Source organism: Ovis canadensis, chromosome 13 (assembly GCF_042477335.2).
Source record: "Ovis canadensis isolate MfBH-ARS-UI-01 breed Bighorn chromosome 13, ARS-UI_OviCan_v2, whole genome shotgun sequence".
In the NCBI taxonomy this organism is placed as follows: Eukaryota; Metazoa; Chordata; class Mammalia; order Artiodactyla; family Bovidae; genus Ovis; species Ovis canadensis.
Window position 1 is genome coordinate 94,238,022 of NC_091257.1, and position 142,380 is coordinate 94,380,401.

Below are 142,380 nucleotides of genomic sequence, written 5' to 3' on the forward strand. Positions count from 1 at the left end.
ATGATCTTCTCCCAGACCCACCCTTCCCACAGCAGAGTCCCCATCTCTGAAAGTGACACCGGCTTCCAGGTGCTGAGGCGATGGGCTTTGTAAACATGCTTGCCTTTTCTCTTCATCGCACCTACCCTCAACCCTTTTGGCTCTGCCTGCAAAATACGCCCAGAATCTGCCCGTTTCTCACCACCTCCGCTGGGCCAAGCACCATCACATCTTCTTCCTTCTGAAATACTTATTTGTTTGGCTGATGTGGGTCTTCATTGCGGCACTTGAGAACTTTGATGTGTCCTGTGGGCTCAGTAATTCTCTCAGATTCTTTGTATCTCTTTCTTAATTTCCTTTTCATTTAATTTTTCAATATTCTAGTTACTCTAAGTAGCTATTTGCTATGTTCATTCTTTGTTTTATGTTCATTCTGTTGCTCTGAGGCATGTGGGATGTTAGTTCTGTGACCAGGGATTGAACCCATGTCCCCTGCATTGGAAGGCATATTCTTTTTTTTTTTTTTTTTAACTTTTATTTCCCACATTTACTCAGGCATGGCTCAAAGTTTGTTTTTTTTTTTTCCTTCACTATTTCTTTCTTTTTTTTTTTTTTTTAAAATAACCACTTTATTTTGTTTTGGGGTTTAGTCGATTAACAATTTCAGGTGCACAGTGAAGGGACTCAGCCATACGTATGCATGTATCCAATCTCTCGAAAGCTCCCTTCCCACCCAGGCTGCCACATAACATTGGGCAGAGTTCCCTGAGCTCTACAGTAGGTCCTTGCTGGTAATCCGTTTTAAATATGGCAGTGTGGACATATCCATTGCAAACTTCCTAACTATCTGAAGGCGGATAGTTTTTTTAATTAAAATGTTTATTTATTCATTTATTTTTGGTCCCACTGGGTCTTGGTTGCTGCACGCAGGCTTCCTCTATTATGGAGAGCGGGGCTCCTCTCTCCTTGTGGTAGGAGGGCTTCTCATTGCGGTGGCTCCTCTTGGGGAGCACGGGCTCTAGGGCGTGGGAACCTCAGCAGCTGTGGTAGGAGGGCTTCTCACTGCGGTGGCTCCGCTTGGGGAGCACGGCTCTAGGGCGTGGGAACCTCAGCAGCTGTGGTAGGAGGGCTTCTCACTGCGGTGGCTCCTCTTGGGGAGCACGGGCTCTAGGGCGTGGGAACCTCAGCAGCTGCGGCTCTCAGGCTCCAGAGCACGGGCTCCGTTGCCCTGCATCATGTGGGATCGTCCTGGACCAGGGATCGAACCCATGTCCCCTGCATTGCAAGGCAGATTCTTAACCACTGGACCACCAGGGAAATCCTCAGGCACTGTCACTTCGAGCCTGAACAAGCCCACCCTTGGTCTCTGCTCCCACCTTGCCCGTCTCAATCTGATCTCCCAAAGCAAACAAAGGGAGTCTAACCTAGTTGGTGTCCTGCCGCGCCTGTGCCCAAGCCCCTCCCCAGGCTCCCATCTCACTCAGAGTGAAAGCCAAGTTGTCCAGAGGACTGCCAGCTGCCCTCTCAGTCCCACAGCCTCCTGGTTTCTCTCCTGCTCACCATGCTTCAGCCACAAGGCCTCACGGCTGCGCTGCCAGCACACCAGGCGTGTGCCTCAGGGCCTTTGTGTAGGCTATGCCTTTTGCTCTGCCCATATGTCACTTTCTCAGGGAGCCTTCATTCACTGAATTAAATTTAAAAATTTACATGTAGCTTTAGGGAATTCCCTGGCTGTCCAGGGGTTAGGACGCCAAGCGTTTGCTACCCAGGGCCTGGGTTTGATCGCTGGGTCAGGGAACTAAGATCCCATAAGCCGGGCTATCAAGTGCCTCCCTTCCCCTTCCCCCTACCCCAGCCAAAAGAAATGTTAAATTGTATCTCCTCTTGGGGTTCCATGCTTTGATTTTCTCCATGGCATGTCACACATCACCCTCTGACATCTTACATATTTTTCCTTGTTCATTTGTTGACATCTGTCTCCGTCACCGGAACGTCAGCTCTGTAAGGTGGGGGCTTGGGTCTGTTTTGTTCCCTGCTGTATCCCGGTGCCGAGAACACAGTAGGTGCTCAATAAGGATTTGTCAAATGATTGATTGACTCACTCTGACTCATCGTATGGTCTGAATAAGGCTTTGGGATTGCTGATGACTCTTAAAGAAAGAATCTGCGTGATGTGCCTGTCTTGGGGAATGCATGAGGGTTCTGTTTTGTCCACAGCATCTCACTTGCCAATTTGGTGGCTGGGCGACGGAGGCAACCAATTACCCTTCCTCATGAGTGAAAAGTTCCATTGATACTGTGTCTACACAAGCTTTGAAAATGTCAGTGGGGGTGAGTCACGGGCCAGGAGACTGCTCGATGACTAAATCTCCCCCACGTGATGTTGCCAGAGTCGGAATGAGCCCCCAGACTTCGCCAAAGAGGAAAAGCATTTTCACTGGGGGGGCCTGACCCGACCTGGGCAGCGTGGCGGCCGTCAAAGGTGTGACCTTCAGGAACGCTGCTGTCTGGCAAGTCACCCGTCTTCTCGAGGTCTCCTTGTGTGTGAAGTGAAGATAATACTCATTCTTTGAAGCAGTCTTCAGTCCACACTGAGTAGGGGCTGCAGATGCTGAGGGAGTGAGCCAGACCTGTTTCCTAGGAGCTCACAGCTGGTGAGAGATGTAGATGACAAACAGAAAAGGAAAGGACAGCACCTGCTCTGTTGAGAAGGTCATGAGGGAAATTAAACAGGATAGTGGCAATGAGAGTCGGGGGGTCAGCTGGGTTGGGAGCCAGTGTCCGCAGGCCATTCAGGAGGAGATGGCAGGAGGCAGAGACCTGCAGGTGGGGAGCGAGCCACGTGGAAATCTGGGTGGAGACACCACAGAGGCAAAGGATCTAAGGCGGGGAAATGTCTGAGCACTGAGAACAGAGGCTGGTGTGACTAGAGGTGGGAGGGGGAAACCGAGGCTTCCCGGGACTTCTCAACGTCCTCGCTTTAGTTCCTTTCTGAAGTACCTAGAGAATAGTATTTGATGCAAATTTCTTGAGCTGTTTTGCACCAATGAAGTACCCCTCCACCCCTCAATGGAAGATGTTAACTACTTGAGGACCAAGAGGATGTAGCCCCTGGCCTCCTGGAGCCTAAGGACTGTTAAAGTTAACCCTGTGTCTTTCAGCATCAGCCTGTCAGAGACCTGTGCACGAGCAGGTCTGGTGCCCAGCGACCCCCTCCTCCCTTACCTGGCCTTTAAAAATGCTTTGCGGAAACCCTTGGGGAGCTGGAGGCTTTTTAGGGCATGAAAGTGAAAGTATTAATCACTCAGTCATGCCTGGACTCTTTGAGATCCCATGGACTGCAGCCCACCAGGCTCCTCTTTCCATGGGATTTTCCAGGCAAGGTACTGGGGTGGCTTGCCATTTCCTTCTCCACAGGATCTTCCCGACCCAGGGATCGAGCCTGGGTCTCCTGCATTGCAGGCAGATTCTTTACTGTCTGAGCTACCAGGGAAGCCATTTTTAGGGCATAAGCCTCCACGTCTTGTATGGCCGGCAATAAACCTTTCTCTGCTCCAAACTCTGACGTATCAGTCTGGCGTCACTGTGGTCAGACACGGGAACGTGTGTTAACAAGGGGCTGAGGAGAGTGCACACGGCCGCTTCAGTCGTGTCTGACTCTTTTCGGCCCCATGGACTGTGGCCCGCCAGGCTCTTCTGTCCGTGGGACTCCCAGGTAAGAATACTGGAGTGGAATTCCTTGCACTCCTCTGGCAGGGGAGAGGATAAGTTCAGGCTCAGAGGACGTAGGCACTGGGAAAAATCGGGGCGTGTCCTATGGACCTACCAACTGCTACCTGCCACGATGTGCAAAGAGCAGGAGGGCAGGGAAGACGAGTCCTTCTTCTGATGTGTCTTGGCTGGCAGGGCCCAGACCCATGCTAGAGCGGAAAGACCTTCTGGACCTTCCCTGGGCTTCCTCACACCTGTAGACCTTCCCCAGAGAAAACCAGGCCGGCCAGGACCGTGCCACACTGGGTAACCAGAGGTAGGTCCTGGAGTGGGTGCGGGTGGCTGGCTGAGCCTGGTCACCTTCACCTCGGGCCACATGGAGCCCTTGATGATGGGTGAACAGCAGTGTCTAAGTAAAGAGAGCCACGGAACTGACGCCCACTGTTCTCATTTTGGGCTTCCTAAGTAGGAGACCAGCACGACGCTGCTTCCCCAGTACCAGGAGGGGGCGCCAGATCGCCTTGGAAAAATTTGTCGTTTTGTATGCTTGAACTTTGGAAAAAATGGAACTTTCTTTAAATCAACTTTTAAAAATTAAAAGCATACTTTAGTCTCATTTTAAGCAGTACCATTCATGAAGCCACAGGTTTGCTGTTTTGGTTTAATCTTTTCCCTAACAGACATGAAAATACATCCCAACCATCCCAGCTATAGCAGACTTCATACAGCCCTTCCTGTGAGCCAGGTATTGTTTAAACAGCTTTAAAAACAGGGCTTCATTGAATTCACACAGCCTTGTGAAGTGAGTCCTGCTTTCATCCCTGCTTTGAGGATGAAGAACCGGAGACAAGTTTACCTGACTTGCTCTGGGTCCCACCCAAGGCTTATAAGAGGTGCTTCTTCCCAGGTGGCGCTAGCGGTAAAGAACCAACGCAGGAAACCTGAGTCGTGGGTTCAGTCCCTGGGTCAGGAAGATCCCCTGGAGGAGGGCATGGCAACCCACTCCAGTATTCTTGCCTGGAGAATCCCATGGACAGAGGAGCCTGGCGGGCTACAGTCCTTGGGGTCACAAAGAATCAGACAGGACTGAAGTGACTTAGCGCAGCACAGGGTAGATAAAATCATAGAAACGAATGCTGGTTTCCAGGCGCTGGGGCGGTGGGCGGGGCAAATGGGGAGTCGTTCAGTGGGTATAGAGTTGCAGTTTTGCAAGTTCTGAAGGTCCGTTGCCTAACGTGAATGTACTTAGTACTAACGAACTGTGCGTATAAAAACAGTTCAGGTGGCACATTTTATGGTATGTGGCTTTTTATTAAACCAAATTAAAATATATATATATTTTAAAGTAGACAGGATAAATATTTTTTCTTCTTCAAGGTCGTGTCACTTAGATATTCTCCACCACATAATAAAGGTTCAAGGACAATAGGAAGAAAGGTGTGTGTGGGAGGCCCCACAGCAGGGGTCCCTGGAAAAGCACAGAGACTGGGGAACCCCCCCCATCCACCATGTGACCCCCGGCTCCCCTGGGGTCACCCCAAGGGCCCTTTCCTGGGAGAGGACCCTGAGCATCGTGGACCATGCACTTGACCTAGTGAGGCTTTTTTTTTTTTTTTTAAATTAAGTTTGTAGTCATTTTATCACGTATTTACCTTTTTCCAACAAATGTCATGAGACTACTAAACGTTGTGGTTTCAAGGATTAAGCCTCAGATTTAGTTAAACCCTGCATTTTGAACTTTTAAAAAAGCTGTTTGTAATGTTTGACAAAATCCAAACAATACAAAAAGATGAAGAGTAAAAAGGAACTCTCATTCAGCCCAACTCTCAGACCCCCAGTTCCCTGGCTCAGAGCAGCCACGGCTATCAGTGTCCTGCGTCTCCTTCCCGAGACGTCAAGTGTGTGCACAAGTGTAGATGTAAAAACGTCCCTCTCTGAAATGTAAATATGACCGTAATACATACCATTCTACACCTTTAACAATGTCCTTTTGGGATTGTTCTAGATCAGCACACATAGATAGCCTATTTCTCTTAAACAGCTCGGTGACTATCCCATCATATGCTCGTTCAGTTCAGTCGCTCAGTCCTGTCCAACTCTTTTCCCCATGGATTGCAGCACACCAGGCCTCCCTGTCCATCACCAACTTCCGGAGTTCACTCAAACTCGTGTCCATCAAGTCGGTGATGCCATTCAGCAATCTCATCCTCTGTCGTCCCCTTCTCCTCCTGCCCCCAATCCCTCCCAGCATCAGAGTCTTTTCCAATGAGTCAGCTCTTCGCATGAGGTGGCCAAAGTACTGAAGTTTCAGCTTTAGCATCAGTCCTTCCAATGAACACCCAGGACTGATCTCCTTTAGAATGGACTGGTTGGATCTCCTTGCAGTCCAAGGGACTCTCAAGAGTCTTTTCCAACACCACAGTTCAAAAGCATCAATTCTTCAGCACTCAGCTTTCTTCACAGTCCAACTCTCACATCCACACAAGACCACTGGGAAAACCATAGCCTTGACTAGATGGACCTTTGTTGGCAAAGTAATGTCTCTGCTTTTCAATATGCTATCTAGGTTGTTCATAACTTTCCTTCCAAGGAGTAAGCATCTTTTCATTTCATGGCTGCAATCACCATCTGCAGTGATTTTGGAGCCCCCCAAAAATAAAGTCTGCCACTGTTTCCACTGTTTCCCCATCTATTTCCCATGAAGTGATGGGACCAGATGCCATGATCTTTGTTTTCTGAATGTTGAGCTTTAAGCCAACTTTTTCACTCTCCTCTTTCACTTTCATCAAGAGGCTTTTTAGCTCCTCTTCACTTTTTGCCGTAAGGGTGGTGTCATCTGCATATCTGAGGTTATTGATATTTCTCCCAGCAATCTTGATTCCAGCTTGTGCTTCTTCCAGCCCAGCGTTTCTCATGATATTCTCTGCATAGAAGTTAAATAAGCTATACTCTACCACAGCCAAATCAGCCCGTCTCTTGGGTGCAGGGGCTCTGCGTCTGTTTTTGTGTCCTTGTCACTGAACACAGCCTCATGTGCCTGATGCACAGGGAGGTCAGATGAATCGAAACGTCAGGGTTTGGAGCAGAGGGTGGTTTATGGCAGAGCCATGCAAGGAGACAGAGTGGTCAGGCCCTAAAGAGCCTCAGGCTCCCTGAAAGATTTCGGCAAAGCATTTTTAAAGGCCAGGTGTATGTTTAGGGGGTGGCAGGGTACGTGATCAGATCGAGCACAGTTCTGATTGGCTGATGATGAGGGCACAGGGTGGTGTCACCAAGGTTAACTTAATCAGTTCTTAGGGCTTGCTCCTTGGAAGGAAAGCTGTGACAAACCTAGACAGCATATGAAAAAGCAGAGACATCACTTTTCCGACAAAGGTCCGTACAGTCAAAGCTATGGTTTTTCCAGTGGTCATGTATAGATGTGAGAGTTGGACCATAAAGAAAGCAGAGTGCTGAAAAATAAACGCTTTTGAAGTGTGGTGCTGGGAGGACCCTTGAAAGTTCCTTGGACTGTAAGGAGCTCACACCAGTCAATTCTAAAGGAAATAAACTCTGAATACTCACTGGAAGGACTGATGCTGAAGCTGGAGCTCCAATATTTTGGCCACCTGATGTGAAGAGCCAACTCACTGGAAAAGACTCTGATGCTGGGAAAAGATTGAGGGCAGGAGGAGAAGGGGGCAACAGAGGATGAGGTGGCTGGAAGTCATCAGTGACTCAATGGACTTCAGTTTGAGCAAACTCTGGGCGATAGTGAAGGACGGGGAAGCCTGGCGTGCTGCAGTCCCTGGGGTCACAAAGAGTTGGATAGGAACCAACTAAGCTACTGAACAGCAACAGGAGGCCTGGGGCTACATGCTCATGGTCATCAAGGACCATCAAGGACTCGGAGGGTCCTGCTCAGTTACAAAACTCGTGGCTGGTGCTCAAAGACCCTGAACTCCCAGAGGTTTGTGGGGAGACATTTTTATAGGTGAAATCTGGGATGAAGGTGGTAACTTTCTTCTGATTTGTTGGTGGTGAGGTAACAGGGTGGTGCTCCAGGAAACTTGTGTTCAGCCTGAAGTTACTGTCCTCCACCCAGGTGGGGGCCGTGGTTCCTGAAGAACTCAAAGATACTGTTCTGTGCGCCCCTTGTGGAGGCACCAGGATCCCCCTTTAGCTGCTCCACCATCATTTCTTGGTTGCTCTGTTTCTGCATTCTCTCTGTTGTCGCTCACTCAGCTGAGTGTCTTTGCGACCCCTCGGACTGCAGCATGCCAGGCTGCCCGGTCCATCACCAACTCCCAGAGCTTACTCAGACTCAGGTCCATCGAGTCGGTGATGCCATCCAACCATCTCGTCTTCTGTGATCCCTTCTCCTGCCTTCAGTCTTTCCCAGCATTCCCTTACGTCCCCGATTAGTAACTGATTGAATCTGCGCTTTGATACTTGGCAGGGCGGGGGTGGGGTCTAGGAGGCTGAAACCTTTATCCTGCGTTTAAGACAGAAAGGAACCCAGAAAGAAATGTGCCCAGGAGGGCCCCACAAGACCCTGCTCCGTTCCACCATTGCTTCCTTTGGCAGCCGGTGAAACTAACGGACATCTCAGAAGGAAATGTTTTTAAGAGCATAAAGTAAAATCCACAGGAACAGAAGGGAAACCAATAGTGAAGGACAAGAAAGCCTGGCGTGCCGCAGTCATGGGGTCACAGAGTCGGACACGACTGAGGGACTGAACAACGACAACGCACGGGGAACCGACTGCACGGAAACACAGATCCGCCTCAGGCTGTGGATCCTGCAGTGAGGACCCCCTACCAGATTACCAGTCTTTTTCCTCCTAAAAACTGCCTCAGTGAACTTCTCGCACTTATACCTACTTACTGCTGTGAAATAACTTTCCAGAAGTGGAATTGCTGGGGCTGTTGCCAAAATCTTGACTCTGCGCCCCAATGTTAAACAGCAATATGGAGACAAGTTACGGAGAAAAGAGTGGCTTTATTACTTTGCTGGGCAAAGAGGAACACTCGGCTAGCGCCTCAGGACAGCTGCCTCCTTCCACCCTTCCCCCTGGTAGTTAGAGAGAGGTTACACAGCCAGGCCGGGGTATGTGGTCAGGACAGGGGCAGCCACGGTTGTCAGTCCTTCTTCTGCAGAGTTTCCACTGTTTCCCCATCTATTTGCCGTGAAGCAATGGGACCAGATGCCGTGATCTTAGTTTTCTGAATATTGAGTTTTTGGCCAGCTTTTTTACTCTCCTCTTTCACTTTCATCAAGAGGCTCTTTAGTTCCTCCTTGCTTTCTGCCATAAGGGTGGTGTCATCTGCAAATCTGAGGTTATTGATATTTCTCCTGGCAATCTTGATTCCAGCTTGTGCTTCATCCAGCCCGGCATTTCTCATGATGTACTCTGCATAGAAATTAAATAAGCAGGGTGACAATATACAGCCTTGATGTACTCCTTTTCCTATTTGGAACCAGTCTGTTGTTCCATGTCCAGTTCTAACTGTTGCTTCTTGACCTGCATCCAGATTTCTTAGGAGGCAGGTCAGGTGGTCTGGTATTCCCATTTCTTTAAAAATCTTCCACAGTTTGCTGTGATCCACACAGTCAAAGGCTTTAGCGTAGTCAGTGAAGCAGTAGATATTTTTAGGAATTCTCTTACGTTTTCTACCATCCAACTAAACAATTGAACGATAACAGTCTCCTAGGCGGTCCTCTCCTAATCTTGAGGAGTCTTTCCGGTCTTTCAATCTTGCCTCAGGTGGTTCCATTGTTGCTTCTCATTTGATTAGCAGCCTTCTGCCCTTTGGAACTCAGAGAGGGTCATGGAGGGCTAAGTATTGCCTACAAGGAATAGGGGACCAAAGGGCCTCCATGCCCAGCCCCACGGGGTCTTGCTTGGCATCAGGGCAAAGCTCTCAACTTTCCATGAAAAACAACCCGTCAAATGCCTGCGTGACATGGAAGAGATGTTGCTGCTCAGTTGTGTCTGATTCTTTGCGACCCCATGGACTGCAGCACGCCAGGCCTCCCTGTCCTGCACCATCTCCCGAGCTTCCTCAGATTCATGTCCATCGAGTCAGTGATGCCATCCAACCACCTTCACCTCCTCTTCACCTCCCACCTTCAGTTCTTCCCAGCATCAGGGTCTTTTCCAATGAGTCAGTTCTTGGCATCAGGGGGCCAAAGTATTGGAGCTTCTGCTTCAACATCAGACCTTCCAAGGAGTGTTCACAATTGATTTCCTGTAGGATTGACTGGTTGGATCTCCTTGCAGCCCAAAGGACTCTCAAAAGTCTTCTCAAACACCAAAGTTCAAAATCATCAATTCTTTGGTGCTCAGCTTTCTTTTTGGTCCAACTCTCACATCCATACATGACGACTGGAAAAACCATAGCTTTGACTATACGGACCTTTGTTGGCAAAGTAACATCTCTGCTTTTTAATCTGCTGTCTAGGTTGGTCATAGCTTTTCTTCCAAGGAGCAAGCATCTTGATTTCATGGCTGCAGTCACCATCTGCAGTGATTCTGGAGCCCAAGGAAATAAAGTCCGTCACTGTTTTCATTGTTTCCCCATCTATTTGCCATGAAATTATGGGACAGGATGTCATGATCTTGGCTTGAATGATTTCCCCGTGCCAATACGAAAGGGTCAAGAAGAACATGGAGAACAAAAGGAAGCCTGGGGGAGAATGTTTCCAGACGCATAGACATTTTAGGGTTTCACCTCTGTTTAGAAGGAGAAAGGGGCCTCAGAGGATAAGGTGGCTGGATAGCATCACTGACTCAATGGATTGAGTTTGAGCAAGCTCCAGGAGTTGGTGAAGGACAGGGAAGCCTGGCGTGCTGCAGTCCATGGGGTCACAAAGAGCTGGACATGACTGAGCGACTGAACACCACCATCCTCTTTTATGGAAATTTACAGACCTGGACCTTTACAAGCAGGGTCATTGGGAAGAGCTGTCTGGACTCCAGGTTGTTGTTCTTAGATGAACCAGTAGGTGGGGGTGAAGGACAAGAAACAGACCAAACTTTGTAGCTTCTAGCTGGTTGCCGTTCAGGTTGAACCAACCAATCTGAGAGCGAAGTTCAGGAATACAGGACCGCCAGCTTCTGGTGCATTAATGTCTGAATACATATGAGCTCCAAAAGAGCAGAGTCAATGAGCATTTGTGTAGCATTTGTTATGGGCCCAGGGCCTCAGGCTTATTTGCTGGTAAATCTTTCCCCCTCTGCTTCTTCCTACTGCTGTGTAAGTCAGGCTCAGTTCTAAGTTATCTCTTTTCATCCTGATTCCACAGCCATGAGGTGTAGACAGTGCGTCTCAAAATTTACCACGCACACCAGTCACCTGGAAAGCTCATTAAAGTGCAGCTTCTGGGGCAGTCGGTCTGGTTGGAGCCCGAGTGTCTGCATTTCTGCAGGCTCTCAGGTAAGGCTGGTGCTATACACAGGTCCTTGGACTTCATTTTGAATCCTGAGTGTTCCCTGTTGTTCTTTAGTTGCTAAGTCATGTCTGACTATTTTGGGACCCCATGGCCTGTAGCCTGCCAGGTTCCTCTGTCCATGGGATTTCCCAGGCAAGAATATTGGAGTGGGTTGCCATTTCCTCCTCCAGGGGATCTTCCTGACCCTGGGATCAAACCTGCATCTTCTGAACTGGCAGGCGGATTCGCTACACTGAGCCACCAGGGAAACCCCCTACTCTTTCTTCAGCCTAGTATATAAGCCCTAAAGCCTCATCATAAGTATCACAGAAAAGTTTTACTAAATCAATTTTTATACTTTTCTTCTGTTTATCTTTTGTAACCAAGCCCAGTTGAGAACCTAGAGGGTAGAAAGAAAAAGCTTTTTATTTCCTCTCCCCTACATCTACCACAAAGAAATTCCCAAATATTTTCATATTCCATTACACTTGCTATAGATATCTTGAAATATTGTTTATGTTTAAAAGCCCCAGGAGATTCTAGTGTGAGCAGGGCTGAGAACCTCTGGATAGCTTAAGAAAGAATCTTAGGTTGGAGCCGATTATACAGAGTGAAGTAAGCCAGAAAGAAAAACAGTATACTAACACATATATATGGAATTTAGAAAGATGGCAATGATGACCCTGTATGCAAGACAGCAAAAAAGACACAGATGTGTATAGCGGACTTTTGGACTTTGAGGGAGAGGGAGAGGGTGGGATGATTTGGGAGAATGGCATTGAAACATGTATACTATCATGTAAGAATCCAATCACCAGTCTATGTCTGATGCAGGATACAGCATGCTTGGGGCTGGTGCACGGGGATGACCCGGAGGGTTGTTGTGGGGAGGGAGGTGGGAGGGGGGTTCATGTTTGGGATCGCATGTACACCCGTGGTGGATTCAAGTCAATGTATGGCAAAACCAATACAGTATTATAAAGTAAAATAAAGTAAAAATAAAAAGTTAAAAAAAAAAGAAAAAAAAGAAAGAATCTTAGGTTGGCTATGTGTGATGAGCTCTGACTCCAGACTGTTCAGGGTCTGGGTTGGCTCTGCCTCTTTGCAAACCTGTATGAAGCTAGGCATCCCCTCAGCTTTGTCTCCACCGGATACTGGTCCCATCTGCGTAGGTTTAGACCAGCGTTTCTCAAACTTCACCGTGTATACAAATCACCTAGATTCTTGTTGAAATGCAGACTCTGATTCTACAAGTCTGGGTTGGGGCCTGACAACCTGCATTTTTTAAGAACCTGCATTTCTTTCTTTTTTTTTAAAAAAAAAAAAAACTCTTTGTATTGGGGTATAGCTGATTAACAAACAATGTTGTGACAGTTGCAGATGAACAGCAAAGAGACTCAGCCATGCATATACATGAAACCATTCTCCCTCAAACCCCCGTCCCCTCCAGGCTGCTATGTAACACTGAGCAGAGTTCCCTGTGCTATTCAGTAGGTCCATAATGGTTAACTATTTAAAAACAGCAGTGTCTACATGTTCACCCCAAGTTCAGTTCAGTCGATCAGTTGTGTCGGGCTCTTTGTAACCCCATGGACTGCAGCACGCCAGGCCTCCCTGTCCATCACCAACTCCCAGAGTTTACTCAAACTTGTGTCCATCGAGTCGGTGCTGCCATCCAGCCACCTCGCCCTCTGTCGTCCATCCCAGACTCCCTAACTGTCCCTGCCCCCAGCCCTTCCTCCCAGCAGCCGAAAGTTCGTAGAAACTGCATTTCCAACAGGTGTCCAGGGGACACAGGTCCATGTTTGGGTGGCAAGGGTTCAAAGCACACTCAGAGTCACTGGAAACAGCCTCTGTGATCACCCCAAATCTATGAACTGAGAGAGGCTATGATGCCCCAAAAAGCACATCTGTATCTGCTGAGGCAAATGCAATCCAGTCCCCTCTCTACCAGGCTGCCCAGGTCCCAGGTCTGCAGGAAAAATTAGCTGCTGACTATATTTTTGCTCAAAAGCCAGCACACACCTCTTGCAGGCCGCACCCATCACAGGCGCTGTCTATCTGGTTAGCTTTCCATTATTGGATCCCTCCTGCTTGGGTGTAGTGGGGCTACATTTCCCATCTTTCTCTTCCCTTCTCTCTCCATTTCCTTTTCACTCCTCGGAAGCCTGGGTCAGTGTGCAAATGAAAGACAGTCCACTGGAAAATGACAGCTCTTGCTGGGCAGCCTTATTGGAAAGAGAGTGAAATAAAAGTTTTTTTCTCTCTCTCCTTCTGCGGCAAGTAGAGACAGATTTGTTGAAATTGCTGGAAGGGATGACACTGAACTTTGAGCTTCTAGGAATGCTTTTCTGGAAGAGTATCTCAAATCTCTGCGATAGCAGCCAATGGCCTCTGTTCCCTCCTACTGCTGCTTACGCAGAATGGCTCCGGGGCTGGGCAGTTCAGCATGGTGGAGCAGGGTGGTATGTGATTTCGGCAAGTTTCTTTTCCTAGCTGTAAAATGGGGGTAGTGACTGCTTGCTGAGCTGGACATATCCTGTCATCCCCCAGACCCATTCTCTGCCCCGAGAGGCTGATCACTAGAGCCTGCACCCTTTGAACGTTCTGTCTTCTGGCTTTGGGTTGGGTTTGCAATGGGAGGTTCCTGCAGAAGACAGGTGCTGTTATTTATTACCTGTCCTGTCCTTACTATAGGCGGCAGCTGTGCATTTCTCTGTGCCCACTGCTCCTGCCAGGCAGATGCTTCTAGAGCTCCAGCCCTGAAATGTTTGCTAATTACTAGTTATTGCTTCTCAGCTCCAGGTTCAACCCTTCAATGCCAGCGCTGCCATGCTGGCCACTTCCTTCTCAGTATCTTTCCTTTGCAGGGAGTGCAAAGGTTTCTCAGTAGAGGGCGCTAGAGGAACACTGCTGGAGGCTTCTGTTTTTAGCCTCCTTCACTTTCTTAACGGAGAAGGCAATGGCACCCCACTCTAGTACTCTTGCCTGGAAAATCCCATGGACGGAGGAGCCTGGTGGGCTGCAGCCCATGGGGTCACTAGCAGTTGGACACAACTGAGCGACTTCATTTTCACTTTTCACTTTCAGGCATTGGAGAAGGAAATGGCAACCCACTCCAGTGTTCTTGCCTGGAGAATCCCAGGGACGGGGGAGCCTGGTGAGCTGCCATCTATGGGGTCGCACAGAGTTAGACACGACTGAAGTGACTTAGCAGCATTTTCTTAAAGAGATGGGGAGTGCCAGACCACCTGACCTGCCTCCTGAGAAACCCGGATGCAGGTCAAGAAGCCACAGTTAGAGCCAGACACTGAAGAACGGACTGGTTCCAAAGTGGGAAAGGAGTACATCAAGGCTGTATGTTGTCACCCTGCTTGTTTAACTTCTATGCAGAGCACATCATGAGAAATGCTGGGCTGGATGAAGCACAAGCTGGAATCAAGATTGCCAGGAGAAATATCAATAACCTCAGATTTGCAGATGACACCACCCTTATGGCAGAAAGCAAGGAGGAACTAAAGAACCTCTTGATGAAAGTGAAAGAGGAGAGTGAAAATTCAACATTCAAAAACTGAAGATCATGGCGTCTGGTCCCATCACTCATGGTAAATAGACGGGGAAACAATGGAAACAGTGATAGACTATTTTTGTGGGCTCCAAAATCACTGCAGATGGTGACTGCAGCCATAAAATTAAAAGACACTTGCTCCTTGGAAGAAAAGTTATGGCCAACCTAGACAGTATATTAAAAAGCAGAGACATTACTTTGCTGACAAAAATCTGTCTAGTCAAAGCTGTGGTTTATCCAGTAGTCATGTATGGATGTGAGAGTTGGACCATAAAGAAAGCTGAGCACCAAATAATTGATGCTTTTGACCTGTGGTGTTGGAGAAGATTCTTGAGAGTACTTTGGGCTGCAAGGAGATCCAACCAGTCCATCCTAAAGGAAATTAGTCCTGAATATTTATTGAAAGGACTGATGTTGAAGCTGAAGCTCCAATACTTTGGCCACCTGATGCGAAGAGCTGATTCATTAGAAAAGACCCTGATGCTGGGAAAGATTGAAGGCAGGGGAAGGGGACGACAGAGGATGAGATGGTTGGATGACATCACTGACTCGATGGACATGAGTCTGAGCAAACTCCGGGAGATGGTGAAGTGCTGCAGTGCATGGGGTCGCAAAGAGTCAGACACGACTGAGCGACTGAACAACGACAACTTGCAGTCCAGGACTTGAAGCATGTTTCCAGGACCCTGCCCATCAGAACACTGCCTCCTCAGGGCCTCGCTGATTGATTGACTCAGAGATGTGCAGGTGGTCTGGGTGCCAATCAGAGTGAATCTCTGGGCTTAAGGCAGGAGGAGCTACCCCAAAGATGGCTGGCTTTTTCCTGTTCGACTTACACTTGAGAAGATGAGGGGCTGGGCTGCTACTATGTTGTCACCAGGAAGGGAGAGTCTTGAGCTGCCTGGTGGAGGAGGAGCGTTCACCATGGGAAGCATGACAGGGTGGGGACCACCAGATGGGAGAAGCATGCCTTGTGACGCTGCGTTGTGTCCTTGGGACTTTTCAGTGATGTGAGGGTATAAGGGTCTTCTCTCCACATTCCTTTCTCCACCACCACATTTCTTCCCACTCAGCCATCACTGCTACTTAAACCAGTTTGAGCTGGATTTTCTGCTATTTAGAAACATAGCAATCCTGCCTGGCAGAATATCCCTTTCTTTCTTTCCTTTTTTTTTTTTTTTTAACAAAATGGCTTTAGGGGAAAAAAATACTATCACTAAGTATCTACTCTTTGCCAAGCACTTCATGCATTATCTCATTTAATCCTCTCCCCGTCCCCTAGCAGCTCTTGCAGGGAGGAAGGAGGTGTTCAGTCATTATCCTCATTTTGCAGTGGAGGGAAACAGCGCTCAGAGAAGACAGGTAAGTAGCTCAAGGCCGCCCGCTGCCCGGCGATGGACGCAGGTGGTGGGCCCAGCAGGGCGGCAGGCAGTAGTCCTTCTTCTCACGTGGCCAGAGCCGTGCGCCACAGCAGAGGGGGTCCACCCCGGCTGTGGAGGAGGGCAGGGCTGAAGTCCAGCTCTCTGAGTAACTGCGGAGGAATGCAGGCCCCCACGTTCACTCTCTGCTAATGAAAAGAGCCCCCAATTGTGGCTCTGCCAAGTCTTTTGGAACGGAGTGCGAGCATGCGTTTGTGATTAGCAGCCACTGTGCAGACAAGTGAGAAATATGCAAAAGTCCCTTGAAATGTTATAAAAAGTCAGGCAAAAGCCTACTTCTGTTACCTTGTGTATGCTATTAATTTATCAGAACCTTTTCATTGTTTCTGGCTGAGTTTGGAGAAAATAGTAAACCGTCATAGCAATAGCTACTATTTGTGAGCACCGGGGTGGGTCAGCTTCTGTTCCTGATGCTTTGTCTTCTTCACTTTATTTAATCCGCATGTCATCCCAGTATGGTGGGGGTTAATCTTCCTTCCTTCTGTTGTTTTTTTAAACAGAGGACAAGCTGCTGCTGCTGCTGCTAAGTCGCTTCAGTCGTGTCCGACTCTGTGCAACCCCATAGATGGCAGCCCACCAGGCTCCCCCGTCCCTGGGATTCTCCAGGCAAGAACACTGGAGTGGGTTGCCATTTCCTTCTCCAATGCATGAAAGTGAAAAGTGAAAGTGAAGTCACTCAGTCATGTCCGACTCCTAGCGACCCCATGGACTGCAGCCCCCCAGGCTCCTCTGTCCATGGGATTTTCCAGGCAAGAAGACTGGAGTGGGGTGCTAGTGCCTTCTCCTAGAGAACAAGCTGGATGAGGACGAGCTAGATGTTTAATAACTTGCCCAGGCACACACAGCAAGGTAGTGACTTATCACGGAGTTGAACTTGGGATTCTCTGGCTTCAGAGCCCAAGTTCCTTCTGTTTGTCCTGGGACTTGCAATCCTTCCTGCTCCTTCAGGGTGTCCCGCTCACATAATTGTGCGTGTCTATTTGGTGTGATTCAAATTAAGAAAGTTATGTGGACTGACTCCTCTGAAGACCAGTGTGCTAACCTCAGCTTGAAGATGCTTTTATTGATAGAGGTGTCTTGAATGGTGCTAAGTGTCACAGGACCGTTCCTGGACTTCTGATTCAATTCCAGTATGTATCAGTCAGTTAAAAATGACAGACACCTAATTTATTGGGTCACATGAGTGGAAGACCCAGGGGAAGGGGTGGCTGCAGGCTCGTCGTGGACGTTAGACCCTAGTCTCCCTCTTTCCAAGTCTTGGTTCTGTTTCTCCTGTATGGGCTCCATTCTTAGGCTCCTGTATGTAAACCATTCAGGTTTGTGTCCAGCAAGGAAGAGAGAGTGTCTTTGACGAGAGGGCTTATGTAAATCCCAACACTGATTTGGAGAATGGAGTCCAGGATGTGGCCCCCAAGGACCCAGGTACCCAAGTCCCTGTTCTGTCATCCTCGGTATGTGGCTTATACCTTTAGAGTCACCTCGCTGTCCACTGGGGCTGCAAGAGATCTAACAATCACATCTGCATTCTAGGAACAGACAGAACAGAAGAAGGATCATTTTCTCCCTCGTTAAGAGCCTTTTCAAAGCCCCTACAAGTCTTTGCTTTTATCTTACTGGCCAGACTGTTTTCATTTGGCCATATCTAGCTGCAAAGGAGGCTGGAAAGTGCAGCGTTTCTCTCGGAGGCAGTGCACTGGGATAGAACTGGGGCTTGTTAGTGAGGAGGAAAGAGGGAATGGGCGGTAGAGGAGCCGCGAGAGTTTCTGTCCCGGTGGCCATTGCCAGAGGCTGGGGGCGGATGCTGGGGAGGCAAACCACAGGGGCCCGGCCAGCTGGGCAGTTAGTGTTGCCCTGGGGTCTAATAACTCCTCCTCAGAAATAGATATTTTTGAAGGAGTTCTGGATTAGAGATCCAAAGTTCTGATCGCTGATTTCAGCTCTGGCACTAACTGGCCATGTGGTTACATACACCTCATCTTGCCTCTTGTATCTTGGTTTCTCCACCTGTAAAATGGGAACAGTAGGCACATCAGCTGGCTATGCCTCTGATTGCAAGCAGAGAATGCCTGACGAGCAGTAAGGTGACCAGCTCATCCTGGTTTTCCTGGGACTTTTCAGAGTTTAGCACTGAGTGTGAGTGTGTGTGAGAGTGTGTGTGTGTGTGTGTGCGCGTGTGCATGTGTGTGTGCGTGTGCGTGTGTGTGTGTGTGTGTGCTCTCAGTCGTGTCCAACCCTTTGTGTCCCCATGGACTGTCAGGCTCCCCTGCCCGGCTCCTCTGTCCTTGGAATTTCCCAGGCAAGAATGCCGGAGTGAGTCGCCATGCCCTCCTCCAGGGGATCTTCCCACCCAGGGACCAAAGCTGCATCTCTTATGTCTCCTGCGTTGGGAAGCAGGTTCTTTACCACTAGCGCCACCTGGGAAGCCTTTAGCGCTGAATGCTAAATGCAGCATCCTGGGAAAGCCTGAGTTCTAAGCAAACTGGGATGGTTGGTTCATCGAAGTAGCAGTAACTTAAATCAGAAGGGCATTTTTGGGACTTCCCTGGCGGGCCAGTGATTAAGACTCCACCCCAAGACTTTGCTAGATACCATAATTCTTGGTGTTTGGGGATGTACTTTCAGCTGGGCCTTCCAGTTTATTCTCCTCTGAAAGCAAAGCCCAGCCCAGCAGCTGTGGATGCATAAGACTGAATAACTGAGGGCAACAGAATAGAGGTATTGCTTCTCTTCTGCCAGGGCCTCTCCTTCCCCCACAACTGTCCCCAGAAACCTTGGTTACCTCTCACTGCTGAGTAAATTTTATACCTATTTCAAAAACCCCTGAGCTTCTAAAATTAGACATTTCCCATTTAATCATCTTTATGGAAAAACAGCTTCTATCTACCTAGCAGTGGTTCTGTTAAATGGGGATCACATACCCACCTCCTTGGGCTTGTCCTTATTAAATAGCTGATTCATTTAGAGAATGATTCTGAGGACTGCTTTTTGGGGTCTCATGTATAGAGAATAATGACTATGGTGGAGTGCCAGCAACCCAATAATTCAGCCCTGGGATGTAATCCTATTAGGCGGTCCCCTGCATTTTTAAAGGCAAGGCTAGTTGGTGGCTTTAAATTTATTCCAACAAATTTATTTATTTGCACATTTACTGGTCATTTGGGTAAGTGGCATGTTCTTTTCAGAAAAGAAAATGAAAGAATATTGTGGGCTCTGTTTTATGTTTTCAGACTAATTCCCACAGTATCTTGTCAGAATGCATGGATGTTGGTGGAGGCCACATTCATGGGTGGAGGTGACTGCCAGGTGGAAATCATCGGGTGGCCTGGGGTAGGGGTGGGTTATTTGCTTAGTCCTGGTGCCGGTAGACAGGAATAGATTATAATGAGACTCATGCCACCGTAGATATGGACAAATACGGTTGATGTGTGTATGTATTTTGTAGGCCTCTGTATACAGTAAGGGATTCACAGATTCGTTTAGTCAGCAGATATTTATTGAGCACCTCCTATGTGCCGGGTGCTATCACAGACTGTTGATACTGCTGAGCAGGTCCTAGCCCTCATGGAGCTGGTCAGCTAGTGGAGAGACAAAACCCAAGAGCAGTAAATATATAAGGTGCTGGATGATAACTAGGCTCCTCGAGGAGGATGAAGCCAGTTAAGAGGCTGGGTGTTTTAAAGTATAGATTTTATTATTATTCAGGTATGGCAAAGCCAACAGGTCAGGAGACAATTGCCACTGAAAAGAGAGTTTATTATACTCATAGTTCTCCAAAGAAGGGTATGTCCCATATTGTGGGGGGCCACGTGGGGAAGAACCAGGTCTGGTCAGAGGCAGAGGGAGGGAAAACTGGGGGCAAGAGCTTTGCTGTGGTTTCGAGAGAAGTAGTGGGCAAGGCAGGGTGAGCAGGCTCAGGAAGGGCCACTGTGAACAGCTGCAGTGAGCTCTGGTCATAGGGCTGCGCGTGGTGGTCTGATCTGGTGCTGGGGTGGTTAGGACAGGTGGAGAGCAGCCTGGTGTGTGAGACCCCGAGAAGGGAGGTGGAAAGAGGTGGTCGAGGGAATGGCATCCAGGTTGGCTGCTTTGTGTTTGAAAAGCACACTTGCGGGTGTGTGGTTCACCATCTCCAGGAACTGGCCATCCGTGGGAGGAGCATCCCTGGGTCTGCCAGGCCCTGGATGTCCAAGCATCAGAATACAGACGAGCCGTGGTCAGTACCTGGGGCATGCTGGCAGCGTGGTCTTTTGTGCAGGCTGCTGGCAGGAGGTCAGATAAGCCCTCTCTGTTTAAGTGACATCTGAGCAGAGACCCTAATGAGGAGAGAGGGGGCACGTGGATGTACCTTAGGGGAGAGCTGTCCAGGCAGAGGAAACAGCGAGTGCAAAGGCCCTGAGGTCGGACCGTGTTTGGCCTGTTCATTGAAGAAAGAGGTGGCTATAAAAGGAGAGATAAGGAGACCAGGAGACCAGGTCAGGGAGATGGGGCTGAGGGAGACTCCGGCTTTGACTGAGTGGGATGGGCCGTCAGCTGGTTGGGGGGACACTCTGAACAGAGGGTGAGTTAGTATGATCTGACTTGCATTCCGACAGGGCCTTTCTGCTGCTGTGCCGAAACCAGTTGGGAGGGGAGGCAGGTGAGTGGAGAAACCAAGGAGGAGGCTCAGGCAGAAGTCCATGTGAGAGGGCCTAGGGGCCGGCCCACTGGAGCAGTTAAGTGGCCGAATTCCCCATACACGTCAACAGGACTGGATGGGAAGACGGGAGAACACTGCCGTTTTTAGGAGGAACACTGTCCTTTTTTTTTTTTTTCTCCTGGAAGAAAATATAAGTAAGGCCATTTTATTACTAGCAAATGCAAATCGGAATGTAAACCATGCTTCCTTTAGTTGATGTCTTTTTTTTTTTTTTGCCACATCAAGCAGCTTACGTGATCTTAGTTCCCCAACTAGAGCTTGATTCTGGGCCCCAGCAGTGAAATCTGAGCCTTAATCACTGGAATGCCAGGGAATTCCCAGCTATCATCTTTCCCCGTGCTTGTGCAGTCCTGGGCGCCTGCACCCGGATCATCCCATGTGTGCAGAGATCATTGTTCGTGTGTCTTTTTCCCCATGGACTTACCAGCCCCTCTGTGGCAGGCGCCGAGGCCAGTTCCGCTGTTTGCTTGCTCGTCTTGTCCCCAGCGGCTCTGAGAGGGCCGAGCTCAGAGTGAGGTCTCTGGAAATGTTTGTTCAGTGTCTGCTGTGCAGACCTGAGTCTCCTCCCTGAGAGGAAGGCTGCTCCTGGGGGGCCGTGTTTCCGGGCCCACAGGCTCCCTCGACAGCTGGTGACATGCCCGGGGCCTCCCACCTCCGGGCTTTGCGCTGACTGTCCTGCCTGCTGGGAAGGCTGCCCCGCCCACTCCTCCAGGTCCTCAGTGCAGATCACCTCCTCTGAGAGTCCCTCCCTGACTGTCTTCGGGGCCCACTCTCCGCCTGTCCTCTGGCCCCAGTCACTGTCTGCCGGGTCGTGCTGTGCTCACCATCAGCAAGTGGTTTTTTTCAGTTCTCATTCACTGTTTCGCTCCCTCTCCCCATCGCTGTGCGGGCCCCATGAGGACAGGGGCCTGGTTCTGGAAGGTTCACTCTGGTAGGGAGAGGGGTCAGGGGCCATTCTGATCCCCTCCAAGGGGAAGGGGCCCGTGCCCAGCAGTGCGGTGCCAGGGGCTATGGGCTTCCACCTGCGCTTCTTGGGAGACGGGCTTGGGTGGCCGGAGCTGTGCTGGACATCCTGGGGATCCAGGCAGGAAGCAAGGCATGTGGGTCTGACTTACACAAGTGCAAAGGCAGATCCTATCTTTGTGAGTTTGTAGAACATTGAATACTTTGGCCACCTGATTCGAAGAGCTGACTCATTTGAAAAGACTCTGATGCTGGGAAAGATTGAGGGCAGGAGGAGAAGGGGATGACAGAGAATGAGATGGTTGGATGGCATCACCAACTCAATGGACATGGGTTTGGGTGGAATCCGGGAGTTGGTGATGGACAGGGAGGGGGTTGCAGAGTCAGACACAACTGAGCGACTGAACTGAACTGAATCTTGATTTAAAAATTACTGCATTAAAATATGATTTATCTTGATGACCAAGTTTTTTTTTCTTTGTTTTGCTCCCCCTGAATTCTGTGCCCAAGGTGAGAGATCCCAGCCCTGCTTACACATGGGCCTGAGAATCTGTGTTGTGAAATCAACCTTCCCCAACTCCCACTGTGAGCCTTAGGGCAGTGCTGGGCTCAGCTGGAGACGGGGGAATGTCCACGAGTCCTAAAAAACTAAGACAAATTGGGGAAAGTTCTGATTTGCCATTTCCCCCAGAGCAGTCTCTACTCACTGCCCCTGGCTGTGTGAAGCTAGTTGCCTGTATGGGGGTCAAAAGGAAGGCCCCATTAGGGCCAGGGGAAGAACTGGGCCTCTACTTCAATCAGAATGGCTTTCATTTAATCTGATTTATAGCTGGGTTTCTGCATCAGATTTCATATTTCTTAAAAAAAAAAAAAGTGGAAAAGCCACGATGGTCAAGTTGATGATGGTCTTAGAAGTGGCTAGTTAGCTGACCTGAGGCCTTGGGATTCTTAATTTGAACCAAGGATCCTTAAGCCCCACTCTGGGCGTGAAGGTCAGTATCTCGAGTATTTGTCCCTCAAGGGAGGCCTTGAGAGGTGCCCATGTTTGGGTCTCCGCCTTGGCCACGGGCACAGACCAGAATCTGGGCAAGAAGATGCCGGAAGCCTGGGCCCTCAGCGACCCCAGCTCCTCTTCTGTCCCTGGTGTGGTGGAGGCACAGCTCTCCCCGCAGTGAGGCCCGTTCAAGGCTCCCCCAAACCCCAGCATTGCCCCTCCCTGGAATCTCTCTTTAAAATTTAAATGCATTTATTTTTAATTGGAGGATAACTGCTTTGTAATATTGTGATGGTTTCTGCCATTTATCAGCCTCTCCCTGGAGTTTGTAAAGGCTCTGTCTTAAATCTCTTCCTGTGTCCCATATCCATCTGTTTAGCATTTTCAGCTGTCTCCCATGCCTCTTAGCCACTTTGGAGTGGGAAGAAAGGTCATTCCATAAATCTAAGGTATTATTACTGTGACGGCAGTGCCCGATCGCTGTGACACCCACCGGGCTGGGGACGGTAGAGCCAATTAGTCGGAAAACTTACTTTTCAGGCGTGAGTCACTGGGAGCAGGTGTCAGGGGAGACTTTAACGAGGCTCTCGTGACTTGTGTGATATTTCCAGCCTGCCTTACAGCCTGCCTACTGTGCAGAGGAAGCCCTCGTCCAACCTCCCCACCGGGGAATGAGACGGAGAGAGGGAGAGACAGACATGGGATGGGGCGCGCGAGAGACGCCAGCGTCAACAGCAAACGCCTTTCTGCTTTCGGGTGGTCTTCCCGTTTCCCCTTCCTCTTTCACTCACTGCACGAGTGTTTGCTGAGTGCTGGCTGCGCTCGGGGCTCCCCGGGCTGAGACAGACCGGAAGGGAGGAGCAGAGAAGTGAAGGAGCCGCTCCAGGGCCCATCAGGGGTGTGAGGATGGATACAGGGGTGAGGGAGGCACGGCCGCTGGGGCGGGCCCTGTGCAGCGAGTGGCAGGCGGCGGTGGGAGGGGCCAGCCGCAGTGCGCTTCAGGGAGGCTGCTGCCCGCAGAGGGGCGCGATGGTGAAGGCCCGCGGTGGGCAGGGGCCGGCTGCTTCTACACCGCAGCGTGGAGGCCGCTGTGACTGAGTGGAGTGAGTGAGAGACGAGGCGGGCCCCGGCAGTGCCAGGCATTTGGGCGTCTTTCTCAGCACGATGGATACACCTCTGTGGGTTTAGGCGGGTTTAGGTGGGACAATGATGGGGCCAGATTTGCTTTGTTTACTTTCTTATCTTTTGGCTGTGTTGTGCGGCACCTGGGATCTTAGTTCCTTGACCAGGGATTGAACATGGTGTCCCTTGCGCTGGAAGCGCAGATTCCTAACCACTGGACTTCCAGGGAAGTCTTGGGTTTATTTTAGAGCCTGCTTTCTGCAGCTGGCCCAGGGGAGGGGGTGAAGAAGACAGCGACATGCCGCAGCATCTGAGGGTGGAGGCTGGCATGTGACCGCCGCCTGGATGGGAAGCCCCTCCCCAGATGGGCACCAGAGGCCTCTGAACCCTGAGAGCGGAACAGACCTGGTGGGCTGGCCTGGGCTCAGGCCCTACCCTGAATCTTCCACACTACATGAGGTCATGAGGTGTTCCGGTCGGGTGGGTGCTCTGCGGGTCTCTGAGGGGCCCAGAGAGACCCTTGGGGGCTTCAGACTGTGCTCTCGGGTGGCCCAGAAAACTGAGGTCCATTCTCCCAAAGCATCAGTCCAGTGCAATCTAGCTTTACATTTAGATTTAGGTATATGGTTTGAAGCATTTCCACCCCCCACCCCCTGAAAATTAAGATAAATGTGGCATAGAATAAAAAACCCACACTAATTTTTAAAGATAAAATGAAATGACTCCACCTTTGTAGTCAGCAGGGCTGACTCGGTGTCCACTTCGCTGTTGGGGGTGCCTTAGGGGGAAAGTTTGAGAAACAGGCCATTAAGGTGCAAAAGAGGAGAAGAGGAGATGGGAGAGAAGGAAAAGATGGGGAGGAAAGCCTAGGAGAGGGGAAGAATCAAAGAGATAGAAGAGCGAGGGGCTGTGGTGTTTACCAGCAATTTCCCAAAGGTGTCTATCCCGTCTCCCCCAACCTCACGGGGCCTCACCGGGGTATGAAGGACCCAAGGAAAAAGGCTAACCCAATACTTCTGGTACCACACTGGCTGGCTTACTGGAAAGTACCGTTTCCTCTCTTAACAGAGCCCCAGGGAAGGCTTTCTTCTCTTTTTCACCGGTTTTCTTTAATTGCACGCGATCCACACTCAAGACAGACTTGTAGCTGCTGTTTGTATTGTTCCCTAGGCAGCCCCACAAAGCGAGTCTTTGCTGGGCATGTTAATTACATGGTGGAAAGAACAAGCCATCTCCTCGCTAGGGAGGGTTGTGGGGTGGGGTGGGGGACTGTCAGGACTGTGTGCTGGGCTTCGCTTCTGGACGTGGGGGACCAGGGACCCCCTGCCGGGGTGGGGCCATCTTCCCTGGGGCGTGGCTCGGTCCATCCCAGGCCAGGGCTGTGCTCAGAAGCAGCACGTGCCTTTGGAGGCTTCTGCAGCGATGGTGGTAGCGTCAAGCCTCAGAGGGCGGGCAGGGTTGGGGGGCGGGGGCGCGTCCTGGCGGTGGCGGTGGTGGGGTGCGTCCTCTGGTCTCAGTTATTGTCTCTGGTGTCCGAGGAGGCACTTCCGAACAAGATGTCACTGTCGTGGGACATGCTGCTCAGCTGCGACTTGGTCTTGATGAGAAACTGGGTCCTGCGGAACATCACCCTCTCCTGCTCCTGCTTGAGCTCCAGGTAGGAGCGGGAGAAGGTGTGGAAGATGGAGGTCACGGGGAAGGCCATGAGGAGGATGCCGCTGAGGATGCTGCTGAGCGCCACCACCTGGCCGGGCGTGCTCCTGGGTACCATGTCGCCATAGCCCACGGTCGTCATGGTGATGACGGCCCACCAGTAGCAGGCAGGGATGCTGGTGAACTCGGGGCTCTCGGCCATCTCGTTCTCGATGACGTAGAGGAGCGGGGCGAAGAGCGCGATGGCCACGCAGAGGAAGAGCAGCAGGAGCCCGAACTCGCGGGTGCAGCGGCGGGCCGTGAGCCCCAGCGTCTGCAGCCCCAGCGAGTGGCGGGCCAGGCGCATGACGTACAGGATGCGCAGCGCCCGCAGGACGCGCAGCACCAGCCCCACCTTGTCCAGGTAGCTGTTGCCTGTGCCGGGCTTGCGGCGGCCCGCGGAGGCGCCATCCACCAGCAGGGTGACGTAGTAGGGCAGGATGGCCACCATGTCGATCAGCGTCAGCGGGCTCCGCAGGAAGGCGAACTTGCTGGGCGCCTGGATGAGCCGCAGGAGGAACTCGAGAGAGAACCAGCCCACGCACACCGACTCCACGATGAAGATGTTGCGGCACATCTGGGAGCACCGGCCCTGGGAGAGAGAGAAGGGCGGGGAGGTCAGCGGCTCCACCGTGAGGAGCGCGGGGCTCCGTCCTGGGCCAGAGGGCGCTACCGGGGCCAAGGTGGGCTGGCCTCGATGCCTGTCCCTGGGTCCCCTCTCTCCGGTTACACCCACTCCCTGGGCAATCCCGTGCAAGCCTGAAGCTTGAAGCATCTTCTCAACACTGACTACCCCTAATCTCTCTGCAGCCCAGACCCCGCCCCTGAACTCCAGACTCCAGAGGAGCTGCCTCCTAAGGGGGTCTGATAGGTGTCTCAAACTCATCACGTCCCCAGACTAGCTCCTGACCTCTTTCTTCTTAAAATTTATTTTTATTGAGATGTAATTGACATATAACAAACACAAGGCACAGGGCAAGCTGACCTGACACATTTACGTATTGCAATACGAATACCACCAAGGGTGCACGCGAGCTCGGTCACTTCAGTCGTGTCCAACTCTTTGTGACCCTAATGACTGTAGCCAGTCAGGCTCCCCTGTCTGTGGGATTCTCCAGGCAAGGATACTGGAGTAAAAAATACCGCCTCCAAAATATGTTTTGTAAGTTACTTATTTACCGTTTTTACTGTCTCAGCCCTGCTCATCTGCCCACCCTGCCCCGGAAGACTGTAGCCCTACAGGGCAGGACGCTTTGTGTATTGCTCACTCTCAGGCCCCAGTGCCTGGAAAGGCCTGGCACATGGCAGGTGATCAGTTACCAGGATGATCTGTTACCAGGATGCATGGCAGAACACTGGCCTGTCTTTAGACAGCGTGCCAAGCGAAGGCCAGGCAGGCAAAGCGAAACCGGGGGAGGTGGCCCAGGTTGGGTGGAGGCCCTGGGGAGCCTGGCCATCCTGCTCGACACCCTCTGAGGGCTGTCCCAGGCGAACTCAGTCTTGAGGGGGCCTCATCCATTTTTTTTAAGAGAAGCTGGAAATTTGGAGTTTTACATGAAATCTCCTGGGTTTTAAATGTTGTGACAATTCGATACAAAGAAAGCACTCCACGTTTCATTCCGACACATCTGTGCCTTCGCCATGCAGGCTCTCCGGTTGCTGCTCTGATCTGCAGTATGGGGGATGGTCCCCAGGTTAGACCTCACCCTCAAAGGGGCTGGCAGAGAGGAAGGCACACATGGTTCTACCTGGGGCATCTTGTCGGTTCTGGGGCACAGCTGGGTTCTGTCAGACTCGCCATACTAGCTGTTTCTCTGGGAATATGTGAGAAGCTGGAGAGATGAACTGATACTTGGTGAGGCTTTGAGGTCTCAGACTTCTGAGACAGGAAGCCCCCTCCTCTGGGAAGCCTTCCTGGAGTGCGTCCCTCCAAGTATCCCCAGCAGAGTTGATGGGCCTCTCATAAGAGCCCTCTTGGCTTGTGCCCCATACTTATGGTTACGGGGCTCTCACCAAGGCTTGACGCACCCTGAAGCTGGAGACTTGCTCTGGTCACCCTGACTGCCCCATGAAGCCTGAATACAGGAAGCGCTTAAACGCCTGCTTGGGTGAGACAGTGAACCCCACTAGTCCCCCAAATGAAAGTGAAGAACAACCTTTTTACTGAGTCATGAAAAAGGCTGGGTATCTTTTTTTTTTTTAAGCAGGTATCAGAAGTTGAATAAAACTGGCTTTATTAGTATTTTCCTGATAAAATCAGTATTGCATGTGTTGGGGCCAAGGGAAAAATCAACACTAAGCACAGGTGCTTCCAGACAGGTCTCCAGTGACAAGCACTTGCTCTTTTTTTCGGAGGGGCGTATAATCCTCACAGTGAGTAATTCCTGAATGTGCAATGCCAGGCGCTGTTCCCATCGCTTCTCATTCACTGAACCACCCCCAGCGCTATGAGGTGGGCCTGTTCACAACCTCTTCGACATGGGAACGGAGGCGCAGAGAGGCTGAGTGACTTGTCTCCAGAAGCACAGCCAGAGTGGACAAGGTGGGATTCAAATTCAGGCCACCCGGCTCTAACCCTGCCTGGCTCATCACTACCCCTCATGCATCTCAAATGTTCACTTTACTGATTGAGTGTTCATTTTACTGATTGAGCCTTTTCTTAACACTGGCTTTTAAAATTCAATGTATTCAAAAAGAAGTGTTAGAAACTCCCTGAGAGCTATAAATGTAACACTATTGCTACTTTCCCCACAATACTTATGTATGGAAAGACCCTCACGTGGTGAGTGGTTTTAACGTTAAATCAGAGGGTTCACGTAAAACCCTTAGCACATGCTTGGTACACAGCCAGTGCTCAATAAATGCTGGCTGGCATGATATTTATGTTTAGTTCATACTGCCATACCTATTTCTCCAGTGCCTACACAATTTGCACCTGTCTGAACTTTTCAGTCTGTCTTGAGCCTTGCATCTGGAACCCCTACGTGTGGGGAAAGGGTCCCAGAGATGGGTCTCTTACAGACAGAGGCTAAGCTGAGGGGCTGCATGAGGTCCCAGGCTGCCATGTGGGACCCATACTTCCATGTTTAAGAACCCAGACTCCAGACTCAGTTAGACCCAGATCTGGGCAAGCTGCTTTTCCTCAGAGTTCTCAGCTGTCAAGTGGTTGTGGGACCACCTCCCATGCCGGGATGCTGGAAGGTTCGCTGGGGAGATAAGATACAGGCAGAGTGGCAGCCCAGCCCCTGGCTCCCATTAACTGCCGGTAAGTAAGTGGTATCCCTGAGAACTGGGCATGCACCCCATCATGCCCTGGAGTAAACACTTATGGAAACTCCCTTCTTTAACAGAAAGCAATATTTAGATGTGCACACACATCTATCAATGAACAGCATATCCAGGACCCCAAAGAGCTTTCTGGGATCTTTTCATGTAAGAAGGGAATTGGGAAGGCTGAGAAAGGGTGCAAGTTGGTGAAGTAAATTTTGGTGGTGCACATCACGTGCTCAGCTCAGGGCCAGGCACATCAAACATTGCGTCATCCATCCATCCATCCATTCAACAGAATGGCTGAGCACCTCTCCCATGCTGGACAGTTTTGCCTTGGGCAGGGGGCACAGCGCAGACCTGAACAGTCTGTGGAGCTCAAGTCTGCATGTGGAGGAGGACGACACATAGGGAGACACGTTTGTAAACGCACGTAAACACAGCGATGGACTGGGATGCTACTGAGCCAGTGCAGTCAGGGAAGGCTTCCTGGAGGAGGCGACAGGGCAGGCAGAGAAGGACGTGCCCTTCCCGGCGGGGAGTGGTTCCTGCAGCAGCAGCCCCGCCCTCCCCCAGGGCAGGGGCGGGGCCCTTACCTGCTCCTCCTCCTCCCTCAGGCTGGGCAGGGTGCTGATGGAGAGGTTGACAGCTGTGACCGTGACAAAGAGCACCGACAGGAAGGCGAACACCTTGCCGGGCAGCCCCGAGTGCGGCCTTTCCACCATGTCGCGCAGCCGCCGCATGCAGCGGCCCAGGCGGCCCTCTTCCTCCGCCGGGCGCTCGCTGTCCAGGTCTTCACTGTCCAGCGCGTCGTCCTCGTCCTCCCGCTCCACCGTCTCGGCGAACTCCTGGATCTTCTGCAGGTAGCGGCGCTTGCAGCAGCCGTCCAGGTGGTCCTCGGCGATGCCCCAGTAGAGCAGCTCCTCCTGGAAGGACAGGGCGCACATCTCCCGCAGCAGCCGCAGCTTGCCCGCCCGCAGGAAGGTCAGGATGGTGCCGAAGGCGCCGGGGTTGCGGTCGAAGAAGAACTCGTTGCAGGTGACGTCATAGTCATCGCACACGTTGAGGATGTCATCGAAGTTGGTGCAGGCCTTGAGCTGGCCCAGCCGCGTCAGGGGGAACTCCTCCAGCGTGGTCCAGGGCAGCGAGTACTTGATGCCGCCCACGTTGATGATGATCTGCCGCCTGCGGTCCTCAGGCTGGCCGCCCTGGCGGGGCTCGTCCTGCGGCCGCAGCCGCTGGGCCCGGCGGTAGAAGACACCCTTGAGTGATTGGCTTTGGGGGAAGAAGGCTGGATGGAAGGAGGCATCCGATGTGCAGCTCAGAGCGCTGTAGTCGTAATCAGAATTGTCTCCCGGTAGGAGGGTCATTTTGAGCTTTCATATCCCTCTCCAGCCTAGGGTGGGGGGGGGGGTGGAGGGGGGGGTGGAGGTGGGGGGAAAGGGAGGAAAGAGCCTCAGTGACTCCCGAGTCTCTGGGGACAATGTGGGTCCTGCAGCTAATTTCTGATATGGACCGCATTGTGTTCCCCCAGATTCATAGGGGAAAGCCCTAACCTCCAAGTGGATGATGTTAAGAGGTGAGGTCTTTGGGAAGTCATCAGGCTTAGATGATGTCAGGAGGGTGGAGCCCCAGGGTGAGATTAGTGCCCTGATAAGGAGAGGAAGAGACAGCAGGGTCTCCTTTCTCTCCACCGAGTGAGGGCCTGGTGAGAAGGCAGCCAACCTGCAAGTTAGGAAGACAGCCCTCCTCAGACCCTGACCTGATCTCAGACTCCCAGCCCCCCAGATGGAGAGCAACCCGTGTCTGTTATTCAAGCCCCCTGGTCTAGACACTCTCTCACAGCAGCTTGAGGGAAGATGCTCAAGAGTCAGAAGAGCCACTCTATTGCTCAGCATCTCCTAAACCTCACCATTCCTCCACACCCGCATCTTTTACACCATAAAAATGCACTGAGTGCTCCTGTAAGCCAGGAGCAGCTTCAAGCACTGGGCGTTTGCAGCCATGCATAAACTCAGATGCGGCCCCCAGCCCCACAGAGCTGACAGCCTACACCGGTACTGTTACTTACTTAACGCTTTCAGTCTGTCCAACTTTGGGGGATATTTATTTAGCTTGGAAAAGTAGTTTAGTGTGGACCAGCAATTCTCAACCAGGCCTGATTTTTGTCACCAGGGAACAGATGGCAATGTCTGGAGGCATTTTTGATTGTCATGACTAGGGGATGCTACTGGCATCGAGCAAGGATGCTGCTAAAAGTCCTATGGTCAGACCCCACAACAGAGAATTATCCTGCCCCCCATGTTCATAGTGCAAGGAGGGGGGGCTCTGCTGTGGTGGTTATGAGCGTAGAGTTTGATGTTGAATGTCCTCATCTGCAAAACGGGTATCACTATACGATCTACCTTATAGGATTACTGAGAAGATTCAGTGAATTATGTACCCAAGAGCACTGAACACAGTATGTGGGACATGGTAGGTCCTCAATACTTCCTGTCTACTAGTTATTTTTTATTATTTTATTATTCTGTTTTATTTTAGTTTTTGGCTGCACCATGTGGCTTGTGGGATCTCAGTTTCCTGACCAGGGATTGAACCCGGGCCACGGCAATGAAAGCGTGGAATCCTAACCACCACGCCATCAGGGAACTCCCACTGTTTACACTATTTCAAGTATTAAAGGGATCGCCTGCATTCGTTCCATGTGTGGAAAACGTATCACTTGCCATAAATCAGAGGCAAAGTCTGAAAAATGCACAATTGTCGCAACAGCGACACGTTTTGCTCATGTGTCAACAAACGTCATCTTGAGGACCCAGGACTGGATTGGACAGGCTTGCTCCCTCCTCCAGGAAGCCCTCCTTGGCTCTTTCAGCTAAATCAAGTGTCATCCCCCCCACCCCCCATTTATCGTCACCACACTTGCCACCCGTTTTAGAATGATCTGTGTGCAAGCCTGGTTCCTTCAGTAGACGCTTGCTCCCTGGGGGAAGAACATGCTCTACTCATTTCCGAACCTCTGTATTCAGCAACATAAATGCTCCAAGAAATGCTCAACAAATAAGTACATTTCCTGTTGGTGAGGCCAACCCGATGAGGGCACTTCCGGGAAACTGAGGTCAAAATCTCAGCTTACACAGACTTCTTCCTTCCCCGTCCTCAAAGCTAAGGGTTTGTGCCATTAGAATCAGATTGCTTATGCAGTCATAGCTCATGGGCTGCATTTGGTTTACAAATATTTTGCCTGGCTTGGAGAAGATTTTGAAAAATGGAGACATTTCATTTAAAAATTCATGGGTTTTTAATTTTTTTGGAAAATCAGATTATCTGGCAACCTTCACTTCAAATTCCAGCTGAGAAATGTCTGCCCCTCTTAAGGCAGGGCAGGCATGCTATGATCCACTGTCATCCCCACCCCTCCCTATTGTCTTCCTGACACCCACTTTACTTCCCTTATGTACGTTTCCTTCCTGGTCACTGTAGGCACTTGAGTTTGGCACCCCTAGATGACAGCAACAGAGCTCTCCAGAATTAAGCTGATCTGGGGAAAAGTAGTGTAGTACGAGTCTATAATACTTGGATGTTATAGTTTTTCTTTTCACTCACACTGCACCAGGCCTTATTTGCGGCATGGGGGGGTCTCGTTCCCAGACCAGGGATGGAACCTGGGCTTCCCGCATTAAGAGTGCAGACTCTTGACCACTGGATCTCCAGGGAAGTTCCAATATGCTTTTAAAATTCACCATCACTCCCCCCGACCCCAGCTCAGTCACCCACGGATGCAAGTGGTACCAGCCAAGTCTATCAATTCCAAATGGAGACCCATTTCTGAGTGTCCATCCGTGCTATGGGCATGTTCAGCGGAAACGCTCGCGGTTGCAGATATACACAGAGCCCCGCGTGGGTGTGAAGCAGTGTTTAACAGGAGCCACGAAGGTTTCCACATCTGAGAGGGGCACCTCCCTAAGAGAAATTCTTTCACAAATGCAGATCATCACTCCACGCATTTATCTCTGGGGCAAACTGTCGTTTCTCAGCTCAAGTTTAAAACCACGGTACACCTGTGTTTGAAAAAACATGATCTGACTTTAAAGCATTAAGAGTGTTTTTAACTTCACCTAAAATTGGAACTCATCTCCTTAGGCAGAGCCTGCCAGAATCCCTTGGAGGAGGAAGATGGCTTTTACTGCCACAGCTTTTCAGCTATGCTGCTTTATCTTTGTCACCAAAGACAAGAGGGAAAATGACATTCCGTTTGGCAAGAATAGTGATGGAGGCATGGGAGCCTTCCTCTCATCCTGCAAACCCTGGAGAGCGCTTGTGAAACCCCACGTCTGTAATCACCTCTTTTCTTGCAGAATTTTTTCTTTCAACCCTCCTCGCTTTCCCTCCAGCTGAAAGCTCCCCCAATTAGCAATTCCTCATTTTTTCTCTCGTGATCTGTATCAGCCGTGAGTCAAAGCCTCAGCCTCCTGCATGGAAAGTTGTTCTGTCTCAGAGACAAGTATGGAGAGGAGAGAAAAAGTTGCTTTGTGCAGGCTGCTTGTACACGGAGGGCCAGAGGACCCTGGGGAGGCTCAGATGCTGAATTTGCTCAACAAGGGAGGGGCACCCTTGCCCTGAGCCTTTGGTCTTAGTGTTGTCCAGCCTGATGGGGGTGTGGGTAACAGTTCTGCCTGCTAGAGTCTCTGGTAAGGTTCATAGATCAATCAGGCTCCAAAGTCCTGCTTCTGGAATATAAAGCTACTTTTCACCCAGTCTGGTATTAACCCTCACGAAAAAGCTGATTTTTTAAAATTTCGGTGTTAGGTCTGTGAGTTCCACAGCATGGTGTGATCTAGTGAGTTTGCCTCTTTAGGGTCTATATGTTTACTTAGGAAGAGGAAGCTGTTTGAGAAAGGGGCTCCAATGGTGGGAATGAGAAGGAGAAGTCCTGAGGGAGCTGTCATCCGTTCATTCATCCAACATTAGCACGTGTGGGACTGTGCCAGGCCTGGGGGCACAGCAGAGGACACGACAGACCCAGTGCTGTCCTTACAGAGGTGATGCTTTAGTGGGGGACACAGTCTCTAAATGAATACACAGATCGTTTCAGGCCGTAATGAGTGTTGTGATGGAAACAGAACTAGGTGACCAACGGGAAGTGACTGGGGTGAGGGGTTAATGCTTGCTGGAGGGACCCAGGAGGGCTTCTCAGGGGAGAGGACCCTGGGGCAGAGCCAGCCCTGGGAGGGCCTGGGGAGCAGTGTCTTGGGTGGAATTAGAAGAGCTTGCTCCTGACCTGGGGATGGGACTGGATGGTCAGACACGGAAGTAAAGGCCAAGTGGCCAGGCAGAGTGAGCGAGGGGAGGTGGGAGAAGACGAGCGTGTGGGGGGTCAGCAGGCGATAGATGCGCTGGGGGTTCGTTCTTCGTGGGTGGGGCATCCTCTGGAGAAGTCCCAGGCTGGGCGGGGGAGACCACCCCTGTCTCTGGAAAGAGACCACCGAGGTTTGGACCGGTGGAGGGGTCTGGAGAATCGGAAGGATCTGGGGTGGGCTTTGGAGAGAGAGGGCTGAGGGGACTCGCTGTGGGACTGGAGTGTGACGAAGGGCAAGGATGTAGGGTGATCCTAGGGGTGCCATTCACCCAGGTGACCGATAGGTGGCGCTAGGAGGCCCAAGTTAGAGGCAGCCTTTCCCGGCTACAGGATGATGGAAGGAGAAATTGTGGGCCAATCAGAGACAGAGAGGTCAGGGATGGGGCCTCCCACATGGGTGATGGGTGGTATCAGAGCACCAAGGCCGACCTGATGATCATTGGGGAGGCAGAGGGGGAGCTCTGACCTGGCTGGGCTGGACGGAATGGGAGGGCCCAGCGAGCAGGGACATAGCAAAGCCCGAGGGAGCTGGTATTCCCTGTGCTCAGCGCCCAGCACCCACCCCCTTGCTGAAGCTGCACACCGCCCCAGCCCTGAGTGTCGGTGCAGGTAGACACTCCCCCATTCCTACCCAGCCTTGGCCAAAAGATGTCTGTATCCTTCTTCTGATTCCTGGAAGCAGTGACTATGCTGGCTTCTCTGGCAAGCAGGAATCAAGGTTACAGATGGAAATGGGGCTGCTAACCAGCTTCCTCTGAGGTGGGAAGATTTTCCTGGACTGTCTGGGGAACCCATGCAACCACCAGAGTCCTTAAAAGATGGATGAGAAAGGCAGGAGGGTGCATCAGAGTGATGAAACGCTGTGAGAAAGACTGGACTGGCCAGTGCTGGCTTTGACAATGGAAGGGGCCACGAGCCAAGGAAAGCGGGCAGCGTCTAGAAGCTGAGACAGACGAAGAACAGACTCTCCTCTGGGCTCTCCAGAAAGGAACGCAGTCTTTCCATGCCTTTATTTTAGCCCTGCAACACCCATTGCAGACCCCTGTTCTCCAGAATGTGAGGCAGTTAAGTCTGTTTTGTTTTAATCCACTCAGCTTGTGGCGATGTGTCACAGCAACAACCGGAAACAAATACAGCGAGTGTTGAGAAAAAGCTGGTTAGACTCCAGCTTGGGGGTGGGGGTAGGGGGGCGATTTGCTGATGACCTCAAGGTGGGGAAGCAGAAGAGCCCGCTAGCTCTGAAGTCAGGAGACCAAGGTCTCCTATGACTTTGAACAAGTCATGTCCTGCCTCTGAGATGCAGTTTCCTTATCTGTAAAATGGGGATATTTGTTGCTCTGACCTCCCGGAGTTATGATCAGGACTAAAGCAGAGGACACAGATAACGTAGGTGCTGGGGCCAACGCCTGACCTGCAGGGGATCCTCAATGGGCCTGCTGTATTATTACTAGCTAGGAGGGGGATCTGTTATTCTCCCCTCTTCCAGGCAAGGGTGACTCCTTTCTTGACCTGATTAGGCAGGACTGGATCCCAGCGTTGTCTGACCCGAGAGCCCATTGCTGGAGGGAATGCACTCATATGGCCTCTGGGAAAGCCTGAGGGGTACCGAGGGGAATGAAGGATGCTGGCGTCTGATGACCCGGGAATCCCATTCCTGGGTATATCCCTCAGACTTGGATCCACAGGGCTTATGACAGACATTGTCTGTAATATATTTGTACTCCAATCCTTGACTCAGGATCCGCTTCTGGGGACTCAGATGCAAGCAAGGAACAAGGCACAAGAAGATATCCCTGGCGCTCGGAGGTCTCCCAGTGTCCCTCCCGGTGGTGGGGGAGATGAGCAAGTGGACCCAGATGGCAAAGCCTGCGGAGTGCCCAGGAACTGGAAGCAATGGACTGGATGCAGGTTTAGCAACACATTTAGATCTTAAAAACATGGTCCCAAGTGGAAAAAAGAAACAACAGAAGTTTATAGCACTTTGCTGTTTATGTAAATGAGCGCACACACAACATTACATATCTTACAGACTCGAGCACATGCAAGGATCTCTGTCAACCACAGGGAGGGTGCCTGGGAGGGCAGGGGGAGGGGATAAGCTTGGGGACTGGAATGAAGGGAACAGTGACTAAGGCAGCCTGGTGATGCAGAGCGATATGAATTAAAGAGTGTGGTTAGCACCGCCCTGGGTTTTAATCCAGGTTAGAGAAAAAGAAGAGCACGAAAACTGTCACGCCACTGGGTTTTGCATCTCTCTGGACTCAGCTGAGATACAGACCCCCAAGTTCCCCCCAAGACCCTGTCATCAGAATCCTTAAGTGGGGGCCGGGAACTGGCATTTCTGAAGGCTCCCTGAGAGCCTGCTGATGTCTGAGAGAGGAAAGGCAGGCGCCAGGAAAGCCGGCAGGCCTTCCAGGTGCTCTGGGCTTCGGCCGGGAGCCCTCTGCCTGACTTCCCAGTCTCCCTGGGGTTCTGGAAGCCTCTGGGGGTCCCGCACGAGAGGAGCCTCACTGGAGAAGTGGAGACCCTCTGGTTCATGAGAAAATCTGTCTCCTCTAGGGCTGCCTTGATTGAACGCCCCTTCGTGAGCCCACGGCTCCGCGGATTCTCCCCAGGCAGCCTCTCTTCCTCCTGGGATAAAGATGATGTTTAGAAGCTATGACAGAGGGCTGAGTGTACATTTCCAAAGAGAGATGATCACTGAAGCCAGAAGGAGTTCTGAAGGGCAGCACCCCCACCTGGAGGCTGCTCTGTGGCCAGCGTATGACTGGGGGTGGGATGCAGGACCCGGGGGTGGGGGTAGGACTCTGGAGCAGGGAGCAGGGTGGGAGGAAGGTCTCTGTCAGGCTTGTCTGGATATTGCTGCTGCTTCTGCTGTTAACCTTTCAGCCTGATTCAGCCATCTGTACCCACCAAGTCACTGGCCCTCTTCCGGGCCTATTTCCCCATACAGCAGGGACAAGCGTGTTGACCTCACCAAGCTGGTGAATGGAGGTTTCACGCCCATTTTACAGATGAGGAAACTGAGGCTTTGAAAGGTGAAAACTCATGACTCTGGTGGCAAGTGATGAAGCCAGGCTCCACTAGGTCTGTGGGACTCTGAGCAAACCTCTTTGACTCTGCATTCTTCTGTTTCCCTGCATCGCTGGTTCCTGGCGGCGGAAGGGTGTCCAGCACCTCGCCTATAATTTCTAGGCACAAGCTTTTGAAAAGTCTTTGGGGATGGGGAGAAGCAGGCAATTGCCCATAGCTGGGGAGACATCCTTGTTCCTTCTGGCTATTTGCACACGAGCAGAGTAAGGAATTAATAAAACTGGTTTCATCGAGTTCTGGGTTGCTATTTCAGTCTCTGGGCAGAAGAACTCTCCTGTGGGGTAGCAGGTACCAAGCAGGGCTGAGGGTGTGGCCTCTGGACCACGATGCCTGGCCCACCGTTCACCAGCTCTGCAGCCTTCTGCAAATACCTTCACCTCTCTGTGCCTGGCTCCTTAGCTGTAAACTGGGGTGTCATCACACTCGCCTGCTAAGTGCTTGGAGCCATGCCTGGTGCATTAGAAGGGCCCCCTGTTTGCTAGAACGGCTTCTGGGCAGCATGCCTGGCACCTCACCTGCCTGCTCCTCCCCCAGCATTTCTTTCCTCAGGGGAGCAGTATGAAGCCAACATCACCTTCCAGAGGGCGGGACCTCAGTGCCAGCTCTCCTCACCTGGCTGAAGTCAAGTGCCTCACCCCGCTGGGCCTCTGCTTCCCTGTCAGTCAACAGAAACTGACGAGGCACAGGCCTGCGGTCAGCAGAAGGGTGGCCTCCCGAAGAGGTCCACATCCCAAGCCCTGGATGGAACCTGGGAGTGTAACCTTACGTGGTGAAAGGGAGGATGTTACTGCGATTAAACTGAGGAGCTGGAGATGGGGAGATGGCCCTGGATCGACTGGTGGGCCCAGTGTCACCACAAGAGTCCTCATCACAGGGAGGCAAGTCCATGGGGTCGCAAAGAGTCAGGTGTGGCTGAGCAGCTGTCACTCAAGGGGATCAGAGTCAGAGATGAAAGAGACACGATGGCAGACGCTGAGGCTGGAATGTCGTAAAGCCAGGAGCCAAGGACGCAGGGAGCCCCCCCCCCCCCACCCCGAAGCTAGGAAAGGCAAAGGAAGGGACTCTGCCTGCAGGAACACGGCCTTGCTGCCTGCTTGGTGTCAGCCCACTGAGGTCCATCTGGACCTTTGATCCCCCCAAAACTGTAAGATAACAAGTTTGTGCTGCTTCAAGCCACTACACTGTTAGTAGCATGTGGCGGGAAGAAACAAACCAAGCACAGTGCAACTTTCTTTAAAAAAACAAAAAAGCGTTTTCCCCCGAGCTCCTCGGGCTTTGGTTTCTTTCTCTCCTCCCCACACTTGCCAACCCGTGTCATCCCTTAACCCCTAGCGGGTTTCGAGGGGACTCCAGCGGCCTCTCCCTGCAGTCCTTCCCCTGCAGGGGGAGTTTCATCCGTCATGGTCAAGGTTCCTGGCTGGGCTGACTCAGAGGCGGATCATGCTGCATTAATCCTCAATTAGACCGTTAATCAAAACGGATCCAGCCGCTAGGCTGGCCCAGCCTCTGGCACACCGGATCCCTGTGAGATGCTGTGCCCGCGTGGGAAATCCATCTCTCCTGTCCACGCTTATTACAGTCCAAGTGGGCTGGCCCCCAGCCCTGCTTCCAGTGAGGGGGGGCCTCAGTCACTGGGGTGGGGGATACTTGCTGGGAGCTGGGCTCTCTCCTCCACCCCACCTGCCCCCTAAGAGGGAACATTCAGAGACCCCCATCCCCCACCCCCAGCCAGAGACAGCCTCTGGAGCCTCCCTACAATGTTCCTCTGGCAAAATAAAAACACATCCACGCTTGCCTTCTACCAGGAGGGGCTTTGGGGCGGGAGCCAGGGGGTCGTTTTCTGTTTGTCCCCTGTGGCTTCTGATTTGGGAGCACAGGGGTAAGTGGAGGCACAGGCTTGGGGAGCAGTTGGGGCCTTGGGGCAGCAGCCGGGGAGGGGGACACCTACTTAAACAATCCTTTGCTTCTTGTTCCTCAGTAAGTGTTGAGGCCACGTGTCTGCGGTCAGCTGCAGTGGGACGGGGCGGGGAAGGAGGGGTGGTGTGCCCTGTGAGGCCGTCGTTCGGCTCCTACCTGGACCGCCGTGACTCCGTGCGTGGACTCTGTCAGTCAGATACTTCTGCTAGGGAACAAAAATGGCCAGGAGGGACTAGTGCTGGCAGCTAGACTTCCCTGCCTCCGCCTTTGTATCAACTCTCTTTTAGAGTGGCTTTTCCAGCCGCTATTTTCCAACCATGGGGCTCCATCTTTGGGTTTAGTGGGCCAACCAAGGGTGGATTTCCAGACCCTCTATCTCTGGCCACCAGAAACGCTGTCTCTGCCTCACATATTCGGAAAGGGGACGTGAAGAAAAGACGGCTGGGTCAAGACGCCTTAGAGGGGCCCCGGGGGTTGACTCCTCAGACCTGGTTGGAGTCTCTCAGGCCTGTGTCCAGGGCCCTTCTAATCCCTGGGGCATCGTCCTCACCTCTGGCCACGGCCCAGCTCTGTGGGGTACAGGGGGTTCAAAGTGGCGGCGGGACGGGAGCCTGACTCCCAGATCTTCCCCAGTCAGACTCCAGGGCTCCCCTCGCCTGGTCCTCAAGGCTTGGGACGGGGATCAAGGTTGTACACTCACGGCCCCTGTGGGTTTGAGTGTGTCCCATGACAGACATCTTTCCACTGGAATGGGCTCTTAGGGAATGACGGATGAAGGCAGTCCCCAGGAGCCTTCACCGCCTGCCTTTCAGATGCGCCTTCCCTCCCTCCCTACTTGGCAGGTGCCTCTGCAGAGCTCCAGGATGGAGGGCACAGGGTCAAGCTTAGGTCTGACAGCTCCTGAGAAGTCCACACAAGAAAGCTGGCGCGCGCCCTGGCTCTGGCCCTGGGGCCGGGTCACCAGCAGTGCCAAACCTGCCTTGGAAACATGAGCGGGTGAGGCTCCCCAGAGCGACTCTGACTGTGCTGTCGTGTGTGGGTATCAAACACACCCTAGTGAATAAACCTCGGCTCAGATTCATGGAGTCAGAAGAAGCCACCCTCCTTAACACACGTGATGAATCAGACTGGTTCCGGCTCCCTTCTCTCACCTCCCCTGCGTTTATCTTGAGGGGTCAGCAAAGGGGGTCTCTGCAACTGCCTCGTTCACCTTGCTGACTCTGACGCCTGGCACCCTGGATGTGCTTATGGACAGCAAGTGCTTCAGGAAACGCCTGCTGAATGGACAGCTTCCGTAGTACACCCCATCGGTGGGAGCCTGCCTTCATCAGTTCGGTGAGATGGGCTTTTCTCAGTCCTCCTCCCCATTAAAACCCTCCCCCTAAGGAGCTTTCTAAACGCCTTTTCTTCTTATCCAACAACCTATTCCAGCCTCCCCCTTCCCCTTGAGAATGAATGCAGTAGATGAACCAAGGAAAGGCCTTTCTGCAACCTGTCCAGGGACCTGCTTGTACACAGGGGGGCGAGGGGTGTTCTCTCCAAGCTGCAAGCCGGCTCCATCCTCTCCCGCCCAGTTCTCTCCCCAGCACAGCGCCTCAATAACTGTTAGTGAAATAATGAACAGCTGAGATTTGGCAAGGTGAGATGCGCATAGTAGGCGCTCAACCCGTCTCCCAGTCAACCGTGAATGAATGAAGGTGCTTCCCTCCTCTCCCTCCTCACCCGAAGATTCCATCCAGGCTGAGCCCCTTCTGGGTAGGGAGCGCCCCCCGAGGGTGAGGAGGCCACCTTCCCCTCCAAGGCAGAGTTGTCTCAAGAGTCCCCAGCGCCTAGCACACAGTGGGCTCTCAATAAAGGCTCGTGGCCCTAATGAACAACTCAATAAAGCCCGCTGACGCGAGGCCCCACTCTGTACCTAAGGATGGAGTGAATGAGCGGGAGACAGACGGACGCACCCCCCCCCTCCGCCCCCCGCCCCATCAACCTCTCCCCAACACCCCCTCCTCCCCGGATCCTCCTGCGAGACGGCGAGAAACCCCGGCCGCTGCTGGGGTGCGGCCCCCGCCCTGTCACTTCGCGCGCCGGGGGACCCCAGGGAAGCGCAGAAGCCGGACCCGCACGGTGACCGCCGCGCGCAGCTGCTCCCGGGTCCCCTGTCGCCCCAGACCGCTCCCCTCGGCGGCTTTCTGGGTCCCCGGAGGGGACACAGCTACGTGCGGCTCCCCCCGCCTGGGCCCGAGTCCGCCCGCCCGGCGGCGCCCGGCGGGGCTGCAGCGCGCCAGGGTCCCACCTCAAGTTCTCGGCAAGGCGTCCCCGCCGCGGAGTTGGCCGGGCTGCGGCTCGCGTCCCCCGGCGGCCGGCGGGTCCCGGCGAGGACGCGACCAGGGGCTGGGAGCCGCCCGCGCCGCCTCCCGGAGCGGCCGGCCAACTTCGGCCCCGGGGCCCCGCTCGGCTCCAGCACCCGGATCGAGGGCCACCCGCCTGTGCCTCCCGGTCCCCGCCGGGCTCCGAGTGCGCCGGGAGCGCCGCGCGGCCGCCGCCGAGGGAGGGAGGGAGCGGGGCGGGAGGCGGGCCGGAGGGAGGGGCGGGGCGCGGGGCGGGGAGCGCGGGCGGCGGCGGGGAGCGCGGGGGGCACGCGGCTCCCGCCTGGAGGGTCCGGGCGGCCCAGCGCCAGGCCTCCGCTCTCGGGTGCACCGCGCGGCGCCGGGCTTCCTCCGAGCCTCCGCCCGGGCCGCCCGCGCCGAGCGCCCGGCCGCCGCCCTCTCCGCCTTCCCCCGCGGCCCCCGCCCGCCCGCCCTCGGGATCCCCGCGCTCCGCTGCCCTCGGGCTGCAAGTGCGCCGCGGCGCGCCGGCCTGCTGGGGTCATGTGCTTCCCCGGCCCCGCGGGTCGCGGACCCCTCGCGCGCTGCCCGGGGCTCCAACGTGCCCCCTGAAGCGACCCCGCTCCGCTGCCCCGGGGCGCGCGCCGCGCGGGGCCGGGTCTTGTGTCTTTCCGGGGAGGTCCCGGTGAGCCGCTGCCCCTGGGCGCCTCGTGCCGCCGCGGGGCAGGGACCGCAGGCGCCGGCGGCGTCAACTTCCTAGGACGGCACGTGCCACGCCAGGTGCCTTTCCCTCCAGGTCCCCGAGTCCGCGAGGCCCAGCTGCCCGCACCCCCGGCCAACGCGGGGCACTCGGACGGGGCCCTGGGGTCCCGAGCCGCCTGAGAGCGACGCCTCGCCTCGGAATGGGTAGGAGTCGCGCTTTTGCCCGGGGGCGGGGGGTGGGTTGGAGGGTTTGCCAGATAGCGGGTGCGCCTCCGCGCAGCCGGCGTTCCCGGGTCGCCGGCCTGGCAAGAGCGCCCCCCTCGCCCCCTTCCTCTTTTCCTTCTAGTCTCTACGCCCTTTTCCACCCTCAGAGAACGAAGCAAGGTCGTGAGAACCTGCGCTGGGCACAGCCTGTGGCCTCCTCCTCCTCAAGGGTGGGGAGCATCCCCTCTTTCTGGGAATAGGGTTTGTTGTTGTTGTTGAGTCGCTCAGTCTGTCTGACTCTTTGCGACCCCATGGACAAGTCTGCCAAGCTCCTCTGTCCATGGGATTCTCCAGGCAAGAGTACTGGAGTGGGTTGCCATTTCCTTCTCCAGGGGATCTTCCCCACCCAGGGATGGAACATGCGTCTCCTGCCTTGGCAGGCGGACTCTACCGCTGAGGTCCAGGGGAGCCTGGGAATAGGGTTAGAGTGTCGCTCATTAGGCAGACGTTTGCTCACTGATGCTGTTGAGGTGCCCAAGACAAGAAATTGCCCCCAAGAAGTCATGTTCTTCTGGGAGAGAGGCAGGACTAGGAAGGCCACAGGGAGGCACAGGATTGGAGGCTCAGAGAAAGGCAGGGAGGAAGCCAGAGCAGGCTGGTGGGGGTACAGAGTAAGGGGAGAGACTGCTTCAGCTCGACCTCAGGGGAGGTGACACGCAAGCCTGGACAAAGAGAAGGAGCCCGTCCTCGGAAGATCTGGTAAGAGGGCTTTCCCCGTAGGTGGAACGGTGAAGGCCTCAGCCCTGAAGTTGGAGTGAGGAGACGTGTTTGAGGAACAGCGGGGACATCAGAGAGGGGGTTGGGGGATGTAGGAAAGGAAATCCACCTGACTTTGGGGGCTCTAGTGCTCCGGTGGTCCCTAGAACGCACTGTGAGAAGCAGCTTTATGTGGTGGGTCACGCCCTGCCTTCCTCTCGCTTCTGAAAATTGGCATTTATATCTTTTTTCCTCGCTCATCATCTGTCTCCATCAAGAGCTAGACCCCACGCTCCATCAGGGTCAGGAATATGTGCTGTCCCCCAGTATCTCCCACACTGTCTGGCACAAACAGACCAGGCTTCTGAAATCGTCGGTGGAAGGATGCAGAAGGACCATCCTATAGGACAGAGTTGATCATCTCAGTGAGGCCCAGGACTTGCTGACGACCACAGGGCAAAGGTGGAGAGCAGGCGTTCTCAAATGTATTGTGCATCCAAATCCGCTTGTTCAAACCCGGATGGTTGAGCCTACCCCCCTGAGTTTCTGTCTCAGTGGGTTTGGGGTGGGGCCCTTCAAACGAGTTCCCTGCTGCTGCTGCCTGATTGGTCTGGGGGAATCACATCAGAGAGCCTCTGATGTTGAAAATTTGAAATGCAGCCCAGCTGAGTCTGACTTTAAGTTCATGTGAGCTACCAGATCCCCTGGGCCTTGCTTCTGATTGGGTAGGATCAGCTGGACCTTAGGAGCATCTCTGTAGAGGGGCTGTGCCTGGGGGCTGGGCCTATCAGGACCCCATGTGCTGAGTCCAGCATGAGGGTGACCTGTGGACAGAGCCCCTGAAATGGTGGTGGAGACCTCAGTAAGGCCAGATCCTCCCTCTCACTCCCCATCCACCCTATAGGCGCAGGCTCGCTCGTGGGGCCCAGGAGCTAAATTACTGCCTGATCTTATCCCTGACTTATGGTAAACTATGCCCAATAAAATTCTTTTAAATCCTTTTAAGGAATTCCCTTGGCGGTTCCCACCTCCCTTTGGAGCCTTCCAGATTTTCAGCTCTTCTTTTCATATTTCCATGTCCCACCCCGAGAAGCATTCCTTCCCAAGCTGTTGTGTGGAAATGGATGTTGATGATGCTTGGAGAGTTTCTGGGAAAGATGGGAACGGTCCGTGTTTGCTGAACACTCGCTAGGTGCCAGGCAGGTTGCCGGGGGCATTTGTGGATGTCAGCGGCACATGGTGGGCCTGGTGGTGGGCTCTGGCTCCCAGACCTGTTTTATTTGACCCTGCTTGGTTAGCATTTTCTTCAATATTAAATTTCTTAAATTTCCAGCTAATTTGAATTAGTTGGCCAACTTTTACAAATCAGAAGATTTCATATTTTTTTATTTTCTTTAGAAACACAGGGAGATCTGGCTGGCAGCCCCTCTTGTGAGTGGTGTGCTGGTTCTGGGTTGTGCCCACCCCTTTGCCTGTGGTTTGCCCCTCAGCCGCAGTCATGTCCTCTAAGTTGGACCCCCCGGCAGCATGAGTTGCTGTGTCTCGTCCTGGTATATCATCTGGGGCCTCACAATAAATGGCAAAGCCAGATCTAAATACAAGCCTGGCTGACCTAAAGGCCCAAGCCTGTCTCTGAAAGACAAGCTGCTCTTAGAACCGGGGGCAGGAGGAAGACGTGTTGTCTCTGGCCCCAAGGAAATACCTTAAAAGGGAGTTACTGCCAGCAGTTTAAGGATATGCTTTCCCTCCCATTCATAACCCGCTGTCAGTAAGTCATAAAGTTCTGGGTTGTTTTTCCATGGCAAAAAGAGTTATCCCGAGCTGGCCAAACTTTTTAATCCATCTTGCCCCTTGAGATGAAGAGGCGAAGATTTGCAGGACAACTGGTTGGAGTTAGGAGGGGGGTGTCAGGGAGGGGGCCGGGGGTGCCATTTGCTCCCTGAGCTCTCCTGGTGCGTCTTGCTGAGTGTCCCTGGGGCACAACTTGTTGCAGGAAAAATGCAGCCCTGTGAGTTGGGGTGGGGATGGGAGTCGGGGTGGCATTCGTCGGCCACCTCTCCTGACACTCCGCTGCTTTCCTGCCCTCTTCCTGGAGTGATCTTCCCGTAGGTTTCCACACAACCATTTTCTCCATGTCTTGGGCAGTTGTCACCTCGGGGCTCCTGTTTGGGCCAGGACCAGCATGGAGGCTTTTGATGCCAAGAACTGACTCATTGGAAAGGACCCCGATGCTGGGAAAGATTGAACGCAAAAGGAGAAGAGAGCGGCAGAGGATGAGATGGTTGGATGGCATCACCGACTCAATGGGCATGAGTTGGAGGAAGCTCCAGGAGATGGTGAAGGACAGGGAGGCCTGGCGTGCTGCAGCCCATGGGGTCGCAGAGAGTCAGACGCGACTGAGCGACTGAACCACAACAGCAAGGTGGACTGGGGGAGGTTGAGGGCTACAAGAACACAACCTTACGTCTTTATAAGTTGCTATCTCTCTTATCTTGGGTTTGTCTTGTACTAATTTTTATTTTTAACAGATATTGCATCAAAATGTTAACTTGATCGTGAAGCTTTGTGGCCCCTCCTTACATTTGGCTCCCCAGGCAAGGGCCTCAGCTGCCTCTCCTAGCCCCAGCTCTGCTCTGAATCTAGAGTGTTCTGGACTGGGAGTCAGGAGAGCTGGGCCCCGGTCCAGCCTGTGCTCCTTGACTCGCTGTGTGATTGGACCAAGGCCCATCCATGCCCTGAGCCTCTCAGCTGCACCACCTACCCCGGAAAGGGCTTAAAATGATATGGTAGTTTTTATAATATATTGATTCTAAAGTGATCCAAGACACCCACTGAGGCCATGCATCATCTCCATTCCCTGGGGCTTTGGGGCGTAGGACGCCTCCCTGACTCTGGTCATTATGGGGTGCCACTGTCATCTTCCTGCCACCCCACTCGAGGTGATTCTCTGGACAAACACCAGGTCTCTGTGGCTGTCGAGTGCAGTGAGCTCTGATGACTTTGTTCATTTTCCCCCAGATGGAGATGCTCAGTTCTGAAAGTGTGGGCATGCGCCCTCTTCTTTGATGTCTTGTTTCCCGTAGACTGTTCTTGGGCTTCTCTTGTAGTTCAGCTGGTAAAGAATCTGCCTGCAACGCAGGAGACCTGGGTTTGATCCCTGGGTTGGGAAGATCCCCTGGAGAAGGGAAAGGCTACCCATTCCAGTATTCGGGCCTGGAGAATTCCATGGACTGTATGGTCTACGGGGTCACCAAGAGTCGGACACGACTGAGGAACTTTCACTTTTCTTGTTCTTTGGTTTCATTCACTGGCTCACACGATACACGTTCATTAAGGATCTTCTACATGCCCAGCGTATAGAAGACATGTTTCTGGCTTTGGAAGAGCTTAGTTCTAGAAAAGGAGGCTGCATGTAGCCGATCCGAGTGTGAGCGGGGTCTGCTCGGGGTAGAGGACTTCCAGTTAATTCCACGTCCGGAGATCTGAGCATTGCCTTTCCTCCTGGGAGGAGCCTGCGTCCTTGGTGCTGTCTCCAAGGGCCCCCAGCCTGGAGCAGCATGCGATCGCCTTCCTAATAGAATCCTCTCAAGAGTGCTGCAGTGTGACATTTTGCAGCCACACTTGAACGGGCGAACCTCTGAGTTACGGTGTTCAGTTCTTCCTAACTCCCCATCTCCACCCCCTCCCCCGTCTCCCCTCCAGGTCCCGTCTCTCCTGTGGATTGTGCTTTGTCTTTTCCTGGTCTGACAGCCCCCAAAGCCCACTTCAAAGCCCACCCCCTTCTTTTAGCTTTCCTCCTCCGCTCCAGCCCTCGGGGGACTCTTGCCCTCACTCTTTCCCAAAGCCTTTATCAGCTAATAGGCACTCCGCCTGGAGCTTAATTAAGATCTGTCTCCAGCCCAGCCAGAATGTTCTGATTTCTTTGCAGGGAGATGGCACTTGCCCAGCAGCCAGTAACAGCTGGGAGGGCTCTGCCCCTCAACTTAACTGGGTGCAAACAGATGAATCTTGCTAGGGCTTCCATGTTTTTAAAAATAAGGAATTAGGTGCCAATATTTAACATCAGGAGATCTCACACAAAAATCTGGATTTCTGGCTTCCCTTGAAAACTAAAAGATATGCCAACCCTGGACCTACATTCCTCCCTGGCAAAAGCTGGCTAGAGACAGTAGCAGCTTTCTCCCTCCGATGAGACGTGGGTTCTCTAGTTTGCCGCAGTCGCTGCTGCTCCTTGATGGCTAACGCTGGACTCCCTTTAGGCATCTGCTTTACCTTCCTGGCCCCTGCAGGCATCTGAGATTTTAACCGTTGCTTTCAATGTTTTCTCTTCTAAGAGGAGAGACAGCTCATCAGAGCGCTGTGTGCTGGCAGAGTCTCAGCAAGGCTCAAAGGGAAGCTGGGTGTCGTGGATCAAGATTGTTGGGTCGGTGGGGGAGGGGAGAGTCAGGCAATTGCCATGAATCCAGGCCGTAGTTTCTTAATATCAGTGAACTTAGATGGCTCTTTGAACTTGGCTGGTACTATGTTGCTTTCCTTGTATGTATAGCAACATACTTAATGCGACTATAAACAGTACAAAAATTAAAATACACTAACTTGTTGTGAAGTCAAGTGGGCCTTAGAAAGCATCACTACGAACAAAGCTAGTGGAGGTGATGGAATTCCAGTTAAGCTGTTTCAAATCCTGAAAGATGATGTTGTGAAAGTGCTGCACTCAATATGCCAGCAAATTTGGAAAACTCAGCAGTGGCCACAGGACTGGAAAAGGTCAGTTTTCATTCCAATCCCAAAGAAAGGCAATGCCAAAGAATGCTCAAACTACTGCACAATTGCACTCATCTCACATGCTAGTAAAGTAATGCTCAAAATTCTCCAAGCCAGGCTTCAGCAATACGTGAACCGTGAACTTCCTGATGTTCAAGCTGGTTTTAGAAAAGGCAGAGGAACCAGAGGTCAAATTGCCAACATCTGCTGGATCATTGAAAAAAGCAAGAGAGTTCCAGAAAAACATCTATTTCTGCTTTATTGACTATGCCAAAGCCTTTGACTGTGTGGATCACAATAAACTGTGGAAAATTCTGAGAGAGATGGGAATACCAGACCACCTGACCTGCCTCTTGAGAAACCTGTATGCAGGTCAGGAAGCAACAGTTAGAACTGGACATAGAACAACAGACTGGTTTCAAATAGGAACAGGAGTTTGTCAAGGCTGTATATTGTCACCCTGCTTATTTAACTTATATGCAGAGTACATCATGAGAAACGCTGGGCTGGAAGAAACACAGGCTGGAATCAAGATTGCTGGGAGAAATATCAATAATCTCAGATATGCAGATGACACCACCCTTATGGCAGAAAGTGAAGAGGAGCTAAAAAGCCTCCTGATGAAAGTGAAAGTGGAGAGTGAAAAAGTTGGCTTAAAGCTCAACATTCAGAAAACGAAGATCAAGGCATCCGGTCCCATCACTTCATGGGAAATAGATGGAGAAACAGTGGAAACAGTGTCAGACTTCACTTTTTTGGGCTCCAAAATCACTGCAGATGGTGATTGCAGCCATGAAATTAAAAGACGCTTACTCCTTGGAAGAAAAGTTATGACCAACCTAGATAGCATATTCAAAAGCAGAGACATTACTTGACTAAGGTCTGTCTAGTCAAGGCTGTGTTTTTTCAGTGGTCATGCGTGGATGTGAGAGTTGGACTGTGAAGAAGGCTGAGCGCTGAAGAATTGATGCTTTTGAACTGTGGTGTCGGAGAAGACTCTTGAGAGTCCCTTGGACTGCAAGGAGATCCAACCAGTCCATTCTGAAGGAGATCAGCGCTGGGATCTCTTTGGAAAGAATGATGCTAAAGCTGAAGCTCAAGTACTTTGGCCACCTCATGTGAAGAGTTGACTCATTGGAAAAGACTCTGATGCTGGGAGGGATTGGGGGCAGGAGGAGAAGGGGACGACAGAGGATGAGATGGCTGGATGGCATCACGGACTCGATGGACGTGAGTCTGCGTGAACTCCGGGAGTTGGTGATGGACAGGGAGGCCTGGCATGCTGCGATTCGTGGGGTCACAAAGAGTCGGACACGACTGAGCGACTGAACTGAACTGAACTGAACTTCTTGAGAGCACTGACCATGTGCCAGAAACTGTTCTCAGATTTTTTTTTTTTTACATTAAATTCTCACAATGACCTTGCAAGGTCGGTGCTATTACTTCCTCCGATTTAGAGATGAGGGGACAGGTATGTCACTTCTCAGGATAGGACGCAGCTGGAAAACAAGAAGCCGTGATCTCCATGTCCACAGAATGGCTCTGGAGCCTGGGGCTTAGCAGGACTGGATGTGCCTCTAGAGGATGGTTTTTAAAATCACCTGTGTCGCCTCATTTCCTGGCATGGGAACCTGCTGCTCTCCTGCTGGGAGTCTGTGAGCCTTGAGGCTCCCTTGCCCTGGCAAAAGGTTGGGGGTTAGGTGCCCTGCAGGTCAGGCCCTAGAGGTCTTTGCTCTGCAGACACACAGGAGGATAATAAGGCTTCAGCAAGAGGAGGATGGGGTGGGGGTGGGGCAGGAAAGCAGTGGCCCTGCAAGCTGGGACCGGATGCCCCCAGCCAGCCCATGGATCCCCGAAACTCAGGTGCCCCCAGCCAGCCTAGGGCATCAGCTCATTTCCCCTGTGTCCCCATGTCCGAGGTCAGCGTCCCGTTGCTCAGCTCTCTGCATCCGTCATGCTGCAGTGGAAGATTTCCGTGCCCTTGTCGTTACTTCACATTGCTTCTGGGCTGCGTTCCCTCTTATTTCATTTTCATTTGAAATCCTGAGCTCACCCTCTTCGGAGCTGACGGGACCATTTATTTCCAAGGCTGCAGCCGGGCAGAGGGTGGCCGACAGCTGCGCGGAGGCCTCTGGTTTTCTGCCACCTGGTTTTCTCCCTGTGGACAGGGGTGGTAGGCAGGAGGATGTCTTCATTTTGCAGCAGCAAAGCTGTCAGAGCCTCAGAGCTAATTCCTTTGGCCCCAGAGGCCACTGCCTTGGTGGACTCAGTCCCCCTGTCTTTTGACCTTTTGGACTCAGACCCTTGAGAGGGCACAGGAGGTGCTTTGCAAGTGTGCTATCAGATACCCTTGGATCATCATAGTTGGGAAGACACCTAGAGACTATTTGCAGACCCTCTCTGAGTGTTCCGATAAGGAGACAAAGCCCAGAGAGGGCAAGAGATTTGTGGAGGTGGCACAGCAAGTGAGCAACAGAGCAAGGCTGAAGGGCTCCAGCTCTTTCCATTATTATACAAGCTGGGCTCTTCAGAATCCCAGGAGGCTCAGCCTCGAGACCTCTTGCTTATGCACCAGCCGTCTGGAAAGCTTTTCCGCCAGCCCTCTTCCTTCTTCGGTCTTAGTTCAGGCGTATCTTCCTCAGGCGGCCTCGGACGCCTGCACCCAGAGCAGCCCTTCCCCCACATCACATTCTTTCGCAGCTTCTACCTGCTTGTCCTCAGAGCTCTGATCAGTCCCCCAAGTAATGTCTCCCCAGCAGAACGCAAGCTCCGTGGGGGAGGGACCAGGTCTGGTGTCTGCTTTATTTACCCCTCTTTCTCAAGCAGCTGGCACACCAGCGGTGCTCCATGACTATATACAGATCAAAGAACTAATCCAGGTGGATTTCAGGGACTTCAGCTTATCCTTAGACTAGGAAACAGTTTTCTGTAAGCGTCTGTGGAATCCCTCTCATCTGCTCTGTTGTTCAGTCACATAAGTCGTGTCTGACTCTTTGCAACCCGATGAAAGGCAGCACCAGGCCTCCCTGTCCTTCACTGTCTCTGGAATTTGCTCAAACCCATGTCCATTGAGTTGGTGATGCCATTCAGCCATCGCATCCTCTGTCATCCCCTTCTCCTCCTCCTATCAATCTTTCCCTGCATCAGAGTCTTTCCCAGTGAGTTGGCTCTCTGCATCAGGTGGCTCCAGGTATTGGAGCTTCAGCATCAGTCCTTCATTTGCGTTAGGTCAGAATTTATTGGTGGAAATAAAGTTCACTCCTAAAAATGCTTCAAGGCTATTCATCTAGCCTCACTTTGATTGGTTCATTTGATGCCGTTTGCTGAGCTCCGGGTCCATGCCACACCGTCTGCAAGGTGCTGGCTGTGCAGAGACGAGGAGGAGCTGGCGTTCACCAGGATTCTTCTCAGACTGGGTCTCAGCACAAAGGAGAAGTCATTGGCTCATGTGGTTGAAAAATCGAGGGGCTCATCTGCCTGACTCCAAAGCCCACGTTTTTAAAAAACCTCCTAGGGACTTCCCTGGTGGTCCATAGGCTAAGACTCCATGCTCCCAACGCAGGAGGCCTGGGTTCCATCCCTGGTCAGGGAGCTAGATCCCACATGCTGTGCAACTGAGAGTTTACATGTCAGAACTAAAGATCCCACATGCACTAGCTAAGACCCGGGAGAGCCAAATAAATAAACATTTAAAAACAGCTACTTAAAAAATTATGGTGTCATTTACATACAGTGAAATGCGCAGGTCCTAAGTGTGTGGACTGATCAGTCTTGACAAAGGCATGCGCTTCTGTAACACACACCTGTCGAGGTACAGAGCATTTCCATTATCCCAGGAAGTCCCCCCTCCTTTCCTAGGAGGCTTTCGTCCCCTAAACGTGCCATCCCAGGGGCCACCACTGTTCCCGTTTCTTTCACCGTAGATTAGCTTCGCGTCTTCTGGAATTTCACGAGAGTGGAACCATACTGCGTGTGCTTTTTTTGGCATCTGCCTTCTTTGGCTCAGTGTAACGTTCTGTGCTCAGCTTTGAACTTGGCTTATCGCTGCACGTGTCACTGGTTTATTTGTTTTCATTGCTGAGTGGTATTCCATGGTAGGCTTCCCTGGTGGCTCAGCGAAAAAGAATTTGTCTGCCAGTGCAAGAGATGCAGGTTCGATCCCTGGGTCGGGGAGATCCCCTGGAGAGGGAGATGGCAACCCACTGCAGTATTCTTGCCCGGGAAATTCCATGGACAGCAGAGCCTGGTGGGCTCCATGGGGGTCTCAAAGAGTCAGACACGACTTGGCAACTGAACAGCAGCAAGCAAGTGTCCCGTTGTGCGGACACGCCACATTTGGCTGCTCCACACCCTTGTTGGTGGGCATTCGGGTGTTTGTTCCCATGAGCGGCATCTGTGGCTGAAGCTGCTGGCGGCGGGGGGCCTGCAGGGGGCCTGCAGGCGTGGGCTTGGCTTCCATGGCCCTCTTGCTGCTGACACAGATCCTGTCCTTGGAGCCCCCCGCGGGACGGAGCTCCCAGTACCTTCTCTGTCCTCTCTTCATGCCCTTGTTATGGTGTATACTTCATGCTCACCCCTGTCAGGGCCTCCCATTTATTTTCAAGAGCTTCCTTTTGAAGTAAGGGAAAAAGGAGCCTTATCCATTTCTCCTTTCATTTCTGCTAAAACAGGTTTAATCCTCTTTCACACAATGTGGATCCTTCTGACGTATGGAGCAGAGTCTTGGAGGGGAAGGAATGGGCAGGGAAGGCGGCCAAAACATAGCCTCCTATTTCAAGAGCGTCTGTTGTGGCGTTTACACATTGCGGGGTGGGTTTGGAGGAGAATGCGTTCTTGTCACTTCAGGCTACTGGTCAAGTCATGGAATATTTATAAAGCACCTACTGTGTGCCGAACGCTTTGTTGACTCCTGGACCCTGAATGCTTAAAAGATATGCTTTCTTCTCAGGGGTAGAGTGGTAGCTCTTGCCTTTAATTTCATCGGGACGGGAATGAAAAATCTTTGGGGGAAAAGAAAAAAAATTAGCCGTCAGCCTTAATAGTAGTTTGTGCGTTCACGGGTCCACTCTTTTATGCATCTTGGAACAAACGTGTGTTGAGTGCCTGCTTTGAGGCGAGCCTTCTACTGGATCTTGGGGTTATGGCTTTGGTCATGACCGGTAACATCTCTGTCTCCACGCACGTTATTTTTTACTTAAAAAATTTTTTTAAAGATATTTTTTTGATGTGGACAATGTTTTTTAAAAGCCTTGTTGAATTTGTTACAATATTGTTTCTGTTTTATGTTTTGGTGATTTGGACACAAGGCATATGGGAGCTTAGCTCCCCGACCAGGGATCCAACCCACACCCCCCAGCACTGGAGGGTGAAATCTTAACCACTGAATCTCCAGGGAAGTCCCTTTCATGCCCTTTAAATATTCGTGAGTGAGAGGCAGTGAATAATAAATAGGTGTGGAATGAGAGACAGTGGTTAAGGAAGGGTGGACAAGTCAAGCAGAGAGGGTTCCAGAGCAGTGGGGGCAGCTCTGGGGAAGTGACGTCCAGGGTTGAGTCCACTCACGATCAGGGAGCTGAGCCAGAGCCTTCCTCCAGAGTCTGCCCCTTGTGCTCTTTTTCTACAAGTTAGGGGTTCGCTGTGCCAAGCCGCAATCACCTGCATCCCGCTCTCTCTGGCTCCTGCCCGGCCTGCATTCTCCTAAATCCAGTCCATCCCCTGGGCCGGCAATCCACTCGTGCCCGGACCACCCCCGGCTCATGCGCGCCAGCTGCCCTTGCAGCTGCTCCAGCTCACCAGGCGCCGGGAAAGTTCTTCCCTAAGACACCTGAACAGCTTGATCACTGACTTGATTTTAGGCCTTGGCCCAGACATCACCTTCGTGGTGAAGTCTCTCCGGGTCCCCGTCTTTAAAAGTGCCACCCCTCCACCCCCAGGGCCTCCCCATCCTCTGTCCTGTCTCCTTTCCCTCTTGAGCTTTTACCACCTTTTGACAAACTGCAGATTTTGATCATCTGGGATGAGGTGAGGGAGCAGTTCCCGGAGTCCTAGGGAGAGTGCGGTGGAGACAGCTGTCTGGGGAGAACCTTGGGTGGAAGGACCAGGCCACCTGGTGAACACGCTCTCTCCTCACTCCTCTGTAGGCTTCCCGTTGGCCAGGCCCGGTCAGAGGATGGAGGCAGGCACTTGTTGACCTTTAAGGGCCCAAAGAAGGTGGAGACGTTGGTCTGCACGGGGTGGACTTCAAACTCTTGTTTGAAGCCCTGAACTTTTACTGAAGAGTTTGCTGGCTGTCACAGTGGGCCAGGAGTAACCCAGTGGGCTGGACCTTGGTCAGGCTGGCAGCATTTCCACCAGGATGTGTGCAGAGAATTACAAGGCCTGAATTGGAACTTCAACTTTCCCCCTGACCAGGTGGGTGATTTTGGATAAATCACCATGCCCTCAGAATGCAGATCCTCATTTGTTAAATGCAGTTAAAAATCCTTGCTTGGGATTTCCCTGGTGGCTCAGTGGCTGAGACTCTAAACTTCCTGTTCAGGGGGCCTGGGTTCCATCTCTGGTCAAGGAGCTAGATTCCACATGCTGCAACTAAAAATCCCACCTGCCACAGTGAAGGTGGAAGATCCCAAGTGCCAGAATTAAGACCAGACATAGTCACAGAAATAAATCTTTCTTGAAAAGCACCTGCGAATCATAAAGAATTAAGGAAAAAACCTCTCTTCATCCCTCTCTGGATGGTTGTGCAGTTTCAGTGAAGATTAGGGAATGCTCGGCAAAGGGCAGAGTCTTGGACAAAATTTGTTGCTTTAATTCCAGCCGCCTAGCACATTGCTTGTTTGTTTGTTTGTTTTTTTCTTAAAGCACATTGCTTTTGTTGACTTGGGAATTCCAAGTCTAGGTGCAGAATGGGTTCCTGGTTACCACGAGGACCTGGGAATGACAGATGTTTCCAACTCAACTGATTCCCTGGAATTGGTTTCTGATGGGAAAATCCACAAAATGCTTTAACTCCCAGGTATAGGCAGCAGTTCTGTTAACCCATCACTATGAAGAGGCCCAGTTTTTGTGGGGGCCCTGTAGACAAGCTCTTGATTCCAGCTCTTAATAAACACTTCAGGTAGTGATCGGTACATCCCTCTCCTCCCTCCATCACTCCACTCAAGGGGAGCACCCCTCTGGGGGTGAGAGAGGGTGGCAGGGTGATGGGCAGAGCTGCAGGAAGAGGGTGGGGAACACTGCCCGCCCCCATCTCTTTGTTCCGGGACTCTCAGGCCAGGCGATGGCAGGTAGGAGACACCCCGAGGCCAGAGCCCGGGGCGCCCTGCCCCAGGGAGAGCAGGGGACAGTGCTGTGGATGCCAAGGCGTTTAGAGGCGGACGATGCGCTCTCAGCAATCTGGGCCACTAGCCCAGCGTGCAGTCGGCTGGTGGGCATGGCACGGCTAATTGCAGTGGTTTGGCATTCGGTGCTGGGAACAGGCATTGTCCTGAGTGCCAGCCTTAGAGGAGGCTCTCAGCCAGCCGCCGCTGCCCGCTGTCACCCTCTGGCTTTGATGACGGTGATCGTGTTTGTTGTCGGGGTTGGGGAGAGAGGCCCTCTTTCCCTCACCTTGGCAGCTTATTGAACCCATCCTGCTTTCCCGCCACAGGGTCTCAGGGCTCAGTGGCCTGAACTCTAGCCTCGGTAGGGGATCTCCAAGGATTCAGCGCTGCCGCTTCCTCATTCCATCTGTGAACAAGCTGCTTCGTTTTCTGGGCCTCCGTTTACCCATTAATAACGTGAGAGAATTGCATTGTGACGCGTGAGCTTTCTTCCAGTTTGAACGCCCTGTGTTTCTAGGTGGGGTTTCTCAGCCCAGACCCAGCAGGACACTTCCTGGTTTTGTGCTTCACCTTATTGCGCTTCACAGATACTGTGTTTCTTTTTTTTTTTTTTTTTTTGCAAATGGAAGGTTTGAGGCGACCCCGCACGTGGCAAGTCTCTTGGCGCCGTTGTTCCAGCAGTACCCTGTCACTTCATGTCTCTGGGTCAGTCAGTCAGTTCAGTGGCTCAGTCGTGTCCGACTCTTTGTGACCCCATGGACTGCAGCATGCCAGGTCTCCCTGTCCATTGCCAACTCCCGGAGCTTACTTAAACTCCTGTCCATTGCGTAGGTGATGCCATGCAACCATCTCATCCTCTGTTGTCCCTTTCTCCTCCTGCTTCAGTCTTTCCCAGCATCAGGGTCTTTTCCAATGAGTCAGTCAGTTCTTCACATCAGGTGGCCAAAGTATTGGAGTGTCATCTTCAGCATCAGTCCTTCCAATGAGTATTCAGGACTGATGTCCTTTAGGATGGACAGGTTTGATCTTGCAGTCCAAGGGACTCTCAGGAGTCCTCTCCAACACCACAGTTCAAAAGCATCAATTCTTCGGCGCTCAGCTTTCTTTATGGGCCAGCTCTCACATCCATACATGACTACTGGAAAAACCATAGCTTTGACTAAATGGACCTTTGTCAGCCAAGTAATGTCTCTGCTTTTTAATATCCTGTCTAGGTTTGTCATAGCTTTCTTCTAAGGAGCAAGCGTCTTTCAACTTCATGGCTGCACTTACCATCTGCAGTGATTTTGGAGCCCACAAAAAAAAAAGTCTGCCACTGTTTCCATTGTTTCCCCATCTATTTGCCATGAAGTGATGGGGTTGGATACCATGATCTTTGTCTTTTGAATGTTGAGTTTTTAGCCAGCTTTTTCACTCTCCTCTTTCACCTTTATCAAGAAGTTAAAGAAGTTAAGGGAACTAAAGAGTTCCTCCTTGTTTTCTGCCATAGGGTGGTGTCTTCTGCATATCTGAGGTTATTGATATCTCTCCCGGCAATCTTCATTCCAGCTTGTGCTTCATCCAGCCAGCATTTCACATGATGTACTCTGCATGTAAGTTAAATAAGCAGGGTGACAATATGCAGCCTTGACGTACTCCTTTCCTGATTTGAAACCAGTCTGTTTTTCCATGTCTGGTTTTAACTGTTCCTTCTTGACCTGCATATAGGTTTCTCAGGAGGCAGGTAAGATGGTTTGGTATTCCTATCTCTTGAAGAATTTTCCAGAGTTTGCTGTGATCCACACAGTTAAAGGCTTTGGTGTAGTCAATAAAGCAGAAATGGTTGTTTTTCTGGAACTCTCTTGCTTATTCTATGATCCAACAGATGTTGGCAATTTGATCTCTGGCTCCTCTGCCTCTTCTAAATCCAGCTTGAACATCTGGAAGTTCTTGGTTCACGTACTGTTGAAGCATTACTTTGCTAATGTGTGAAATGAGGGCAATAGTGCGGTAGTTTGAACATTCTTTGGGATTGGAACGAAAACTGACCTCCATTCCTGCGGCCACTGTGGAGTTTTCCGAATTTGCTGGCATATTGTGTGCAGCACTTTCACAGCATCACTTTCAGGATTTGAAATAGCTCAATTGGAATTCCATCGCCTCCACTAGCTTTGTTCGTAGTGATGCTCCCTTAGGCCCACTTGACTTCGCATTCCAGGATGTCTGGCTCTAGGTGAGTGATTATACCATGGTAGTTATCTGGGCCATGAAGATCTGTTTTATATAGTTTTTCTGTGTATTCTTGCCACCTCTTCTTAATATTTTCTCCTCCTGTTGGGTCTATACCATTTCTGTCCTTTATTGTGCCCATCTTTGCTTGAAATGTTCCCTTGGTATCTCTAATTTTCTTTTCCATGTCTGGTTTTAACTGTTCCTTCTTGACCTGCATGTAGGTTTCTCAGGAGGCAGGTAAGATGGTTTGGTATTCCCATCTCTTGAAGAATTTTCCAGAGTTTATTGTGATCCACACAGTTAAAGTCTTTGGTGTAGTCAATAAAGCAGAAATAGTTGTTTTTCTGGAACTCTCTTGCTTTTTCTCTATGCTTTTTTTCTGGTTCACCTTTTGGTTATTCTTGCCACATTTCAAACTTTCATTGTTGTTGTGCCAGTATTTGTTATGGTGATCTGTGATCAGTGATCTTTGCTGTTACTGTTGTTCAGTTTTGGGGTGCCACGAATCATACCCATGTAAGAAGATGAAGTTAATCAGTGACTGTTGTGTGTGTTCTGACCGCCCCACACGACTGGCTGTTCCCCCAGCCCTCCTTCTCTTGTGGCCTCCCTGTTCCCTGAGACACAGCAACGCTGAAACTGGGCCAGTTAATAGCCCTACCGTGACCTCTGACTGTTCATGTGAAAGGCAGACAGAGGTGCATGATTCTCACTTTAAATCAGGAAGCTGGAAATGATGAGGCTTAGAGAGAAAGGCAGGTCCAAAGCTGAGAGAGGCCAAAACCTAGTTCCTCTTCTGTATCATGATTGGGCAAGTTGCGAATTCAAAGGGAAGGTTCTTGAAGGAAATTAACGGCACTACCTCAGTGAGCACACGAAGGATAATACAACAAATCTGCCTTATTGCTGATGTAGAGAGAGTCTGAGTGGTCTGGATGGAAGACGAAGCCAGCCACAGCTTTCATTTAAGCCCAGACCTGACCTAGAGCAAGGCCCCGACTCTCCTCAGTTCTGTGAGGGCTGAGAGGGGTGAGGGAACTGAAGAAGGCAGGGTTGAAGCTGGCAGAGGCTCATGGAGAGAAGCCATTTCCATCACAGAGAAATGCAAGGTGAAGCAGCAGCAAGTGCTGATGGAGAAGCTGCAGCAAGTTATCCAGACGATCGAGGTGAGATAATCCACGAAGGTGGCTACACTAAACAACGGATTTTCAGCATAAAAACAGCCTCCTATTGGAAGAGGCATCATTTTGTTGACAAAGATCGATCTAGTCAAAGTGATGGTTTCTCCAGTGGTCATGTATGGATGTGAGAGTTGGACTATAAAGAAAGCTGAGTGCCGAAGAATTGATGCTTTTGAACTGTGGTGTTGGAGGAGACTCTTGAGAGTCCCTTGGACTTGCAGTCCATCCTAAAGGAAGTCAGCCCGGAATATTCATTGGAAGGACTGATGCTGAAGCTGAAGCTCCAATACTTTAGCCACCTGATGTGAAGAGACAACTCACTGGAAAAGACTCTGATGCTGGGAAAAGATTGAGGTCAGGAGGAGACGGGAGCGACAGAGGATGAGATGGTTAGATAGCATCACCACTGACTCAGTGTACATGAATTTGAGCAAACTCTGGGAGATAGTTAAGGACAGAGGAGCCTGCATGTTGCTGTCCATGGATTTGAAAAGAGTTAGACATGAAACAGTGTCAGACTTTATTTTGGGGGTCTCCAAAACCACTGCAGATGGTGACTGCAGCCATGAAATTAAAAGACGCTTACTCCTTGGAAGAAAAGATATGACCAACCTAGATAGCATATTCAAAAGCAGAGACATTACTTTGGCGGCTAAGGTCTGTCTAGTCAAGGCTATGGTTTTTCCAGTAGTCATGTATGGATGTGAGAGTTGGACTGTGAAGAAGGCTGAGCGCCGAAGAATTGATGCTTTTGAACTGTGGTGTTGGAGAAGACCCTTGGGAGTCCCTTGGACTGCAAGGAGATCCAACCAGTCCATTCTGAAGGAGATCAGCCCTGGGATTTCTTTGGAAGGAATGATGCTAAAGCTGAAACTCCAGTACTTTGGCCACCTCGTGCGAAGAGTTGACTCATTGGAAAAGAGTCTGATGCTGGGAGGGATTGGGGGTAGGAGGAGAAGGGGACGACAGAGGATGAGATGGCTGGATGGCATCACTGACTCGATGGATGTGAATCTGAGTGAACTCCGGGAGTTGGTAATGGACAGCGAGGCCTGGCATGCTGCAACTCATGGGGTCGCAAAGAGTCGGACATGACTGAGTGACTGAACTGAACTGAGACATGACTGAGCAACTGAACAGCAACAAACCTGGAAAAAGATACCGTCTAGGACTTTCGTGGCTGGATAGGAGAGGTCAGTGCTTGGTTTGAAGTCTTTAAAGGACGAGCTGCCTCTCTTGTTGGGGTGAATGCCGCTGGTGATTTTAAGCTACAGCCACTGCTCATTTGCCATTCCAGAAATCCTTGTTGCTGGAAAATGAAGGAAAAATTCTCACTGGGAGGTTTTGGTCACATACTATATGACCATATACTATGTGCTGGATATTGGGAATATAAAGTTGAACCAGAAAGACCTGTCCCTGCCCACACACAAAAACCATATTCTAGAGGGAGCTTGGGGAGAAGGAGATGATATTCAGGTAGGCACGTTAGTGATAAGGCATTTTCAAATCTCACCCTTAAAAAAGTGATGGATGGAGTGCTCCGTGGTGCCTAATTAAAGTTCTTCTTTAACAATTCTGAAATTTGCACGTTAAGTTTTAAGTAATTAAGTAGTGTAATCAGACTTCATTAAGCATTAGGTAACATATCCAGAGATAAGACTAGAAAATACATATATATTTTGGCTTCAGAATAGATAGAGGCTAGTTGGGAAAAATCCTTTGAATTCCTATGCTTTGGGTAATTTATACATAGCATTTTTTCTATTATTAATTAGTTTATTTTGGGGTCTCACCTTGTGGCATTCGAGATCTTAGTGATAAGCTTTGCATAATTTATTGAGGAGTGTGTATGTGTGTGTGCGTGTGTTTAGTCACTAAGTCGTGTCCGATTCTTTTGCAACCCCAGGGACTGAAGCCTGCCAGGCTGCTCTGTCCATGGGATTTCCCAGGCAAGAATACTGGAGTGGGTTGCCATGCTCTCCTTCAGGGGATCTTCCTGACCCAGGGATTGAACCCAGGTCTCTCACATTGCAGGGGGATTCTTTACCATCTGAGCCACCAGGGAAGCCCAAGAATACTGGAGTGGGTAGCCTATCCTTTCTCCAGGGGATCTTCCTGACCCAGGAATTGAACCAGGGTCTCCCACATTGCGGGCAGATTCTTTGCTAGCTCAGCTACCGGGGAAGCCCAGACAGACCCCATGTGACCACATTCTTTCCCAGGTCTTAGAGTACCACCTATACCAGGATGGATCCTAAGTTCATATCTACAGCATTGATTCTCTTTTGATCTCCACACTCCTGTAGCTATGTATTCAACAACTCCACTTAAGGAAAAGTTCCACTGATCCCCTCCCAACGTTCCCCAGATCATTCTTGCCCCATCTTCCTCACCTCTTTCTCACCCTAATGTTACCAGCCTAAAGCCCTCAGGGTCTTCCTTTATTTCAGCTCCCCCTCCTCCATCCCACATCCAGTCCCTCAGCCAGTTGCACTGGTCTTCCCTTCAAAACGAATCCTGAATCCCACTTGTCAGCCCTCCATGGCTGCTCCTCTGAGCCAGGCCACCATCATGTCCTGCCTGGAGGGATGTGGCAGCCTTTTAACCGGGCTCCTTGCTGCTGTTCTTGCCTTCTTAGAGGTCATCCTCCTCCCTGCAGCTGGAGGGATCTTCTGAAAACTTAATTCAGATGATGTCATCACCTGCTTAAAACTCCTCAGTGGCGTCCCACTGCACTTAGGAGGAAGAAAAGAGTCCCTATTCCTTCCCGGTGTCTGGTAGGGCTTCCCTCCGCCCCCGCCCCGCCCCCGCCGCCTGTCCTGTCACCTCTCCCTTGTCTAGGGTACCACTCCAGGCTTCCTTCTGCATCTTGAACAGGCTTAGGGCTTTGTCCTTGGTTTCCTGTAGATCCTTTTGCGGCTCCCTTTTTTCTGTTCTTCCTGTTTCAGCTCAAAGCCTCTCCTCCGAGGCCTTTCCTGCTGGGTGACGCCTAGCAGTCTTTGGTAGCCTCTCTGATTTCTGATATGATAAGATGTCCCAGACTCATGCTGTATACTTCCTGCCCCAGGCCTAGAATCAGTCATTTCTCCAGGGGACTCTGGTTCCTTTATTGGGAAATGACATGTAGAGACCGTAATCTAGGTACTAGGGTGTTCATTGCTACTGGGTTGCTTATTCTTCCTACGTATTTTCAGAAGATAGCATTCGATTGATGTTATTTTAGTCCCTAAATCATGTGCAACTCTTTGCAACGCCATGGACTATAGGCCACCAGGCCCCACTGTCCATTGGGTTTCCCAGCAAGAATACTGGAGTGAGTTGCCGTTTCCTCCTCCAGGGCATCTTCCTGAATCAGAGATTGAATCTGCAGTGGCAGGCGAATTCCTTACTGCTGAGACACCAGGGAAGCCCACTATAGTGTCAGTAAATAGGACTTAAAATATATACAATAAATCACGATTTCATGCTTCAAATTCAGGAACTACAGGGTTTTTACTTAATTTCACTGATTGTACATCATGTTTCCTTTTCCTCACGCCAATTCTTTCAACAAAAGCATAATTGCTCATCTTCTTTATTCCGTTACACACACACCCCAGTCTCAGAATAGCAAAATATCAATGTCGCCATCAACAATATGATGGACTAAAGCAATTTAAGATTCACTTGCAGTCCTTGTTTCCCTTGGGATGAAAAGTGAAAGTGAAAGCCACTCAGTTGTGTCCAACTCTTTGTGACCCTATGGACTATGCAGTCCATGGAATTCTCCAGGCCGGAATGCTGGAGTGGATGGTCTTCCCCTTCTCCAGGGGATCTTCCCAACCCAGGAATCAAGCTCAGGTCTTTCACGCTGCAGGCAGATTCTTTACCAGCTGAGCCACAGGGGAAGCCCAAGATTACTGGAGTGGGTAGCCTATCCTTTCTTCAGAGGATCTTCCTGACCCAGGAATCGAACCGCCATCTCCTGCATTGCCTCCTTTACCAACTGAGATATGAGGGAAGCCCTCGCCCTTGGGATCATGCAAGTTAAAATACTGTCATTCAAAGTCACTTGGTGCGGGGGGCTTCCCTGCTGGTCCAGTGGTTAAGACTTTGTCTTCCAGTGCGGTGGGTATAGGACCGATCCCTGGTGGGGAAGCTAAGATCCCACATGCCCGGCCGCCGAATACCCAAAACATAAACCAGAAGCGATATTGTAACAAACTCAACTCAGACTTAAAAAATGGTCCGCAGAAAAAATTTTTTTAAAAAGGTAAAGTCACTTGGCATACCTCCTCTCTGTGAGCTGATGGCACTGGCTGGACACACAGTGTCTTCTGTTTTAATTCATTGTCATTTCCCAAGTATTGCTTTGTGAAAAATTCAACTTTATTTATGAATATGTAAAATATTTTTATGGTTTTCATATTGATTAATTCTCCTGCCACTGCTCCCAGATGTCCACAATCTAATCTCTGGACTGGAAGCTGTGAATATGTTACTTTACGTGGCCAAGGGATTATTGCAGATGAGTTGAGGACCTTGAGATGAGAAGATTATCCGTGATAATCAGGTGGGCCCAATGCTTGTGTGTGTGCTTGCTTAGTCGTGTCCAGCTCTGTGCGACCCCGTGGACTGCAGCCCGCCTGGCTCCTCTGTCCTTGGAATTCTCCAGGCAAGAACACTGGAGTGGGTTGCCACTTCCTTCTCCAGGGGATCTTTCCCACCCAGGGATTGAACCTGTGTCTCCTGCCTTGCATGCGGATTCTTTACTGTCTGAGCCACCAGGGCAGCCCAGTGGAATCATAAGGGTCCTTATAGAGGGAGGCGGGAGTGGGAGAGTGAGTGAAACTGGCAGTGAGCGGAGAGCAGAGGCTGCAAGCTGAGGAACTCGAGTGGCCTGCAAGACTGAGAGCCCCCAAAAGAGCACAACCCCACCAGCACCTTGACTTTAACCCAGGGCCCCCACCCTGCACTCTAAGAGAGTCAGTCTGTGTTGTTTTGAGCCCATTGTGGTGATTTGTTATAGCAGCCATATGAGGCACACACTTCCCAAGACTAGGTCTGGCATTTACCCCTGCCGCCTCCACCCTATTCTACCCTCCCTAATAATCTTTAATGTGTATTTAGGGCCCATCCATCCATCTTTAAAAAATATACACATTTGTGTCATCAACTAGAAGTCCCTGGTGGCTCAGTGGTAAAGAATCTGCCTGCAATGCAGGAGACACGGAAGATGCAGGTTCGATCCTTGGGTCTGGAAGATCTCCTGGAGGAGGGCATGGCAACCCCCTCCAGGATTCTTGCCTGGAAAATCCCATGGACAGAGGGGCCTGGTGGGGTTACAGTCTAAAGGGTCGCAGAGAGTCAGACATGACTGAGTGTGTACACGCAGCACACGTGTAATCAACCATATAAATACACAACCAAACGCACATATCTGTGTAAGCCCTTCTTAAATCAGTAAGTTCTGTGCATGTTCTTCTTCTCCTTGCTTCTTTCGCTTAACCGGACATTCTGGAGCTTACTCTGTAGCAGCGTGAAGAGGTATTCCTCCTTCCTTTTACAGCTGCAGACCATCGCCCTGTGTGGAAGCACCGTACTTTAATTATTGGTCTCCTTTTGAGGACAGTGGATCGTTTCTAGTCTTTTGCTGATACAGATAGTGCCGCAGTGTATATATCCTTTTATATTTTTGCCAGCATATCTTTGGGATGGATTCTTGGAAGTAGAATTGCTGCATCAAAGAGTAAATGCATGTGCAATTCTACAGATATTGTCAACGCCATTAACAGAGCGGATAGCATTTTGCATCACCACCTGCAATGTACAGGAGGCTTGGTTTTACCCCCAAACCTTGTGTATAAATCTTTGGATTATAGCCAACATGATAGAGGAAAGATGCTTTCCTGGTGTTATTTTTTTCTTTCAATTTTTATTTTATATTGGAGTGTAGGTGATTTACAATGTTGTGTTAGTTTCAGATGTGCCAGTGTAGTTTTAATTTGCATTTTTCTTGTTATAAGTGAGATTGAACATCTTTTTTTTTATGGTTCATGGATGTTTGCATTTCTCTTTTGTGAGTTGTTCCAATTACATTAGTATTGAATACATTGAATGAATGAATAAACAAATAAGTATATCAGAATTTCCAGGAAGAAGAAGAGCTCTTTGAGGAAGAGCTAAAAATCTCCTTTCTTTGTTCCCTAGCCACTGCCACTCCTTCAGACGCCCAGCCCCGTGCCGGGCGCCCCAGCGGTCCTTGTTGTTGTTCAGTCGCTCAGTCGTGTCTGCCTCTCTGTGGCCCCATGGACCGCAGCACGCCAGGCCCCCCGTCCTTCACTGTCTCCTGGAGGTTGCTCCGATTCCTGTCCATTGAATTGATAATGCCGTCCAGCCACCTCATCCTCTGCCACCTCTTCTCCTTTTGTCTTTGATTGGTCTTTTCCAATGAGTCAGTTATTTGCCTCAGATGGCCAAGGTTTTGGGGCTTCAGCTTCAGCATCAGTCCATCCAGTGAATATTCAGTGTTGATTTCCTTTAGGATGGACTGGTTTGATCTCCTTGCATTCCAAGGGACTCCCAAGACTCTTCTCCAGCACCACAATTTGAAAGCATCAGTTTTTCGGTGCTTGGTATACATTACTTTGATCAGGCTGGAAAGTCAAATCTGCTAGCCTTTCACTTCTGTAAAGGGAACGGCAAGAGCAGGCTTGTGAATATGAGCACTTGGAAGCCCCCAGACCAGACTGTGCTGTGGGTCGTCAGAGCTGGGAAACTGCTGAGCAGCAGAAGGTTGGGACGGCCCCTCGTGCTGCGTCTGCAGCAGCCACAACCCCCGCCAGGACTCAGCCCTGGCTGGGAACCCCTGGCCACTCCCGTACCCACTGTCTCACCCTCCCCACAGCTGTTCTACACCCTCTGGCCTGACCCAGCTCTCTGTGTTCAGGGAGTGGGAGCTGTTGGATGGATAAGGGGGGTACAAGGCATGGTAACATGGCAGAAACATGGCTGGCTTTGAGCCTGGTCGTGCTCGGTTCAGATCCTGGCTCTGACATGCCTTTACCTCTGAGGACTTGAGGGAGCTGGTTAACCTGCTTCATGGAAAATGAGAATAATTGTACCTTCAGCATCATTTAAGAAAATGTATGAAATTGTATTTGTGAAGCACATGGTATCTAGCAGTGATGGTATGCCAATAAGTATGGTCAACTATCATGCCCCTAGTATAAATGAGATCTGGTCCTTGGTGTACGTTTTTTAAATTTACTGATTTATCTTTGGCTGTGCTGGGTGTTTATTGCTGCGTGAGCTTTCCTCTAGTTGCACAGGCAGGGGCTACTGTCTAGTTACCGGGGTACATGGCCTCTCATTGCAGTGGCTTCTCTTGTTGCAGAGGACGGGCTCTGGACCAGGTGGGCTTCAGTAGTTTCAGCTCCTGGGCTCTGGAGCACAGGCTGAGCAGTTGTGGAGCAGGGCTTGGTTGCCCAGTGGCACGTGGGATCTTCCAGGCCCAGGGATTGAACCTGTGTCTCCTGCATTGGCAGGTGAGTTCTTCACCACGAAGCCACCAGTGAAGCCCGGCGCTTTGTGTTTTTACCTGTCATCTGCTGTATTCCTCACGGTAACCCTGTGAGGTCACTGCGTTATCATTCTGCTGACTCCAATGAGGAAGCTGAAGGGTAGAGTTCTGGCAGTGGCCCAAGGTCTCAGAGCTACTGACTGGCAGAAGCAGCATGAATCCAGATAAATTGCCTCCCAAGCCAGGGCGCTTACCTGTCTTGCTCTCAGCTGCTGACTCTGCAGACTACACCCCAGCCTCACCTGGAGGCTAGTGAACCCGACCTGGCCACCTCCCAGTGGGTGGTTTTCCAGACTGGCTAGGGAGCTTGCAGGGTCCAGTGCAAAATGAAAATGTGGGCCCTCATTTTTAAAATATTCATCATTTTAGGATGGCGACAGCAGAGCATTCACCCAGGCACAGGGCCCTTCTGAACGGGGGTTGCACTCCCCAGGCGGCCCACCCTGGTGGTCTGGGTGGGGCTGTGCCTCCCAACAGACTCTGGGCTGGCTGGCTGTACCCTGCCTGCTCCAGAGACCCCTCAAATGCCTTGCCAGCCTCCTAACTTCTCCAAAGGCCCAAAGGAAACCCTGAGATCGGCTCCGTGGCCCCCAACATGAACCCTGTAAGTCTTCCTGGCGGCCCTTAGCTCCACAAAGAGCATCACTGCGTCTGCATGAATGCTTTACACGTGACTCAGGCTGGCCCAGAACCCTGACGTGCGCAGGTAACGTCGGGAAATGCCCCAGGAGGCAATTTCGCTTCGCTCTTCTTCCTCCCTCCCTGGGGGATGCTTTCCTGGAGACATTTTTGGTTTCACAACTGGCACCTGGTGAGTAGAGTCTGCACACACTGCTAACACTCCAGTGCGCAGGACAGCTTCTACAAAACAGAGAAGTATCTTGCCTCCGCTTGTGCTGACATTGAGCAAGCCTGCTCTAAAGATTCACAAGCCTCTGTTTCCCCAGATTTCTGACTTCTGACCACTTCACAGTCTGGGAACCTGGCTGTTCTTCTTCTTCTTGCTGTTCTGAATGGAGCTTCCCCCTTGTTGTCTTCTAAAGTAACTCACCCTTCAAAGAGCTTAGTCTTTTACCAGCCACAGAAAAGAACTCTGACAGGTCTAAGCCAGTCGTCTGCACACCCCAGTGGTAGACACTTCTTGCATCTCTTGCAGCTTGAGGTTGCCACGTGACATACTTCTGGCCAATAGGATGTACGGGGAGATGTGCTGGGGGCTTTTGAGAAAGAAATTTCTCCTTTCATGAGGTGTTCTGGAGAGGAGAGCTGTTTGATGTCAGACCCTAAAGCCTCCTTGCCTGAGTACCCATGTAGGGATGTGGTGTTAGGGCTGTAGCAGCCATCTTGTGACCGTGAGGTAAGTCAGGAGACTCACAGAGATTAGTGAGTCAGACCTTAGTGAGCCACTGAATAAACCTCAGAAACATCCTTATGAGTTTAGACTACACTCAAACATCCTTATGCATTTAGACCTTACTCAAACATCCTCAGAGTTTAGACTTGACACCCTTGGACAAGCAACTTAACCAGTCTCTGCCTCACTTTTTGTGTAAGAAGCAAAGAATAAATACTTACTGCTCACTTTTCACTTTCATGCATCGGAGAAGGAAATGGCAACCCACTCCAGTGTTCTTGCCTGGAGAATCCCAGGGACGGGGGATCTATGGGGTTGCACAGAGTCAGACATGACTGAAGCGACTTAGCGGCAGGCGCATAAAGTTAGTGTAGACATTTAATGAGATGATATATGTAGAACATCTAAGTGTCTAGAATATGATAAAATTCAATGTATTATAAATGCCTTTGTTACTGCCACTGTTAACTGAATTAATCAGTTAATTGTAGGTCTTATGGTAAGTTTCTTCTATTGATTAATTCTCACTTAATTATCTAACAAATATGTATGAGAGCCTGCCATGCTAATACACTGGAAATGATAGGAAACTATTTAAAAAGAACAAAATGAGAGGGAAACAATACCCAAGAAGTTGTTTATCAGATTCCATCAACATTCCATTTTATTTAAGAGCAATATTTTTCAAACTTTAGTTTTCTGCATTCCTTATATTTGTCATGTCCATTTATCATGTCCATACCATAGTATAATACGTATACTATTACTGAAAACTTTTTTAACCTAACTGACTCTTTTTGGCTAAATGGATTTATTTTATGAAGAAGCTTTGTATCATTACTATGGTAAATGAAAAAACTAACATCAATTGGCATAAGTAAAAATAAAGAAAATAAAAATGCAATAAGAGATTCCCTAATGTTATTAAATTAAAACAAAATAGTCATTTATGTGCTACCTAATATCACCTTCTGCACCACAGTCGAACCACTTAGAAAACACTGAAGGGAATAATCACAATTAGTGAAAACATTTAAAAACCAACTAAGATTCATAAATGCTGCAGTGGGTCTTGATATAGATGTTAGACATAGTAATATGATTATTATGCCTAATTATTCCTCAGCAGTTCAACATACTTAGAGGAAAATCACTATGAAATACAGTGTGGCTTTCTGGTTAGCAATATTCTTCCCCTCCTTATGAAGGTTATGAAACATTTCTCTATCATAATCCCCCAGATATTTCACTGTGAATGTAGGAATCCAGTAATCCCTTTCAATAGTAATTTACTCTGCATTCAGTATCACATTTACTTAACTTTTGCAGGTTATGGCCTTTCTGAAAAATCAATGGTACCTAATCAGCCTGTTTATGCCTGAAGTTATAAACTCTTTTTTCTTTCTTGTGCTGGAAAAACTCATAACACTACAGTTTCCTGTAAAATTCAGCCTAATATTCCAACACCTTTGCAAGCTGTTGGCGAAAAGGTCACCCCCCTGCGCTCCCTCTGCCCTGGGATTTGGGGGTGTATCTCGCTGATGCTGTTGGTCCCCCAAGTGGCCAGGACCCTTGAACTTGTTGAATCACTGCCAGCGCTCATTTATTTTTCACGCTTGCTGTGCTGGGTCTTTGTTGCTGCACTCGGGCCTTCTTTTAGCTGCAGTGAGAGAGGGGGCTACCCTCTCGTTGTGGTCTGTGGGCTGCTCATCGACAGGCTTTGCTTGTTGCCAAGCAGGGGCTCGAGGGCACATGGACTTCCGTAGCTGTGGGTCTCAGGCTTAGTTGCCCCCAGGCATGTGGGATCCGCCTGGACCAGGGATCGAACTCGTGTCCCCTGCATTGGCAGGCAGATTCTTAACCACTGGACCACCAGGGAAGTCCTGTAACTGCTCTTCTGATGCTGCCTCCCGCCCTGAACCAAATGCATTTCTCACCACACATTCAGATTCTTCTCCTGGACGCTGTTGTTCTGTATTTCCCTTTGAAAGTAGTCTGGACTCAGTTCAGCATTCAGGGTGCTGCACAGTATGACTCTCACCTGGCTCCCTAGCTTGGCCTCCTTGTCATCTTCTGCACCTGGCCACTGGCTGGACCAGCTGTCTCTGCACACGGCTCCACTCTCCTGTGTCTGGCCTTTGCCCTTGTCACCCCTTCCTTCCAGACGCTTCTCTCCCAACCTTCTCCATCTCTCCAGATTGAGTTAGCAGTCACCTCCTACAGGAAGGCTCCTGGATTCCTTGTCTGTTTACTGCTCTTGAATAAAAGCAGCCTCACCTGCTATGCTGTAGTTTATTATTTGTCTCCCTCTGAGAGTTTCTCCAGCCTGTTTCCAAGCTTCCTGACTAAGGAAGCACTTGTGATTCATTTCTATGTATCTGGTCTTGATTACAGGGGTAGCAAATTGGGATGACAATGGGGAAAAGACAGTAATGTGAGTGGGTAGAGGTCTGATGGAGATACAGTAGGGGTATGGCTGCTGCCCCTGGTGGGGAGAAGAGATTCAGCCAGTTGTTGCCACAAGAGACTATAGCTCAGACCTGCGGTTGTCATTCAGGCGCTCAGTCATGTCCAACTCTTTGCGACCCCATGGACTGCAGCATGCCAGCCTTCCGTGTCCATCACCATCTCCCGGAGTCTGTTCAAACTCATGTTCATCGAGTCAGTGATGCCGTCCGACCATCGCATACTCTGCCGTCCCCGTCTCCTCCCGCCTTCGATCTTTCCCAGCATCAGAGCCTTTTCCAGTGACCTGCGGAGTCCCTGTTTTTCCAAGAGGAGGAGACTGAAATCTGGAGTTTGATGAGAAATCTCATCCAATGGGCCATTCCGCACAGGGTCTCTGGTTTAACACTGTTGATACGCTAGCCTGCTACCTGCCTGCAGGGTACATTATGGAGCATGTGGACAGAGAATGTGCCTACCATTTCAGTAAACAAAGGACGCTGCGGTCATCAAGCCGTCAGCCACTGCAGCCGCCCTGACTCTCTGCCCTGAGGGGACTCAGGATGGGGAAAAACAGGATTCTAGCCCTCCATAGCTCTGCTGCTTATCACACCAAAGGCGTAATTCCAATGAGTCCAAACTCTTGCATCCGCCCATACATGGAAAAACACTACAATTGTTAACTTGAGATATCTGTTTTTTATGATAAACAGTAATTTTTGATCTTTACTTTTTTTTTTCAGCAAAAACTCCTGTGTATCCTGGCTCCTCCATTACCTCTTTAGAATAGTCCCTCAGAGCTCTCTGAGAGGCTGTGATCCTGGTCTATAGCTGCCAGAAAAAGCACAATGCTCAAATTTTAGCTGGTGCTTTGTTTTCAGTTGACAAATGATTAACTGTATACTGAATAATTTAGAAATGGAAAACCAGCTCGCCCCACTAGCTACTTTATCTGTCCTGTGAAAACACTGGCTTGCTGGTGTTTTTTTTTCACCCAAATGAATATGGCAGTAACGTAGCTGTAGCTTATGGGGTGCTTACTCTGAGGGGCCGGGTTCTAGGTGCTCTGGGGGAGCATGCTCATTTCATCATCCTGAGGGCTGTGAAGCAGGCACGGTTATTATGCCTGGAGGGATGCCGTGAGTAGAGGTGGCAGACGGGGCTTGCATGGGGCCGAGGTAAGATTTGAACCTGGGGCATCACGTTGGAGTCAGGACTGAGCCCGAGGCGTGGAGTCACACCCCAGAGGACAGGTGGTCGGGGGCAGGGAGCACAGAGCTGCCTTCATGCCAGTGTCTGTAACTGTGCTGACTTCGCCCATTTTGGCCCCCTCCTCTGGGCCCAGCCCTTCCAAGAGTGCCTTACGCCATCTGAATTCCAGCTCTGTTTCACACTCAGGGAAGTGGGGGGCCTTGCCTAGGAGAGGCTGGGGAGAGGCGAGGTAAGCACGGTCAAGCACCATTGGAGGGTCTTGAAGGGTGAGCGAGTGATGGTGAGGTGAGGATAGGTAATTAGGCTGGAGAGGAAAACCCCAGACCATGAGACTGCTGCTGTCCTGAGGAGACCAGTCTGCGAGATGGATCACAACTGGGCACCTGCCTCAGCTTCGTGTCCTGGAGGAAAAAGTCCTGCACGTCTGGCATTTGGGGACCAACGTTACCGGCCCCTGTTCCAGGCAAACTCCATCTCCTGGAACATCTTGCTTCATTCTTCCCACTATTTGGACTCAGAGTAATAATAATAACAATAATGGTAATAATGGCTAGCCTTCGTTAAAGGATTATGTGCCTGGCACTATTTTCAGGGCTTTACACGTTTTAAGTCATGTAATAACCCTGGCAATGTATGACGTTGATCCATTGTTTCCTTTTTAATAAGGAATGGATGAAGAAACAGGAGGCAGAGAGATGAAAGTTACTCGGTGCGCTCTGAATCCAGGCAGCATGGCTTGAAGGCCCTGCTCTTGCTTCCCGGCTGTGGAGGGCGGCCCTTGGCTCACCGGGCCCCCTGCCAGTCCCCGCCCGTGGCTCGCAGTCTCTTCCTCCCAGGGAATGACCACCGTCCGGTTTGGGTGTTGTGCCCTGGCCCTTTGGCTGTGTCTGCAGTGGTACATGTGCTACTTAAGCCCTCTGTTCCTCTCTCTAGGGGCTTCCCTGGTGGCTCAGACGGTAAAGAATCTGCCTGCAATGCAGGAGACCTGGGTTCGATCTCTGGGTTAGGAAGATCCCCTGGAGAAGGGCATGGCTACCCACTCCAGTGTTCTTGCTCGGAGAATCCCATGGAGGAAGGCATGGCCACCCACTCCAGTATTCTTGCTTGGAGAATCTCATGGAGGAGGGCATGGCCACCCATTCCAGTGTTCTTGCTCGGAGAATCCCATGGACAGAGGAGCCTGGCTACAGTCTATGGTCACAAAGAGCTGGACACAACTGAGTGACTTTCGCTTTCTTTCTGGTGGCTCAGTGGTAAAGAACCTGCCTGCCGATGCAGGAGACACGGGTTTGATCCCTGGTCTGGGAAGATCCCACATGCTGCGGAGCAGCTAAGCCCGTGGGCCACGACTCCTGAGCCTGTGCTCCAGAGCCTGGAAGCTGCAGTGACTGGACCCACGTGCCACACTACTGAAGCCCGCACACCCTGGAGCCCCTGTCCCACAGCAAGAGAAGCCATGTCAGGAGCCTGTCCCACAGCTGGAGAGCAGCCCAGATCACCACAGCTGGAGAGCGGCCGATGCAATGGTGGAGAGCCAGCGCAGCCCCAGATAAGTGAATTATAGGAAATATGAGCCCTCCCTTTAAAGCAAATTTGTGTGTTAATTACAGGTCTGTTTTATTCTCTTCTTGTGGTGGCGCTAGTGGTAAAGCATATGTATAATATAAAGTTTACCATGTTGCCCATTTTTAAGTGGATATTTCAGTGACATTCTATTCACAATTGTTGGATGACCATCACCACCATCCATCTCCAGAACTTCTTCATTACCCCAAACTGAAATTCTATACCCCTTGAACACTAACGCCCCACCCCACCCAACCCCCAGCCCCCGGCAACCTCCAGCTGTTTCTTTGAGTGAGACGATCCTAAGCACCTCATCGAAGCAGAACCCAGAGCCCCGGGCTCTTTTGTGTTGGGCTTATTTCCCTTAGCGCAATGTCTTCAGGGTTCACTCATGCTGTAGTGTGTCTCCCAATTTCATTTCTTTTCAAGGCTGAATAATATTCTGTTGCACGGATACGCCAACATTTTATTTAGCAGATGAGTTCATCCACTCATCTGCTGATGGACGCTTGAGTTGCTTCCACCTTTTGGCAGCCATGAATGATATGATGTTGCCATGAGCCTGAGTATGCAAGTAGCGATTTGAGTCTTTGCCTTCCGTCCTTCGGGATATGCCTGGAAGCACAGTTGCTGTATCTTACGGTCGGTCTGTGTCCACTTTGCTGGGGGGCTGCCGTGCTATCTTCCTCATCTTAGTCTTTCTATGCTGCTTTATAGCAATCGAGTCCGTTTGGTTTCATTTAGTCAATGCTGCAGGGACCATCTTTGGACGTGTCTTCTTGCACACACAGGAATGTGTATCAAAGGTAATCTCTGACCAAATCAATGCTGTTGGGTTGAGGTTGGACTTAGTTGACACATCTATTTCTCTGGAGTAGGGGCCGAGTCTCCTTTGCCAAGTCCACGAATACCTACCATCTCACCCTCCTTCTGCTGCTGCAGCTGCGCCCAGTAACTCCCCTTAGGCCATGGCAGAGCCACCTGCGGCCTCAGTCTACTGAAAGGCAGAAACACAGCCCTGGTGACCTGGCCTTCAGCTTTGTCTGTCTGTCTGTCTGTCCTGAGGCTGTGTGACCCTCCAGCTCCGCCCTCTGTACCTCTTGAAAGTGCCCTCCTTTTGGGGATTACCAGCAATTCAGCAGTCATCTTTCCCTCTGCCAGAGTCACTACCCTAAGTAGTTCCTGCTTAATGCATCCCATCCATTTAGTTACTCCTACTTTGACTCTGCCTCTTCCGGGAAGCCTTCCCTGCTTACTCCTACTCCTTCTTATCTCTTTCTTTTCTGAACTTAACAATGATAATGGTAGTTTCTGGTACAATCTCTATATTACCTTTCAAACTCCTTATACAAGCTCTTTGGGGGAAAAACACTGTGGCCATTTACATTTTAAGAGGAGGAAACGAGCACAGAGTGATGAAGTAACTTGCTCCAGGTCGCCACGCTGTTGGGTTTGGCAGAGCTGATTCCAAGCTCAAGCAGTCGGGCTTCAGAGTTTTGAAATTTGCAGCGTGAACCTCACGCATCCTGCTTTTGCCGCATTTCTGTCGGAACTTTGCTTTGTCACACCATCAGAAACCAGGAACCACCTGGCATCACCTCTCACGCACAGCAAGGCTGATGCCCTTCCCGAGAACGCTGCGTCTTTCCCTCCCCTAGTGCTCTGGGCGGGTGCAAGGGCTTCTCGGTTCTTCTCATCTTTGTCTCATTATCATCTGTGAGTTAGTCTGCAGGCTGTTTTCCAGGAAAGACAGGAAGTGATTTCCTGTCATCACGGAAGTAGGCCGATGGCACAGGATTCTTAAAAAGAAAAGTCTTTCTGTTTGTGACAAAGAGCAAAGGAGACACAGCCAACTTGAGAAGCAGAGTGAGTCACTGACCCTCACTTTGCGATGAACAACATTAACGTGTTAAAATGTATCGATGCCTGTAGATATTAGACCCTAAAAATAGGCAAACAGAACCTCAGTCCCTGATTTCAGGGGTTCACAGTGGAGCCAGACTGGGTGGTCAGAATGCAGTGACAAGGAAGTTTGATCAATCCTAAGAACAAGGCATGGAGAAGGGATGCTTCATGCTTACTGGTATGTGAGTGTATGTGAGAGTGTGCGTGTGTGTGTGCGTGTGTGTGCACGTGCATATGTAAGAATGTGCAAGGACATAGGCGTTCATGGATATGCAGGAATATCTGTGAGTACGTGTGTGTGAGAAAGTGTGAGTAGGTGTGCACGTGTGATTTTGTGTATGGGAATATATGTTTAAGTGAGTGTGTATGTCTGTGGTTGAATGGTAGATGCTAGGTGTGTGTGTGCGCCCAGTCATGTCTGGTTCTTTGTGACCCCATGGACTGTAGTCCCCAGACTCCTCTGTCCATGGCATTTTCCAGACAAGAATGCTGGCGTGGGCTGCCATTGCCTCCTCCAGGGGATCTTCCCAGCCCAGGGATCACACTTGCATTTCTTATGTCTCCTGCATTGGCAGGCAGCTTCTTTACCACTGGACCACCCAGGAAGCTCAATCTCCCTGAAGAAACTGACTGTTTTCATTATCTGTTGCTGTGTAACAAGTGACAAAACCTAGTGGCTTAAACGGCTTACAGGTTCTGTGGGTCAGAAATCAGGGCTTACTTAGGAGCTGCCTGTCATCAAGGCGGGGTTTCATCTGAAGGCTCGGCTGGGGACGGATCAGCTTGCAAGCTCCCTCACACAGGTGGTGGGAAGGACTCGGTTTCTCGTGGGCTGTAGGACTGACCCCCGCCTCAGTTCCTTGTCACAGGAGCCTCTGTGTGGGACACCTCACCACTTGGCAGGTGGCTTCCAACTGAGCAAATGAGCTAGCGAGGTGGCAGTGAGCAGGATGGAGGCTGGAGTCGTTGTCACCTAATTTCTTTTTGTCTTTCCTTTGGCTGCGCAGGTCTTAGTTGCGGCGCGTGGGGCCTCTGTTACGTCATGTGGGGCCTCTGTTACATCATGTGGGGGCCTTTATTATGTCACATGGGGGCCTCTGTTAAGTCATGTAGGGCCCCTGTTAAGTCCTGCCGGGTTTTTCTTATGTCCTGCGGGGGCCTCTGTTACATCATGTGGGGCCTTTATTATGTCACGTGGGGGGCCTCTGTTAAGTCATGTGGGGCCTCTGTTATGTCATGCGGGGGGGGGGGCCTCTGTTACGTCACGTGGGGCCTCTGTTACGTCATGCGGGATCTTTTCATTGAGGCACACAGACTGTCTAAGTGAGCATGGTTGCAGCACCCAGGCTCCAGAGTGCGCGGGTTTCAGGAGCTGCAGCTTGCGACTCTCTAGCTGTGGCTCATGGGCTCATTTGCCCAGGGGGACGTGTGATCTTCATTCACCGACCAGGGATTGAACCGGCGTCCCCCTGAGTTGCAAAGTGTATTCTGAACCACTGGACCACCAGGGAAGTCCTGTCACCTAATTTCAAAAGTAACAGTCCATCACTTCTGCCACTTTCTATTTGGTAGAAGTGAGTCAGAGGATCCAGCCTACACTCAAGGGGGAGGGGCTTACATAAGAGTGTGAACACCAGGAGGCAGAAATCATTGAGTCATCCTGGAGGCTGCCTGTCACACGTTTGCTCTGGTCGAGCCTTTAAGGGTGACCGGAGTTAATCAAGTGACTAAGGGTCAGAGGGTGCTGTAGGCAGAGAGAACCAGTGAGCAGAAACACGGAGAGGGAAGAAAGCCCACGGCGTCGGGAGAAAGCAGTGCCCGCGTGGCTGGCGTTAGCTTGTGTGTGTGCTCACACGCGTGTGTTTGCACGTACACACAGGCTTCCCAGATGGCGCTGGTGGTAAAGGACCCACCTGGCAAGGCAGGTAGACATAGAGACGTGGGTTCCATCCCTGGATTGGGAAGACCCCCTGCAGGAGGGCTCAGCAACCTGCTCCAGCATTCTTGCCTGGAGAATCCCATGGACGGAGGAGCCTGGCGGGCTACAGTCCATAGGGTTGCAAAGAGTCAGCCATGACTGAAGCAACTTAGCATGCATGGACACATGCATGAACACACCTGTAGTTATGGGGAGGCATGAGATGAATCTAGAGCACATATTGGCTGCAGAGGCAGTATCACCAACGGGGAAGAAAGGTAGTTCTTGCAGGGAGTGAAAAATCTTAGATATTACAGCGGTAAATGGTCCTCCAGAATGCAACCCTGTAGTATATTTGAGGTGTTAGAAGAGAGGGTCAGTTAGGAAAACACTGTCCAAAAGGAGCCTTGTAATGAGAGTGATAAGGAAATAAAGGTCAAGAAATTCTGATCTGACAAAAGCGAGAGAAGCAGTGATTGGATACTTATAATCTATCAGACATTGTGTTAAGCATTTTCTATGTTTTCTAATTCAATTTTGCAACAACTCTGTATAGTTTGCACCTGTACTGTGCTTAGTCACTCAGTCGTGTCCGACTCCCTGCGACCCGTGGACGGCAGCCCGCCAGGCTCCTCTGTCCATGGGGATTCGCCAGGCAAGAATACCGGAGTGGGTTGCCATGCCCTCCTCCAGGGGATCCTACCAACCCAGGGATTGAACCCAGGTCTTCAGCATTGCAGGTGGATTCTTTATAGACTGAACCATCAGGGAAAACCCAATTTGCACCTGAGGGAGGAGGAAACTGGGGTGGGCAGCTCCTGACGTGGCCCCCAGCGATCCTTACCCGCTGGTGTTCACGCATCTGTGTAACGCTTTCCCCTTTAATGTGGGCTGGACCTAGTGACTAGCTTCTAACAGAGTACGGCAGAAGGTGTAAGATGTCATGCCTGTGATTAGGCTATAAGCATAGATTTCTTTATAACCACCTAACCCTTGGACTGCAAGGAGAGCTAACCAGTGCATCCTAAAGGAAATCAGTCCTGAATATTCACTGGAAAGACTGATGTTGAAGCTGAAACTCCAATACTTTGGCCACCTGATGTGAAGACCTGACTCATTTGAAAAGACCCAGAGATTGAAGGTGGGAGGAGAAGGGAACGACAGAGGATGAGATGGTTGGATGGCATCCCTGACTCAATGGACATGAGTTTGGGTAAACTCTGGGAGTTGGTGACGGACAAGGAGGCCTGGTGTGCTGCAGTCCATGGGGTCTCAGTGGATTGGACACGACTGAGCGACTGAACTGAACTGAGTCATGTAACTGACACTCCTCTGTCGCTTTCTCTCTCTCAGCTCTTCTCATGTGGTTGCTCTGATGAAGCAGGAGAGATCCAAGTGGCAGCGAACTCAGGTGGCTCCTGCCATCTGTCAGCAAGGATCTGAGGCACTTACTCTAGAAGCTCCCGAGGTGCTGGATGCTTCAAACACCAGAGGCATGAGCTTGGAAGTGAATCCTTTGTCAGCTGAACTTTCAGATGAGACCGCAGGCTTGCCTGCCACTTCACAACCCGTAAGAGACTCTGAACAGAGGAGCCAGGGGAGCTATGCCTGGATTCCTGATCCCTGGAAACTGCGAGGTAACAGAAGTGTGTTGTTTTAAGCCTCTAACTTTTGAAGTTATTTTATTATTTTCAATTTTTTGGCCACACTATCTGGCATGTGGAATCTTAGTTCCCAGACCAGGGATCGAAACCATGCCTCCTGCATTAGAAGCATGGAGTCTTAACCTCTAGACCACCAGGGAAGTCCCAGGTGGTAATTTTAAAATGTAGCAATATATAATAAAGAAACGAGCTCAGAGAAGCAAAGGCACTGGTCCAAGGTTACACAGCTATGATCCCAGACCTGGGCTACTAATGCTCAGCTCAGTTCTCTTTATCATCCCCCCTGCGCCTCTAGAGTCTAGATCACGATGGCCTTAAATGCTCGGTCCAAGAGTGGGGCCCCTCTCATGAAGGTGATGGGAAGCTGGGGAAGGTTTTGGTGGGGAGTGACGTGGGGTGGGGGAAAGCTTGTGTCTTCTTGAGTCGAATGTCTGGATTCCAGCTGGCAGTGGCTAGCCTGGGAGCTGGGGACATCGGGATCATGTCAGAAAGGCCTTGGAATATTCTCAGGGATGAAGCTGAGGGTCAGAAGCAGCAAAAGAAATACCCCCTTGGTCTCCTTCCCATCACGGTTTCCTGAAGACACCTGTGTTCAGAAGGAAGGCAGGCAGAAGTCCGAAGCTGAATCGAGGTGCTGCCTCCGTTTCCCGGGACAGTCACGGACTCCTGAAGGTCGTGTTCTCTGTGTTTGGGCCATCACCACAGTGGCCTCCCTCTGGATGCTTGACCCACGCTCTCGGGCGGGCAGCGTATCTGCGACCACCCGTGGCCCCGGTGAGAGTTGCTCAGGAGGCTGGCGCCTTTCATTTCCTTGTAACAATAGTGCTGGAAAATAGCTTTCTGGACTTGGCCCCAAACTGATAATTAAAGGAAAGCTTTATCGCCAGCAAGGGCAGAAGCGTCTACCAATGGCCTTTCAGAAAAAGTAAAAAAATAAAAATAGCCTCACTCCCTTCAGTGTCTTTGTGTTCAAGTGGAAATAGCTGACAGGTTTGGGAACAGCCTCAGCTGTTTATCTCTCCTCTGTTTTTCTGCCAGGGACGCGAAGGGACGTTCTTCACAGGCTGAGACTTTTATTTGGTTTCTGATTCTGCATGGATCCAAAGTCCCCATCGGTTTTGTCTTTGGCTTCCTGTGGCCATGTTGTTAGAACACGCCTTAGGGTCAGCTGCAGGAGTCCATGTGGACCTAGGCAAGGCCCAGGCCTCAGAAGTAGGGTGTGAGAGTGCGGGCTTTGCACTCAGATTGCCCCAGAAGCCAGCACTGGTTCTGGCATTCTCTAGCTGCATAGACTTGGGCAAGTTACTTCAATTTTCTGAGCCTCAGGTTTCTGACCAGTCACCTCGTTGTACCTACCATCCAGGACATCATGAGGATGAAAAGGGAAGATGCAGGGAAAGCATTTGGCTTGGCACCTGGCAGATATGAAGTGATCCAAAATCTTAGCAAGATATTGATGCTAGTGGGGGTCGGGGGGTGGGGAGAGTTTGGAGGGTAGGAAAGGGCCAGCCTGCAGCCCCCAAAGATCATACCCATGGGCCCGATGCTGCTTAGTTGAAGCAGCGTGTCCTGGAACTTCCCCGGTGGTTCAGTGGTTAAGATTCTGAGCTTTCAATGCAGGGGATACAGGTTCAATCCCCAGTCGGGGAATTCAGACCCCACATGTTGCATGGCGTGGCTGCCCCCCAAAAAGTGTAACCGTTTAAAAGAAAGGCCTGCTGTCCTCCAGGAACACCAGCTCTGGGGCCTCCCTAAAACTCGGAGCTTTGTTGTCCTGCTTGTCGTCCACGAGGGGCCATAGTCATTGATGGTAATCAGGTTATTAAAGATGGTAAAAAGGTTAATCATGTTAGGGATTAAGGATACCACAGATGGGTTTGTATTTGTCTTGGGTTGTTTGAAATAAAAGATCCAATTGATGTGTGTGTGTTAACAAGACTTTTTTTTTTTTTTTGCTTTTGTGATTAAAGACGTAATCCTGACTAAAGGCTAAAGGGTCTGGTGTGATGGAAGGAGCCCTGTAGTGGTCTGGACGTCTGGTCTGAGGCTGATGCGTGTTCTAGCGCCCCCTTGGCTCAGCCTCTCTAAGTGGGACGGCAGCAGCCGGCATCTCTAACCGTGTGGTGGTCCCGCCCGCTGCGTCTGTGTGCCTTGGGGCAAGCGGGCTCAGCAGTCTCCGCCTTTGATGTCACCTGTAAAACAGGGCTGATAATCGCCCCAGCTTGTGGGACTGTTGCGAGCTTATGGCTGGGGATGCGCCTCCCTTCGCCAGGTGTCCGGCACGCGGTGGGAGTCGACCGAGAGCGGGGCTGCTGGAGGAGCGTCCTTAGAGGGGAATACTGCCTTGGAGGGGGCCTCCTCGGGGACGGAGCCTGAGCCGGGACGGCAGAGCCTGTGCTTTGCTGGGGGGGCACCCCCACGACAGAGGGGCAGGAGAGAAACTGAGTCAGCCTGGGGTCTCAGCTTCAGCCTGTTCCGAGTGGTGGGCAGGTGAGAGGGGCTCTGGCGTGTGAATTGCACAGAACTGGTCCCACCGTGAGGCAAGAGGCTAGACTCTGTGACCCTGTGTCAGCTGGCCGATGCTCTCCGGGTGGAGGTGGGGGAGGTGGGGCTTCCCTGTGCAGGAAGGTCATTTGCTGGGTTGGGAGGAGCTGGGAGCCATGGGATGCCAGTCCTCACTCATGCACCGTAGGTCGGGCCGGGTGCGCCTGGTAAGGGGTGAGGGGCGGCATCCACAGGAGCTTCTGCCCCTAAAAGATGGAGACACCACGGTCCTCGCTCTTGCCATGCAGACTCGTGGGATCACGGCCTGTGACGGGGACTGCAGACCGATCGACTCATGCTTCCTGGTGGCGTTATCCACCTGGACCCCATGCCCCCATGCTTCGTCTCCACTGCCCTGGCGCTGTCCGGCAGCGGCGATGGGAAGGTGTCTGAGCCCTTTGCACAGTCTTTCCCTTTGCTGGAAATGAAAGCAGCCAGAGACATTGCCCCTCAGAGGCCAGAGAGATGAGATCCTGGGGGCTGCTTGATGTGAAAGAAACTGCTGTAAAAAGCACATTACCACAGCGATGGAGAGAAGGATGTTAGCGGGCAGTCCCCAGGGAAGCGAGGTACCTTGGCCAGTCATCAGAAAGCTTCCCAGGGGTGTGAATAGAATTCTTCCCTGTGCTACAGGCTGAGCAATTCCAGGCCATGAAATTTGCTGCAGTTCGGTTCTGTCCTTGCAGATAAAGTGGATGGGTGTTAGAATTTGACAGATGAAGTCCCCTTGGCTAGGGACTTAACCACAGTGGGCTAGGAGACAGTGTCCCAGGGCTGTAGGAGGTCGGGGGGCGAGTACTAGAATCAAGGAGAGGCAGGGCTGAGAGAAGCTGTGTTTCATAAACTAAAGACCTAAGACACAGCGCAGAGTCAGCCAGCCTCAAATCGGAGATGAGCCTGGGAGCAGCCCCACCCTTGTGATTGGGGTGTGGAGCCCAAGCGGAGGTATTGTGGAGCAGGTGTGTGGGATGGAAGCTGTGCGTACGCTGGTTTCTCTGTCTGCCCATCCATCATCCATCCATCCATCCATCCGTCTATCCATTCGTCCATCTATTCATCCAGCCATCATCCACCCATCATCCATCTTTCCACCCATTCTTCACCATTAATTAAAAAATTTCTGTTGAACAGTTAATGCATTCACATGGAAAAATTCAAATAGAACAATGGAGTAAAAGGTAACAACAGTAGCAACTTGGCTTTCCTCCCTAGAGAATAAGTTACCAGTTTCTTTTGGTTCCTTCCAGAAATATTTTGCAGCCATACAAATGTATCAGTGTGTACAAATGGCAGAAAACTGTATTCTAGGCTTTGCTCTTTCAGTATGTCTTTAAGACACAGATGGCAACTATGCCAGCTTGGGCGAGCTCAGGGTGTGCCACGTATGTTTCAGGAACCAGGGTGAGTGCAGAGCATTGTAGACCCAGGCTTTGAAAAGTTCTGCCAAGTGGCTTCCCAGAAATTGAACATCAGTAAGATCTAATTTTTCAGTTTCTGTCTGAGTAGGGACAGCTGGAGTTTCATTCATCTGCAGTACTTGACATTAAATGGTTTTCTTTGCTACTTCTCCAACCTCCCCCCAAATAAACTAACAGGGCATTTTCCACTGATGTTGCTGAGTAACCAGTTTTTCACAACAAAGCTATGAACAACTTACCTGTTGTTATTCTAGCAACGTTCATACCTATTGCTGAAAGAGGGCTCCCTTTATCCACACATGTAAACTGGATTTTCATGCCCAATTCTTCACTTTCCCCAACTTTTCACATCTATAGAAAAGGTAAAAGAATAATACAATGACCAGCCAACCTTATCCCTTCACCGATTATTGGCGTTTGACACTTTTTTTTTTGCCACATTTTTCATTTTTTTGCCACATTTCCCCCCCCGCCCCAAACCATTTGAAATTAGATTGTGAACATCATAATTCGTCATCTCTTGGGACAAACCATTTGAAATTAGATCGTGAACATCATAATTCGTCATCTCTTGGGAGTCTGCATCTCCTAAGAACTAGGACATTCTCTTACGTATCTACAATACTGTCATCATGCTCAAACACTTAATAATTGGTACAATTGTTTTATCTAGTGTAAAATTCATATTCAGAGTTTCCAATTACCTTCTTATTGTTCTTTGAAGCTACTTTTTCCTTTTCTGATCCAGTCAAGGGTTCCTCATTACATTCACTTGTCATGTCTCTTAGAGATCTTTACCCTAGAATGTTCCCCACAACCCCTTTCCATCAACTTTGTTCTTTCTGCTCCACAGGACGCTGGCATTAATTTTTTTTTTTTTTTTTGGCCACATACCACGGTGCATGGGACCGTGGACCCCTGACCAGGGACTGAACCCTGGATTGGAAGATGGCATCCTGAGCAGTGGACCACCAGGGAAGCCCAACCCTGGCAATTTTTGAAGAACCAGCCAGCTGTCTCCTAGAGTGTTCACTAACTTGGATTTGTTTAATTATTGCCTTCTGACTAGAATAAATCTTTTTGGCAAATGTCATACACAGGGGATGTGTTTCACTTACCACTGGGTCCCTCTGGGAGGCACGTCATGTCAGTTACTCTCCATCATTGGTAATGCTGCTTCTGAGCACTGTGCAAGGTGATATCTGCTAGTAAAGGGACTTCTTTCCTTTTATAGGGAATAGTTGAGGCTGACAATTCTGTTCCAAACAGCCTTTTTTCAGTGGTTTTAACATCCACTGATGATCCTTGCCTAAATCCATTATGATATTGGCAGTTACAATCTCTCATTCTGTCTTTCATCCTACATTTGTTATCTGGTGATTGCATGCGTGCTAAGTTGCATTAGTCGTGTCCAACTCTGTGCAGTCCTATGGACCATAGCCTGCTAGGCTCCTCTGTCCATGGGATGCTCCAGGCAAGAATAATGGAGAGGGTTGCCAAGCCCTCCTCCAGGGGATCTTCTTGACTCAGAGATCGAACCCATGTCTCTTACATCTCTTGCAAAGAAACCAGCAGGGTTCTTTACCACTAGCGCCACCTGAGAAGCCCTATTATCTGGCATTCTTGTGTCAAGGAGGGCTCCGTCTGCCTGTGTCTCCCCCTCACCTTTAAGTTTCCTATTTTTAGTGTCATTGTGGTCTTACAGAGCCTCTGCACTTCCTGCAAGATTTGGCCAGATGCAGCCCCTCCAAGCTGACTTCTTTGGCCTTCTCACAAATCTCCATCAGTTTTGAGCAACTTCCTTACTTGCTTACACAACAGAATGTTCCCCCAGAAATAGAATCAGTCATTTCCCCTTTTAGAAGAGGCATGGTATTTATTTATTTAGTTGTTTATTTATTTGACTGAGCTGGGTCTGCATTGCTGTGCAGGGGCTTTCTCTGGTTGCAACGAGCAGGGGCTTCCCTCTAGTTGCGGTTCTCCAGCTGCTCATCACAGAGGCCTCTCTTGTTGCGGAGCGTGGGCATGCTAGGGGAAATGATTGATGCTGGGTGTGCTTTTTTGTTATTACTTCTAGCTCTTTTGAGTGCAGAGCTAGGACACGTTTGTATTTAGATCATGAGTTCATAGTGATACTGCCAATTTTTCCTCACCTCTCCTCATTCCATATTTGTATCTTCATTCTCCCATAGTGAGAGTCCTAATTTCCAAAAAAAAAAAATGTAATATATTACTCATTTAATCTATTAATGCACAGAATACTTTCAGAATTACTGTTCTTTTATCACAAATCTACTAAATCAAGCTCAGAGTTTCCTTGCAGTTCCTTTTGTCCCATCCACTGAGGGTGTCCAGTTGGAATATGCATCTAAAAATTACTTGAATCAATTATTTTCTCTGTGGATTACATTATTTATTTGCTGTAAGATAGAGTTGTTTCTGCTTGTTTTCAGTTTTAGGGTTTGCATGCTTCTATTTCTTTTTATTTAATTTACATGGTTCAAAAGCGAAACTATATCAAAGGTTATACTCAAAAGGATATGCCTCCCTTCTCGACCTTTGACCCCATCCTCATCTACACACTATGGCAAATAGTTTTCATGAATTTCTGGATTTTTCTTCCCATGCTTTGTTCTGATGAAACCATCACACCCCCACCCCACACTACTGTTTTGTACCTTGCTTTTTCCCCTTGACCATGACAATATATCCAAGAAATAACTGCATATCAGGTCAAGGCTGATTCCTCTTCTCCTTTTTTCCTTTTTTTTAAACACTTTCTTATTATTCTAAGTGTGGTGGTACCATATTTTATTCAATTACTCTCCCGTGGATGATCATTTAAATTTAAATGATTTTTCATATTTGCTATCACAAATAATGCTGCAATGAATAGTCATGCGCATATTTTTCATTTTCATGGAGTTATATGTCTGCAAATAAATTCCTAACAGTGGGATTTGGCAGGTCAAAGAGGAAAAGCACATGTAAATTTACCAATTAGGTAGGGGAGAAATAACTCATGGAGTTTTAATTTGCATTTCTCTTATTATGAATAAAGTTGAACATCTTCTTATGTTTGTCTCTTTTGTTCATGTCCGTTGCCTATTTTTCCAACAGATTTTTGGTCTTTCCCCCCCTCTATATTTAAGAGTTCTTCATATAGTTAAGAGATTAGTCCTTTATATATATACATATGCCTATGATATGGCTGTAATATATTATTAGCTGAAAAATTAGTTGCAGATATATTCTCTTGGCGCTCACTTGTTTTTTGAGTTTTCCTATTTTAAAAATGTCATAATTCTTCTTTTTAATTCATGTATTTTTATAGTCTCATAACTCTAGGTTGAAATCTGAGATTTCTCATTCTTTTGTATGTCTTTATTTAACTTACTACCAAGACTTGATGTTTCTTTCCTCTTAATATTTCTTGAATCTGTTATTTCCCCTTCACAGACCGTGATTAATATCTTAGTGATTGTGCCCACGTGGCCATGAGATCTAGTCTCCTGGATCGAGATTTTCTGCTCCTAAGCAGCCTGAATAATCTTCTTAGACCTCTTAATATTGCCTCGAAAGTTTCAGAGGTTTTATTGACTTTTGGAAAAAATCTTTTTTTTCCATCTGTTCTTCAGATTGGATCATTTCTGTTGACCTATATTCTAGGTGAGCAAGGCTTTCCTGTCATTTCCATTCTGTCATTACACTTGCCCATTGCGTTTTACTTCAGATACTGTGCTTTTCAGACCTAGAATTTCTATTTGGTTTCTTTTTGCATCTTCTTTTCCTGTTGAAGTTTTCTATCATGTTTATTATGATCAGGTATTCCTTTAAATCTTTGGGCAGTTATGGTAGCTCTTGAGAATGAGCTACATTTTCCCATTTCCTTGAATGATGAATAATTTTGTTTTTATCTTAAACATTGTGCGTATCATACCGTAAAAACTTAAGATTGTTTTACATTTCTAAAGAGTGTTTGGTTTTTGGATTTTTTTTTTTTTGTAGGCAGTTCACTTGATTGAAATAAAATCATAAAATCTGTCTCTTGAATGGTGGGTAATATCTTAATTTAGTGTTTTTTTTAACCCTTATCTAGGCTTCTTGGAGTCTTCCTCATGCTATTCAGGGGTTAGACCGGTCTTCCACATTGCAGGGGGATTCTTTACCTGCTGAGCCACCAGGGAAGCCCAAGAATACTGGAGTGGATAGCCTATCTCTTCTCCAGGGGATCTTCATGACCCAGGAATCGAACCAGGGTCTCCTGCATAGCAGGTGGATTCTTTACCAGCTGAGCCACCAGGGAAGCAGCCCGAGATTTGGGCAAAGTTTATACACAGACTTTTGGAGCCTCTCCTCTCTGTGTCTCTCCCTTTTAGGATTCCCCACGTCCCTCACTTGCGGCTGCAGTTGCTGCGAACTCTGTCTTCCAGTTATTCAGGCCGGAAAGATTGCGGGTTTTCCATCAGAGTTTTAGCTTCCCGTGTAGCACTGACTGTGCCCTGACCTGAGGCTAAGGAAGCGTAAAAAGTCGGGAAAGCTGCCCCCTGCCATTTCCTTCTCCCAGGGCCATGCCTCTGGGAAGTCCACGTGCTTTGGCTGACTTTCCCGTGCCTTCACGTAGTGGTTCCCTCTGCCCCCTGAGTTTGTTGCTGTTACTTGTGGGAGAGTCAGTTCAGTAGGAGGTTACTCAGCAAGAAGCAGAACTCTGATTAATTTGTCAAAAGCATTTTCAGCCTTCCCCTCTCTGTCAAGAACTGGCTCCTCTTACTTGTCACGTGTTATAGGTCAAGATGCACGTGGGAAAATACTTGCAGTTCCAGTTGTTGGTTCCTCTGTCTGTTGGTGCCTTTACTGTGCAATGGATCCAATCACAGAGTCTTTATTTAACCATGGAGAATGAAAATATCAATGTGCTCTTTGAAAATAAAGATAATATTTAGAAGAATAGCAAGCGTGTCTAATTATTTCTAATGATTAGTATTTATACTTACTCAGTGGAGGGTGTAATTAAGAGCATGTTCTAAAGGAATACACACCCCTCAATACAATTAAGTATCATCTTGCATTCTCTGTTACCCATTGTTGCTAAAATTAATTCTGGTTTTTCCCATTTTGCTTGAAGAAATACCCTTTTACCTATCTATACCTTAACTTTCGGCTTGCTCACAGGTTTCCTAGCAACTGGGCTAATGAATGCAGTTTTTTTTTTTTTTTTTGTATTCCGGTATACTATGCTATTTTTAAGTACCAAGATACTGCCTTTAAAAAAGGTAATACTGTTATTTTGGTATTTTAAGAAATCTGAAGCTGAATCATTTACATCTTGAGATTTCAAGAGAGCTTTATGCTTCCTTGAGAGTTTTAATTGAACAAAAGATCACCTGTTTAGAAAATGTCTTTCTCATCTCCATTAACCTCAAGAGAAGGAAAAAATAACATGTATTTGACAAGGCAAAGCGTGTGTTTCAGAGCTGCCACTAATGAAAGTTCTCTGTGTAAGTGTGATGAGAACTTGACCACATTGGAACTGAGGTGGGGACTTCTGCAGCCACAGCTGGACCCAATGATTCTGCAACCGTTTATGAAAACATGAGAGCGCTTGAAGGTGAGCGGGCAGCAGTTTCCTTAAAGAAAACTCCAGGCTCCTATCAGGAAAAAAATCATACTCTCTGTGAAGAAATCAGCTATTCCAAAGGATCTCAAAGTTCCTTGAATATGAAAGTGTCAGAAGGAAAATACCTGGATTAGCTAACTCTCTCCTCTCCATTCCTCTGAGTAGGGTTTTGTTTTTTTTCTTTAACATCTTGACAACTTTTTATGACAAAATGCTCGGGAATCAACTGTGACGTCACTGACACACACTTATTTTTTAATGATTGCATTTAATGAATCATAATATTTTTTAAAATTTCCCAGTTATTAAAGCTTCCTTTTATTTTTATTCAGTGTTGAATATGTTACTTTCCTAGCACTTTGTTGGATTTTATATGCTAATAATTTGTATTAAATGTGTAGCATGTACCCTTGTATTTTCTGTACTTATTGTAGTGCTCAACGTTTCATAATGTTTATACATTTATGTGTTCAGCTTACAGTGGATGATTCATCTCGGTGGCTTAAAATAGGTTTATTCATTTCGTACACTTTTTGATAAAACTGCTGTATTAAATACAAAATGCAGGCATAGTCATTTTCCAGTGGTACCTAAACTCATGTGTCTGGCCACTAGTACAGTTGTATCTGCTGTTGAATTCCTGGGAGAGGATTCTTATCTGCGCTCTGCCAACCTCAGAAAGGCAGGCTGGGCGAGGACCAAGTCCTCAGAGGCTGCCTGGTGGATGAGAAAGGATGGATTCAGGTGTTAGACAGAATGCACCCCCACGTTTGAATCCCAGTTTCAGGGTTCACTCCTCTGAGCCTGAGTTTCCCTGTTTGTAAAGCGAGGATCGAGTTTTGTCCACACTAGGGGGTTCCTGTGATCATTAAACGAGCACAGGCCAACGTGCTGTCTCCTCAGAGACACTGGCCCCGCGTTAGCCTTCTGTCTCGCCTTCCCTGAAAGAGACTCCCTGCTAGAAAGCAAGCACCTGGCAACGGAAACGGAGCCTGGGCACTGCGGCTCGATGGGGGCGTCATCCGTCTGACGACCCTTGGCTCCACTGGAGGGGAAGCAAGGGTCTGTGAGCCCAGAATGAGCTCACTCCGGGGGAGCCGGGGAGGGAAATTGACAGAGGAAGATGGACTGAGGAGTCTAGAGTCAGAAAGCCCCCCCGACTCACATGGCATTTACATGTTCTCCTTGGACTGCCTCTCGATGTGAATGAAGAGTAAATTGAAACGTGGGAGCTGCAGTGTGGGAGCCTGTGCCTTTGTTCATGGAAGTGCAGTGAGGCCGCCCGGCAGGAACCAACGGAGCTGTGAGAAGGTGCTTGTTTCAGAGAACCTTTCGGAAGAGCGGTAGGGAGGGTGGAGGGGGCATTTCTGCCTTCCCTTTGGAACTGAGTTAGACCTTGCGAGCAGCTTCAGGAAACCTCGAGTTAACTATGAACACTTCCCATGAAATTAAAAGACGCTTACTCCTTGGAAGGAAAGTTATGACCAACCTCGACAGCATATTGAAAAGCAGAGACATTACTTTGCCAACAAAGGTCCGTCTAGTCAAGGCTATGGTTTCTCCTGTGGTCATGTATGGATGTGCGAGGTGGACTGTGAAGAGAGCTGAGCGCCAAAGAATTGATGCTTTTGAACTGTGGTGTTGGAGAAGACTCTTGAGAGTCCCTTGGACTGCAAGGAGATCCAACCAGTCCATTCTGAAGGGGATCAGCCCTGGGATTTCTTTGGAGGGAATGATGCTAAAGCTGAAATTCCAGTACTTTGGCCACCTCATGCGAAGAGCTGACTCATTGGAAAAGACTCTGATGCTGGGAGGGATTGGGGGCAGGAGGAGAAGGGGACGACAGAGGATGAGATGGCTGGATGGCATCACGGACTCGATGGATGTTAAGTCTGAGTGAACTCCGGGAGTTGGTGATGGACAGGAAGGCCTGGCGTGCTGCGATTCATGGGGTCGCAAAGAGTCAGACACGACTGAGCGACTGAGCTAAGCTGAACTGAACTGAGTGACACCACAGCACATGGTCCCATCCCTTTCCTTGCTGAATAATTCAGAGTTCAGCAAGCGTAGCAGCCAAGAGGCGAGCGTGCATGCGTGCATGCGTGTGTGCGTGTGTGCACGTGCGTGTGAGTGTGCATGTCTGTGCGTATGCATGTGTGCACACACGTGTGTGTTTGTGTGTGTTTGTGTGTGTGTTTGTGTGTGTGTTTGTGTGTGTGTTTGTGTGTGTGTGCTTGTGTGTGTTTTTTGTGTGTGTTTGTGTATGTGTGGGGGGTGGTCGTTATTTGTGGTGATTCCAAGTTTATTCGATTTTTGTGAACCTCCGTCTGTTTATCTGATTCCATGACATGCATCTAATTGCTTTGAAAATTTTGGCGACAAACCCTATCTCGCTCAGCCGCCACCCAGGCTGCGATGAGCTCCCAGCGCAGCACGCCACGCATCACTTCCCCAAGTCCGTTTTTAAAATACTGGCGACACTGTTTATTTCATTAAGGCTTTGTGCCTGCACTGATTACGCAGACTCATCCACGGGAGGGAGACGTGGGTTACGAAGCTTTAGCTCCCCTCGAGCCCCCACTGGTGGTCAGGCCCGCCTGTCCCTCTGCTGTGAACAGGAACTTTCTCCTCTGACCACAAGCACAGTACTGGGCACACGATGGGACTGTGAATCGACTTTCACTCAAGATCCCCGAGGCGCTGCCTAGATCCAAATGTTTATGGACGATTTTTGGGGACACTCTCTCCACTCATTCAAAGCAGAACTCAGTTCAATAGATGTGTGTTACCCGGTCCCAGGATGGCTACTGGGCTCCCCAAGGGGCTCAGTGGTAAAGAACCCGCCTGCCAATGCAGGAGACCCGGGTTCCATCCCTGGGTCAGGAAGATCCCCTGGAGGAGGGCATGGCAGCCCACTCCAGCATTCTTGCCTGGAGAATCCCAGGGACAGAGGAGCCTGGCGCGCTGCAGTCCATCTTCCAAATGCTGAAATACAGCGGAGGACAAAGTGATGAGAATCCTGAACTTACCTTCTGGGTTTAGGGGTAGGAAGCATAGACTTCAATTATTAATTAAAGATAATAATTAATCAACAGATGTACCCCAGAGTGTGATAAATGCTAAGGAGCAACATATAGCCGGGAAGAAAGGTAGACAGTGGGTGGAGGAGGTACCACATCCTGCTGGCTCCACAGACGTACCCACTGCCCGACTGATGGGTACTGGCCGGAAGCCAGGCCACTGTCAGCAGGTCAGGACGGCTGATTAAAGTCTGGCTGGAGCGGGGTGGAATGGATATGTCACAGTGACTTTGGGACTCTCGGTCCCCGAAGACTTCCTTGTGGGGCAGGGCAGGCATGGGGAGAAGGAGGGGATGGCCTCAGAGCGTGGAGTCCACCCTGGCATATCTTCTCTGCGAGGTCTTTATCTGCTCTCTCTGGTGGTTCTCCTCTTTCTCTGACCAGTGCTTATTCATACTGTACACCCTAGTTTAAACAGCACATTCTCGGGGCCGGGGAGGGGGTTCGCTGTTCCCCAGACTAGGTTGAGGGGCTTCCCAGGTGGCGCTAGTGGTAAAGAACCTGTCTGTCAATGCCTGAGATATAAAAGATGCTGGTTCGATCGCTGGGTTGGGAAGATCCCTGGAGGAGGGCATGGTAACCCACTCCAGCATTCTTGCCTGGAGAATCCCATGCACAGAGGCACCTGCTAGGCTATGGTCCATAGGACCACACAGAGTCAGACACCGCTGAAGCGACTCAGCGCACAGACTAGACTGCAACCCTCTTCCCAGGATTGCTCAGCCCCCTGCGCTTTTCCATCACCACCATGTGCCCCTGTGACTTTTTGGTGAGCCTGTCATTTCAGTTAGACTCGAGCAGCCGGACGGTGACTTCACAGCTACCCGAGGCTAATGGCACAGTAGCTGCCCTTCCCTGTCCTCTGAGCTCAGGGTCTTGCTCGGTGCCTGGAACATCCTACAGGCAGGGGCTCAAGAGAGAGAGAGGGAGAGAGAAGGAAAGAATGGGTGTTGACAAGGCATAAGGGAGGCACAGAGGCAGTGGCGGGCTCAGCAGGTGGAGGAAAGTGTCACGCGGGGAGCTGATGTCTGTTCCGTGCAGAGGGGCTCGGAGGCATGTTCCAGGCGGAGTTTGAGGGTGGGCGCTCCAGGGAGACGGGAGAGCAGGTGCAGACGCGGAGGTGCAGAACCACAGTCTGCTCGCAGAGCCATTTGTGCACGGAGTCCGGGGAAGGATGTCAGGAGGAGGGGCAGGGAGCAGGGTGAATGAACCCGAGGCGGTCGGCAGAGGTCACAGTACGAAGGACCTTGTGAGCATGTTTGGCCGTGGGCTTTGCCCTGGGGCTCAGTGGAAGCTGCTGCTTTTTTTGTGAGTGGATGGTGACGTTTGTGTTGTAGAAAGATGATGGGGCGTTGTGGAGTCAGGGTGACGGGGCTGGGAAGGTACCGATGCTCACTGTGATAGATCCGGAAGCTAATTCCTGTCCTTTGTCCCAGCTTCTGGGACAGGAAGCTGGACGGTGGCCCCCACCACTACACTGCCCCTCTCTCCATCATGAGGGCAGCATGTGAAACGGCAGCTGGGGTTGGTATGGACTGGTGAAATGAGAGGTGTTCTCCATGCCCCTGGCTGCCATCCAGGTGGCTGGAAGGGGGCACACTTGGGGAAGTCTCCCCTACTCCTGGGCTTACCTCGTGGCTCAGATGGTAAAGAATCTGCCCAGAATGCAGGAGACCCAGGTTCGATCCCTGGGTTGGGAAGATCCCCTGGAGAAGGCAATGGCGACCCACTCCAGTATTTGTGCCTGGAGAATCCCATGGACAGAGGACCCTGGCGGGCTACAGTCCATAGGTTGCAAAGAATCGGACACGAATGAGCGACCAACACATAAACCCTTTCTCCCAGTGCCTAGAGGGCGGCTCCTGACTGAGGCTCTGCTCCTTTTCTGGCCTCCAAGATGGGTTGAGCCAGGACAGGAGCTGTCTGGACGGACCCAGGAAGGGCAGTCACTGGAGCTGATTAAGCCTTCAGAATAGGTTGGGGCTCCTCCGGGAATAAAGCTAGTTTCAGTCCCTGTGAAATCCACAGGAAGCTGCTGCCTGGCCACGTGTGCCCGGAGATCAGGCTTTCAAGGGAAGCCCGTCTTGAAGGTGGACAAGGTCCTGGACCCACCATTTTTTGAGGATCAATTATGTGCCAGGTGTTGTTCCATTTCATCCTCGGGCAACCCTCCCAGGAAAGTGTAACTCCAACTTTCCAAAGGAGAAACGAGGTACAGAGAGGTCAAGGGCCTTGCCTGAGGTCGCACAGCAGGTTCCTCGAGCAGCAGGCAGAGCCTGTGCTGGTTCCCCTGGACCAGCGCCAGCTTTTCTGATTTTGTCTCAGATGTGGTGTCAGAGCTCAGCCCAGTCTCTCTGCACGTGGAAGAGCCAGGGCTCATTAAACAGCCTCACAGCGCCAGGCACTGTCCATTACGTTGTTTCAAATTCTTGTGACAGCTCATTCAAAATGAAGGTTTTTGTCCCCATTCACAAAGAGCTGAGGCTCCAAGAGCTTGGTCAAGGTCACACAACTGGAAAGCGATGAAAGCAGTTTTGAATCTAGGTGGCCTGAGTGATCTGGGGGCAGGGGCAAGGGGTATGCCAACTTGAAAGAGGACCTCAGTCCCTGTCTTCTATGAAGAAAAAAAATCAGCAAAGAGACAAAGATTGTGAAGCAGATGAAGTGTTTGTTAGAAGCAGAGTACACGTGAAACACCCTGGTGAGCTTGAGGGGCGAGTTGCGCCCGGTGAGGACGGCTTACATCGCATGCGCGGGGCGGGCTTCCGGGTGCCCTCTGGCCGCTCATCCTGCTTGTGCCCGCATCTGGCGCGACACAGAGAGCCCTGGCTCGTGGTTGCACGTGCATCCCTCAGTCAAGATGGACTCCAGCTCGGAGGTTTCTGGGAGGTTGACAGGACATATTATGGGCTGGCAGCCCCTCCTTCCTTTGGCCCCTCCCTAGACTGAGGATCTTCTCCACAAGTGTCACTCTGGAAAATGTCACCCTTGTGACATTTGTGACCCTTGACCACAATGAGAAAAATGTGGGTGCTTTGTCGTCTACCCAATCAGGGGTCTCCTGCTGGCCTTTTATCTTCAGATATCAGCAGGATGCCCAGAGCTTCCCGGGCAGTGCAACGATAAAGAATCCACCCACCAGTGCAGGAGCCCTGGGCTCCCTCCCTGGGATGGGAAGATCCCCTGGAGTAGGAAATGGCACGCCGCTCCAGTATTCTTGCCTGGGAGACCCCTTGGTCAGAGAAGCCTGGTGGTCCATGGGTCGAAAAGCGTCAGACACGGCTGAGCACACACACATCAGCAGGACGGGGCTTTCCTGGAGGCTCAGAGGCAAAGAACCCACCAGCCAAGGCAGGAGATGCAGGTTGCATCCTGGGTGGGGGAGATCCCCTGGAGAAAGCAATGGCAACCCACTGCAGTATTCTTGCCTGGAAAATCCCATGGACAGAGGAGCTGGAGGGCTATAGTCCCTGGTATCACAAAAGACTCAGACATGTCTTAGCACCAGCAGCAGAAGACTGCCTGCAGCTCCTCGGCAGGGGCCCGTCTATCTCTCACCGTGACTTCACCATGGGCAGCCGTCTCACTTGCTCTTTCTCCTTCCATCCCTCTCCCTGAGGCCAGCACTTCTTCCCAGCTGAGTCCTTCCCCAGCCCTCTCTCCTTCCCCTCCCCTCCCAAGCAGTCTCTACCCTGGCACTTCTGCTCAGACCTGTCTGTTAGGGAGCTTAGAAAGTGAGCGTGAGTGTGTGTTAAAATGAGTCAGCAGGTTGTCCAAGCAGAATTCTCTAGACAGCAGTGTGCGAGGCAGATGACAGAGTCAATTACCGCAGCCCCAGGGAAGGGCTGTTTAGCATCTTGAAAGAATTAACAAACCAGTGCATAATTATTGCAAATGAACCGCCTCTTAATTATATCTGTGTTTCCATTACACACCCCAGTGTGCTCCAGCCCCCGGCATCCGTGGCCCTGGGTTTATTAAATCCCCTTGGCCAAAGCCAACTTCTCAGGGATGTATGGGAACAGCTCCTCTGCTCAAACTATCAGCTTAAATGCCATGTCTTTGCTTGTGGACACGTCTGCAGAAATATAGGAAAAGAGCAAAGTTGTTTCAACAGGCTGCAGCCTTTCCCTGCTCCTGCAGAGCTGTCTTCCGCCAGATTCAATTCAATTCCATAGTAACAGCTACCTTGGCTGGCATATTTCCGGTGCACCAGGCAATTACTTTCTGTAATTCTCACCTACATGGAAGGTGGTGTTGTCTCCCATTTTACAGGCTGGGAAACTGAGCCTTGAAGGTCATGGGGACTTGCCCAAGGTCATATGTTTGGTCAGTTGCAGCCAGGGTCTACGGGAAATCTGAGTCTGTGTTTCCAAATAGCTCAGCTCCAGTCTCTGGTGCCCCTCCTCTTACTGTCTAGTTAGAGTTTGTCTTGAACCCCATTTTATGCCAGCAGCAGTTTGGTGCTTGGCCCCAGGTTTCTGAGAAATCCCTGGAGGCTTTCTTGTCTGTTGTGTTGGGTTGGTTCTAGCCTTTCTGGCTGACTGTGTCCACTGCCCCTTGTTTCATGTGATGCCAGTTCGACGTCGACTCAGAAGGAACAGTCAGTCTTTCCCCCCACTTCCCACAGAATAAGCCCACCCCACCAGGGATTTTTGCATAAAGCAGGCTTTAGAGAAAATGGGGAAATAAAGAGGTGATTTTTATGGGACTGCAATTTCAACAGTTTTCAGCTGAACGTTAGGTATCCAGTTGTCGTATGTAAACTTTTTATTCCAGTACCCGCAGAAAGTAAGTAAGTCACACATGTACAGCTTCGTGAATTTTCACAAAGTGAACTCGATCGTGTAACCAGCGCTCAGAGCAAGAAGAAGCGCCTCCCTCATAAAGTGTAGCTAGTATTGAAAGAACATTGACTGTGTCTCCAACACTTTACACACATCACCTTGTTCAAATTTTCCCATTTACTCTAAGAGAAAGGTGCATTTGTGTTTTTGGCCCACAGTGTAGCAGGCGGGATCTTATTTCCGTGACCAGAGATGAAACCTGTGTCTCCTGCAGTGGAAGCATGGAGTCTTAACCACTGAACCACTGGGGAGTTTCCTAAGAGCAAGGTGAGGGAACGGAGGCTCAGGTTATTTTGCCTCAATTGTTTTTTGCAGATAAGTGGTAGATGCAGGATTTGAACCTGGGGCTGCCTGGCTCCAGCATCCTGATTCTTAACCTCTAGTTTGGGAAGGTATCGTCTGTCACGCGCTTGATTCTTTTGGGTATGTTCCAAGCCATTGCTGAATGCTGACTTCTCTTTCCAAAGGTAGGGTCTTATAGTGGTCTTAGGCGTCTGATATGGTGCGATGCATCCAGAAGGTGTTTAATAAGTGCTGGATGAATGAATGCAGTTGTTTGAGGCGTAAGTTGTCTACTCAGATCCTGCCTAAAAGGCAGTCACTTGTAGCTCTTTTCTAAAAACCAGCGCTTTGAGCACCTCTCCCGAGGCAGCAGTGGGTTGTAAGGCTGAGCAGTCCTGTCTGGTGTCATCAACGTTTCCTTGTCATTTAATTTGTGGTAACAGAACATGAAAAGAAGTAAACAGAGTGATGATGGCCCGGCGGGGGGATGACTTCTTGGCTCCGTATAAGGGGAGGCATGTAAGATGGATAAGGGCCCTGCCATCCTCTCAAAGTTCAGGCTGGTTTTACTCCAAAGTTCTTGCCCTGCGTGATTTATCATACTCTCTGGAAAATAATGTTTTTTCTTCTCGAGACCACGGAAGAATCTCTGTGTTTCAAGACACATTTGCGCCTTTAAAACTAGCATATTCAGTCTCACTGCCTCTGGTATCTATAAGAAGACCCATTCCATGCTATTTTTAGGGTCATTTCCAGAAAAATAATTTACTTTTCATTGTGCAGTCTGTCAAGCTAAGTGGAGTTATTTTCTTTGTGGAGTTGGATGAGTAAATTCAGTGCTAAAAGATGGGGCTTTAAAACATTTCCTGCAGAGACGGGGGCTCATCGCTGGGGTTATCTTGTGGATTAAAATAAAAAGAAGCTACCAGGAGGTCAGCATGTCCATTATGCTTTGTTACCATCTATCAGGTTTGTTTTCTTAAGTAGTCAGAGCTATTGGCTTGAATAATAGTAATAGCTCTAGCAATAACTGGTTGCCTTTGGGTGCTAAAAATAGCTATTTTCCTAGGGTTGGAGTTGGATGAACCTGGAGTCAAATCTGGGCAAGTTACTTAAGTTCTCTGGCTTCAGTTTCCTGATCTAAAAAGCAGGAAGACTTACAGTAACTTCACCATCGGGTTCTATTAGGGGTAAAGCATGATAAGGCATGAGAATCAGGATGAATGGATGCCTCTATTAGGTGCAGAAGGTACAGGACCCACGATCCTTTTAGGAGCCACAAAACATTTCCCTTTTAATTTTTTTAAATCATAAGGAAAACATGAATATAATGCTAATAATGAATACATAATAATGAGTCTAGCCAAGATTAAATCTGTCTTTGTACCTACATAGTCATACAATATCAGAGAAGGCAGTGGCACCCCACTCCAGTACTCTTGCCTGGAGAATCCCATGGACAGAGGAGCCTGGTAGGCTATAGTTCATGGGGTCGCTAAGAGTCGGACATGACTGAGCAACTTCACTTTCACTTTTCACTTTCATGCATTGGAGAAGGAAATGGCAACCCAGTCCTGTGTTCTTGCCTGGAGAATCCCAGGGACAGAGGAGCCTGGTGGACTGCCATCTATGGGGTCACACAGAGTCGGACACGACTGATGTGACTTAGCGGCAGCAGTCATACGATAAATTTTAAATTTTTTTATGGAGGAAGGAGCTCATGAAGGTACAGGTACTGAGGATCCGTGAGTCATAATGCAGCCCTGATGTGTATCCATTGGAATTAGATTATGCAGTGACAGTACCTAAGAAAAATGGAAGTATATTTTTCTTTTGTGTAAAAGAAGCCCAGAAATCAGCCGGCTGGATTGGCAGCTCCTTGGTCTTCAGGGCCTTGGACTTCTTGTGTTTTCCTGCAGCACTGCCTTCAAGTTTGCCTCATGGGGCAAAATGGCTGCTGGAGCTTGAGCCATCATGTCTGCATTCCAAGGATCAGGTATAAAGGGCAAAAGACAGAGGGGGCCCACTTCTCAGCTGGGGCAGCTGAGGAACAGTCGAAGAATTTTTGCACAACACGTGGAACTGTGATCACAATGCCACAGCTTAGCTACAGAGGGCAGGGAAGGAGGCTGGGAAATGTCAAGTTTTGGTTGGATTCATTGCCTTTCCATTGATCAAACTAGTCAATCCTAAAGGAAATCAATGCTGAATATTCATTGGAAGGACTGACACTGAAGCTGAAGCTCCAATACTTTGGCCACCTGATGCAAAGAGCTGACTCATTGGAAAAGACCCTGATGCTGGGAAAGATTGAAGGCAGGAGGAGAAGAGGGCAGAAGAGGATGAAATGGTTAGACAGTATCACCGACTCAATGGACATGAATTTGAGCAAACCCCAGAAGGTAGTGGAGGACAGGGAAGCCTGGCATGCTACAGTCCATGGGATCACAAAGAGTTGGATGTGACTTAGTGACTGAACAACAATTGCTTTTGCAAACAGAAAGTTTATGCCAAAGAAGGGAAAAACAGGGCCAGGGTGCATACCTCAGAAGTGAGGGCGCTGTAGCTCTCTCTTACGGGGAACACCTCGAGGGACCAAGAGGGAGACAGGAGAGAGCTGGGCAGACAGATTCCTCCCGCCAGGTACATCTTGCTAGCTCCATTTTACAGACGGGGGTAGATAAACTGATGCAGAGCAATGAAATAACTCCCCCGAGGCCATGTGGTTCTTACTTGCTGACTACAACTCTTGGCTTCAAATCTATCTCCCTCTACTGGCTTCGTAGCCAGTGAGTGTTGAGAGAGAATTCTCTGTAGACACACGTCACACCCTGTCTATGGGTAGATGATTCCAGAAGCTCAGTAGTACACAAGGGCCAGTGTTTGTATTCTTTTCCCACTCTCCAGTAAAGAAAGGAAAACATTCACCTCTGTGCTTGTCATTTGCACTAAAGACCCACGCTGCACGGTCCTACTGCTTGCAACAAAGCTTTTACAAAAAGTGTGCACGTAAACGCTTCCCCAAATGAAGGGTTTCTCTCTAAAAGATAGTATCTGTAGTATGTGTGCGGTTTTCCGTCCTTATTATTGCATTTTTCACACCCCTAACCCTGTACCTTATTTCACACTCCTGCCTACCCCTGGTCCTTGAAAACAGTCTCCAGAGGGTGGTTCTTGTAAAACTTGTCCTATTCAGAATTAAATTTCAGTGACTTGATAAAACCCTTGCTGGAAACAGGCAGGCAGCGGAGTGAGAATTATGTTCTCAAGTGTTCCCGTGGCCTGCCCCACGCACCAAGGCATTCAGAAACGAAAAGGCGTTTGCCCTCTGTGGGTTTCCAGGAAAAAAGACACTGGGCAGTCATTTACCTTTTCCTACCATTTCCTAATTTTCTCAATCTGTTCCTATAGCAACTCTAATAGGGATTGGGTTGCTAGAAAAGCATTCGTTTCTATAGAAACAATTTATTCTATAAGAGAAAAAGTTTACTTGGTAACACATGAAATCTAATATTAGGATTTTGGTTTGGTTGGTGCATTTTTTTTTTTTTTGTCAGTCAGAAGAATATTTCCCGAGCCACCTACAGACGTATGTTTCATCTTTAAGCTCAAATCTTCATCTCATAGTGTGTTCCCATATAGATTTAGGATGGAGGTTACAGAGTCTTAGTCCCTGGGGATTTTTAGTAAGAATATAAAATAAGATTTAAAAAAATTTAGAGCACCAGCAGGCTCATGTGCAAGGGAATATATTACATATTTTCGTGAGACTTTTTCTTTTGGTGTAGCACTTTGCTATTTCTCTCCACTTTCTTATGAAAGCCCTAAGGTTTTTTTCTTTTTTTTGCTAGAATCAGATAGATGGTTTTGGTTGCAAGTGACAGAACTCTAACTCAAAACTGGTTAAGCAAAAAGGGTGGTATCTATCAGCTCTCATATTTTAGAAGTGTGGAGGTTTCGGGTATGGCCGGATCCAGGGCTCACCAGAACCTGATCGCTTTCCCTCTCAGCTCTACCTTCCACTGTGTTGCCTTTATTCCCAGGCCAGCTCTTCTCATGAGGTTCCAGCAGCTCCAGCCATACCCTTGGCAGCTTCCAGCTACGTGTCTCCAGTGGAAAGGGAACACTGCTTTTCCAATAGTTCCTGGAAAAGGCTCGGGGAGGACTCCAACTGGACTGACTTAGGTCACATGCCCAACCCTGAACCCATCAGTGAGGACTTGGGGAAATGAAATGAGCTGATTGGCCAGGCCTGGCTCCGGTGCTTACCTGTGGAGTGAGAGGTGAGGTCAGTACCGCCCAGTCCCCACAGAGAGAGGGAAGAACTCAAATCAGGAGCTGGAGCTAGAAAAAGGGGGTCCCCGTCAGGCACTCCAGCGGGTGAGTGCAAATTGCTGGAGCAGACTCACTTCACCACATTCTGCAAGGAGAGGGCTGGACCCTAAAATCCCACTTCTTCCCAGCTTGGGCAAAGAGAGAGAGCCAGTTAGAGTTTCCCTTTCCCAATTGTTTCATTTTTCTAATGAACCTGCTACCAGCTACACCTCGAGAACATCTTTCAAATAAGACTTTACCCCCTCTTCTGGAGTTGAAAAAAATCAGAATACATTTGCATGTTACCTGAAACATTCGAAACCCGTGTCTTATCTTTGCCACTGCACAGCCTTTTCTTTCCAATGCTGGTAGCTATATAATTACAGTCACCTTCAGCCTCACCAATTCCTTCTTGAAAAGGTTAAAGTGGATGGGGGACAAGAAATGCTTTGGAAACACAGCCTACATCTGTTTTTCAATTGTCTTTTCATCCCAAAGTTCAGAGATTTCTAGAAAATCTTATGTCAGCAGAAGTAGCACATAAACCATCCCATTTTTTTTTTTTTTTTGGTGGGGGGCAATATTCCCTGAGATGATTGAAGCTGTGAGTTATTTCAGGGAGGAAATTGGTGTGTGGCCAGTAATTTAAATTAACTGGATTTCCAGGGCTTATTGAGAGCTTAAAATAGAATTGTTAAAATTCAGAGAGCGTTTAGTTTGAGTGTAATTTCTGCTATAGGGGTTCTTTCCTTTAAAAAAAAATGCTTTGTTTTCATTGTCATTAGCTTGCAAAGATGTTTAAAAGTTTAAAATAGACTTAGAATTTTTTTTCCCTGTTGATAAATTGGGTTAATGATTTCCATGGAGACTGCTTCCAACAAAGCTCTGGTATTTTAGGCAAGGAGCTATCCTGTTGGCATCAGAGGGGAATCATTTGGAACCTTTAATCTCAAGACAAGACTAAGTATTTCCTATGGACGAATCTCTGGGTTTCAGTGGGACATTTGAAAGGCCCTTCAGGATAGAAAGGCTTGTGTTTCAGAGGAGAAAACCTGTCAATCAGGGCTCACAAGTGAAGGATTTGCTAAGCGTGGCTGTAGGAAGTATGCTTGTGTGTGTGTGTGTGCGTGTGTGTGCATGTGAGCAAGTGTGTGCATGCACTGGAGGCTGGGAGAATTTGTGTTCTTCTAGGTGAAAGTGGCACTCGTAATAACAATGAAGGCCAATGTTTGGCTTGAGAGCCCCCTGCAGGGCCCCTCCAGAGGCCTTGGCATCAGGGGACATTCAGATCCCCCCAGAGAAGCAGGGACCAGTGTGTCACGGAGCTGGACGCACAGCATTCTGTTCACATCCACGTTCTGAAGCAGTAGGTCTGGGGTGGGGCCTGAGATTCTGCATTGATAGCAAACTCCCAGGTGATCCCTCTGCTGCTGGTCGGTGGACCTCACTTTGAATAGGGAGATGGTAGACTGCGTCATCATCTTGCCTCGATTGGAAAAGAGTCTGAAATCATATTTTGGATTCTTCCAGCTCTTAGCAGTGCTGGCTCTGGTGTATCTTGGGACTTGATGTCACACCGGAAAAAGAATCCCATTGGAAGGGTAAAGCCCAATCCCCATCTGCATCAGAAGGCGAGACAATGTCTGAATCCTGGCAGAGAATCGGGCTGCAAATGGATAGAGAAGAAGAGAGAGAACAGCTCAGCAGTGACTCAGACAAAACTCATCTTTCAAAGCAGGAATGGAAATGAAGCCTGTTGCTCCTTCCAAATTTCTTTAAGAATCTTTTTCACCTAAGGGGGCTGTGTTCCCTGAGGGAGTGGAGATGTTTGGTGATGTCTTTGTTCATTTAGCTGAAGGCAGATTTCTCTGTTCTCCTAACTGGGGATGATCGTGTACCTGAGTCTTTAGTTAAGAGGAAGCCTCGGTGGAGCTTTTCATTAGAGTTCTTGATGGCAGGTTTGGAGGGGAGAAGGCAGCAGGCACCCCTGAGCTTTTGGGTAAATCTCAAGTCAGGCAGCCTGTATCAGGTAGCTATTGCTGCGTAACAAGCTGCCCCCAAACTCAGTGGTTTTAGACAGCAGCTTGTTATTATTTCTTATGAGTTGAGGAGTAAGCTGGGCAGTTGTGCTGATCCCAGCTGGTTTTGCAGATGGGTCAGCAGGTGGGTAGGTTAGGGGCTGGTGGTCCAGCATGGCCTGGGCTAGGATGACTCAGACTCTGCTTCCTCCATGTCTGTCCATGGTCCCCACAGTTCCGGCATGCTGACATGGTGGTGGCAGCGGTCCACGAGAGGGCTGATGTCCTGGTCATGCAGGAGGACCGGCGGCAGTAACCGCATGCTTCTCAGGCTCTGCTGGCGTCACATTCATTAATCTGTCCCACTGGCCAGAGCAAGTCATACCTCGAAGCCCAGCCTCAGAGAGGGAGGGACAGCAACGTTGGAACAAAGCGCATGGCTGCAGGGAGGCCTTTAATTGGGGCTAGTGGTAACATTAATCACCTGGTCAGCCCTGATTTAAAGCCTGAACCTATAAATACCTAAAGACGCAAGGGATGACTCCATTCATTCATTCATCCACTCACAAAACATGTATTGTCTTTCTATTATGCAAAGCACAGGCTCATCAGACTTAGTTTTTATTTAGAGTAATTTCCTGATTGTCTCTCTTCTTATCTTTTTTTAGAACAGCTTCATTGAAAGTTAATTTCCATGCATAACTGTCACCTTTTAAAGTTTGCAACTGAATTTTCGGTATATTCACAGGGCTGTGCAACCATCAGGATGATCAATTTTTAGCACATTTCCACTCCCCTGAAAAGAAAACCCAGACACCCCTTCTTCTCCCCAAAAATACTCAAAGACACTGGATGCATCTCTGGGCTTCTGCAGAAACCACCTTCCCTTCAGCCAACTGGGCTCAGGGGAATATGTGTGTGGGTGGGGAGGAGGTGCTGGGGTGGGGAGGGGAGGGGAAGGGAGGGTGGGGAGGAGAGGGGAGGGGAGGGGGGCTGGGGTGAGTAAGGGAGGGGGAGGCTGGGGGGGGGTGGGGAGGGGGTTCACGCTCACATCCCAGGTCCCAGAAAGCTTCACCTGATTATACTGAGCTATTTAGCCCCTCTCCCTCCCAATGTGAATGGAGAATACTTAATCCAGGGCTACAGGCTGTTCTCATTTCATTGCCTTGTCATCCCCCCCTCACCATTTCCCCCCACCACTCCAGTCTTCTTTGGTTTGGGGAGAAAGCAGGTGTAGGTATAGGCAGGCCTCTGGGCTGTCTTCACCTCTGATGAGAAGCCGCTCTTGTTAAAGCTTTTCGTCTCTTTGGTTATTCCCTCTGCCTCCTTTCAGCTGCTCCCTCTCCTCTTCCTCTAACATCTGATTTTAGGCACCAGGATGAAGGAGCAGTGATTGGGACCCCCTAGTGTGTCAATCAAAAATAGAAACTTAAGAGCAGTGTTTCCAGACCAACCTGGAGGCAGCTGCTTGGTACTTAAAAATCAGGCTGTGTTCAATCACTGGGGGGAGAATATATATCAGTTGCAGTCTGATCATAGTATTGTCTAAACACCCTTTGAATTTGTAAATGACATGTGGCAGGGTATTTTTAGCTCTTGTTGTTTAGGCTGAACAGTCCCCCCCTGCCCAGTGCCTCTCCGTGTTACGTTTCTCCTGTGATAATCCCTGCTGCTGTGAGTTTCCCCTTCCTTGGGGCTGTTAAACATGCAAATCCTGTTCTTCTCATTCACCTTCCAGACCTTTTCTTTGTTCTGTGGTGATGTGTGTAAAAGAAAAAAAAAGGTGGTTGAGCAAAATAATTTATCCTTGCTTGTTTTTGAGGCTTGAGATTCTTCGATTTGTTAGCAGTGCCCTGTGGGTGTATTTGTATTTCCTGGATGCTTTTTTTTTTTTTTAACAGTGAATCCATTTGGCATTTGGGAAGAAAGAATTTCGGCAAAGTCCAGTCCCTCCCTCTGCTAGAAAAAGACCCAGTGGTAGGCCCCTCTCAAGACTCAGGAAAGGTCTTCTGGGACCCTCATCCCAGTGCCCTTGAGTATTGTATCCGGGATTGTACATTTAGACTAAAAGGCCAGCGTTTGGCCTTGTCCACAAAACACTTCTTCCTCTGTGGCCTGCAGGCACCTTCCTAGGGAAGGAAGTCAGGACTACCTGTGTGCCTGCAGGCTCAGTCTCATCCAACTCTTTATGACCCTTTGCACTGTAGCCCGCCAGACGCCTCTGTCCAGGGGATTACCTGGAGTGGGCTGCCATTTCCTCCTCCAGGGGATCTTCCTGACCCAGGGATCGAACCCATGTCTCCTGAAGTCTCCTGCATTGGCCGGCGGATTCTTTACCTGGGAAGCCCTAATAACTACTTAGTAAGTGAATAAACTTCGGAAGCAAGGCGTCTGAGTACACAGAGTGGTCTTTCTTATTTCCTTATTGAAAGTAACCCAGACTTCCCAAATTGCACCCGTGTTGCGAACATCATGAACCCAAGTGATCACAGCTAATCGCACAGCAGGTGCTATCGAGTGTGCTTCCGTGTACAAACTCTTTCATCTTCCTGTGGCGGCAGGTTGCTCGCCCTCAGCACCGTGGACGTTCAGGGTCGGATACTCCTGTGGTGCGCAGTAGCTGCCCTAGCTACTGTAAGGTGTTGGCAGCATCCCTGGCCTCTATTTCAGAAGCACCTCCGTCTGGAATAACAACCACGAATTCTTCAGACATTATCAAATGTCCCCTGAGAGGGGGACGGGGTCGCTTGCAGTTGAGAACCACTGGAGTTTGTTTGAGGGGACACAAAAAAAATAGAAAGAAAACAGTAGGGGAGGGAGGAATCAGGACATCGGAGTGCAGCCAACCCGGGGGAAGGCGAGGAGTGAGCACAGGGGGAGGGTGGTGTTAGAGACGGGATCCGAAGAGTCGGCCTTGGTTCTTGGCACCAAGACCCAGCTGGTTGTGGGTACCCTGGGTAGGTCTGCTTTTCCTGTGCCTTTGTTTTCTCATCTGTAAAATGGGCATCTGCAGCACAGGATTAGTTGTAAAGAGCAAATAAATTGCCTGGTGTGAAAGCACGGGGCAGATCCCAGTTATTACTGCTGCACGTGGTGATGACGTGGGGTCAGGGCATAGACTCAGGTCAGTTTTGCCTTTTTGTCAGAATCAACTACGCTTTGGAGCGAGGAGACTCCTGTGTTTCCTGTCCACTTCTGATGATTAGTACCTCAGCATTACCTTCTCATTTATGATAAGTGAATAATTTGATTAAAAGCACATTTGGACAAGGAACAAGGCAAAACATTTGGTGAGGCCAACCAGAGGTGAAAGACGTTCTGTGAAAGGGAAAATAGATTTGGAGTTTCCAGGTCTAGATGCCTCTGGAGTGCACTTTCTTTCTTCTTTTCTCTGCAGAATTCAGCTGCAGGAACTTTCCAGTAGTTTGGAAAATGTAGTGTTGAAAATGACACTTGTCAAGTATCGCTCTCTATCCATGGACTTACGAGGCAAGAAATAGAGCATTTCTTTATTTAAAAATATTTTTATTTCCAGCCCTGATATTTTGCTGATTCTTGGGGCTCTCTGATCCACCCCAGCTTCATTCCCAGGGTGGAGAAAGCTTTGGGGGCGTTTATCAAGCCCTGAAGCCCTGGGCAGAGCTCCTGATCATCTGTCTGCATGTGTTAGCTCAGCCAACCCCAGGTCTGCTGCCTCCTTCCGGCTACTCTTGGTCAGGCTCAGACCCTGTGACCATTCCTTTCCAAGGGCATGGCACACTCCCACCCATCTGCAGCGTGGCTAAGACCCCTGCTCTGTCAAAGGCTCACAGTCTCAAGAAATCTTTTCAGGCCCCGTGGTCGTCTCTCCTGCTCCCCTCCTGCATTCCTCCGGGGGACTCATGTCCTGTCCAGATTTTCCAGGTCACGTGACTGAATCCCGTCTGCAAGCTGTTTGTCCTTTAAAGCAAAGCCGGTGGAAAGATCCTCATGCAGACCCTTCTTGCTTTCACTCTCCTGCAACCTCCTAAGCTCCCTTCTCCCCTCAAGCGCAAAGAAGGAAGCACAGAACTGGCCTTGCTTAGAAGTCGGGGGCGGGGAGAGGGGGACAGGAAGAACTACAAGGAGAAACCCAGACATTAAAATTCTGAAAGTTGGTCTTACAATTCATTTGTCATCTCCTGAATTCTTGGCCCAGCAGGCCAAGGTTTCCAAGCATGGAAAACCACCGCAGGCTGGAGCCGGGAGGTGTGCACTTGCTGGCGCCTAGCTGGTGCTCAGTGCACGTTTGGTGAGAGAGAGAGAGAATGAATGGAGCTTGTCCTCTAAGTTAGAGGCTCTGCAGCCTCATTCTCCCGTGTTCCATACCCTCAAGTGGAAATTCAACCGACCGCTGAGATGTGAGTTTTGACATTCCTCCCAGCAGCCTTCCTCATGGAACAAAGAGCCATTTTTGTTCTCGGCTCTGCTGCTTGGTGCAAGTTGGGGAACTTGCTCAGCCATGCCAAAGGGGCTTTTGCTTCTTTAATACAGCATTGCTGCTCTGACATTTCCCCCAACTCTCCGAACCCCTCCATCTTCCTGGTTGTCAAGGAAACAGTTTCCTGGACAACCTGTTGACTTATTTGGTTGCCGAGTTTGTATTATCCAGTGTGGGGAGCTATAGTGGAGGATTTTTTTTTTTTTTAATGTCACCAAGGTAACCGCCGGCAGCCGCTTAATTATAGTTTTAGGTAAAGATGAATCCTCTTTTGCAAATGTTAGTGTATTTTGGGGTTGGGGGAGGGGGGGTGGAAAACCACCCAGAGATTAGCATTCTCTAATTGCATGCTTTCCGTTGTGGACAATTCAGTTTTATTTGCAACTAAACTTGGTTTCATTCAGGATTAATTTTTTTTCCTCTAAAAAATCAGGGAAAACAAGTATAATAATGAAAACAAGGAAGAAAAAGGCATCAGTTTGGTAGGAAGCAGGCACCGAACATGCAGGGGATGGCTGAGATGCAGGCATCGCTGAGGGGACGTCACTAGCGCCTGTTTCCTGAAACGGGAATTTGTCTGTGGCTCTGAGAGGCAGTGCGGTGTAGTGGTTATGCCCCTGACCTCTGGGGCTGGATTGCCTGGGTTCGGATCCCATCTCTGCAGCGTGCTGGCTGTGGACCTCCTCCAGGCGACCACCGGTGTGCTTTAGTTCTCACAGCGGTAAATGGGGAGGGGGAGCGAGTTCATCTTTGCTACAGGTATGCTGTGAGGGCTGCTGCTGCTGCTGCTGCTGAGTCGCTTCAGTTGTGTCCGACTCTGTGCGACCCCATAGACGGCAGCCCGCCAGGCTCCCCCGTCCCTGGGATTCTCCAGGCAAGAACACTGGAGTGGGTTGCCATTTCCTTCTCCAGTGCATGAAAGGGAAAAGTGAAAGTGAAGTTGCTCAGTCGTGCCCGACTCTTAGCGACCCCATGGACAGCAGCCCACCAGGCTCCTCCGTCCATGGGATTTTCCAGGCAAGAGTACTGGAGTAGGGTGCCATTGCCTTCTCTGGCTGTGAGGGTTAAGGTATGTTTATTAGGTCCTCAGGAGACTACTCAGCATGGCATAGGCATGCTACAAAATTAGCCATCATTCCTGAGGCTGGAGGAGAGAGAGTACTTAAAAAAAAAAAAAAGTTGAAAGATCAAACTCTTAAGGAATTTATGAGTGGTCTTCTCTGAGCTGGGTGTAACTGTTTTATGTTCCCTCCTTGGTGTCATAGTGTTGATCAAGCTGAGAATCAGAGTGCAGGCTTTGGGAGTTGCCCTTTGTGCCCAGAGTTTGAGTGTGGTCCAAGGAGGCTCTTTGGGTAGGTGCTCAGTAGCTCAGTCGTGTCTGGCTCTTTTGTGACCTCATGGACTATAGCTTGCCAGGCTCCTCTGTCCATGGTATTTCCCAGGCAAGAAAACTGCAGTCCGTTGCCATTTTCTTCTCCAGGGGATCTACCTGACCCAGGGATTGAGCCCATGTTTCCTGCATTGGCAAGCGGGTTCTTTACTACTGAGCCACCTGGGAGGCCCTAGGAAAGCTCTTTGGGAGATTCCAAATAATCACAGATTTCTTGGGCCCCAAATGGCGATTGGGATGTTCAGGAAGCCCTTGGCTGTGCTCAGCCTCCTGCACCCAGGCTCTGTCCCAGGACTGGGGAGCAGTCAGGCTGCAGAAGCGCAGTGCTGAGGACCAGCCTGCCTTGGGGGTGTGGATGGTCTTCTCTGTCATTCTCCAGACTGGTGAGCTGGAGACGATGGGGATGGCCCAGTTTAGCCCACAGGAATCCATCAAGGGTCCATCTGTGCGAGCCCAGCCTGGCCTTCCCTTATGCTCCCAAGTTTCCATACCTGTGAAATCAGAGAGTTTAAGTAGATGGTCGCTGGGGTGGGGGTGGGGTTTCAAAGTTTAAAAAACTGTGATTCTATAGGGCAAAAATGAGTCACAGATCCTGCATTGGGACCCAGGTCGGTCTGACTTTGAAGCCTGTCCTTTCAGCCACGGTGCTAAACTGCTGTCCTGATCGTTACTGAGACCTTGGACTCTCCAGCCAGAGTCCTTGGGCTGGAACCTGCCGATTTCTAGCGGATCCACCAAGGCAAGTAAGGTGCCTATCTGTGCCTCAGTCTCCTTGTTGGATAAATAGAGACAACAATTGTACCTGCCTCTCAGGTTGTTGGAACGAGTAGTGAAGTAAAGACTCACATAGTGCCCCTAGCAGTGTATTCCTCCCATAAATGTTCAGTTCAGTTCAGTTCAGTCGCTCAGTTGTGTCCGACTCTTTGTGACCCCATGAACTGCAGCACGCCAGGCCTCCCTGTCCGCCACCAACTCCTGGAGTTTACCCAAACTCATGTCCATCGAGTTGGTGATGCCATCCAACCATATCATCCTCTGCCGTCCCCTTCTCCTCCTGTCCTCAATCTTTCCCAGCATCAGGGTCTTTTCCAGTGAGTCAGCTCTTCTCATCAGGTGGCCAAAGTATTGGAGTTTCAGCTTCAGCATCAATCCTTCCAATGAACACCCAGGACTGATCTCCTTTAGGATGGACTGGTTGGATCTCCTTGCAGTCCAAGGGACTCTCAAGAGTCTTCTCCAATACCACAGTTCAAAGCATCAATTCTTCAGTGCTCAGCTTTCTTTATAGTCCAACTCTCACATCCATACATGACTACTGGAAAAACCATAGCCTTGACTAGAAAGACCTTTGTTGACAAAGTAATGTCTCTGCTTTTTAATATGCTGTCTAGGTTGGTCATAACTTTCCTTCCAAGGAGTAAGCGTCTTTTAATTTCATGGCTGCAGTCACCATCTGCAGTGATTTTGGGGCCCAAAAAATAAAGTCTGACACTGTGTCCACTGTTTCCCCATCTATTTCCCATGAAGTGATGGGACCAGATGCCATGATCTTTGTTTTCTGAATGTTGAGCATTAAGCCAACTTTTTCACTCTCCCCTTTCACTTTCATCAAGAGGCTCTTTAGCTCCTCTTCACTCTCTGCCATAAGGGTGGTGTCAGCTGCATATCTGAGGTGACTGATATTTCTCCCGGCAGTCTTGACTCCAGCTTGTGCTTCCTCCAGCCCAGCGCTTCTCGTGTTTTAATCACTTGATTACACTGTAAGAATAATTGATCATCTTAGCTGGGGGACACAGTGATGGTGGAAATAGTTAACGCTCAGCCGGGCATATGCAGAGTGCGGTTTCTATATTTTCTCACTTAATCCTCCTCATCGTTGGATGATGCTTCTAGAATAGAGTTCCTACATAGGTTTATGTACCATTAATCTTGTTTTGTAACTGACATTGTACAGGCAGTTTTCTCTTCCTTCATCTTTGTGAATCTCCCATTTACCCGACCCCCCCTTAAAAACAAACAAAAAAACACCTCCTTCAATTGAAACTCAGCTCTGCGGGCCAGCCTCCATCAGACCCACCCGCTGAGACCCCTGGGGAGGATTTGTTCTGCGTGCTTTCTGCCTCTTCCTGTGGATATCATATACATTCACTATTTTAGAACAAAGACCGGACAGCCCTGAACATGTTGGTTCACAGCAGCCGGAGCCGTTGAGTTTGGCACTAAAGGCTCTGTGCCCACTGGGAGGGTTAATTAGGTGTCCGAGGCTGCTGCTCAGGCCGGCGCTTCCGCGAGTGGGTGAAGAGCAGTTACGCGGCTGTTTGTTCCCCTCCCTGCCCCGTGCCTCGTGTCTTTATTCATCACAGGCTTTCATGAGGAGCGCAGACACAGTATCCATCTCTGCTCACTGTCCCCTTCAGGGACCACAGAAGTTTCTTTCTGGACGTTGAAAATACATCTCACCCCTTCCCCCTTCCCTTTTTTTTTTTTTTTAAGCCTCAATGTTAGATTGGCAAGCACACATTTCCCCCAGGATGATTGAAGAAAGGTGATTATGTATTATTAAGTGCAAAGAAGAAAGAAAAAAGAAGAAGTGGTTCTTTGCAACACCCCTGTGGCTTGGCAGAAACGAAAATAGCAAGATGCTTAGATGGTTTCCCTGCCAGTGGGCTGAATGAACGCTTGTGCTTCCGGTTTGAGGTCATCGGCCGTGGGGACTGTGCCCACGGTGTGCGTGGGGCTCCCGAGGGCTGCGGACAGACAGCTCCATCGTGGGGGCCTTTGTGAGGAGTGGGCTACAGAAGGGCAGGGAGGATGGGCTTCACAGAGGAGCTGGCCTCTTGTGCTTCCCTGGGTTTGGAAGGCGGGCAGTCTCTGCATCTTTGGGCAACTCACATAACCTTTCTGTGTAAGATGGGGATCATAATACCTGATGATCAGAGTCATTTTCTAGGTTTCCAAGTGTTCTGGTGCAGAGTAGAAATAAGCTTGGGCAGAAGGGCCAAAGTGCCAGGGTTGGAATCTTTAAAAAAAACTTTTGTTGGGGTATTAGTTGATGTTATAATAGATGTGGGCTTCCCAGGTGGTGCTAGTGGTAAAGAGTTTAGACACATGTTCGATCTCTGGGTTGGGAAGATCCCTTGGAGAAGGGCATGGCAACCCACTCCAGTATTCTTGCCTGGAGAATGCCTTGAACAGAGAAGTCTGGCGGGGACTACAGTCCATGGGGTCACAAAGGGTCGGACACGACTGAAGAGACTTAGCACAGAGTTGATATACAATGTTGTGCCAGTTTCAGATGTTATAGCAAAGGAATCGGTTACACATATACGTATATCCACTCTATTTTTTTTTTTTTAAGATTCTTTGCCCCTAGGTTGGAATCTTAACTCTACCACTTAACAGCTGTGTGACCTTGGGCAAGTTACTTAATCTCTCTGTGCCCCATCTCCCCAGAAAACCTGGGATGGTAATGATATATTCCTACCTCATAGTTGCTGCAAAATGAGTTAATGCTTATAAGCAATTAGACCAGTGCCTCCTAAGTCCTCTCTTAAATGTTGGTTATTGTCATTACAGCTCTTCCCATCACCAATATCCAAACAGATGAAGTCAGCGAAACTGGCTCAGCTTCATGACCAAACTGCAAAGTGGAAAAAACCCAGCATTTAAACTCAGACCTTCGGATCTGAAATCTGGTTGAAGTTTTTTTATGCCCCACAGCTGCCTCCTGAGGGAGGGCTTTTAAAAATTTTATTTTATTTTTGAAAAACTCCAGCACTGATGATATTAATAGCTTAGTAACCAGGTCTAAACACAAAGTCATACACACGGTTAGATGACTGCAGGTTAAATTTGCAGAACCCGCCTTCCGGCTCCTCTGATTTTCTCTGCAAACTAAACTCTGTGATGAGGACGATAAAGTGACCCGGCTCCGTTACAAACAGAACCGAAACGAGTGGCGGGGAAGTGGGAATCAACCAGGCTGCTGCGCACTGACCTTGGAAGGTCAGGAGGTTTGCTCCAGGAGGTGACCTCCACCCTGTATGTTCCTGTAAGAAGCCGGCAGGTGAAGTTCCGTTTCAGAACTGCCAGGTTCTCCTGGGCATCCTCTTTTTTGACCCTGGGAAAGGAAGGCAGCTTTTCCAAGAGGGGCTTGCTCAGTGAAATTCACAAAGCACATCTGCTGGGCATCACTTGCTCTGCAGAACTTGAAAGAAGGCAGCTGCCTCTCCTTTGAAACAGAGTCATGAGGGCCTCATGTTGCCTTTTGATGAGTCTCAGGCGGGGGTTGAGGATGAAGGCAACCGGTGAAGTTGGGAACCCGTCCCCTTGGGTGGCTGTGAGCTACAAAGAAGGGGGGGGGCAACCCGGCCGTTTGCTGCAGGATGTACCTCTGTGCCTGCCTGGTCCCAGTAAGCTTACGTATCCACGCATGTAAAGCCCATTCCCAGGGACCTGGACACTCCACACGGCTCAGGACACCAGCTTCAGGGAACCAAGAGCGCTGTGCCCTGGGAAAGCTGCTCACCCCCGCTCTGGGTAGGGTTGTTTCGGGTCCGGGTGACAGGGTATGGAGGGAACCTGCCTCTGGCCTGCTCGATACATGCTGATGATACGGGTGAGAAAACTGCCAGTGTTGGCGGGCGTTCACTTTGCGGTAAGCATTTTATTCACATACCCAGTGGTGTGGAGTGCTGCTGGGCTGATGTTTGCTTCCCAACAGCCATCCTTTCCTTCCTTCCTAAGAAAAATGGATGTTATGCTGTGTGGCAGGGTGCCCAGTTCTGCGTGAGTTGTGCTTGGTTTAAGGCTTAAACTTTAACAATCCAGTTTCTCATTTCCTAACAATCCAGTTTCTCCATCTTCCTATGAAGCCACGGGTGGCTGTGAGACCCATTTGAGACCAATGAATCCTACGTGGATGTCTGTTCTGCTGGCTCATGGAGAAGGTTCGTTTTCTTAAATGAAAGAAGTAGATATGGGTGATGTATATTTCTATCATGCCTTTTTGTGCCTTGCCTGCAAATGTGATGGCTGGAGCTGAAGCAGTCATTTTGTAGCCATGAGAGAAAGGCCAAGTGTCTTGTGATTCAAAGTGTGGCCTGAGGAGTGGGTTGTTAGAAATGCAGACTCTTAGACTCTCCTCCAGATCTGCTGAATCAAAACGTACGTTTTAACAGGCTCTCCTGATGATATGTGTGTGCGCATTAGGGTTTGAGAAGCCCTGTTTGGAGAACCACAAAGACCGCCGTCTTGATGTTGCTGAGCTGTGGAACTACAGCCAGTAAGAACCAACCTCTGAGTTTTGGGTCATGGGTTTTCTGTTACTTGCAGCGAGAAGTATTCTTAGTTGATGTAAGTGCTTTAAAGTTAAACAGGTTCATGTAAAAACCACCCTAACTTACCCAAGAGCCCTATGAATGAAGCAAGGACTGTTATTATCCTTTCTTATAGGTAAGGAAACAACCCCCCGTGCTATTTCCCAGTGTAAGACAGCTGATGACCTGGGTGAACCCTCGACCTGGGCTCTGAAGTGGGGTGCTGTGTCTCCCTGTAATTCTGCTGGACGCACACCCTCTAAGCCAGCCGCAGAGAGCCATTGCTGCCCCTTGGGCAGGCCTGGCCCTCCTTCCACTTGCCCTGAGCGCAGGTCTCTACTCAGCTGTACCCTGCTTGTCTCGCTTTGTATCCCTGGCCTTTTTCTTCCCTATAACCCTCCTTTTTGGCTGTTGCTTCCCAAGGGCGTCCTCTTGATGTGTTATTCGTTTCAGAGTTCAGGGGAGAGTCCAGGACTCTGCGATCCCCCTCACCCAAGGCATGTGAGCTTTTCTCATTTATCACCTTCAGGATTTAAAGTCGGAGACCATTGCTTTATTCATTATTTTTTTTTTAGCCATGCTGTGCTTTATCTGGCAGACTATCAGTGAAAACGTTCACATGAAAGCAACTTATTCATCTTGTAACTTCATATGAAGAGCACTTTGAGATCAGTGCTCGCCTTCCTGGCGTGGTAGCTTTTACAAAAACCTTTGTCTGTTTTTAAAAATAATTTTTATTGGAATATAGTCACTTTACAAGGTTGTGTTAGTTGCCGCTGTACAGCAAGATGAATCAGCTCTACGTACACATGTATCCCCCATTTTTAGAAAATTTCCTTCGGGTCACCACAGTGCATTAAGTAGGTTCTCCATTTTGCACATGGTATCCATAGTGAAAACGTATTCATCCCAGTCTCGCGATTCTTCCCCTCACCCCCTTGCCCCTTTAATGTCTATACGGGCGCTCTCTGTGTCTGGGTCTCTAGTCCTGCCCTGCAAATAAGATCATCCATACCATTTTTCTGGATTCTACATATATGCATTAATATATGGTATTTGCTTTTCTGACTGACTTCAGCCTGTATGACGCTCTCTAGGTCCATTCATGTCGCTGCTGCTTTAAATAGGTGCATAAGGATCACCTGCGCGAAGGGGTGCGTGCAGTTCACGTCCAGACTCCAGAGCCATCGTGCTCGGAGGCTCTGAGCCAGCAGGCCCGAGGTGAGGGCTGAGAGTCAGCCTTTCTCGGAGGCGGCCTTCCAGGTGCCTCTGGGGATCGCAGCTGGAAGAGCGTTTGTCTGAGCCGGGAGGGTTTGGCAGAAAGATGAGGGCGGCAAATGAAATGGCCCTCCTCCTTCTTTCTCACATTTTTTTAACAGCTGCGTGATTAATGTTTTATTTCAGTAGCTGCAGCCCACATGGTGATGGCTGCATAAAAATCCATTGAAACTCTCTTTGGATGCAGTTTTCCTGGGGAGAGAACAGTCAGACATCTCTGCACCGCCCCGAATCCGGGCAGCTGACATTGGTGGGTGCATTCCAGCCCTGAGCCAGTTATATTACCTGGCAACATCTGGAGGTGGGGTCAGCTGGGATGCCTCTGGGTTGGATGCAGAACTGGAGGCTCAGTCTGATGTGTGGTGTCTGGGGATCAAGAAGTAAAGTCAAGAATTGATTAAGAGGAGAGAGTCTTGGGGTCTGTTTGAGGCAGAATGGCCCTGCAGAGGAAACCATGCCCTAATCCCTGGAGCCTGCCAGAGAGTTGCATTACCTGGCAAAAGACACTTTGCTGATGTTACTAAGGCTGGTGATCTTTTGCTAAGCCATGTTTGACTCTTTGCAGCCCTACGGAGTGTAGCTTGCCATGCTCCTCTGTCCATGGGTTTCCCAGGCAATAATACTGGAGTGGGTTCCATTTCCTTCTCCAATTGTTAAGGTTATAGACCTTAAAATGGAGAGATTACCGTAGATCATCCAGGTTGGTCCAATCTAATTACTTGACAAGCAGAGCAGTGTCCCCAGCTGGAATCCAAGAGATGCTGCAGAAGGTGAAGTTGGCGAGATATGAGGCATGAGAGGGGCTTGAGCTGTTGCTGCCGGAAGAGCCACACGAGAAGCATGAGGAGGCAGCTGCTGGGAGGCTGGGACTTCCTTGGTGGCTCAGATGGTAAAGAATCTGTCCACAGTGCAGGAGAACGGGTTCAATCCCTAGGTCATGAAGACCCTAGGTCACGAAGACCCTTGGAGAAGGGAATGGCTACCCACTCCAGTACTCTTGCCTGGAGAATCCCATGGATGGAGGAGCCTGGTGGGATACAGTTTATGGGGTTGCAAAGAATGGGACACAACTGGGAGACTAAGACACACACACAGACACAGACACAGACACACACACACACACACATACACACACACACACGCACACACACACGCGAAGACCAGCCCTGGCTGAGAGCTGGAAGAAATGGGGATCTCGGTCCTACAGCCACAAGGAACTCAATTCAGCCAGCAACCTGAACGAACCTGGAAGTGGATTCTTACCCAGAGCCTTCAGTGAGGGATGCAGTCCTGTGCACACCTTGACTTTAGCTTTGTGAGACCCCAACCAGGCGACCCAGTCCAGCTCACCTGGAACCACGTGATAGTAAATTTGTGTTGTTTTAACAACATTACAACAACCATAGGAAACCAACCAAGAGTCCCATTTCCGAATTTGCGGGAGGACCGTTACCATGGTGTCATCTCATCTTGGCCCTCCAGTCTCAGCTGTCCGGGGGGCTCTTACGGAATGGAGTAATAATGCACAGGAAAGTCCCGTCTGCACCCCACGTGCTACGAGAGGACCCTTACCATGGTGTCATCTCATGACCCTCCAGTCTCAGCTGTCCGGGGGGCTCTTGCGGAATGAAGTAATAATGCGCAGGAAAGTCCCGTCTGCACCCCATGTGCTACCTTTGTTGTTCAGTCACTCAGAATGAAACCTACTTTGAACCGCCAGATGTTGCTCAGTTGCTAAGCTGTGTCTGACTCTTTGCAACACCATGGACTATAGCACCAGGCTTCCCTGTCCTTCACCATCTTCTGGAGTTTGCTCAAACTCATGTCCATGGAGTCAGTCATGCCATCCAACCATCCCATCCTCTGCCACCCCCTTCTCCTCCTGCCTTCAATCTTTCTTAGCATCAGGGATTTTCCAATGAGTTGTCTGCATCAGGTGGACAAAGTATTGGAGCTTCAGCATCAGTTCTTCCAATGATTATTCAGAGTTTATTTCCTTTAGGATTGATTGGTTTGATCTTGCGGTCTAAGGGACTCTCAAGAGTCTTCTCCAACACCACAATTTGAAAGCATCAATTCCTTGGCTCAGCCTTCTTTATGGTCCAACTCTCACATCCATACAAGACTAATGGAAAAATCATAGCTTTGACTATACAGATCTTAGTTGGCAAAGTAATGTCTTTGCCAATAAAATGCTTTTTAATACACTGTCTAGGTTTATCAAGCTTTTCTTCCAAGGAGAAAGCATCATTTTAATTTTATGGCTAGAGTCACCATCTGCAGTGATTTTGGAGCCCAAGAAAAGAAAGTCTGTCACTGTTTCCATTGTTTCCCCATCTATATTCCATGACGTGATGGGACCAGATGCCATGATCTTAGTTTTCTGAGTGCTGAATTTTAAGCTAGCTTTTTCACTCTCTTCTTTCACGTTCATCAAGGGGCTCTTTAGTTCCTCTTTGCTTTCTGCCATAAGGGTGGTGTCATCTGCATATCTGAGGCTATTGATTTTTCTCCCAGCAATCTTGATTCCAGCTTGTGCTTCATCCAGCATGACATTTCACATGATGCACTCTGCATATAAGTTAAATAAACATGCTACCTTGGATTGTTATAAGATCATTTCCCCTGAGTTTGCCATCCTTCTCCCCTCCCCTTCTCCAGACAATATTTTCCTGTGTTTCCTTTGGGTTATTATCTAATGCATTTTATTCACACATTCAAGATGTGCAAGTCTGTATCCTGCTTTGCTGCCTCACACGAAATATTCTCACATCACTGAAACCTTTGCATAAACCTCACTTTTAACGGCTGCCTCGTATTTCATCTGATGGATGTACTGCAATTTACTTGTCCATTCTCCATTCCTTGGACTTCAATGTATTCCCTTTCCTCTCCTCCCCAATTATGGATAATTTAACTTTTTACCTAAAGAGCCCCCAGCATTTTATATGAAATCCTTATCACGGTTTCCCAGAAGGGGAATTACTAGGCCAAAAGGCACATTTTTCGAGGCTCTTGATATGAATGCCAAATCACCTCCAGTGTCTGGGCACCATCTAGGCAGCTTAATTTCGCCCCCTGAGAGTGAGTGGGCCACCTCTCCTCTTTCTGCCTCCTCCACCGCGCCCCGCAGGGCTGCGAACTCGGCAGGTGTGCCATCAGCTCCGGCAGCTTCACCGTGCTCCCTCTCATCCTCCAGGCCTCATTACACGTCTGACCTACAGACGGAAAGGGAAGGAGTTGGGAAGCTGAGTATCACTCGCCCCGTTTTGGAGACTCCTCCCGCCGTCAGCCCTTGTTGCAAACACGAGTCCCAGGCTCTGCCTTCAGCAGTGCACCCGGTTATCAATGTGCTTTTAACCACTTTCTCTGAGCTTTCTCTGAGCTGCTATTCTGTTGGGCTGGTAGGAAATCCGTCTTGCTCAGCCTTGGGCTCTTTCTCACTTGGTTCTGTAAACTGGCTTGGGAGGGGCGTCTCAGACAGCAGCAGCAGCTGTGTCTGGAGGGGGCGCTCCTGATTACCGGGTACCATGGGAGAGATGCCTCCTCTGAGGCCTCCGGGGACGGAGTTCTTGGCTGGGCCCTGCTTCTCTGGGGTCCTGCCGTGCCCTTAGAGGGGGGCGGGGACTGCCGCTGTGCAGGGCTCTCAAGCCCCAGGATGTTTTCTGTCTCTAGTTTTGGACATTCTTTCTTTCCTCTCCTTGCCTTCTGTTTAGCCTGTCCAGACTGCTGTGACAGGGAGCCATAACTGGGTGCCTTAAATAACAGTTATTTCTCACAGTCCTCAAGGCTGCAGAGTCAAGTTCGAGGCACCAGCAGATCCAGCGTCTGGTGAGAGCCCGCTTTCTGGTTCACAGACGGCCGTCTTCTCACTGTGTCCACGGGGGGTGGAAGGGGCAACAGGGCTCTTTGGGTCACTTTTATAAGAGCACTAGTGCTGGCTCTAGGGGTAAAGAACACGCCTGCCAGCGCGGGAGACGTAAGAGATGCGGGTTCGATCCCTGGGTTGGGAAGATCCCCTGCAGGAGGGCATGGCTACCCTCTCCAGTATTCTTTCCTGGAGAATCCCATGGACAGAGGAGCCTGGCGGGCTACAGTCCAGGGGGTCGCAAAAGGGTCTGTCATGACTGAATCAACTTCACATAGCAATCCTGTTCCCCAGGGCTCCACCCTCATAACCTAATCACACCCCTGGGCCCGCCTCCTAGTTGGGAATTAGGATTTTAACATGTGAATTTTGGTGAGGGACACAAACATTCAGACCCTGGAAACCCATTGCCCTTTCTCTGCTGCTAGAGGACATCCCGCACTCCCCTGCTATGTTACCTTATTAAAGGCAGAGAGAGACTGGTTTGAGGCTTCTTCTTGTTCCACCCTGCAACCCACCAGCCCCAGGGCAGGAAGCACCAATAGGCTTCCGTGCCCTCTAGGAACAGGACCCGCAAAAGGGAGGAAGAAAACATTTAATTTTTCAAGAAAAATTATTCTGTTGTTCTCAACAAATGCTCTAAGAAGTCCCGCAGTAAAGAAACTTAGAAACTTGTCTAACCTCTTTTAACCCAGTTTTTCCAAACTTATTTTACCACATTTCTTAATGTTTCAAAATTGTCTTCATAGTTGCGTCAGACATACTGGAAAATACAGGTTTGACGCAATTCGTGCATTGGCTGGCAAATGGAGAATCTGAAACTCGGTAGGTAGATCATTTTGCTGCGTGCTCATTACTCCTAAGCTGACCCCTATATGAGGTAGGACTTAAACATCTATCATCTGAGAGACTTTCCTGGACACGGTGAAGTCAGTCAAGCTCCTTTTCAGGAAAGCCATGCTTTTGTTCTCTCAAGGACTCACAGTTTGAAGGCATCCCATTTAAATTCTTTTTACAAAGCAAGGGATCCAGTGGATCATTTGTGTGTCTGGACCTCGCGTTTCAGCCTTTGGATCAGCCCGGCCTGTGAGTGTCCCAGAGGACCTGAGAACCCAGTGCAGAATCAGGGACCTGACCTCGCCACGCTTCAGAGCCCAGGTCCTCTCTCTGAAACCCCGAGTCTCATGGCCTTCCTGCCACAGGGGGCGTCAGTCTGCAGGGCTGGGCAGCTGCTCTCAAGATGTGAACTGTTGATAATGTTCCAGGAGACAGTACAGGACAGATAAAGAATATCCTGTCTGAGGCTGTCTGAGAGTGGCTGTGACAGTGGAGAGGAGGGAACGGGAACAGAATTTATTGAGACTGTTTCGAGCGAGACAACGAGCTAGGTGTTTATTTTAAAACTTTATTTACTCTTTAAATAAGTAATACATGCCCAGGGCACAAAATTCATACAGAAATGTGAACACGAAGCATCCCTCTTGCATGTCAAAGTCCGGCTCACCCATTTACATGTTCTTGTGCCCTGCTAATGACATCCTGTAAACAAACGAACAAATGTGCAAATAAGGGGAACAGAAAATTAGCTCGCTACACATACCATCCTCCTTCTTGACTGTTTCGCTTAAAGATGGTCTGTGTCTGTTGCTATAGGGCTGACTTAGGTGCTGAGTAAATTTCACTGGGTGGAGCACCATGCTTTATTTAATTGATCCCCTTGGAATAGAATTTTAAATGGCTTTTTCATCTTTTTATATTCAGTCAAGTGGTTCTCCACTCAGGGTGATTGTGCAATGAAAAGAGAAATTTGGCAATGTTTGGAGGGATTCGGGGTTGTTAGAACTGGTGGGGGTGATGCTCCTGGCTTTTTGTGGGTGGAGGCTGGGAATGTTGGCAAATGTCCTGGGATGCATGGATGGTCCCACTTGAAAGAATGATCCAGCCCACAGTGTCAGTCATGCCATGGCTGAGAAGTACTGTGCTGGTGATCTCTCTAGCCTGTGGGTTGGGGTTGGGGAATCGGGAGAGGGTGAAGTGTCAAGTCCAAAGTCACAAGATTGGAGCAAGTGCTCGTGATATGAGAATGCTTCCCTTTCCTGGAGGAGGAGGCGAAAGCTCCTGGCATATACGTCCCTCAGAGTCTAGAGGAGGCGTGTCTGGACCGCTGCGAGGCTGGAAGACTCCTCTTGTCTCTCAACCACTTATTTTTCCCTCTAGATGCAGCCTGGGAACCCCAGAAAAGTGGGTAGATGATGCGGTTATCCTCAACGAACTAAACACAGTCATTAAGCAGAATCTTGGAGCTTTTAATTACCAGCGTATTAGCATATTACAAATGGGGAAGCGGCATTTTGCATATCATAGCAGAGGCCTCGGGAAGAAAGGCCTATTTTTACCCCGAATTAAGAGAATATTATGGCATAGAGAATTAATTGTACTCCAGTATATCTTCATAAGGGAGATAATTGGATAGAGCTTGTTTCTTCCCTCCCACATCACAATATTTGCAGGCAGATGGCATTGTTCGGGCTGAGACAGTGTGGTATCAACACCGCCGTCTCCTCCCTCAGAAGTATTTAATACGTTCACTGGCCTCCTCCTTGCAGGGTATTATTATGATTATTTACATCTGTGCAGCCCTCTGTAGTTTTCAAACACATCCATGAGCACTAACACGCAGCCTCTTATGGGATGGCCAGGATACTATTTTCCCCTTTTGGAGGGACCAGAGTGATTTGCTGAAAGCCAGCAGCTCCAAACAGGTGTAGCTGGGATCTGAACACGGGGCCCGCCACGGAAACGTCGACTTCTGGTCTGTGGGTGATCCTTTGTTTTCTCTCTAACCCGGATGGTCTGGTGTACCACTACCCTCATTGGGTGTGTGCAAAACCTTTAGCTGGGGAGGGGGTCCCATAACAAAAGGATACTCCCCAACCTGTGCAGTCAAGAGCCAGGTTTCTATTCCAGCTCCGCCACCTTTGTTCGTTTGGCTTTGGGCAAGTAGATGAATCTCTTCGAACCTCAGTGTCTTCACCTGTCAAAGAGAGATGGTGATTCTTATGTCCTGGGGCTACTGTCAGGATCCAAGGCCACGGTGCCCGTAAGGTGCTCAGTGCAGGGCTCCCCTGTGGTCCAGCCGTTGAGAATCCACCTGCCAGGGCAGGGGGCTGGGGTTTGATCCCTGCTCTGGGAAGACTCCGCATGCCTTGGGGCAATGAAGCCCGTTCTCCACGAACCGTGAGCTGACGCTCTCTCGAGCCTGTGCTGAGACGAGAGAAGCCACCTCAGTAAGCCCACGCTCCACAACCAGAGACCAGCCCCCTCCCGCCTCAACTAGAGAGCGCCCTCAGGCGGCAGCCAGGACCCAGCGCGGCCAAAAAATAGAAGATGCTCAGGGCGGCTTCTGCGAGGAGGCGGACATGGCTGTGGCTGTTACCCAGGCCTGAATCTGCGGGCTTGTCCGACGCTTCTGCCTGTACCCGGGCTTCACGTGTGGACACAGCAGTCCCCAGTGTGGGTGACTTCTGTGGCCGTGGCTTTTGATGCATCCTCTGGGCTGCTTGCCTCTAAGCCCTGTGGTCCTGCCCATGCTTGGGAGCAAATCCCTTTGGTCTCTCCTGCCACCAGAGTTTCGCATCTTCATGGTAACTGGTCAGCCCAGCAGCTAAGGAGGGCCTGTCTCCTGCCCTGGGGACGTACTCTGGTGGGGGATCACCATGTGGGCTGTGGGCCTGGTGTGCGCTGTGCTCGGGGCAGGGAGGGGACGTTATCCCCTTCTTAGGGGAAGCCTGTCACCAAGCATGGGCTCACTGCCAGACGCACAGAGGAGCCGATACTGTGGCACCAGCTTTTGAAAAAGAAAGCTTATTGCCAAGTTGACAGGCAAGGAGGCAGGAGGCAGGGCTCAAATCTGTCTCTGTGATCCAGGGTTCTGGGATAAAATGTAAGGGTTTAGGGAAATTTCAAGCCTGGAAGCTGATGGGCTAGTCTTGAATCAGTCCACATAAGCTACTCGTGCTGCTGGAAGCCAGGTTTTCCTTAGTGATGGGCTTCTTGCTTCATAAAGGGCACTGGTGGCAAAATTTATATTGTTACCACAGATGGAAGGTTTCTGGACCCAGGGTCGTGGAGACGCGGAGACATAGCGACGTCCTGGAGACACGGATTCCATCCTGCACGTGCGTCTCTAAAATAATTCAAGGTTCGGTTAATCAAGAACCTATTTAAGGAGGCAAAACCAGTTTAAGCTGGTCAGCGTTTTATGGGCTGTTTCAAGCCCACACGGTCAAGGCCGCCTAACGAAGGTGGGGTCAAGTTCCAGACCTCACGCTGCCCAAGATTCACGCCTTCCCTTGGAATCCCGGGCTCAGGGGCCAAGCTAGAGCCTTTCCTTGAGATGAACTCTCCCAGGGGACTGTCCTGAGTGATGGGGACTCTAGTCCACCCAGAATCCTTTGCCCTTACTTAGGCAACCGAACCTCACCTTTCCTGTACTTCACAGGGGAACTACCTGTTCTTCACTCTCAGGCTTTGCAGTTCGAGAGGGGTTGGCTCCAGGGCGGTCCAGGTTGAGGATGGCAGCGGAGGCTGGGTTCCGGCTTTCTGGACCGTGAGGTTGGTCCCAGCTGCAGCTGGGGCAGCCTCTGTTGAGGGGCTTGCGTGGCAAGGAGGGCTCAGCTTGATCCCTGGGGTGGAAGTGGCTATGCTGGTCATCCTTTGGAATTTGTACGGTGGACGGGATGAGGGACCAAGTTCATAGTCTACCCCCACCTCTACACTAGGTCCAAGCCCTGTCCTTGGAGACAGTCACCACTCTCTGTTCTGGACCTAACAGAAGCAGAAGATATCTAAGAAGAGGTGGCAAGAATGCACAGAAAAACTGTACAAAAAAGATCTTCATGACCCAGATAACCACAATGGTGTGATCGCTCACCTAGAGCTAGACATCTTGGAGGGTGAAGTCAAGTGGGCCTTAGGAAGCATCACTATGAACAAAGCTAGTGGAGATGATGGAATTCCAGTTGAGCTATTTCACATCCTAAAAGATGATGCTGTGAAAGTGCTGCACTCAATATGCCAGCAAATTTGAAAACCCAGCAGTGGCCACAGGACTGGAAAAGGTCGGTTTTCCTTCCAATCTCAAAGAAAGGCAATGCCAAAGAAGGCACAAACTACAGCACAGTTGCACTCATTTCACATGCTAGCAAGGACATGCTCAAAATCTTTCAAGCCAGCCTGCATCAGTACCTGAACTGAAAACTTCCAGATGTTCAAGTTGGATTTAGAAAAGGCAGAGGAACCAGAGATCAAATTGCTAGCATCAGTTGGATCATAGAAAAAGCAAGAGCATTCCCAGAAAAACATCTACTTCTGCTTTATTGACTACACCAAAGCCTTTGACTGTATGAATCACAACAAAGTGGAAAATTCTTAAAGAGATGGGAATACCAGACTACCTGACCTGCCTTCTGAGAAATTTGTTTGCAAGTCAAAAAGCAACAGTTAGAACTGGACGTGGAACAACAGACTGGTTCCAAACTGGGAAAGGAGTATGTCAAGGCTGTATATTGTCACCTTGCTTATTTAACTTATATGCAGAGTACATCATGCAGAATGCCAGGCTGGATGAAGCACAAGCTGGAATCAAGATTGCTGGGAGAAATATCAATAACCTCAGATATGCAGATGATACCACCCTTATGGCAGAAAGTGAGGAGGAACTGAAGAGCCTTTTCATGAAGGTGAAATAGGAGAGTGAAAAAGCTGGCTTAAAACTCAACTTTCAAAAGACAAATATCATGGTATCCGGTCCCATCACTTCATGGCAAATAGATGGGGAAACAATGGAAACAGTGACAGACTTTCTTTTCTTGGGTTCCAAAATCACTGCAGATGGTGACTGCAGCCATGAAATTAAAAGATGCTTGCTCCTTAGAAGAAAAGCTATGACAAACCTAGACAGCGTATTGAAAAGCAGAGAGATCGCTTTGCTGACAAAGGTCTGTTTAGTCAAAGCTATGGTTTTTCCAATAGTCATGTGTGGATGTGAGAGCTGGACCATAAACAAGGCTGAGCACCAGAGAATTGATGCCTTTGAATTGTGGTGTTGGAGAAGACTCCTTGGACTACAAGGAGATCAAACCAGTTAATCCTAAAGGAAATCGACCCTGAATATCCATTGGAAGGACTGAAGCTGAAACTCCTATACCTTGGCCACCTGATGCAAAGTGCCACCTCATTGGAAAAGACCTTGATGCTGGGAAAAATAGAAGACAGGAGGAGAAGGGGAAGACAGAGGACGAGATGGTTATACAGCATCACCAATTCAATGGACATGAGTGGGCAAGCTCCAGGAGATGGTGAGGGACAGGGAAGCCTGGCATGCTGCAGTCCAGGGGGTCACAAAGAGTCAGACACGACTGAGCAACTGAACAGCAACCACAACAACAGCATGTGAATCTGCTTCCAACCGGCCATGAAGATGAAAAAGATGCTGTGCCTGGACCACAGCATCAGTGGTTTGAACTATTACTCTGCACATGGACCAGAAAAGTGTGTGGGACCTTAAACTCACCCTCTTTACATATATCAAATGATGACCAGTAGGCTGATTTTCTGTCTCTTTGCTTATAGCAAGAAACAGCTTAAATAAAAATTAATAACTTGGATTGATCATGAAAAAGAAGAGGTTAACCAGACCCTTGGTGCCAAGAGTGGACGCGTGACCAACGAGAATGCTCGTTTCCCTGGCCACAGATCGACTTAGGGATTGGCCTGTGACCCAGTAGGCCAATCAGAGCTAACTCTGAGATGTTTTAGGGAGTTACTAAAAGAAGAGATGGTCTTTCTGCTCTGGTTGCTCAGCTGATAATAAGTACACCTGGGACCACGGAGGCCATTGTGTAGGGACACAGGCCATGCCTTCTGAGAGTGAAGCCAACACAGAGGACGACAGGGACCAGACACGGCCCCATTGATTACATCGTGAGCGCCTGGATCCATCTACGCCTGAAGGTGGAAAGTTTGAGTTGAGTTTCAATCACTTGCGATCAAAGAAGCCCTGACTAGTTCAGGGTCCTGTGGCTGCCCCAAGCATTTCAGTTTTTCTCAAGTCCTCCCCTTCTGGTACATGAGAAGCGCTGACATTTGTCTGAATTCTGTTAATGGGCTGACTTCAAGTTCTTTTCATAGACAGCTAAAAAACCAGATACCTTCAAGGGAGGAGGGGTGGAGGGAGAGGGGAAAGAGAATAAAAGTCCCCTAATTGTCCATGCTGAATCTCTCCCAGCCTGGCTGAAACACCATCTTACATTTGATTAGGCTTTTTTCTCCATTTACTTTCCAAGACCATCTTTGAAACTGGCTATTTTCAAGAGGAAATGACCTGGATTATTTTTTCATGATGGCTGCCCTTTTGTAACCTGGCAGATGTTTAATTAAAAATTTTATGACCTCCTAAAGTTAACATAGAAATTCATCTGTTATGGCAGCATAAAGCCCCATCTTTGAAACTCTCCTACCCTAGTCAGGAAAACTATCATTAGCCAAATCCCGATATGTCCTCCCCCCAGCCTCTCTAGATAGTGCTGGTGGCGTTTTCACAGCCCTGAACTTCAGCTTAGACACGGCCCCCCTTGTGACAGTTCCCCCGAACGCCCCAAGTGTGTCTGTTTTGGTTTCCTTGTCGGTGCCCTGAGCCCTGTCTTAGCGTCGTGACACTCCGTGCTCTGGCTTGCTCACCTGTCCCTCTTCCTCTCCACGCTCCTTGCGGGCAGTGATTCTCCCTCCTTCGTTCTAGAGTGCATCTGTGTTTTTGTCTGCATTTTATTCATGGGCTGTCTCCCCTCAGCTTAGTACCTGGTACCTAGTATGTGCTCAATGAATACTCACTGAATGTATTTCTGCATTGCTCATCCATTGCACAGGGCTTAGCAGAGAAAGGCAGGACTGCATGAAGGAAAGTTGCTTCCAGTGTTCCTAAAACCACATTCTCTGAAGCTCGACCGTGATGGGCTTGTCTCCATCCTTCTATCCAAGCAGACACCAGCTGCATTTTTTTTTTCATCGATTCATTTCATGTATCCCCCAGACCCTGGGGGGTTGACGTTTATGCTGGGTCAGGTGTAAATGGATGAATAGATTCCTAATATTCTACATGAACACATTCAGTCTTCACAGCACTGTAAGGAAGGCACGTTGCTCCCATTTTACAAACGGAGGACTCTAAGACTCTGAGAAACGAAAGAGCCAGCGATCACCAGGTTTAAGTGGTGGAAGCTGGATGAGCCCTCTTTCTCCAGTTGTCTTACACATGCATCTTATCCACCCAACAGTGTAGCAGCTTCTGGGAAAACCAAAGTCGGTGTCTCATAATTTGGGGGAAATACATGAGGCCCCATTGGGCTCTCGGAAAGCAGCTGCTGAAACCTCACTGCAGGTGTTGCTCCGGCTTTTCTGCCTGCAGAGGGACCTGGTCATCTCATCTTTGCTGGGAGGCAGAAACCCCTCTGTGTTTCCTGATGGACCTGATTCTGAACCTTGTGGGCCCCTAGCAAACAACGTCAGCTATTCTTGACTTCAGGATGGACAGAGTAGCTGATGCCAAAGAGACAGGGAGCTTGTCACACTGCCTAGAACAAAGCCACTTTCCACAGAGCTAACGTGAATGGGACATGCTGGGATTGAACATACATAGCCTTACATGGCGGTGCTAAATAATTCAGAGAGGAAGCTGGCAGCTCAGTGCCTTTTAATAGTAAATAATTCAGGGGCTCCTTACATTCCCCCCACGTGAAGATCGGTCTGTCTGCCTGCTGTGGAGAGAGAAGCAGGAGTTGGAGGGTGAAGAATGCGAGGGCCCTGATAACGAGAGCGTTCTCCCCTGTGGGTGTTTACAGGGAAAATCTGCACTTGCCCCCTTTAAAAAAAATTATTTATGGCTGTGTTGGGTCCTCCTTTTTGCATGCAGGCTTTCTCTGGTTGTGGTGGACTCTGTTGCTGTGGAGCGTGGGCTCTAGGCACCTGGGTTCCGGTAGTGGTGGCCCATGGGTTCAGTAGCTGCAACTCGTGAGCTCTGGGTGAGGACTCAGTAGTTATGGAGCGCAGGCTTACTTGCTCTGTGCCATACAGGATCATCCCAGACCAGGGGTCAAACCCATGTCCCCTGCATTAACAGGTGGATTCTTAACCTTTGGGCCACCAGGGAAGTCTCTGCACTTGCCCTTTGATTTAGGGGCAGAGAAGTTCAGGCTTTCAGCATGCTGACTCTTGCAACAAGTTTTCAAAAGCAAGGGAAACAAGAAAAAACGTTTTCCCCAGACATTGACCCTGATTGAAGACTGGCAGGTATGTGCCATTGTGCCTGCATTAGTCAGCAATTTAAGTCTCTCTCAGCCAACTGTTCAAAGTGAGTTAGAAGGTTGAGGGCTGTGGGCGTCTTGAGAGAACAGTGTCCTGGTATATAACTCTGAGTCTGGGTTCTACCTTACTAGCTCTGTAACCCTGGGCCAGTGATGAAGCTTTCATATGCCTTGGTTTCTGCATCCATTAATGAGGTCCATAATAGTAACCCCCTCCCCCATGGGATTATCATAAGGACCAAATAGGAGTATGCATGTGACTAGTTTAGCTTACATCATGGATGGACCTGGAGGGTACTGTGTGTGTGTGTATTTGTGTGTTAGTCGCTTAGTCATGTCTGACTCTTTGTGATCCCATGGACTGTAGCCCTCCAGGCTCCTCTGTCCATGGGGATTCTCCAGGCAAGAATACTGGAGTGGGCTGCCACTGCCTTCTCCAGGGGATCTTCCGGACCCCGGGATTGAGCCCAGGTCCCCCACATTGCAAGTGGATTCTTTACCATCTGAGCCACCAGGGAAGCCCAGAGGGTATTATGCTTAGTGAAATAAATCAGACAAAGACAAATAGCGTATGTTTTCACTTATATGTGGAATCTAAAAAGTAAAACAAATAGAACAAAAGAGAAACAGACTCACATACAGCGAACAGCTAGCGGTAGGGGCAAGACTGGAGAAGGGGAATGAGAGGCACAAGCTGCTAGGCATAAAATAAATGTTACATGGATGAAATGTACAGCACGGGAAAATTGTCAACATTTTATAACTGATGTGTTATCTGTAAAAATATTAAATTACTATATTGTATACCTGAAATCAATATAATAGGTCAACTATACTTCAGAGGAAAAAAAAAAAGGCTTAGCACAGGGTTGGGCAGTTTGAAATGACTTCATAAATAGGACAGTAGTAAAAAAAAATTCCTCCCTTTACTAAGGAGGTCATCTCATCTCAGAGAGACAGTAAACCCAAGGTCACACAGTGATAGCTAGCATGATGCGGCCAGAGGGCGAATCCTTCCAGGCCTCAGCTTCCCATCTAAGTGACCTTATGGCCGAAGGGAGGGACAGTGTGGGCTGGTGGGCTGGGATATAGTGAGGAGGTTTCTTGTAGCCAAAGAATTATTTGGAATGCTAAATGTGATCATACAGAGTTCGCATTTCTCCGTTTCAGTGTAAAACAACATTGACTGCTTCTAGTGAACACGTGGATTTAACCCCCACCGGCTACTTGGCACGGGGACTGTGGTCACAGAGAAGACAGACTAGGTTCCAGTCAATAAGTAAGCAAGTTGACAGATCGGTTTATACTGTGGTAAGTAAAGATGGGGTAAGACGCCGGAGAGCGACTGGCAGCGCCTTCTCCTGCGAGCCTGGGCTCAGGGAAGGCTTCTGTGTGGAGGTGACATTCGGGCAGGGGCAGGAACCGTGAGAAGGAGCTGGGCCCTGATGAGCTGGAACAGAGCACAGGAGCAGAAGGGTCGGCATGTGCGAAGGCCCTGGGGTGGGGGTGGGGGCAAACGCAGGGACTTCCCTTTTTTAAAATCTGGAATAACTTTTGTGGCTGTATTAGTTTTCTGTGGCCGCTGTAACAATGTATCATGCAGTAGGTGGCTTAATAAAACACAAGTGCATTCCCTCATAGTGCTGGAAGCCAAGAGACCTGAAATCAAGGTGTCAGCAGGGCGCACTCCCTCTGGAGGCTCGAGGGGACGCTCTCTTCCCTGCCCTTTCCAGCTCAGGCTGCGGCCAGCACTTCTTGACTTGCAGCGGAGTCAACCCCTAGTCTCTCCATCCTCACATCACGGTCTCCACTCCCAACTGTCAAGCCTGCCTCCGCCCCGCTCTTATGAGTGTGGATTTATAACAGCGGTTTTCTCATTGGATTTGGAGCCCAAGCAGATAGTCCAGGATAAACTCCTCCTCTCAAAATCCTTAAGTCACATCTTTTGCCTTATACGGCAGTATTCGCTCTTTTACCAAATACAGTAGAATTCACAGGTTCCAGAGACGAGGACATGGACAGATCTTCTGGGGGGCCATCATGCAGCCCCCTACAACCACTGAGGAAGACGTGTCAGGCTCCAGACATTAAAAGCAACAACAAAAGGGGCAAAACTCCACCTGTTTTAAGTTGAGCTGAAAGCAAACAGTTTCCAGTTGTGTGAGCTATTTCCGAGCACTTCAGCTTCTCAATATTCAGAACTGGCTCCAAATACACTGCTGGGGGCCTCCCAGGTGGCGCTAGTGGTAAAGAACCCACCTGCCAGTGTGGGAGAGAGGACCCACCAGGCTCCTCTGTCCATGGGGATTGTCCAGGCAAGAACACTGGAGTGGGTTGCCATGCCCTCCTCCAGGGGATCTTCCTGACCCAGGGATCGAACCCAGGTCTCTTATGTCTCCTGCACTGGCAGGCAGGTTCTTTACCACTAGCACCACCTGGGCAGCCCAAGGAGAGGGGACGCTCATTTAATTCTCAGACGGCCGTGGTGGAAAATGTCCTGTTTCCGCTCTGTTTGGTGCAGACATGATTGAAATATCATATCCATTTGCAAAAAGGCTCAGGCTGCCTGGAATGCTTTTCTTGCACAGGGGGCTCAGCTGCTAGAACAAATCCGACCCAGGCTTCTAAGCTTGGAGAGAGTTTTGCGGGGAGCCCCCAGGGCAAGAGCACTGGACTCAGCTGGGTTTGGTGATCCTGAGGTCTTAGCAGGTCCCTCCCTTCTGTGAGCCTCAGTATCCCCCTCTGTGAACAGGGCCAGCCAGACTGCCATATCTACGTCACAGCCCTGCCTTGAAGAGTCACTGGAAGTGTTGAGAACCCCGAGCATGTCGGGGCTTTCCTGAGTTGGCGTTTCTTGGAGGCTGTAACGCTGGTGGTGTATAGGGTCCCTGAGACCTCTGCACCCTCTGGGAGGACTTGTCTGACTTAGGATACGGTTTCCCTGTGCTTGTGACTCATTCCAGTGAAAAGGGGAAGAGCAAGACCAGCAAAGGAGAAGGCACGCGGGGCAGAGTCCAGAGGACACCAGGCACAAGCTCCGGGCGTCTATTCCCGGGGCGCCCCTGGGGGCGGTTAGCCCCCAGCTACGAGTGGTGATAGTGTCTGTGGAATGTTGCCCGCCAGGGAAGCTCCTTGGAGACTCAGGGCCCGGGGTTTGCAGAGGGGGCTGCTCACATGGGCAGCCTATGCCTGGCGCCAGATTTGATTTTCAGACTCCCAGGAGGACTGCAAGAGTCCAACATGAACCGCATCATATGTACAAACACTTTCGGTGTAACGAGCCATCATCTTCAGTTCATAGGGGTGGGACCCCCTCCCCACATCTGAGTTTCTGAGTGTAAGCCCAGGGCCAGCCCTGTCGGCGGAGTTTCAGAGGAGAGTGGCCAGGCTGCAGTGTGAACCCTCTTCCGTATTCAAACCCCCTTTCTGTACCTGGGGAATCTCCTAGCTTCTGAGACAAAAGTCCACTTCTTATGATAGAGGCTGACAGTGTCAAGTACTCATTTTCCCAGCCATTTCTGCAGCGAGGGGACAGTGGCATGAGCCCAGTCCTGCCGATCAGATGAGCCCACCCAGATTTTTAATTAGAAGCTAGTAGTTCAGCTGGTGGGAGCAGGAAATGGCAACCCACTTCAGTGTTCTTGCTTGGAGAATCCTGTGGATGGAGGAGTGTGGTGGGCTGCCGTCTATGGGGTCGCACAGAGTCGGACTTGACTAAAGCGACTTAGCAGCAGCAGCAGCTCAGCTGGTAAAGAATCTGCCCGCAATGCAGCAGACCCTGGTTCGATTCCTGGGATGGGAAGTTCTCCTGAAGAAGGGATAGGCTACCCACTCCAGTATTCTTGGACTTCCCTGCTGGCTCAGATGGTAAAGAATCAGCCTGCAATTCAGGAGACCTGGGTTCCATCCCTGGGTTGGGAAGATCCCTTGGAGGAGGGCATGGCAACCCACTTCAGTATTCTTGCCTGGAGAATCCCATGGACAGAGGAGCCTGACAGGCTACAGTCCACGGCGTCACAAAGAGTCGGAGACGCCTGAGTGTAAGAACGAGAAGTGACATGGAGAAGTGGCCACACTGGTAGGAGGGGGTAGCGGCGGCTACGCCCTGTTCCCAGAGGTGGGGATGACAGCAGGGCTCCTGCCAGAGGCCCCGTTTGGTCTCGGTGGCGCTGGCAGTGCCGGGCAGCGCGGGCCTCTGGAGTTGCCCTGGGTTTGCGGGAGGCTTTGGGCACCGTGGCCCCTGCCTGGGCCTCAGGTCCTCCTGGAGCGTCGGTGGGCTCCTGGTAACCAGCTCCACAGCAGACTCTTGTCTTGACTGAAGTTGGACAGAGCTGGGTTTCGTTTCCTGGAGAGGAGAATCACTTTACGATGGCTAGACGAGATGCATCAGAGTGAAACGTGCCCTTTTCTCTTCTTTTCCAGTTTTTTTTTTGTTGTTGTTGTGGTTGTTTAGGGGACAGTGTCTGCTCCTAGCATCCTTAGTCTCTTTAATCTCTTTCTAATAGTTGTGACTCTCTTATTTATTTATCCAGCTTGATTCAGGTACAGTTGACATATACAATTATAAGATATTTAAAATGTATGTTGTGGCGATTTGATATACATATTCATTGTGAAAGGACTCCCCCATCCATGCGATCTCCCTTTTATATTGATTTATTTTGGGCCAGGCCGAGCAGCATGTGGAATCTTAGTTCCCCAACCAGGGGTCGGACCTTTGCCCCCTCCAGTAGAAGTGCAGAGCCCTAACCACTGGACCGCCAGGGAGTGCGTACGATCTCTCTTTTAAACGAAATGGCAACCCACTCCAGTATTCTTGCTGGGAAAATTCCATGGACAGAGGAGCCTGGTGGGCTCCAGTCCATGGGGTAGTGCAGAGTCAGACACGACTGAGTGACTGAGCACGCTCCCTTTCACACAAAGCCAGTGCACTGGAGACCAGGGTCAGTATCTAGGCAGAACTGAATAACGTGGCTATTACATAGTGGTCACCTTTTGTTTATGGCAAGTATAATAGTAATATGGCAAGTATTCCTTTTAAAAGTCTTTAAGACAAAAAAAATCACAATCCAGTTCATGAACAATGAATAATATTACAGTAGTGTATTATGAGCACGGTTCCTGAATGAAAGAATTGGGGGAAGCAATGTGGCTGGGCCTCAAATTAGACACAAAACAGGCCCAGAGAAGTGAGTGGAGGGGCTCTCAGAAACACAGCCGAGCTCCCCGAACCCGAGGGCTGCTGGGCAGCTGTTCCTTTCCCAGTCGCTGTGCTGGTGAGCCGGGCCCTCACCACGTGCCCTGGAGGATGTAGCCAGTGCCCCCACATCCCCCACACCCCATCTGTAGTGTGGGGACACGAGCGACCCTCCTGGGCTGCAAGCCCTCGAGCTGCACTGAGCTCAGGGCTCGGCTGGAAACTTCCCTCCACTGCAGGGCCGGGGCTGGGTGAGGGGGTGCTGGGAGGGAGACAGGGAAGTTCTCTGGTTCGGGATCAGCCTCGGATCTGGCAGGCTGGGCCTGGAGTTCTGGACGCGGGTCCAGCTGCTTTCAGCTGCCCCTGCTTTGCTCGGGGTGGAATGGGGGTGGCAGGGGCTGACCTGGCTGGGCTCCCCCGCCCTCTGGCTCCGCAAGCGCAGCAGTCTGTTCCTGCTCCAGGTCCTTACCACTCGCTCTTCTTTCTCCTTCCTGGAAGGTTCTTTCCATCCACTGCCCCTGCTCCTGGCTGAGGGCTCCGACTGGCTGCCACCTTTTCAGGGAGGACTTCCCTGCTGGCACCTTCTCAGGGGGGACTTCCCTGCTCGCACCCTCTCAGGAGGACTTCCCTGCTCTCAGCCTCTCAGGAGGACTTCCCTGCTCTCACCCTCTCAGGAGGACTTCCCTGCAGTCACCAGCCGGTACACCCCATAGCTTCCATTTCAGAATTTATTAAATATATATACGGACACATATATTTATTTATTTGGCTGGGTCAGATTTTAGTTGTGGTGTTCAGGATCCGTTGTTGTGACGCGCAAGCCCTGTGGCTTGTAGGGTCTTAGTTCCCTGACCAGGGATCGAACCTGTGTCCCCTACACTGGAAGGCAAATTCTCAACCACTGGACAACCAGGGAAGTCCCTTACATTTATTTTTCATTGGAAGATAACTGCCCTACAATGTTGTGTTAGTTTCTGCTGTTCAACAGCGTGAATCAGCTCTAAGTATACATATAGCTCCTCCCCTCTGAGCCTCCGTCCCCCCCCCCCACCCCCCCATCCCGCCCTCTAGATCCTTTCGGGGCACCGAGCGGAGCTCCCTGCGCTCTGCAGCAGCCTCCCGCCAGCCAGCTATTCCTCACGCGGCAATGTGTGTGTGTCAACCCCACTAACTCAGTGTGTCCCCCCCTCCACAAGTCTGTTCTCTACATCTGGCATTTCTATTCCTGCCCTGCAGACAGACTCATCAGCACCATTCTAGATTCCATATATATGTGTTAATATAGCTTACTTTCTTCCTAGCACTTCTTATGGCCTGAAATCAGGGTTCTATTTACTGCCCGACTCCCCATGAGAACGTGAGCGCCCTGTAGGGGCAGCCAGGACCATGTCCAAAAATGATTGCAAATCTTGAGAGGGCTGCAGCAGAGCATGAAGGGGCCTGGAGCCCTTGTAAACCCTGGCTCCTGCGCTGCTCCGCGGTCTGCACGCCCTGCAAAGCAGCCCCGGCCAGGAGCTGTGTCTTGTTCACCAGTCCCCCAGGGCCCGGAACAAGCCTGGCGCGTAGCAGGCCGTCACTAAATATCTGACGGCTGACGGAATTGATGAATGAATGAGCCATGTGACTCCAGAGCTGATGGCTTTAGCTGCTACTTTATCTGAAAACAGAAATAAAATGCTCCTAACCATTTATTACTGAGATCAACTTGTCCATTAAACTTTAAAGGCAGGACCAGACCAAGAGGCTGGGCAAGGGAGGGAGGTTTATTCTAAGAGTAATTCCAAGAGCCTCTGAGGTTTTGCAGCAGGGCTGTGATGAGTGGGGGTCACTATGTGAAATAATGTCCAAGTGGCCAAGGGCAACGCAGAGTAAACTTAGAGCAAGGAGATCCTTGCAGTGGCCCAGATGATGGAGATGTGAAGTGAAGTGGGGGCTCCTGGTTTAAACCCACGTCAGGTAGACCCCAGTTTCCTATCTTGTGTGTCCTCAGTTGCTCAGTCGTATCCAACTCTTTGGACTATAGCCCGTCGGCTCCTCTGTCCGTGGACTTTTCCAGGCAAGAACACTGGAGTGGGTTGCCATTTCCCCCTCCATGGGGGTCTTGGTCTTCCTGACCCAGGGATTGAACCCGTGTCTCCTGTGGCTCCTGCATCGAAGGTGGACTCTTGACCATCTAATCCTTTGGGGAAGCCCTCTAGCATCCTGTCTTACTCCCCACCAATACAATGGGCCAGATTTAAAGGCTTCAGGGTAATATTGTTTGGCTTGGGCTTCCCAGCTGGCGCTAGTGGTAAAGAACCTCCAGGAGACACAAGAGATGCCGGTTTGATCCCTGAGTCAGGAAGATTCCCTGGAGGAGGGCATGGCAAGCCACTTCAGTATTCTTGCCTGGAGAATCCCATGGACAGAGGAGCCTGATGGGCTACAGTCTGTGGGGTCACAGAGAGTCGGACATGACTGAACAACTTAGCAGCAGCAGCAGCAGCTGGGGAGGTACCTGGCGGCATCAGTTTTCACCACAAAGTTCCAGGCTTGGCCGTACATGCACTCCTCCCTACGCCCACCCCATGTCCCAGCCCTTCCCCTAATCCTGTGGATGGAGGAGATGGTTTATGATGAGAGCACTACACGCCCCGTGAAAGTTAAGTGTATTTATATGTAACAGGCAGACCTAGAAAGCCCACAGCAAAGTAGTTACGGGAAGAAATGTAGCCCTTGGAAGAAGGCTGTTAGAACCAGTGATATGGAGCCAGGGGCTCCATTGAAGGAAAGATGTTCCCTCGGTGGAACCCAGAAAAATACAGTTCAACTTGAATTACTTCTAACTCATAATGATTCCGCCCTGGTGGCTCAGACAGTGAAGAATCTGCCTGCAATGCAGGAGACCCAGATTTGATCCCTGGGTTGGGAAGATCCCCTGGAGAAGGGAATGGCAACCTACTCCAGTATTCTTGCCTGCAGAATCTCATGGACAGAGGAGCCTGGTGGGCTATAGTCCATGGGGTCACAAGAGAGTCAGACACGACTGAATGACTAACAACAACAACAACATGAAGGGAGGGTAGTAACAGTAACATCAGGAAATACCTGTAGAGTGTTTGAGTATGCAAGACTGGCCGAGCCTTCACAAGGGCATTGCCCCTGGGAAGGGGTACCTGTGTGACTAATGCCCAGCTAATTTATCTTGGTTAAGTCTAGCTTTGTTACTAGAAGGTGAAAACCTAGTGAGCCTTAGCTGATATGAACCACTTTGTTTTTTTTTTTAAATATAATTTTCTCATTTTATTTTCATTCTTTTTTTTAAGTTTTATTTATCTGTTGGCTGCATCGGGTCTCAGTTGCGGCTTGCAGATTCTCTAGTTGCGATGCATGGACTCAGTAGGTGCCGCATGGACTTAGTTGCTCCACGGCCTGTGGGGTTTTAGTTCCCTGACCAGGGGTCGAACCTCCATCCTCTACATTGCTAGGGGGATTCTTAACCCCTGGGTTAGCCCTGAACCGCTTGGTTTTAATACTGGTTGTTAAAATATGGTCAACAAGTTGTTATATTCCAAACCCCTTCCTCCACCCAGGTTGCTCCCCTGGGACCACCCCGTTATCCAGCAGTGAAAGGGTGAATGCCTAATCCCGTTGATGAGCTGCCCTGGAGTCACAGTCTCTTCTGATTGGTCAGGCCCCTCAGTTCAGTTCAGTTTAGTTCAGTTCAGTTCAGTCTCTCAGTCGTGTCCGACTCTTTGTGACCCCATGAATTGCAGCACGCCAGGCCTCCCTGTCCATCACCAACTCCCAGAGTTCACTCAAATTCATGTCCATCGACTTGGTGATGCCATCCAGCTATCTCGTCCTCTGTTGTCCCCTTCTCCTCCTGCCCCCAATCCCTCCCAGCATCAGAGTCTTTTCCAATGAGTCAACTCTTCGCATGAGATAGCCAAAGTACTGGAGTTTCAGCTTTAGCATCATTCTTTCCAAAGAACACCCAGGGCTGATCTCCTTCAGAATGGACTGGTTGGATCTCCTTGCAGTCCAAGGGACTCTCAAGAGTCTTCTCCAACACCACAGTTCAAAAGCATCAATTCTTCGGCGCTCAGCTTTCTTCACAGTCCAACTTTCACATCCATACATGACCACTGGAAAAACCATAGCCTTGACTAGATAGACCCTGTCCAAGGTCAGGCCCCTGGCGGCTCCCAATTGTTAAAAATTTAGAATATTACCCTGGAGGCAATTTATCCAATAATGAAACAAGACACAGTAAAAACACTGCAGAGTGTCCCAAGGGCCCAAGTAAGAGGCAATCACCATGCATTACAAGGTGCAGCGTCTCACCCGCGCTGGGCCACGCCCCTTCCTGTCTTATCCGGAGTCCTCCTTTAGCCTCCTCCCTTAGCCTTCCTCCCAACCTCCCTGCCTTCACCTTCAGCCCCCAGCCAATCATCCTCCACTCAACAGGCAGAAAGACCAATCACTCAGCCTCAGCATGAAGCCGTCAGATGCCTTCTCATGCTCAGGGTCGGGTGAAAGCTCCCTTTGAAGCAGTTGCTGCAGTCTGCAGTGATTTATTTGTGGGCATTTTTTTTCTGACTCCCCCACAGGGCCTTAAGCTCCACCAGGACCCCCAGTGTTTCTATCCAGTGTCTAGCACGGTCCCTGGCACTCATTAGATGCTCACTGCATATCTGTTGAAGAACGGGAAGAAAAAATGAACGGATGGATGGACACTCCCTGTGACGTCTGGAAGAGCCTGGAGAGGACCACTTGTTTCCTGGGAGGGTTACAACTTGTAGGCAGAGGAAAGACTGGCATTCAGGGCAGGGGGACAGCCAGGCAAGGGCCAGGCGTCGGGAGGCAGAGGACGTCACTGCCCTTCAGTAGCCCTTTAAGCAGGAAAATAGTACAAGGAAGAGACGGAAAGCCAGGGGCTCTGGAGTGGGAATAGCTGGGTTCAAGTCTTAGCCCCTACCCCGCCCCACACCACTGCCAGCTGGTAATCTTGAGAAAGAGATCCCCTTTCTCTGGCTCAGTTTTCTCATCTTATAAATGGGGACAATGGTAATGTCTACCTTAGAGAGCTGTTCCAAGGACTAAATGGGATAACAGGTATATAATACATGTTAGCCAGCCTGTTTGATTCTAGGGAAAGAAATATTTAGTAACACTTGCCAAGTATTTTCTATGCAAAGCACCCTCTGAGCTGATTCTGCTTAAGCATTCTAGCAAGCTTTACCTGGTGTCTCCGTTTGACAGAGCAATCTGACATCCACCCCCGTGGGGCCCACTGTCCTCACCCTCTAGTTCCTTAAGGGTTGGTCCAGCGCAGTGATGTTTAACCCTCCCCCCCACCAGAGCCGCTGGGGTCACCTGGTGTGTGATATAAAATACCCACACTTGTGCCCATTTCTGCCAAATGAATCTGCATTTCTGGGAATGGGACTTCCCTGGTGGTCCAGTGCCTAAGAATCCACCTCCCAATGCACAGGACACAGGTTCGATTCCTGGTCAGGAAACTGAGACCCCACATGCTGGGGCTTAGCCAAAAAAAAAAAAAGGATTTCTGGGAGTGACCTGAGTGTCAGTATGTTTTGAAGTTCCCCATGTGATCCTAATGGGCAACCAGAGTGAGGACCGTTGGTCTGAGTTTGGGGTTGAAGATCACGGAGGTGTCACCACAAGCCCCATGGTGAGGGGGCGAGGCAGGGGCTGTGAGTCACTTCTCACCCTGACCACTGACAGCACAGCCAGACAAACGTAGGTGTGCTCTGAGGGGTGGCTTTTGAGAGCTCAGCTCTGTTGCTTGGTGCAGCCTGTGAATTCCTGCACCCTTCTCTTTTATGGGGTTGTCTGAAGCAGGCAGCCAACTTGTATCAGTCAGCAGAGCCCCAGATTCTTTCATAGTGGGGTGTAACAAAAGGGATCCTGAGATATGTGGTGATTTCCGCCGGGCCTGTCTGGGGGCTGACGTGGTTCCTGGTCCTTGTTGGAGGAGCTCTGGGGCCCGAATCTCACTTTTCTAAAATCTCAGGATTGCTGCAACGCTTTCAAGCTTCCCCCATGGCAGTGTGGGATTTTCCAGGCAAGAGTACTGGAGTGGGTCGCCATTGCCTACTCCGGAGCTGCAGTCCATGGGGTCGCTAAGAGGCAGACACGACTGAGCGACTTCACTTTCATTTTTCACTTTCATGCATTGGAGAAGGAAATGGCAACCCACTCCAGTGTTCTCGCCTGGAGAATCCCAGGGATGGGAAAGCCTGGTGGGCTGCCGTCTATGGGGTTGCACAGAGTCAGACACGACTGAAGCGACTTAGCAGCATAGCAGTGTGCAGACAGAGGTCATTTCCCTGCAGAAAACAAACAAGATGCCCAATTAGATTGTAACTGAGCAGGACCCTATGGAGCCTTCCCAGAACAGACCCCTCTCTCATATTGCTGCTTTAGCTCCATTCTAAAGCACCCAGATAATAGTATCGGATGCACATTGCCTGAGTTGTTTTACAGATGCTACCCTCCCCCCCCCCATCAAATGGAAGAAATTAACTGTTTAATGACCATGAGCATGTAGTACCCAGACCTTTTGAAGCCTGCGGATCGATAGTGTTAACCCCTGTGATCCTGCCCTGTTACCCACCATCAGCCAATCAGAGGACTGTACACGAGCCAGTCAGACCCCCTGGGACCCGCCTCCCTCATCTGGCCTTTGAAACTGCTTTGCTGAAGCCCGTCAGGGAGACGGGGTGCTCTGAGCACTAGCTGGCCCAGGCTCCTTGTCTGGCGCCTTACAACAAACGCTGCAGTGTCCTCCAGCACAGCTCGGTGTCTGTAGATCGGTCTGAATACGAATAATTACGCTGAATAATTTTGTATGGGACGTTCGGTGCTCAGTCGCTCAGTTGTGTCCGACTCTCTGCGACCCCATGAATTGCAGCCCACCAGGCTCCTCTGTCCATGGGATTTCCCAGGCGAGAGGACTGGAGTGGGTCGCCATTTCCTTCTCCAGGGGATCTTCCCGACCCAGGGATGGAACCTGTGTCTCCTGCATTGGCAGGTGGATTCTTTACCACTGAGCCACCTGGGAAGCCCATGAGATGTACTACTTCACTAAAAAAAAAAAAATAGCATTTGTTGTGTACCTGAATTAAAATTTACCTGGACATCCTGTAGTTTATCTGGCAACCCTGCCTACTACTTTCCTTTCTGGGCCTACATTAGGGCTAAGAGCGTGGACACTGGCGCTGGACATAGCCTCATTGGAAACAGCTCTGTCCCTTAGTGGCGACCGAGCTGCAGGCAAGGCATGTAATGGCTGGGAGCTTTTGCCTCCCCAGGAGAGTACAAACGACAGCACCTGCCTCTCGTGTGTGCTTTTAAAACCACGTGATAAAATAGCATATATAAAGCCAATATTAAGGCTCTCAGTAAGCAGGACTGGGGGCAGGAGGAGAAGGGGACGACAGAGGATGAGATGGCTGGATGGCATCACTGACTCGATGGACTGAGTCTGAGTGAATTCTGGGAGTTGGTGATGGACAGGGAGGCCTGGCGTGCTGCGATTCATGGGGTCGCAGAGTCGGACACGACTGAGCGACTGAACTGAACTGACTGAAACAGGAACCACTATCAGGAAATAACATCGGAGACGTATTTTTAATGCATAGCCTTTATTTTTGCTAATCCTAAGGGTAATTCATGCTCATTGTGGAAAATTAGAAAATGCAGACAGACGAAAGGAGAAAACCCACCCATATTTCCACCATTCAAAGATACGTACTTTTGGTGATTATTATTCTAGCTTATTTTTCTCCTTGAAGATGGATCGATACAGGCACAGAGAAGCCAGTGGGTCCTACTCCCCCACCCCACCACCGCTTATCATTGACTCTTAACTGTTTCCCCCACTTTGCTAGATATTCCTTGAATGTCTAATTCTCACAGTTTGGATGGATACACGTTTATTTAGCCCGTCTCCTCCTGTTGATCTTGTAAGTTTTTGTCGCTCTTATAAATAGTGTTGCAATGAGCTCTTTATCCTTTATTAAAAATTTCGTTTGCGCTTGGTCAGACTTTCAGAGGCCAGTCCCAAAGGGCGGGCTCCTGGCTGAATTTCTGGTTGGCTGGCCCCAGCTTTTGTCAGAATGCTTATGTCAACGCCACAGACAAATGGATGCGTGGGTCCAGGGCTCTCTTGGAGCCTCTTGGAAGCGGGGCCTGCTCTCTGCTGAAATGTCCTTTTGGATCAAACGGGAATCCTTTCTTTGGCCTTCAGACACGGTCTGTTCTGTTCCTGGCTGTGTTGCGACGTTTTCATTTGTTGCCCTTATCTTTCCTGTTGCATGGAACTAGAGAGAAAACAATCTCCTACGGCTCTGAAGTCTGCAGATCCTTAATCACTCATCTCTGTTGGAGCATCACTCCTTATCTTTTTTTAGGACACAGAAAACTTTCAATTCCCACTGCTGAGTCTGCCTACCAGCCTTGTTTTTGCCTGCACTGATTCTCTGCATTGATAAAGCCTTCTGATTTATGAGTAACCAGCTAATGGCTATTCTGTTCTTTGGCTTGTGCCCAGGGAAGTCTTAGGCAGACCACCTCTTCATATGATGCTTGTATTAATCTGCTTTTGGCCTCTCCTTGGTAGAAGGGCATGAGGAGTTTCTGGTAATCTCATGGCTATTTGTCTTTGGGGAAATGGGGTTGATCTCACTTAGGTACAGGACGACCTGGTAACTCAGCGGCAGCAATGGTGCAAGAGAGGAATCTCTAAATACAGAGATACAAACAGCTCCTCGCTGGCAGCGGTGGGGCACGATGAAGCACTTCAGCCCTGTTTTATGTGCTTTTTCATGTTCTGGCATTTTAAGTTCAAAGAACAGTGCTTGGTTTTATAAAACAGTTTCAGTCCAGAGGGCAGACCACATAAAAGTGTCCAAACAAGTCCTTATGGCTGGAGGCCAGCACGAACTCTCTACCTCCTTCGCTCTCCATGCTTCTCCCAGAACCTTCTGGAATGTTTTGATAATTCTCAGAGCAGATTTGAGATAGAGAACTGACTGAATCCCCGGGCATGGCTTCTTGCATGCACTGATTTTTTTTCCCCCTAA

At 50.0% G+C, this 142,380-nt stretch overlaps 1 protein-coding gene and 1 long non-coding RNA gene across 2 annotated transcripts; one reads left to right on the plus strand and one right to left on the minus strand.

Annotated features, from left to right (window-relative positions):
* Positions 1-25,023: 25,023 nt before the first annotated feature.
* KCNG1 (potassium voltage-gated channel modifier subfamily G member 1) lies at positions 25,024-41,988 on the minus strand. Its single transcript, XM_069547050.1, has 3 exons — positions 41,501-41,988; positions 29,438-30,237; positions 25,024-26,166 (listed from the first exon to the last, which is right to left on the minus strand). The coding sequence occupies exons 2-3, from the start codon at positions 30,209-30,211 to the stop codon at positions 25,396-25,398; spliced, it is 1,545 nt and encodes a 514-aa protein (XP_069403151.1). The 5' UTR covers positions 30,212-30,237; positions 41,501-41,988; the 3' UTR covers positions 25,024-25,395.
* LOC138417236 (uncharacterized) lies at positions 41,809-79,256 on the plus strand. Its single transcript, XR_011248043.1, has 3 exons — positions 41,809-42,437; positions 77,989-78,272; positions 78,810-79,256. It is a non-coding gene; the product is annotated as an uncharacterized lncRNA (long non-coding RNA).
* Positions 79,257-142,380: the final 63,124 nt, after the last annotated feature.

Coding starts and splice junctions, on each gene's coding strand:
- KCNG1 (XM_069547050.1), bottom strand. CDS start 30,211: ATGACCCTCCTACCGGGAGACAATTCTGATTACGACTACAGCGCTCTG. Junction 26,167..29,437: donor TGAGGGAGGAGGAGGAGCAG/GTAAGGGCCCCG, acceptor TCTCTCTCCCAG/GGCCGGTGCTCCCAGATGTG.